This window comes from Heterodontus francisci, chromosome 39 (assembly GCF_036365525.1).
Source record: "Heterodontus francisci isolate sHetFra1 chromosome 39, sHetFra1.hap1, whole genome shotgun sequence".
In the NCBI taxonomy this organism is placed as follows: domain Eukaryota; kingdom Metazoa; phylum Chordata; class Chondrichthyes; order Heterodontiformes; family Heterodontidae; genus Heterodontus; species Heterodontus francisci.
Genome location: NC_090409.1, coordinates 38,870,603 through 39,014,170, shown reverse-complemented (window position 1 = coordinate 39,014,170; position 143,568 = coordinate 38,870,603). Strand labels below are relative to the sequence as shown.

The window sequence follows — 143,568 nt, the reverse complement described above, 5'->3', positions numbered from 1 at the left end:
GACTCTCCGACAGTGCAGCACTCCCTCAGTACTCACCCTCCTCATTGCAGCACTCCCTCAGTACTGACCCTCCGACAGTGCAGCACTCCCTCAGTACTGACCCTCCGACAGTGCAGCAGTCCCTCAGTACTGACCCTCTGACAGTGCAGCACTCCCTCAGTACTGACCCTCTGACAGTGCAGCACTCCCTCAGTACTGACCCTCCTCAGTGCAGCACTCCCTCAGTACTGACTCTCCGACAGTGCAGCACTCCCTCAGTACTGACCCTCCGACAGTGCAGCACTCCCTCAGTACTGACCCTCCTCAGTGCAGCACTCCCTCAGTACTCACCCTCCTCATTGCAGCACTCCCTCAGTACTGACCCTCCGACAGTGCAGCACTCCCTCAGTACTGACTCTCCGACAGTGCAGCACTCCCTCAGTACTGACCCTCCTCATTGCAGCACTCCCTCAGTACTGACTCTCCGACAGTGCAGCACTCCGTCAGTACTCACCCTCCTCATTGCAGCAGTCCCTCAGTACTGACCCTCTGACAGTGCAGCACTCCCTCAGTACTGACCCTCTGACAGTGCAGCACTCCCTCAGTACTGACCCTCTGACAGTGCAGCACTCCCTCAGTACTGACCCTCCTCAGTGCAGCACTCCCTCAGTACTGACTCTCCGACAGTGCAGCACTCCCTCAGTACTGACCCTCCGACAGTGCAGCACTCCCTCGGTACTGACCCTCCGACAGTGCAGCACTCCCTCAGTACTGAACCTCCGACAGTGCAGCACTCCCTCAGTACTGACCCTCCGACAGTGCAGCACTCCCTCAGTACTGACCCTCCGACAGTGCAGCACTCCTTCAGTACTGACCCTCTGACAGTGCAGCACTCTCTCAGTACTGACCCTCCTCAGTGCAGCACTCCCTCAGTACTGACTCTCCGACAGTGCAGCACTCCCTCAGTACTGACCCTCCTCATTGCAGCACTCCCTCAGTACTGACTCTCCGACACTGCAGCACTCTCTCAGTACTGACCCTCCTCAGTGCAGCACTCTCTCAGTACTGACCCTCCTCAGTGCAGCACTCCCTCAGTACTGACCCTCTTCAGTGCAGCACTCCCTCAGTACTGACTCTCCGACAGTGCAGCACTCCCTCAGTCCTGACCCTCTTCAGTGCAGCACTCCCTCAGTACTGACCCTCTTCAGTGCAGCACTCCCTCAGTACTGACCCTCTTCAGTGCAGCACTCCCTCAGTACTGACTCTCCTACAGTGCAGCACTCCCTCAGTACTGACCCTCTTCAGTGCAGCACTCCCTCAGTACTGACCCTCTTCAGTGCAGCACTCCCTCAGTACTGACCCTCTTCAGTGCAGCACTCCCTCAGTACTGACTCTCCTACAGTGCAGCACTCCCTCAGTACTGACTCTCCTACAGTGCAGCACTCTCTCAGTACTGACCCTCCTCAGTGCAGCACTCCCTCAGTACTGACCCTCTTCAGTGCAGCACTCCCTCAGTACTGACTCTCCTCCAGTGCAGCTCTCCCTCAGTACTGACTCTCCTACAGTGCAGCACTCTCTCAGTACTGACCCTCCTCAGTGCAGCACTCCCTCAGTACTGACTCTCCTACAGTGCAGCACTCCCTCAGAACTGCCCATGGACCTCTTCAGTTAAACTGCCCCCTGATATCAATCAGCACCCACTGGTGAGAGAGATATTGACTGAATAAGGCCCTGGTTGAATTGTTGGTGCTTTGGCAGGAGCAGCTGAAAGTTTCAGGATGGGCGTGTTTTAAAATCATTTCCTTTAGTGCTTCATGTCTCCAATTTGAAATGCCAGCATTAATTTTAATTCAAAAAGCCTTTTCTTTGGTTTGAAAAACAGGATATTAGTGAGAGAACAGAGTGTCCTCACATACTCCCAGGACAGGTACAGCACTGGGTTAGATGCAGGCCTGGCCAAGGTGGCAATTCACAGGTCCAGGTTGCGGGTCGTCGGGGGGTCCGTCCTCCCCGATTGCCTGCCCCTCTTCCGCGGTTACGTTCGCGCCCGGGTGTCCCTGGAGAAGGAGCATGCGGTGTCCGCCGGTACGCTTGAGGCCTTCCGCGACCGGTGGGCACCGCAGGGACTGGAGTGCATTGTCGACGCCGAGAATGGCATTTTAATTTGAGTTTTGTTTATTTATCTGGTTTTAATAAAGTTATTTTAAAACTGTAAATATGTACATAAAGGGGGCCGCGACGTGAAAAGTATAATAGGGGCCTGGGGTATAAAGGCCACCTTAAAAAAAAACCGGGGGTTTAGATACAGAATAAAACTCCCTAAAAAGAAAAAAAAACTGGTCTAGATACAGAATTTAAAAAAAGAAAGAAAAAATGTGGGTTAGATACTGAGTAAAGCTCCCTCCACACTGTCCCCATCAAACACTCCCAGGCCAGGAACAGCACAGGGGTTAGAGACAGAGGAAAGCTCCCTCTACACTGTCCCCATCAAACACTCCCAGGCCAGGAACAGCACGGGGGTTAGATACAGAGTAAAGCTCCCTCTACACTGTCCCCATCAAACACTCCCAGGACAGGCCCAGCACCGGGGTTAGATACAGAGTAAAGCTCCCTCTACACTGTCCCCCTCAACCTTGCCCATCTCAGAGCGAAGTCCAAAGTACGGAAAGTCCTCATCAGGGAACTCCTCTTTGCTGACGATGCTGCATTAACATCTCACACTGAAGAGTGTCTGCAGAGCCTCATCGACAGGTTTGCGGCTGCCTGCAACGAATTTAGCCTAACCATCAACCTCAAGAAAACGAACATCGTGGGACAGGACGACAGAAATGCTCCATCCATCAATATCAGCGACCACACCCTGGAAATGGTTCAAGAGTTCACCTACCTAGGCTCAACTATCACCAGTAACCTGTCTCTGGATGCAGAAATCAACAAGCGCATGGGAAAGGCTTCCACTGCTATGTCCAGACTGGCCAAGAGAGTGTGGGAAAATGGCGCACTGACACGGAACACAAAAGTCCGAGTGTGTCAAGCCTGTGTCCTCAGTACCTTGCTCTATGGCAGCGAGGCCTGGACAACGTATGTCAGCCAAGAGCGACGTCTCAACTTCTTCCATCTTCGCTGCCTCCGGAGAATACTTGGCATCAGGTGGCAGGACTGTATCTCCAACACAGAAGTCCTCGAGGTGGCCAACATCTCCAGCTTATACACACTACTGAGTCAGCGGCGCTTGAGATGGCTTGGCCATGTGAGCCGCATGGAAGATGGCAGGATCCCCAAAGACACCACTGGTATCAGACCCACCAGCCGTCCATGTCTCCGCTTTAAAGACGTCTGCAAACGCGACATGAAGTCCTGTGACATTGATCACAAGTCGTGGGAGTCAGGTGCCAGTGATCGCCAGAGCTGGCGGGCAGCCATAAAGGCGGGGCTGAAGTGTGGCGAGTCGAAGAGACTTAGTAGTTGGCAGGAAAAAAGACAGAAGCGCAAGAGGAGAGCCAACTGTGTAACAGCCCCGACAAACACATTTATCTGCAGCACCTGTGGAAGAGCCTATCACTCGAGAATTGGCCTTTATAGCCACTCCAGACACTGCTTCACAAACCACTGACCACCTCCAGGCGCTTACCCATTGTCTCTCGAGACAAGGAGGCCAAAGAAAAAGAAGAAAAAAAAGCTCCCTCTGCACTGTCCGCATCAAACACGCCTGGTCTCTGACCTTGTGACTCACAGTGATTAACCCAATGAGCCAGTGCTGGGATTTGGAAGTTTGCCTCTCCCGTTCATCACATGCATTAATTCCAAGGAATGACCGGAAAGGTGGGACCTGGGATCAATTTGGAAAGAATCTGTCATCAGATGGAATCCTTAGTTGTTTCTATGAATGGAAATCCCATTGTCACACCCTCAGTCAGACCGGGATCACCCACAACATCCCTGTGACGTCGAGGATTCCTTCTGTGGAAACCTTTCAGAGGAATTCTGAAAATATCCACCCATATTATTACCTCTTAGTGAGTCAGCACAAGTCCCAACACTTGGACACTGGCTGTGGACAATATGTATTTCCTTGATTAGCCGATAATGAATATACCTCTGACCTGATGCATTTCCAGCACTTAATCCAAGAGTTTTTTATACACTTACGGAATGTGGGCTTCGCTAGGGAGGCTGCAACTTGTTACCCATCCAGACCGGTGCTGGTGAGCTGCCTTCTTGAACCGCAGCAGTCCATGTGGGGTAGGTACACCCACAGTGCTGTTAGGGAGGGAGTTCCAGGATTTTGACCCAGCGACAGCGAAGGAACGGCGATATAGTTCCAAGTCAGGATGGTGTGTGACTTGGAGGGGAACTTGCAGGTGGTGGTGTTCCCATGCATCTGCTGCCCTTGTCCTTCTAGATGGTAGAGGTCGCAGGTTTGGAGGGTGCTGTCGAAGGAGCCTTGGTGAGTTGCTGCAGTGCATCTTGTAGATGGTACACACTGCTGCCACTGTGCGTCGGTGGTGGAGGGAGTGAATGTTTGTGGATGGGGTGCCAATCAAGCGGGCTGCTTTGATCTGGATGGTGTCGAGCTTCTTGAGTGTTGTTGGAGCTGCACCCATCCAGGCAAGTGGAGAGTATTCCGTCACACTCCTGACTTGTGCCTTGTAGATGGTGGACAGGCTTTGGGGAGTCAGGAGGTGAGTTACTCACTGCAGGATTCCCAGTCTGTAACCTGCTCTTGAAGCCACGGTATTTATATGGCTACTCCAGTTCAGTTTCTGGTCAACGGTGGCCCCCAGGATGTTGATAGTGGGGGATTCAGCGATGGTAATGCAATTGAATGTGAAGGGGAGATGGTTAGATTCTCTCTTGTTCAGGCTCCAATTGGGCACGACACCCTCAATACTGACCCTCGGACAGTGCGGCGCTCCCTCAGGACTGACCCTCCGACAGTGCAGCTCGCCCTCAGTACAGACCCTCCGACAGTGCAAAAATCCCTCAGTACTGACCCTCTGACAGTGCAGCACTCCCTCAGTACTGACCCTCGGACAGTGCGGCACTCCCTCAGTACTGACCCTCCGACAGTGCAGCACTCCCTCAGTACTGACCTTCTGACAGTGCAGCGCTCCCTCAGTATTGACTCTCCAACAGTGCAGCACTCCCTCAGTACTGACCCTCCGACAGTGCAGCACTCCCTCAGTACTGACCTTCTGACAGTGCAGCGCTCCCTCAGTATTGACTCTCCAACAGTGCAGCACTCCCTCAGTACTGATCCTCCGACAATGCAGCACTCTCTCAGTACTGACCCTCGGACAGTGCAGCACTCCCTCAGTACGGAACCTCTGACAATGCAGCACTCCCTCAGTACTAAGCTCCGACAGTGCAGCGCTCCCTCAGTACTGACCTTCTGACAGTGCAGCACTCCCTCAGTATTGCTCCCTGACAGTGCAGCACTCCCTCAGTACTGAACATCTGACAGTGCAGCACTCCCTCAGTAATGCTCCCTGACAGTGCAGCACTCCTTCAATACTGATCCTCCGACAGTGCAGCACTCCCTCAGTACCGACCCTTTGACAGTGCAGCAATCCCTCAGTACTGACCCTCCGACAGTGCAGCACTCCTTCAGTACTGACCTTCTGACAGTGCGGCACTCCCTCAGTACTGACCCTCTGACAGTGCGGCACTCCCTCAGTACTGACCCACTGGCCGTGCAGCACTCCCTCAGTACTGACCCTCTGCCAGTGCAGCATTCCCTCAGTATTGACCCTCCGACAGTACAGCACTCCCTCAGTAACGCTCCCTGACAGTGCAGCACCGCCTCAGTAATACTCCCTGACTGTGTAGTACTCTCTCAGTAACACTCCCTGACAGTACAGCACTCCCGCAGTAATACTCCCTGACAGTGCAGCACAACCTCAGTAATACTCCCTGGCAGTACAGCACTCCCTGAGTAATAGTCCCTGACAGTACAGCACTCCCTCAATAATACTCCCTGACAGTACAGCACTCCCTCATTAATACTCCCTCACAGTACAGCACTCCCTCAGTAATACTCCCTCACAGTACAGCACTCCCTCAATAATACTCCCTGACAGTACAGCACTCCCTCATTAATACTCCCTCACAGTACAGCACTCCCTCAGAAATACTCCCTGACAGTACACCACTCCCTCAGTAATACTCCCTGACAGTACAGCACTCCCTCAGTAATGCTCCCTGACACTACAGCACACCCTCAGTCATACTCCTTGAAAGTACAGAACACCCTCAGTAATACTCCCTGACAGGACTGCACTTCATCAGTAATACTCCCTGACAGTACAGCACTCCCTGAGTAATACTCCCTGACAGTACAGCACTCCCTCAGTAATACTCCCTGACAGTACAGCACTCCCTCAGTAATACACCCTGACAGTACAGCACGCCCTCAGTAATACTCCCTGAAAGTACAGAACTCCCTCAGTAATACTCCCGGACAGTACAGCACTCCCTCAGTAATACTCCCTCACAGTACAGCACTCTCTCAGTAATACTCCCTGACAGTATAGCACTCCCTCAGTAATACTCCCTGATAGTACAGCACTCCCTCAGTAATACTCCCTGACAGTATAGCACTCCCTCAGTAATACTCCCTGACAGTATAGCACTCCCTCAGTAATACTCCCTGATAGTACAGCACTCCCTCAGTAATACTCCCTGACAAAATAGCACTCCCTCAGTAATACTCCCTCACAGTACAGCACTCCCTTGGTTATACTCCCTGACAGTATAGCACTCCCTCAGTAATACTCCCTGACAGTACAGCACTCCCTCAGTAATACTCCCTGATAGTACAGCACTCCCTCAGTAATACTCCCTGACAGTATAGCACTCCCTCAGTAATACTCCCTCACAGTACAGCACTCCCTTGGTTATACTCCCTGACAGTATAGCACTCCCTCAGTAATACTCCCTGACAGTATAGCACTCCCTCAGTAATACTCCCTGACAGTATAGCACTCCCTCAGTAATACTCCCTGATAGTACAGCACTCCCTCAGTAATACTCCCTGACAGTATAGCACTCCCTCAGTAATACTCCCTCACAGTACAGCACTCCCTTGGTTATACTCCCTGACAGTATAGCACTCCCTCAGTAATACTCCCTGACAGTACAGCACTCCCTCAGTAATACTCCCTGATAGTACAGCACTCCCTCAGTAATACTCCCTGACAGTATAGCACTCCCTCAGTAATACTCCCTCACAGTACAGCACTCCCTTGGTTATACTCCCTGACAGTGCAGCCCTCCCTCAGTAATACTCCCTCACAGTACAGCACTCCCTTGGTGATACTCCCTGACAGTATAGCACTCTCTCAGTAATACTCCCTGACAGTACAGCACTCCCTCAGTAATACTCCCTGACAGTATAGCACTCCCTCAGTAATACTCCCTCACAGTACAGCACTCCCTTGGTTATACTCCCTGACAGTATAGCACTCCCTCAGTAATACTCCCTGACAGTATAGCACTCCCTCAGTAATACTCCCTGACAGTACAGAACTCCCTTGGTTATACTCCCTGACAGTATAGCACTCCCTCAGTAATACTCTTTGACTGTTCAGCACTCCCTCAGTAATGCTCCCTGACAGTGCAGCACTCCCTCAGTAATACTCGCTGACAGTACAGCACTCCCTCAGTAATACTCGCTGACAGTACCGCAATCCCTCAGTAATACTCCCTGACAATGCAACACTCCCTCAGTAATAATCCCTGACAGTGCAGCACTCCCTCAGTAATGCTCCTTGAAAGTACAGCACTCCCTTAGTGATACTCCCTGACAGTACAGCACTCCCTGAGTAATCGTCCCTGATAGTACAGCACTCCCTCAGTAATACTCCCTGACAGTACAGCACTCCCTCATTAATAGTCACTGACAAAACAGCACTCCCTCATTAATACTCCCTGACAGTACAGCACTCCCTCAGTAATACTCGCTGACAGGACAGCACTCCCTCAGAAATACTCCCTGACAGTATGGCACTCTCTCAGTAATACTCCCTGACAGTATAGCACTCCCTCAGTAATACTCCCTGACAGTACAGCATTCCCTCAGTAATACTCCCTGACAGTACAGCACTCCCTCAGTTATACTCCCTGACAGTACAGCACTCCCTCAGTTATACTCCCTGACAGTGCAGCACTCCCTCAGTAATACTCCCTGACAGTACAGCACTCCCTCAGTAATACTCCCTGACTGTACAGCACTCTCTCAGTAATACTCCCTGACAGTGCAGCATCCCTCAGTAATATTCCCTGACTGTACCGCACTCCCTCAGTAATAGTCCCTGACAGTACAGCACTCTCTCAGTAATACGCCCTGACAGTACAGCACTCCCTCGGTAATACTCAGATAGTACAGCACTCCCTCAGTAATACTCCCTGACTGTACAGCACTCTCTCAGTAATACTCCCTGACAGTGCAGCATCCCTCAGTAATATTCCCTGACTGTACCGCGCTCCCTCAGTAATAGTCCCTGACAGTACAGCACTCTCTCAGTAATACTCCCTGACAGTACAGCACTCCCTCGGTAATACTCAGATAGTACAGCACTCCCTCAGGAATACTCCCTGACAGTTTCGCACTCCCTCAGTAATACTCCCTGACAGTACAGCACTCTCTCAGTAATACTCCCTGACAGTACAGCACTCCCTCAGTAATACTCCCTGACAGTACAGCACTCCCTCAGTAATACTCCCTGACAGTGCAGCGCTCCCTCAGTAATACTCCCTGACAGTACAGCAATCCTTCAATAATACTCCCTGACAGTACAGCACTCCCTCAGTAATACTCCCTGACAGTACAGCACTCCCTCAGTAATACTCCCAGACAGTGCAGCACTCCCTCAGTAATACTCCCTGACAGTACAGCACTCCCTCAGTAATACTCCCTGATAGTACAGCACTCCCTGAGTAATACTCCCTGACAGTACAGCACTCCCTCAGTAATACTCCCTGACAGTACAGCACTCCCTCAGTAATACTCCCTGACAGTGCAGCGCTCCTTCAGTAATACTCCCTGACAGTACAGCAATCCTTCAGTAATACTCCCTGACAGTACAGCACTCCCTCAGTAATACTCCCTGACAGTACAGCACTCCCTCAGTAATACTCCCTGACTGGACAGCACTCCCTCAGTAATACGCCCTGACAGTGCAGCACTCCCTCAGTAATAGTCCCTGACAGTACAGCACAACCTCAGTAATACTCCCTGACAGTACAGCACTCCCTCAGCAATACTCCCTGACAGTACAGCACTCCCTCAGTAATACTCCCTGACAGTGCAGCACTCTCTGAGTAATACTCCCTGACAGTACAGCACTCTCTCAGTAATACTCCCTGACTGGACAGCACTCCCTCAGTAATACTCCCTGACAGTACAGCACTCCCTCAGTAATAGTCCCTGACAGTACAGCACTCACTCAGTAATAGTCCCTGACAGTACAGCACTCCTTCAGTAATACTCCCTGACAGTACAGCACTCCCTCAGTAAAACTCCCTGACAGTGCAGCACTCCCTTATTAATACTCCCTGACAGTACAGCACACGCTCAGTAATAGTCCCTGTCAGTACAGCACTCCCTCAGTAATACTCCCTGACAGTACCGCAATCCCTCAGTAATACTCCCTGACAGTGCAACACTCCCTCAGTAATAATCCCTGACAGTGCAGCACTCCCTCAGTAATGCTCCTTGACAGTACAGCACTCCCTTAGTGATACTCCCTGACAGTACAGCACTCCCTGAATAATCGTCCCTGACAGTACAGCACTACCTCAGTAATACTCCCTGACAGTACAGCACTCCCTCATTAATAGTCCCTGACAAAACAGCACTCCCTCATTAATACTCCTTGACAGTACAGCACTCCCTCAGTAATACTCGCTGACAGGACAGCACTGCCTCAGTAATACTCCCTGACAGTGCAGCACTCTCTCAGTAATACTCCCTGACCGTGCAGCACTCTCTCAGTAATACTCCCTGACAGTACAGCACTCCCTCAGTAATACTCGCTGACAGGACAGCACTCCCTCAGTAATACTCGCTGACAGGACAGCACTGCCTCAGTAATACTCCCTGACAGTGCAGCACTCTCTCAGTAATACTCCCTGACCGTGCAGCACTCTCTCAGTAATACTCCCTGACAGTACAGCACTCCCTCAGTAATACTCGCTGACAGGACAGCACTCCCTCAGTAATACTCCCTGACAGTACAGCACTCCCTCAGTAATACTCCCTGACAGTGCAGCACTCTCTCAGTAATACTCCATGACCGTGCAGCACTCTCTCAGTAATACTCCCTGACAGTGCAGCACTCCCTCAGTAATACTCCCTGACAGTACAGCACTCCCTCAGTAATCCTCCCTAACCGTACAGCACTGCCTCATTAATACTCCCTGACGGTGCAGCACTCCCTCAGTAATACTCCCTGACAGTACAGCACTCCCTCAGTAATACTCCCTGACAGTACAGCACTCCCTCAGTAATCCTCCCTAACCGTACAGCACACCCTCAGTCATACTCCCTGACAGTACAGCACTCTCTCAGTAATACTCCCTGACAGTACAGCACTCCCTCAGTAATACTCCCTGACAGTACAGCACTCCCTCAGTAATACCCACTGACAGTACAGCACTCCCTCAGTAATACTCCCTGACAGTACAGCACTCTCTCAGTAATACTCCCTGACAGTACAGCACTCTCTGAGTAATACTCCCTGACAGTACAGCACTCCCTCAGTAATACTCCCTGACAGTACAGCACTCTCTCAGTAATACTCCCTGTCAGTACAGCACTCCCTCAGTAATACTCCCTGACAGTACAGCACTCCCTCAGTAATACTCCCTGACAGTGCAGCACTCTCTGAGTAATACTCCCTGACAGTACAGCACTCTCTCAGTAATACTCCCTGACAGAACAGCACTCCCTCAGTAATACTCCCTGACAGTACAGCACTCTCTCAGTAATAGTCCCTGACAGTACAGCACTCGCTCAGTAATAGTCCCTGACAGTACAGCACTCCTTCAGTAATACTCCCTGACAGTACAGCAATTCCTCAGTAAAACTCCCTGACAGTGCAGCACTCCATTATCAATAGTCCCTGACAGTGCAGCATTCTCTGAGTAATACTCCCTGACAGTACAGCACTCTCTGAGTAATACTCCCTGACAGTACAGCACTCCCTCAGTAATACTCCCTGACTGTACAGCACTCCCTCAGTAATACTCCCTGACAGTACAGCACTCCCTCAGTAATACTCCCTGACAGTACAGCAGTCCCTCAGTAATACTCCCTGACAGTGCAGCACTCCCTCAGTAATACTCCCTGACAGTGCAGCACTCCCTCAGTAATACTCCCTGACAGTACTGCACTCTCTCAGTAATACTCCCTGACAGTACAGCACTCCCTCAGTAATACTCCCTGACAGTACAGCACTCCCTCAGTAATACTCCCTGACAGTACAGCACTCTCTCAGTAATACTACCTGACAGTACAGCACTCCCTCAGTAATACTCCCTGGCAGTACAGCACTCCCTCAGTAATACTCGCTGACAGTGCAGCGCTCTCTGAGTAATACTCCCTGACAGTACAGCACTCTCTGAGTAATACTCCCTGACAGTACAGCACTCCCTCAGTAATACTCCCTGACAGTGCATCATTCTCTGAGTAGTACTCCCTGACAGTACAGCACTCTCTCAGTAATACTCCCTGGCAGTACAGCACTACCTCAATAATACCCCCTGGCAGTACAGCACTCCCTCAGTAATACTCCCTGACAGTACAGCTCTCTCTCAGTAATACTCCCTGACAGTACAGCACTCTCTGAGTAATACTCACTGACAGTACAGCACTCCCTCAGTAATACTCCCTGACAGTACAGCACTATCTCAGTAATACTCCCTGACAGTACAGCACTCCCTCAGTAATTCTCCCTGACAGTACAGCACTCCCTCAGTAATACTCCCTGACACTGCACCACTCTCTGCGTAATACTCCCTGACAGTACAGCACTCTCTCAGTAATACTCCCTGACAGTACAGCACCCCCTCAGTAATACTCCCTGACAGTACAGCACTCCCTCAGTAATAGTCCCTGACAGTACAGCACTCGCTCAGTAATAGTCCCTGACAGTACAGCACTCCTTCAGTAATACTCCCTGACAGTACAGCACTCCCTCAGTAAAACTCCCTGACAGTGCAGCACTCCCTTAATAATACTCCCTGACAGTACAGCACACGCTCAGTAATAGTCCCTGTCAGTACAGCACTCCCTCAGTCATACTTCCTGACAGTACAGCACTCCCTCAGTAATACTCCTTGACAGTGCAACACTCCCTCAGTAATAATCCCTGACAGTGCAGCACTCCCTCAGTAATACTCCCTGACTGGACAGCACTCCCTCAGTAAAACTCCCTGACAGTACAGCACTCCCTCAGTAATAGTCCCTGACAGTACAGCACTCACTCAGTAATAGTCCTTGACAGTACAGCACTCCTTCAGTAATACTCCCTGACAGTACAGCACTCCCTCAGTAAAACTCCCTGACAGTGCAGCACTCCCTTATTAATACTCCCTGACAGTACAGCACACGCTCAGTAATAGTCCCTGTCAGTACAGCACTCCCTCAGTAATACTCCCTGACAGTACCGCAATCCCTCAGTAATACTCTCTGACAGTGCAACACTCCCTCAGTAATAATCCCTGACAGTGCAGCACTCCCTCAGTAATGCTCCTTGACAGTACAGCACTCCCTTAGTGATACTCCCTGACAGTACAGCACTCCCTGAGTAATCGTCCCTGACAGTACAGCACTACCTCAGTAATACTCCCTGACAGTACAGCACTCCCTCATTAATAGCCCCTGACAAAACAGCACTCCCTCTTTAATACTCCCTGACAGTACAGCACTCCCTCAGTAATACTCGCTGACAGGACAGCACTGCCTCAGTAATACTCCCTGACAGTACAGCACTCCCTCAGTAATACTCCCTGACAGTGCAGCACTCTCTCAGTAATACTCCCTGACCGTGCAGCACTCTCTCAGTAATACTCCCTGACAGTACAGCACTCCCTCAGTAATACTCGCTGACAGGACAGCACTCCCTCAGTAATACTCCCTGACAGTACAGCACTCCCTCAGTAATACTCCCTGACAGTGCAGCACTCTCTCAGTAATACTCCATGACCGTGCAGCACTCTCTCAGTAATACTCCCTGACAGTGCAGCACTCCCTCAGTAATACTCCCTGACAGTACAGCACTCCCTCAGTAATCCTCCCTAACCGTACAGCACTGCCTCATTAATACTCCCTGACGGTGCAGCACTCCCTCAGTAATACTCCCTGACAGTACAGCACTCCCTCAGTAATACTCCCTGACAGTACAGCACTCCCTCAGTAATCCTCCCTAACCGTACAGCACTCCCTCAGTCATACTCCCTGACAGTACAGCACTCTCTCAGTAATACTCCCTGACAGTACAGCACTCCCTCAGTAATACTCCCTGACAGTACAGCACTCCCTCAGTAATACCCACTGACAGTACAGCACTCCCTCAGTAATGCTCCCTGACAGTACAGCTCTCTCTCAGTAATACTCCCTGACAGTACAGCACTCTCTGAGTAATACTCCCTGACAGTACAGCACTCCCTCAGTAATACTCCCTGACAGTACAGCACTCTCTCAGTAATACTCCCTGTCAGTACAGCACTCCCTCAGTAATACTCCCTGACAGTACAGTACTCCCTCAGTAATACTCCCTGACAGTGCAGCACTCTCTGAGTAATACTCCCTGACAGTACAGCACTCTCTCAGTAATACTCCCTGACAGAACAGCACTCCCTCAGTAATACTCCCTGACAGTACAGCACTCCCTCAGTAATAGTCCCTGACAGTACAGCACTCGCTCAGTAATAGTCCCTGACAGTACAGCACTCCTTCAGTAATACTCCCTGACAGTACAGCAATTCCTCAGTAAAACTCCCTGACAGTGCAGCACTCCATTATCAATAGTCCCTGACAGTGCAGCATTCTCTGAGTAATACTCCCTGACAGTACAGCACTCTCTGAGTAATACTCCCTGACAGTACAGCACTCCCTCAGTAATACTCCCTGACTGTACAGCACTCCCTCAGTAATACTCCCTGACAGTACAGCACTCCCTCAGTAATACTCCCTGACAGTACAGCAGTCCCTCAGTAATACTCCCTGACAGTGCAGCACTCCCTCAGTAATACTCCCTGACAGTGCAGCACTCCCTCAGTAATACTCCCTGACAGTACTGCACTCTCTCAGTAATACTCCCTGACAGTACAGCACTCCCTCAGTAATACTCCCTGACAGTACAGCACTCCCTCAGTAATACTCCCTGACAGTACAGCACTCTCTCAGTAATACTACCTGACAGTACAGCACTCCCTCAGTAATACTCCCTGGCAGTACAGCACTCCCTCAGTAATACTCGCTGACAGTGCAGCGCTCTCTGAGTAATACTCCCTGACAGTACAGCACTCTCTGAGTAATACTCCCTGACAGTACAGCACTCCCTCAGTAATACTCCCTGACAGTGCATCATTCTCTGAGTAGTACTCCCTGACAGCACAGCACTCTCTCAGTAATACTCCCTGGCAGTACAGCACTACCTCAATAATACCCCCTGGCAGTACAGCACTCCCTCAGTAATACTCCCTGACAGTACAGCTCTCTCTCAGTAATACTCCCTGACAGTACAGCACTCTCTCAGTAATACTCCCTGACAGTACAGCACTCCCTCAGTAATTCTCCCTGACAGTACAGCACTCCCTCAGTAATACTCCCTGACAGTGCACCACTCTCTGCGTAATACTCCCTGACAGTACAGCACTCTCTCAGTAATACTCCCTGACAGTACAGCACCCCCTCAGTAATACTCCCTGACAGTACAGCACTCCCTCAGTAATAGTCCCTGACAGTACAGCACTCGCTCAGTAATAGTCCCTGACAGTACAGCACTCCTTCAGTAATACTCCCTGACAGTGCACCACTCTCTGCGTAATACTCCCTGACAGTACAGCACTCTCTCAGTAATACTCCCTGACAGTACAGCACCCCCTCAGTAATACTCCCTGACAGTACAGCACTCCCTCAGTAAAACTCCCTGACAGTGCAGCACTCCCTTATCAATACTCCCTGACTGTACAGCACACGCTCAGTAATAGTCCCTGACAGTACAGAACTCCCTCAGTAATACTCCCTGACAGTACAGCACTCTCTCAGTAATACACCCTGACAGTGCAACACTCCCTCAGTAATAATCCCTGACAGTGCAGCACTCCCTCAGTAATGCTCCCCGACAGTACAGCACTCCCTTAGTGATACTCCCTGACAGCACAGCACTCTCTCAGTAATACTCCCTGGCAGTACAGCACTACCTCAATAATACCCCCTGGCAGTACAGCACTCCCTCAGTAATACTCCCTGACAGTACAGCTCTCTCTCAGTAATACTCCCTGACAGTACAGCACTCTCTCAGTAATACTCCCTGACAGTACAGCACTCCCTCAGTAATTCTCCCTGACAGTACAGCACTCCCTCAGTAATACTCCCTGACAGTGCACCACTCTCTGCGTAATACTCCCTGACAGTACAGCACTCTCTCAGTAATACTCCCTGACAGTACAGCACCCCCTCAGTAATACTCCCTGACAGTACAGCACTCCCTCAGTAATAGTCCCTGACAGTACAGCACTCGCTCAGTAATAGTCCCTGACAGTACAGCACTCCTTCAGTAATACTCCCTGACAGTACAGCACTCCCTCAGTAAAACTCCCTGACAGTGCAGCACTCCCTTAATAATACTCCCTGACAGTACAGCACACGCTCAGTAATAGTCCCTGTCAGTACAGCACTCCCTCAGTCATACTTCCTGACAGTACAGCACTCCCTCAGTAATACTCCCTGACAGTGCAACACTCCCTCAGTAATAATCCCTGACAGTGCAGCACTCCCTCAGTAATGCTCCCCGACAGTACAGCACTCCCTTAGTGATACTCCCTGACAGTACAGCACTCCCTGAGTAATAGTCCCTGACAGTACAGCACTCCCTCAGTAATACTCCCTGACAGTACAGCACTCCTTCAGTAATACTCCCTGACAGTACAACACTCCCTCAGTAATACTCCCTGACAGTACGGCACTCCCTCATTAATAGTCCCTGACGAATCAGCACTCCCTCATTAATACTCCCTGAAAGTACAGCACTCCCTCAGTAATACTCGCTGACAGGACAGCACTCCCTCAGTAATACTCCCTGACAGTACAGCACTCCCTCAGTAATACTCCCTGACAGTGCAGCACTCTCTCAGTAATACTCCCTGACCGGGCAGCATTCTCTCAGTAATACTCCCTGACAGTGCAGCACTCCCTCAGTAATACTCCCTGACAGTACAGCACTCCCTCAGTAATCCTCCCTAACCGTACAGCACTGCCTCATTAATACTCCCTGACAGTGCAGCACTCCCTCAGTAATACTCCCTGACAGTACAGCACTCCCTCAGTAATACTCCCTGACAGTACAGCACTCCCTCAGTAATCCTCCCTAACCATACAGCACTGCCTCAGTAATACTCCCTGACAGTGCAGCACTCCCTCAGTAACACTCCCTGACAGTACAGCGCTCCCTCAGTAATACTCCCTGGCAGTACAGCACTCCCTCAGTAATACTCCCTGACAGTACAGCACTCTCTCAGTAATACTCCCTGACAGTACAGCACTCCCTCAGTAATACTCCCTGACAGTACAGCAATCCCTCAGTAATACTCCCTGGCAGTTTGCACTCTCTGAGTAATACTCCCTGACAGTACAGCACTCCCTCAGTAATACCCACTGACAGTACAGCACTCCCTCAGTAATACTCCCTGACAGGACAGCACTCTCTCAGTAATACTCCCTGACAGTACCGCACCCTCTGAGTAATACTCCCTGACAGTACAGCACTCCCTCAGTAATACTCCCTGACAGTACAGCACTCTCTCAGTAATACTCCCTGACAGTACAGCACTCCCTCAGTAATACTCCCTGACAGTACAGCACTCCCTCAGTAATACTCCCTGACAGTGCAGCAATCTCTGGGTAATACTCCCTGACAGTACAGCACTCTCTCAGTAACACTCCCTGACAGAACAGCACTCCCTCAGTAATACTCCCTGACAGTACAGCACTCCCTCAGTAATAGTCCCTGACAGTACAGCACTCGCTCAGTAATAGTCCCTGACAGTACAGCACTCCTTCAGTAATACTCCCTGACAGTACAGCACTCCCTCAGTAAAACTCCCTGACAGTGCAGCACTCCCTTATCAATACTCCCTGACTGTACAGCACACGCTCAGTAATAGTCCCTGACAGTACAGAACTCCCTCAGTAATACTCCCTGACAGTACAGCACTCTCTCAGTAATACACCCTGACAGTGCAACACTCCCTCAGTAATAATCCCTGACAGTGCAGCACTCCCTCAGTAATGCTCCCCGACAGTACAGCACTCCCTTAGTGATACTCCCTGACTGCACAGCACTCCCTGAGTAATAGTCCCTGACAGTACAGCACTCCCTCAGTAATACTCCCTGACAGTACAGCACTCCCTCATTAATAGTCCCTGACAAAACAGCACTCCCACATTAATAGTCCCTGACACAACAGCACTCCCTCAGTAATACTCACTGACAGGACAGCACTCCCTCAGTAATACTCCCTGACAGTACAGCACTCCCTCAGTAATACTCCCTGACAGTGCAGCACTCTCTCAGTAATACTCCCTGACCGTGCAGCACTCTCTCAGTAATACTCCCTGACAGTGCAGCACTCCCTCAGTAATCCTCCCTAACCGTACAGCACTGCCTCAGTAATACTCCCTGACAGTGCAGCACTCCATCAGTAACACTCCCTGACAGTACAGCACTCCCTCAGTAATACTCCCTGACTGTACAGCACTCCCTCAGTAATACTGTCTCACAGTGCAGCATCCCTCAGTAATATTCCCTGACTGTACCGCACTCCCTCAGTAATAGTCCCTTACAGTACAGCACTCCCTCGGTAATCGTCCCTGACAGTACAGCACTCCTTCAGTTATACTCCCTGACCGTACAGCACTCCCTCAGTAATACTCCCTGACAGTGCAGCACTCCCTCAGCAAAACTCCCTGACAGTGCAGCACTCTCTGAGTAATACTCCCTGACAGTACAGCACTCTCTCAGTACTACTTCCTGACAGTACAGCACTCCCTCAGTAATACTCCCTGACAGTACAGCACTCCCTCAGTAATACTCCCTGACAGTACAGCACTCTCTCAGTAATACTCCCTGACAGTACAGCACTCCCTCAGTAATACTCACTGACAGTACAGCACTCCCTCAGTAATACTCCCTGACAGTGCAGCATTCTCTGAGTAATACTCCCTGACAGTACAGCACTCTCTGAGTAATACTCCCTGACAGTACAGCACTCCCTCAGTAATACTCCCTGACAGTACAGCACTCGCTCAATAATAGTCCCAGACAGTGCAGCTCTGTCTGAGTAATACTCCCTGACAGTACAGCACTCTCTCAGTACTACTCCCTGACAGTACAGCACTCCCTCAGTAATACTCCCTGACAGTACAGCACTCCCTCAGTAATACTCCCTGACAGTACAGCACTCTCTGTAATGCTCCCGAACAGCACAGCACTCCCTCAGTAATACTCCCTGACAGTACAGCACTCCCGCAGTAATACTCCCTGACAGTACAGCACTCTCTGAGTAATACTCCCTGACAGTACAGCACTCCCTCAGTAATACTCCCTGACAGTACAGCACTCTCTCAGTAATACTCCCTGACAGTACAGCACTCCCTCTGTAATACTCCCTGACAGTACAGCACTCCCTCAGTAATACTCCCTGACAGTGCAGCACTCTCTGAGTAATACTCCCTGACAGTACAGCACTCTCTCAGTAATACTCCCTGACAGTACAGCACTCCCTCAGTAATCCTCCCTGACAGTGCAGCACCCTCTGAGTAATACTCCCTGACAGTACAGCACTCCCTCTGTAATACTCCCTGACAGTACAGCACTCCCTCAGTAATACTCCCTGACAGTGCAGCACTCTCTGAGTAATACTCCCTGACAGTACAGCACTCTCTCAGTAATTCTCCCTGACAGTACAGCACTCCCTCAGTAATACTCCCTGACAGTGCAGCACTCTCTGGGTAATACTCCCTGACAGTACAGCACTCTCTCAGTAATACTCCCTGACAGAACAGCACTCCCTCAGTAATACTCCCTGACAGTACAGCACTCCCTCAGTAATAGTCCCTGACAGTACAGCACTCGCTCAGTAATTTTCCCTGACAGTACAGCACTCCTTCAGTAATACTCCCTGACAGTACAGCACACCCTCAGTAATACACCCTGACAGTGCAACACTCCCTCAGTAATACTCCCTGACAGTGCAGCACTCTCTGAGTAATACTCCCTGACAGTACAGCACTCTCTGAGTAATACTCCCTGACAGTGCAGCACTCCCTTATCAATACTCCCTGACTGTACAGCACTCCCTCAGTAATACTCCCTGACAGTACAGCACTCCCTCAGTAATACGCCCTGATAGTACAGCACTCTCTGAGTAATACTCCCTGACAGTACAGCACTCCCTCAGTAATACTCCCTGACAGTACAGCACTCTCTCAGTAATACTCCCTGACAGTACAGCACTCTCTCAGTAATACTCCCTGACAGTGCAGCACTCTCTGAGTAATACTCCCTGACAGTACAGCACTCTCTCAGTAATACTCCCTGGCAGTACAGCACTCCCTCAGTAATACTCCCTGACAGTACATCACTCCCTCAGTAATACTCCCTGACAGTACAGCACTCCCTCAGTAATACCCCCTGACAGTACAGCACTCCCTCAGCAATACTCCCTGACAGTGCAGCACTCTCTCAGTAATACTCCCTGACAGTACAGCACTCCCTCAGTAATTATCCCTGACAGTGCAGCACTCTCTCAGTAATACTCCTTGACAGTACGGCACTCCTTCAGTAATACTCCCTGACAGTACAGCACTCCCACAGTAATAATCCCTGACAGTGCAGCACTCTCTCAGTAATACTCCCTGACAGTACAGCACTCCCTCAGTAATACTCCCTGACTGTCCAGCACTCCCTCAGTAATTCTCCCTGACAGTACATCACTTCCTCAGTAATACTCCCTGACAGTACAACACTCTCTCAGTAATACTCCCTGACAGTACAGAACTCTCTGACTAATACTCCCTGACAGTACAGCACTCCCTCAGTAATACTCCCTGACAGTACAGCACTCCCTCTGTAATACTCCCTGACAGTGCAGCACTCTCTCAGTAATACTCCCTGACAGTACAGCACTCTCTCAGTAATATTCCCTGACAGTACAGCACTCCCTCAGTAATACTCCCTGACAGTACAGCACTCCCTCAGTAATAGTCCCTGACAGTACAGAACTCGCTCAGTAACAGTCCCTGACAGTACAGCACTCCTTCAGTAATACTCCCTGACAGTACAGCACTCCCTCAGTAAAACTCCCTGACAGTGCAGCACTCCCTTATTAATACTCCCTGACAGTACAGCACTCGCTCAGTAATTGTCCCTGACAGTACAGCACTCCCTCAGTAATACTCCCTGACAGTACAGCACTCCCTCAGTAATACTCCCTGACAGTACAGCACTCTCTCAGTAATACTCCCTGACAGTACAGCACTCCCTCAGTAATACTCCCTGACAGTACAGCACTCCCTCAGTAATACTCCCTGACAGTGCAGCACTCTCTGAGTAATACTCCCTGACAGTATAGCACTCCCTCAGTAATACTCCCTGATAGTACAGCACTCTCTCAGTAATACTCCCTGACAGTACAGCACTCCCTCAGTAATACTCCCTGACAGTACAGCACTCCCTCAGTAATACTCCCTGACAGTGCAGCACTCTCTGAGTAATACTCCCTGACAGTACAGCACTCCCTCAGTAATTCTCCCTGACAGTACAGCACTCCCTCATTAATACTCCCTGACAGTACAACACTCTCTCAGTAATACTCCCTGACAGTACAGCACTCTCTGAGTAATACTCCCTGACTGTACAGCACTCCCTCAGTAATACTCCCTGACAGTACAGCACTCTCTCAGTAATACTCCCTGACAGTACAGCACTCCCTCAGTAATACTCCCTGACAGTACAGCACTCCCTCAGTCATACTCACTGACAGTGCAGCACTCTCTGATTAATACTCCCTGACAGTACAGCACTCTCTGAGTAATACTCCCTGACAGTGCAGCACTCCCTCAGTAATACTCCCTGACAGTACAGCACTCGCTCAGTAATAGTCCCTGACAGTACAGCACTCCTTCAGTAATACTCCCTGACAGTACAGCACTCCCTCAGTAAAACTCCCTGACAGTGCAGCACTCCCTTATTAATACTCCCTGACAGTACAGCACTCGTTCAGTAATAGTCCCTGACAGTACAGCACTCCCTCAGTAATACTCCCTGACAGTACAGCACTCCATCAGTAATACTCCCTGACAGTACAGCACTCTCTCAGTAATACTCCCTGACAGTGCAGCACTCTCTGAGTAATACTCCCTGACAGTACAGCACTCTCTGAGTAATACTCCCTGACAGTACAGCACTCCCTCAGTAATACTCCCTGACAGTTCAGCACTCTCTCAGTAATACTCCCTGACAGTACAGCACTCTCTCAGTAATACTCCCTGACAGTGCAGCACTCTCTGAGTAATACTCCCTGACAGTACAGCACTCTCTCAGTAATACTCCCTGGCAGTACAGCACTCCCTCAGTAATACTCCCTGACAGTACAGCACTCTCTCAGTAATACTCCCTGACAGTACAGCACTCTCTCAGTAATACTCCCTGACAGTACAGCACTCCCTCAGTAATACTCCCTGACAGTACAGCACTCCCTCAGTAATACTCCCTGACAGTGCAGCACTCTCTGAGTAATACTCCCTGACAGTACAGCACTCCCTCAGTAATACTCCCTGATCGTACAGCACTCTCTCAGTAATAGTCCCTGACAGTACAGCACTCCCTCAGTAATACTCCCTGACAGTACAGCACTCCCTCAGTAATACTCCCTGACAGTGCAGCACTCTCTGAGTAATACTCCCTGACTGTACAGCACTCCCTCAGTAATTCTCCCAGACAGTACAGCACCCCCTCAGTAATACTCCCTGACAGTACAACACTCTCTCAGTAATACTCCCTGACAGTACAGAACTCTCTGACTAATACTCCCTGACAGTACAGCACTCCCTCAGTAATACTCCCTGACAGTACAGCACTCTCTCAGTAATACTCCCTGACAGTACAGCACTCCCTCAGTAATACTCCCTGACAGTGCAGCACTCTCTCAGTAATACTCCCTGACAGTACAGCACTCTCTCAGTAATATTCCCTGACAGTGCAGCACTCCCTCAGTAATACTCCCTGACAGTACAGCACTCCCTCAGTAATAGTCCCTGTCAGTACAGAACGCGCTCAGTAACAGTCCCTGACAGTACAGCACTCCTTCAGTAATACTCCCTGACAGTACAGCACTCCCTCAGTAAAACTCCCTGACAGTGCAACACTCCCTTATTAATACTCCCTGACAGTACAGCACTCGCTCAGTAATAGTCCCTGACAGTACAGCACTCCCTCAGTAATACTCCCTGACAGTACAGCACTCCCTCAGTAAGACTCCCTGACAGTACAGCACTCCCTCAGTAATACTCCCTGACAGTACAGAACTCCCTCAGTAATACTCCCTGACAGTACAGCACTACCTCAGTAATACTCCCTGACAGTACAGCACTCCCTCAGTAATACTCCCTGACAGTACAGCACTCTCTCAGTAATACTCCCTGACAGTACAGCACTCCCTCAGTAATAATCCCTGACAGTACAACACTCCCTCAGTAATACTCCCTGACAGTACATCACTCCCTCAGTAATACTCCCTGACCGTACAGCACTCCCTCAGTAATACTCCCTGACAGTGCAGCACTCTCTCAGTAATACTCCCTGACAGTACAGCACTCCCTCAGTAATACTCCCTGACAGTACAGCACTCCCTCAGTAATACTCCCTGACAGTACAGCACTCCCTCAGTAATAGTCCCTGACAGTACAGCACTCTCTCAGTAATACTCCCTGACAGTACAGCACTCCCTCAGTAATACTCCCTGACAGTACAGCACTCCCTCAGTAATACTCCCTGACAGTGCAGCATTCTCTGAGTAATGCTCCCTGACAGTACAGCACTCTCTCAGTACTGCTCCCTGACAGTACAGCACTCCCTCAGTAATACTCCCTGACAGTACAGCACTCCCTCAGTAATACTCCCTGACAGTACAGCACTCTCTCAGTAATACTCCCTGACAGTACAGCACTCCCTCAGTAATACTCCCCGACAGTGCGGCACTCTCTCAGTAATACTCCCTGACAGTACAGAACTCCCTCAGTAATACTCCCTTACAGTACAGCACTACCTCAGTAATACTCCCTGACAGTACAGCACTCCCTCAGTAATACTCCCTGACAGTACAGCAGTCTCTCAGTAATACTCCCTGACAGTACAGCACTCCCTCAGTAATAATCCCTGACAGTACAACACTCCCTCAGTAATACTCCCTGACAGTACATCACTCCCTCAGTAATACTCCCTGACCGTACAGCACTCCCTCAGTAATACTCCCTGACAGTACAGCACTCCCTCAGCAATACTCCCTGACAGTGCAGCACTCTCTCAGTAATACTCCCTGACAGTACAGCACTCCCTCAGTAATAATCCCTGACAGTGCAGCACTCTCTCAGTAATACTCCTTGACAGTACGGCACTCCTTCAGTAATACTCCCTGACAGTACAGCACTCCCACAGTAATAATCCCTGACAGTGCAGCACTCTCTCAGTAATAATCCCTGACAGTACAGCTCTGACCTTCTCTGTCAATTCTTGCTGAATAGGAAAATAGCCAATTGTAAAATGCTCACTCCCCTCAGGGACAGTCAATCACCTACTTTGAAAAATCGAGCAAAACGTTTCCAGTTTTCAGGATTCCCACATGAAACAATTTCATCCTTAAATCCCTAGCCTGCTTGGATGCAGAAACTGGGTCCTGACATTTCTCTTCCAAGGTAGCACTGCAGGTCAATGAGGCCATTCATAAAATAAACCAAACCCTGGTGTTCATTTCCAGACAGTTCGAATTGAAAAGTGGAGAAATTTAGTTTAACCTGTAGTGAACCTTGGTTAGACCACACTCGGAGCACTGTGTACACTTCCGGTCACCATATACCTTGGTTAGACCACACTCGGAGCACTGTGTACACTTCCGGTCACCATATACCTTGGTTAGACCACACTCGGAGCACTGTGTCCAGTTCCGGTCTCACTATACCTTAGTGAGACGACACTTGGAGCACTGTGTGCACTTCCGGTCACCATATACCTTGGTTAGACCACACTCGGAGCACTGTGTACAGTTCCGGTCACCATATACCTTGGTTAGACCACACTCGGAGCACTGTGCACAGTTCCGGTCACCATATACCTTGGTTAGACCACACTCGGAGCACTGTGTACAGTTCCGGTCACCATATACCTTGGTTAGACCACACTCGGAGCACTGTGTACACTTCCGGTCACCATATACCTTGGTTAGACCACACTCGGAGCACTGTGTACAGTTCCAGTCACCATATACCTTGGTTAGACCACACTCGGAGCACTGTGTACACTTCCGGTCACCATATACCTTTGTTAGACCACACTCGGAGCACTGTGTACACTTCCGGTCACCATATACCTTGGTTAGACCACACTTGGAGCACTGTGCACAGTTCCGGTCTCAATATACCTTAGTTAGACGACACTCGGAGCACTGTGTACACTTCCGGTCACCATATACCTTGGTTAGACCACACTCGGAGCACTGTGTCCAGTTCCGGTCTCAATATACCTTAGTTAGACGACACTTGGAGCACTGTGTGAACTTCCGGTCACCATATACCTTGGTTAGACCACACTCGGAGCACTGTGTACAGTTCCGGTCACCATATACCTTGGTTAGACCACATTCGGAGCACTGTGCACAGTTCCGGTCACCATATACCTTGGTTAGACCACACTCGGAGCACTGTGTACAGTTCCGGTCACCATATACCTTGGTTAGACCACACTCGGAGCACTGTGTACACTTCCGGTCACCATATACCTTGGTTAGACCACACTCGGAGCACTGTGTACAGTTCTGGTCACCATATACCTTGGTTAGACCACACTCGGAGCACTGTGTACACTTCCGGTCACCATATACCTTTGTTAGACCACACACGGAGCACTGTGTACACTTCCGGTCACCATATACCTTGGTTAGACCACACTCGGAGCACTGTGCACAGTTCCGGTCTCAATATACCTTAGTTAGACGACACTTGGAGCACTGTGTACAGTTCCGGTCTCTATATACCTTTGTTAGACCACACTCGGAGCACTGTGTACACTTCCGGTCACCATATACCTTGGTTAGACCACACCCGGAGCACTGTGTACAGTTCCAGTCTCCATATACCTTAGTTAGACCACACTCGGAGCACTGTGTACAGTTCCAGTCTCCATATACCTTAGTTAGACCACACTTGGAGCACTGTGCACAGTTCCGGTCTCCATATACCTTGGTTAGACCACACTCGGAGCACTGTGCACAGTTCCGGTCTCCATATACCTCGGTTACACCACACTCGGAGCACTGTGCGCAGTTCCAGTCTCCATATACCTTGGTTAGACCAGACTTGGAGCACTGTGTACTGTTCCAGTCTCCATATACCTTGGTTAGACCACACTTGGTGCACTGTGCACAGTTCCAGTCTCCATATACCTTGGTTAGACCACACTTGGAGCACTGTGCACAGTTCCAGTCTCCATATACCTTGGTTAGACCACACTTGGAGCACTGTGCACAGTTCCAGTCTCCATATACCTTGGTTAGACCACACTTGGAGCACTGTGCACAGTTCCAGTCTCCATATACCTTGGTTAGACCACACTTGGAGCACTGTGCACAGTTCCAGTCTCCATATACCTTGGTTAGACCACATTTGGAGCACTGTGCACAGTTCCAGTCTCCATATACCTTGGTTAGACCACACTTGGAGCACTGTGCACAGTTCCGGTCTCAATATACCTTGGTTAGACCACACTCAGAGCACTGTGCACAGTTCAGGTCTCCATATACCTTGGTTAGACCACACTTGGAGCACTGAGCACAGTTCCGGTCTCCATATCCCTTGGTTAGACGACACTTGGAGCTCTGTGCACAGTTCCAGTCTCAATATACCTTGGTTAGACCACATTTGGAGCACTGTGCACAGTTCCGGTCTCCATATACCTCGGTTAGACCACACTCGGAGCACTGTGTACAGTTCCGGTCTCCATATACCTTGGTTAGACCACACTCGGAGCACTGTGTCCAGTTACTGTCACCATATACCTTGGTTAGACCACACTTGGAGCACTGTGTCCAGTTACTGTCACCATATACCTTGGTTAGACCACACTTGGAGCACTGTGCACAGTTCCGGTCTCAATATACCTTGGTTAGACCACACTTGGAGCACTGTGCACAGTTCCAGTCTCCATACACCTTGGTTAGACCACACTCGGAGCACTGTGCACAGTTCCGGTCTCCATATACCTCATTTACACCACACTCGGAGCACTGTGCGCAGTTCCAGTCTCCATATACCTTGGTTAGACCACACTTGGAGCACTGTGTACAGTTCCAGTCTCCATATACCTTAGTTAGACCACACTTGGAGCACTGTGCACAGTTCCGGTCTCAATATACCTTGGTTAGACCACACTTGGTGCACTGTGCACAGTTCCAGTCTCCATATACCTTGGTTAGAGCACACTTGGAGCACTGTGCACAGTTCCAGTCTCCATATACCTTGGTTAGACCACACTTGGAGCACTGTGCACAGTTCCGGTCTCAATATACCTTAGTTAGACCACACTCAGAGCACTGTGCACAGTTCCAGTCTCCATATACCTTGGTTAGACCACATTTGGAGCACTGTGCACAATTCCAGTCTCCATATACCTTGGTTAGACCACATTTGGAGCACTGTGCACAGTTCCGGTCTCAATATACCTTTGTTAGACCACACTCAGAGCACTGTGCACAGTTCCAGTCTCCATATACCTTGGTTAGACCACATTTGGAGCACTGTGCACAATTCCAGTCTCCATATACCTTGGTTAGACCACATTTGGAGCACTGTGCACAGTTCCGGTCTCCATATACCTTGGTTAGACCCCACTTGGAGCACTGTGCACAGTTCCGGTCTCCATATACCTTGGTTAGACCACACTCGGAGCACTGTGTACGGTTCTGGTCTCCATATACCTTGGTTAGACCACACTCGGAGCACTGTGCACAGTTCCAGTCTCCATACACCCCGATTAGACCCCACTTGGAGCACTGTGCACATGTCTGGTCCACATATTATAAAAAGCACACAGAGGCACTCGAGAGGTTGCAAAAAAATTTATAAGTATACAGCCAGAACTGAGAGGTTGTATCCATCAGGAAAAAACTGAACAGGCTGGGGCTCTTTTCTCTCGGACAGAGAAGGCTGAGGGGTGACCTGATTGAGGTCTTTAAAATGATGGAGGGGTTTCGATCGGGTAGACGTAGAGAAGATGTTTCCACTTGTGGGGGGGGGGGGGAGAGACCAGAACTCGGGGCCATCAATATAAGACAGTCACTAATAAATCCAATGGGGAATTCCGGAGAAACCTCTTTCCCCGGAGAGTGGTGAGAATGTGGAACTCGCTCCCACAGGGAGTGGTTGAGGTGAATAGTATCGATGTATTTAAGGGGAAGCTGGATAAACACATGAGGGAGAAAGGAATAGAGGGATATGGTGATAGGGTGAGATGGAGAGGGGGTGGGAAGAGGCTGGTGTGGAGGAGAAGCACCAGCACAGAGCAGAGGGGCCGAATGGCCGGATTCTGCGCTGGTAAACGCCCTGTGAGACTTGCTGGTGATGTTTGCTTTGAGAGGGGGAGCGCCTGGGAACCCTATGGACTGCAGTCAGCGGTGGGGAGAGAACAAGGGGTGGGGGGCGTGGGCACAGAAAAGGAAGCTGCACAAGTTGGCAGGAGCGTATAAAGATTTTCTCTCTGAGTCAGAAGGTTTAATTCGCCAGTGGGATTGAAATTGAGCCGAGTGCAGTTCCACTGCACTGACCCCTCAGTCAGTTTCCTAATTACAAGAAGAAAGATGTCCCTCCCATTCGGAATTCATTCAAGTGGACAAGTAGTCATGTATTTACCAGTCGCTGTCCTCCTGCTCTCTGTTCTTCTGGGACACGGTGAGTCTTTGTGTATGAATCCTCTCTCTCTTTTGTTTCTTTTATTATGAACACAGAACTCGCAACGCCTTTGCAAACAGCTCCTGGGTTGAGATAATGCAAACAACATTCTGCCTTCTCCCTGTCGGAAACCAGACAGCAGTCCCCCACTCCTCTCATTTTTACAAGCACGAGTTGGAAGCAAAACTTCAGTTTTTGTTCAGTTCAGGACAGAGGATTCATCAGTGTGGAGGAGGGTGACGCACCGATCTGCCAGATTTTGCTTGTCAAAATCTGAATTAATTGTCCAAGTCAAACGCCTGGTTATGAGAAGTGTTAAATTATTAACACGAATTCAAAATTGTGTGGCAGAATTGAGTCCAACTCTGCTGCACAGAATGAAATAGGTGCAATGAGCAACATTGTGAAAAATTGTGATGTAGAAAATGCCTAATGTCCCCCCCCCCCCCATGATCATTGAATATTGAATTATCTGTATTCCTGAATTAAATATTAAATGAGATGCCTGTCATTTTCAGCTGTGAAATTAGAGCAAAGTGCAATTTTGAATTGAATTGGACATGTGCTGAATTCCTAATTAGGAAAGCTAATAGAATGTTATCGTTTATCGCGAGGGGAATTGAATATAAAAGTAGGGAGGTTATGCTTCAGTTATACAGGGCACTGGTGAGACCACATCTGGAGTACTGTGTACAGTACTGGTCTCCTTATTTAAGGAAGGATGTAAATGAGTTGGAGGCAGTACAGAGAAGGTTTACTCGACTAATACCTGGAATGGACGGGTTGTCTTACAAGGAAAGGTTGGACAGGCTAGGTTTGTATCCGCTGGAGTTTAGAAGAGTAAGAGGCGACTTGATTGAAACATATAAGATTCTGAGGGATCTTGACAGGGTGGATGTGGAAAGGATGTTTCCCCTTGTGGGAGAATCTAGAACTAGGGGGTCACTGTTTAAAAATAAGGGGTCACCCATTTAAGACAGAGATGAGGAGAAATTTTTTCTCTGAGGGTCGTGAGTGTTTGGAATTCTCTTCCTCAAAAGGCGGTGGAAGGAGAGTCTTTGAATATTTTGAAGGCAGAGGTAGATAGATTCTTGATAAGCAAGGGGGTGAAAGGTTATCGGGGGTAGACGGGAATGTGGGGTTGAGGTTACAATCAGATCAGCCATGGTCTTATTGAATGGTGGAGCAGGATCGAGGGGCCGAGTGGCCTCCTCCTCTTCCTAATTGGTATGTGTAAATGTCAAATTGGGTTTTTAGCAATAATATTTTGGGATTCAGTGAAGGGGCAATTTGAGACATGACGTTGCGGCAAATGTAGGGGGCAGGGGGAAAACAGGTGGCTTTGGACCAACTGTTGTCAAAGCTCTTTCAGCCAGTGGGTGGGGGTGGGGAGGGGTAGTGGGGGGGGGGGGGTGGGGGAGAGTCTGTTCTAGACTTTTCTCTCACTTTTTCATGGTGTCAGGATGTCCCAAAGTGCTTGATGGTCAATGAGATATTATTCTGAAGTATAGTCACTGTCATAATGCAGGAAACGAGGCAGCCAATTTTGCGCACAGCAGGATCCCACAAGCAGCAAATGTGATAATGACCCAGATCATCTGTTTTTTTTTAGTGATGTTGGTTGAGGGATAAATATTGTCCCCAGGACACCGGGGAGAACTCCCCCCCCCCCCCTCCCCCCCCCCCCCCCCCCTCCTGCTCTTCTTCCAAATAGTGGCCGTGGGATCTTTTACACCCACCTGAGAGGGCAGACGGGGGCCTCGGTTTAATGTCTCATCTGAAAGACAGCAAACTATGTGAGCTTTTGTCTTTTTCGGTCTAGCAGTTCCTTTACGTTAGTGTAATGCACAGTCCCAGTTAGTATTTACAACTGAGAAACAGCCCTTTCAGCCCATCAGCTCAATGCCAGTCTTTATGCTCCATGTCAAATCCTCTCACCTTTTGGCATTTATCTTCCCTAAACTTCAGCTCCTCTGAAATTCTGCAGTTTCTGCTCAATGGTAACCCCTAAAATGTTGATAGTGGGGGATTCAGTGATGGCAATCCCATTGAAGGTCAAGGGGAGATGGTTCGATTCTCTCTTGTTGGAGATGGTCATTGCCTGGCACTTGTGTGGCACAAATGTCACCGGGATTCAGTGCCGTGTTGACTCTATGACTCTTAATATATTTTTTAAAAGAGTTGAAGCCGCCAATTAAAACAAACTGGCTGAAAAATGGCTTCGGATAGGGGCTAAATGGGAATGTCATGTGAACAGGCAGTATAAATAGCACACAGAGGAATTTCAATCTCCTGTTTAGACATAGGGCATCAATCTGTTTATGGATATACAAGCCAGCTTGCAATTGACAGGGTCTGGTTGCACACTAGTTCCCTGAATGTACCTCCCTCAACTAACAACAGATCAGACAGCACAGGAGGAGCCCATTTGGCCCATCGTCCCTGTGCTGGCTCTTTGAAAGATCTATCCAATTAATCCCACTCTCCCCCCCTGCTCTTTCCCCCATCGTCCTGCAAATTTTTCCCCTTCCAGTATTTCTCCAATTCCCCTTTTGAAAGTTACTATTGAATCTGCTTCCACCGCCCTTTCAGGCAGCGCGTTCCAGATCACAACAACTCACTGCGTCAAAAAAATTCTCCTCATCTCCCCCCCCTCTGGTTCCTTTACCGATTATCCTCAATCTGTGTCCCTCCGGTTACCGACCCTCCCGCCACTGGGAACAGTTTCTCCTCATTTACTCCATCAAAACCCCCTCATGATTTTGAACGCCTCGATTAAATCTCCCCCCTTAACCTTCTCTGCTCTGAGGAGAACAATCCCAGCTTCTCCCAGTCTCTCCGCATTAACTGAAGTCCCTCATCCCTGGGAACGTTCCAGTAAATTTCCCTCCGCACCCTCTCCGAGACCCCGACATCCTTCCTAAAATTCTGACGACAGGAATTGGACACAATTCTCCAGCTGGGGCTGAAACAGCATTTCATAAAAGTTTTGCAATACCTTCCCTCATTTTGTACGACTCTATTCCTCAGTCAATAAAGCTAAGCAATCTGTAAATTTTTTCCCCCTTAAAATCCCTGTCATTTTGTCCTGCCACTTTAAAGATATGTGTAGATACATCCCCCAGGTCTCTGTGCCTGCAATCCCTTTAGAATTGTACCATTTAGCTTATATTGCCTCTCCTCATTCTTCCAGAAAAGCAACACTTTGCAATCGTTAAGGAAAAGTGTACACAGTTTCTAGTCAGCAGTGGTTACTGAATCCGTCCCAAGTTCACTGCCTTACTGTGTTCTCTCCTGAACTCACCCCCAACCATCCAAGCTGCAGAGATAGCGCCTGGTCCTACTGTCAGAATTCTTACCATGTTCCCTCAGTCCTTTCTCATGCTCCTTGAAGTTGTTTTTTCTGTATTATTTCAAGACCCGCTGGGATTCTGCAGAATGGCTATTTCCATTGCTCGACCATCAGCAGCCCAGCCTTCAGCTGCCGAGCCCCGAAGAGTGAAAGTACTCAAGAAATGGGAGCAGGAAAAGGCCCTTTCTGCTCCGCCATTCAATAAGGTGATGGCTGACCTGTCTCAAGCCCATTATCCCGTACTATCCCCATATCCCTTGAGATCTTTACTATCTAGAAATCTATCCATCTCTTTCTTGAACATACTCAATGACTGATCATCCACTGCCCTCTGGGGGTAGAGAATTCCAAAGATTCACCACCCTCCGAGTGAAGAAATTCCTCCGCATCTCAGTCCTAAATGGCCTGCCCCTTATTCTGAGACTGCGACCCCCTGGTTCCAGACTCCCCAGCCCGGGGAAAACATCCTATCTCCATCCACCCTGTTAAGCCCCGTACGAATTTTGTAAGTTTCAATGAGATCACCTCTCATTCTTTGAAAGTCTCGAGAATACAGGCCCAGTTTCCTCAATTTGTCCTCAGAAGACAATCCCGCCATCCCAGGGATTGGTCTGGTGAACCTCCATTGCACTCCCTCGATGGCAAGTATATCTCTCTTTAGATGAGAAGACTAAAACTGTACACAGTACTCCAGCTACGGTCTCACCAAGGTTCTATACAATTGCAGCAGGACTTCATTACTCCTGTACTCACATCCTCTAGCAATGAAGGCCAACATGCCATTTGCCTTCCTAATTGCTTGCTGCACACTACCTGCATGCAGTGAGTCATGAACAAGGACACCCAGGTCTCTTTGGACATTGACACTTCCCACCCTCTCACCTTTGATATGGAACAAAGGTAGAAAACTGGAGTTAAGATACAGATCAGCGAGACAGAACTGGCTTGAGGGGCTGAATGACCTGCTCCTATTTCTAATGTTTCTGCGCACATATAAAAGCAGAGGGGTGTTGTACTCTGTGTATTTCTCTCTCTTAAAGCCTCAGCGCTGAAGTGTTACAACTGCTCAAAATCCAAATGTGACCCAGTAAGAGACGTCCAGATCTGCAAAGAAGGAGAATCGTGTATGACACGCATCGACCAGCAAACTCATGGTAAGTGTACAACGTGCATATTATCGAAATCAGATTCACGGCCAAAGACAGCCAAAACTTCTTAAAGTCTTCAAGATACAAAGGCGAATAGACAGGATAGATAGAGAGAAACTACTTCCGCTGGTTGGGGAGTCCAGGGCTCGGGGGCAGTGCAGTGTTTGATTGTTCTGGCTTTGATTGTATTAGTCTGTCCACTTATCTGTGTTCACTGTGTTTGATTGTTTAAGCCTATGGGTGGAGCTTAGGAGTTAAAAGTGAAACTAAAAGGCACAGCTAGGATCTTTGACAGAAAACACACTGCGAAGACTTTGTACAGAGATTGTGTATGAACTGATATGTTTTAAAGTGCTTGAAATAAACCAGTTGGTGATTTAATATAAATGGAAATCTACATTGCTCCGAGATAAATCAAATATACAGACTATATCCAGCAAACCGGCGTAAACATAGAATCAGACCTTTCAGGAGTGAAATTCGGAAACACGTCGACACACAAAGGGTGGGAGAAGTTTGGAAATTCTCTTCCACAAACGCCAATCGCTGTCTGGATCAATTGTTCATTTTAAATCTGAGATTGACAGATTTTTGTTAACCAAAGGTATGAAGGAGTAGCAGGCAAAGACGGGAATATGGAGCTCGATCACAGATCTTGTTGACTGGCAGGAACAGGCTCAAAGGGCTGAATGGCCTCCTCCTGCTCCGATGTGCGGGCTCAGTAGTTTGCACACTCCACCTCTGACTCGGAAGGTTTACGTCCCAGAGGCATGAGTTTGACACTCCCAGTGCTGGTACTGAGGGAGTGCTGCAACATCAGCGGTGCCGTCTCGCCAATGGATTGCATTTATATAGCCTCTAATGCCAAAAACTGCCTCTCCCCCCACCCCCACTCGTCACTTGACGCCTCACTTAGATTGGACAAGGATGGGTAATGAGACAATGTAAGAAATGTTACAAGGTGTGAGCAGGAGGTTAAGTCAGAGAGGTGGGTTAACAGAACAAGGTAGAGCTTGGGGAATATAGTGACAGACATGGACTCTGCTCAGGGGCAGGTGGGGCAAAAGGGACGGTGGTCCATGGCCTCAGAGGGAGATCGAGGACAGGGGTTGTGAGGCAGGTCAGACGCTGTGGATTTATTACAGTCTGTGATCTTCTCTCCGACCCACAGTGATGAAAACAATATCGAAATCCTGCAAACACGTGTTTGAATATCAGTCTCAACCTGGGCAAGATCATCACAGACATCAGCTGCTGTGAAAGGGATCTGTGTAATACAGACTCAGGTAACATGACCTCCTTCTATCCATTTGGCCATGCCGATCTCTGTCTCTCTCCCTCTCTCTCTATCCATCTCGCATCGCCCTCTCTCCCTCTCTTGATCGATTTATCTATCTATCTAGACATCTCTCTCTCTTTATCCCTTTATCTGCCCGTCTATCTGAATTATTCTGTTTGTAATTTTGTCTCTGATTATCTCAGCCCTCCCATCAGTTCATGGTGGGGGTCAGAGATCACAGATACTCGCTGTCTTCCGGCTGCTGTCCCCTGACGTGGAGTCTTGTGTGAGCCTCAGTGTTGGGTGGGGTTGCTGGGGGTGGGGAGGGTGGTGCCAGATGGGGAGGCAAACTATTCAACCCCGGGGGGGGGGCATCACAAACAAGCTTGACACTAATCTCGACTGCAGTGTGTGGGGGGTGGGGGGAGGGGTGTGAGGAGCCATTGCAGTCCCAGGGTCATGGTGAAGGTCAGAGGTTAATACTGTCAACATCCTGGGGGTTACCATTGACCAGAAACTGAACTGGAGTAGCCATATAAATACTGTGGCTACAAGAGTAGGTCAGAGGTTAGGAATCCTGCAGCGAGTAACTCACCTCCTGACTCCCCAAAGCTTGTCCACCATCTACAAGGCACAAGTCAGGAGTGTGATGGAATACTCTCCACTTGCCTGGATGGGTGCAGCTCCAACAACACTCAAGAAGCTCAACACCATCCAGGACAAAGCAGCCCGCTTGATTGACACCCCATCCACAAACATTCACTCCATCCACCACCGACGCACAGTGGCAGCAGTGTGTACCATCTACAAGATGCACTGCAGCAACTCACCAAGGCTCCTTAGACAGCACCTTCCAAACCCGCGACCTCTACCAACTAGAAGGACAAGGGCAGCAGATGCATGGGAACACCACCACCTGCAAGTTCCCCTCCAAGTCACACACCATCCTGATTTGGAACTATATCGCCGTTCCTTCACTGTCGCTGGGTCAAAATCCTGGAATTCCCTTCCTAACAGCACTGTGGGTGTACCTACCCCACATGGACTGCAGCGGTTCAAGAAGGCAGCTCACCACCACCTTCTCAAGGGCAATTAGGGATGGGCAATAAAATGCTGGGCTTGCTCACATCTCAGGAACGGATTGGTAAAAAAATAGCCAATATTCCAGCACACTCGCCAGTGATTCCCTGGAAAGTGAGCGTGGTTTGAGATCGGGAAAGGCCACATGAACTCACCACTCAAACCGCCTGCGAAAGTCGGTGCCCTGAGCGGGGGAGGAGCAGGTCACGGCTTTTGCGAGGGGGAAGGGTTGGAGGGCGATCCAGTGACGACCTCTTCCTCTCTGCTTCCAGCCAAGGAGAAGAAGAGTGAGCTACGATGTTTGGGTTGTCTTCAGCTGGACAATGATTTGAGGTGCAACAAGACGGGCATTGTAGAGTGTACGGAAAAGCAGACCAGGTGTGGCCGGCTGAACACGTCATTCCCTGAAGGTACGTTACAAACTCCCCATCACTCCCGACCCTCTCAACAAAAACAGCTGCCAAATATATTGTGCCTTTAGTTTGCAAAACCTTCCAGAGCACCTCACAGGTGGGTTATCAAACAACGTTTCACTCTGAGCGGGTGTCAGGCAGTAATAGGGATCACAGAGGTCGGTTTTTAAGGAGCGTCTTAAAGCAGGAGAGAGAGAGAGAGAGGCGGAGAGGTTTAGGGAGGGAATTCCAGAACTTCGGGACCCAGGCAGCTGAAGGCACGGCCGCCAATGGTGGAGTGATGGGAATCGGGGGATGGGCAAGAGGAAGAAATTGGAGGAGTGCAGAGATCTCGGAGGGTTGTCGGGGCTGTAGGAGGTTACAGAGATAGGGAGGGTTGTAGGGACTGGAGGAGGTTACAGAGATAGGGAGCGTTGTGGAGGCTGGAGGAGGTTACAGAGATAGGGAGGGTTGTCGGAGCTGGAGGAGGTTAAAGAGATAGGGAGGGTTGTAGGGGCTGGAGGAGGTTACAGAGATAGGGAGGTTTGCAGAGGCTGGAGGAGGTTACAGAGATAGAGAGGGTTGTAGGGGCTGGAGGAGGTTACAGAGATAGGGAGGGTTGTAGGGGCTGGAGGAGGTTACAGATATAGGGATAGTTGTTGGGGCTGGAGGGGGTGACAGAGATAGGGAGGGTTGGGGTGGGAGGAGGTTACAGAGATAGGGAGGGTTGTAGGGGCTCGAGGAGGTTACAGAGATGGGGAGGGTTGTAGGGGCTGGGGGAGTTACACAGATAGGGAGGGTTGGGGTGGGAGGAGGTTACAGAGATAGGGAGGGTTGTAGGGACTGGAGGAGGTTACAGAGATAGGGAGGGTTGTAGGGGCTGGGGGAGTTACACAGATAGGGAGGGTTGGGGTGGGAGGAGGTTACAGAGATAGGGAGGGTTGTAGGGACTGGAGGAGGTTACAGATCTAGGGAGTGTTGTAGGGGCAGGAGGAGGTTACAGAGATGGGGAGGGTTGTAGGGGCTGGAGGAGGTTACAGAGATAGGGAGGGTTGGGGTGGGAGGAGGTTACAGAGATAGGGAGGGTTGTAGGGGCTGGAGGAGGTTACAGAGATGGGGAGGGTTGTCGGGGCTGGAGGAGGTTACAGAGATGGGGAGGGTTGTAGGGGCTGGAGGAGGTTACAGAGATAGGGAGGGTTGTCGGGGCTGGAGGAGGTTACAGAGATGGGGAGGGTTGTAGGGGCTGGAGGAGGTTACAGAGATAGGGAGGGTTGTCGGGGCTGGAGGAGGTTACAGAGATAGGGAGGGTTGTCGGGGCTGGAGGAGGTTACAGAGATAGGGAGGGTTGTCGGGGCTGGAGGAGGTTACAGAGATAGTGAGGGGGCGAGGAGGTCATGGAGGGATTTGAAAACAAGGATGTGAATTTTAAAATGGGAGGTGTTACTGGACCGGGAGCCAGCGTAGGTCAGTGAGTAACAGGGGGTGACGGGTGAACGGGACTGGGTGCAAGCTAATATTGGTCTCATTCAGAGGACGGGCCTCCTTTTTTCAGGATTGTCTGAGGTGTCAGCCGTGCCTCAGCACACTCGCCCTGAATCCAAAAAGCAAGAGTTCAAGTCCTGCCTCTGAGACATAATCCAGGCCAGCAATCCCCATGCCAGTGCTGAGTACTGACCCTCCGACAGTGCAGCATTCCCTCAGTACTGACCGTCCGACTGTGCGGCGCTCCCTCAGTACTGACCCTCTGACAGTGCGGCACTCCCTCAGTACTGACCGTCCGACTGTGCGGCGCTCCCTCAGTACTGACCCTCTGACAGTGCAGCACTCCCTCAGTACTGACCGTCCGACTGTGCGGCGCTCCCTCAGTACTGACCCTCTGACAGTGCAGCACTCCCTCAGTACTGACCCTCTGACAGTGCAGCACTCCCTCAGTACTGACGCTCCGACAGTGCAGCACTCCCTCAGTACTGACCCTCCGACAGTGCAGCACTCCCTCAGTACTGAACCTCCGACAGTGCAGCACTCCCTCAGTTCTGACCCTCCGACAGTGCAGCACTCCCTCAGTATTGACTCTCCGACAGTGCAGCACTCCCTCAGTACTGAACCTCCGACAGTGCAGCACTCCCTCAGTTCTGACCCTCCGACAGTGCAGCACTCCCTCAGTACTGACCCTCTGACAGTGCAGCACTCCCTCAGTATTGACTCTCCGACAGTGCAGCACTCCCTCAGTTCTGACCCTCCGACAGTGCAGCACTCCCTCAGTACTGACCCTCTGACAGTGCCGCACTCCCTCAGTACTGACCCTCCGACAGTGCAGCACTCCCTCAGTACTGACGCTCCGACAGTGCTGCACTCCCTCAGTACTGACCATTCGACAGTGCAGCACTCCCTCAGTACTGACCATCCGACAGTGCAGCAGTCCCTCAGTACTGACCCTCCGACAGTGCAGCACTCCCTCAGTACTGACCCTCCGACAGTGCAGCACTCCCTCAGTACTGCCCCCTGACCGAGTGGGGCGACACCATTTTCTGCTTTTCTATCAGGTTTCCAGCAGCTGCGGTATTTTATTTCAGTGCTGATGTCCAGCCTGGTGTCACGTGGAGCATGTCTTGTTATAAAGGTGTCATAAATTCAGACGTTAAACTGGGGGATGCTTCTGGAAAGATATTTCCTTTTGTTTGTGTTTTTATTTGCTTGTCATAGCCTGGAATAACAGGACTGGCTACTGGAAATGAGAGGAGAGAGAGAGAGAGAGAGAGAGAGCATTAAGTAATATTTCAAACTGTTGTTCTTTGACGTAGGAGGCCGCAGAATTGACTTCCATGGATGTGTGTCTGAATCGGTTTGTAATATGAACTCCACGTCATTAATCTTTGAAATCGAATTGGGAAAATCCTTTGAATGCTGTGAAGGGAATCTCTGCAATGGAGCATCCCGAATCGGAACAGGAGCTCTGAGTTTGGTCAGCCTGTGTTTGTGTTTCCTTGTTACCCACAGCAATTGACATCTTTATCGGATGGGGGGCGTGTCTACGTGTCCACATGTAATATGTGTAATTATTTATAGTCTATTCAAATATTATTTATTCGTACTTCCAGCGGTTAAAAGTTGCGTTACCGAAAATTGGAGAATGGTTGGGTACGGGACCTGTATGACAGGAATTCAAAGTGGAGAGGTGGGGGGGGTGTCCCAGTCTCAGGATCAGGGGTTGGCCACTGGGGACAGAGATGAGGAGAAATGTCTTCACTCGGAGGGTTGTGAATCTCTGGAATTCTCTACCCCAGAGAGCTGTGGATGATCAGTCATTGAGTATGTTCAAGACTGAGACCGAGAGAGCTTTGGACACTGAGGGAAATCGAGGGATAGGGCGGGAAAGCGGAGTTGTGGTGGAGGATCAGCCATGATCGTATTGAATGGGGGGGAAGCAGGCTCGAGGGGCTGAATGGCCTCCTCCTGCACCTTATTTTCTCATGTTCTTATTCCAGCCTGTTCCGCCATTCAATGAGATCACGGCTGATCTGTGATCCAACTCCATATTCCCGCCTTTGCCCCCGTATCCCTTAAAACAGAAATCGATCAATCCCTGATTCAAAATGAACAATTGATCCAGCATCGATTCCTGTTTGCGGAACAGAATTCCAAACCTCTCCCGCCCTTTGTGTGTTGAAGTGTTTCCGAATTTCACTCCTGAAAAGGTCTGGCTCTAATGTTTAGACTCGGCCCCCCGAGTCCGAGGCTCCCCGACCAGCGGGAATGGTTTCTCTCTATCGACCCTATCAGTTCCCACTTCATATCCCGAAATCTTCAATCAAATTACCCCTGAAACCTTCTAAATTCCCAGGGAATACAACCCGAGTTTGTGGAATCTCTCCTTGTAATTTAACCCTTGGTGTCCCGATATCATTCTGGTAAATCTACACTGCACTGCCTCCAAGGAAAATATCTCCTTCCTAAGGTGTGGGGCCCAGAACTGCTCCAGGGTAACTCCAGGTGTGGTCTAACCAGGGCTTTGCAAAGCTGAAACATGACTTCTCCCCCCTTTGTATTCTAGTCCTTCCAACAGGCTTTCTCATTATTTTCTGTACCTCTCCGTGACATTTTAATGATTAGTGTCCCTGGACCCTCCAAGTCTCTTTGGACCTCCATTGTTTCTAGCTTCTCACCATTTAGAAAGTCCCCACGTTTGATCCTTTTTAGGTCCAAAATAGATGACCTCATATTTGCCGACGTTGAAATCCATTTGCCACGGTTTTGCCCTTCACGTAACCTATCAAAATCCCATTGTAAAGTTATGCTTCCATCTACACTGCAGACAATTCTGCCCATCTTTCAGTCCCATGGCCTCCCCAATCCTCGTTCTTCAGTCCTACTGCCATCCCAGATCGAAGCCAATCGGTATATTTCGCCCCGTCTGAAGTGGAAGCCCGGACGAGCACGCTACTTGACCGAGCAAGGCATCCAATGCACGTCCCTCTCCCGCGCAATCCTCACGCACGTAATGTGCCTAGAGGCAGACGAGCGTAATTGCAGCGTGACCTGTTTACATATACATTTTCCTTATTGAATGCGGACAGAAGATTTACAATGGGAACGTAGAAAAAGAAAAGGTCCTGAAGGCGTGAGGCTAAAATGGGGACTGAATTAGCTGATCCGATTATCACCAGCGTCTGACCCACCTCCCCACTTCACCGAAACCCTGGAAAGTCCGGCAATTGTTGTCCATCCCGAATTGCCCTCGAACTGCCGCAGTTCCGAGTGGGGTAGGAGCACCCACAGATGCTGAAAGGAGTTGCTGCATTTCAATGGTGGGCTACTGCATATGTAAATGCTTTAGCGACTTGTGTGCCAGTTGTATTTCTGTTACAATATTTGACAAAAACTTTATTGTACCTTGTAAATAGTCAGGAGAATAAATATCTGTGTTTAAAAAACTTGCCTTCCTGCACACGCAAATGTTCAGTCCTGAAAACATAACTTTCCACTGCCTTGATTTTTAGTACAATGCTTTTATATAGGAACATAAGTAGGAGTAGGCCATTCGGCCCCTCTAACCTGCTCTGCTGTTCAATACGATCATGGCTGATTTCTCTGCCTCATCTAGACTCTTACCAGACTATTTGGCTGTGTCAGAAATCTAGTCGGCAGCATGCCAGCTGCCGATTCTCGGGTATTCCGTGGGGAATGTTTTTACGTCGACTATTGCGTCAATGTATCAGGAGTCATATAATTAGGAAGGCTCCAGGAATGTTAGCTATTATCCCAAGGGGCCCAGGGGCTGAGAGTTAAGCTTCAGTTTTACAAGGCTTTCCTCAGACCCCGTCTGGAGTCACAGCGTTCAATTCTGGGCCCTGCCCCTCAGGAAGGATATACTGTCCCCGGAGGCAGGGTGCAGCGCAGATTCTCCGCAGTGATCCCGGGGCTAAAAGGGTTAGGTTACGAGGATGGGTTGCAGAGACTGGACTTGTATTCCCTCGAGTGTAGATGATTAATAGGATGATCTAATCGAGGGGTTTAAGGTGATTAAAAGGATTGGATCGGGTCGATAGAGAGAAACTATTTCCTCTGGTGGGGGGAGGGGGAGTCCAGAACAAGGGGGCAGAACCTTAAAATCGGAGCCAGGCCGTTCAGGGGTGATGTCAGGAAGCACTTCTTCACACAAAGGGGAGTGGGAATCTGGAACTCTCTCCCCCAGAAAGCAGTCGAGGGCGGGGGTTAATTGGAAATTTCCAAACTAAGATTGATCGATTTTGTTGTTGGGTAAGTGGATTTAAGGATTACGGAACCAAGGCAGGGAGATGGAGTTAAGATACAGATCAGCCATGATCTAATTGAATGGTGGGACAGACGCAAGGGCTGAATGGGCCTCCTCCTGTTCCTGTGTAACAGGCTCGAGAGGGGACTGAGTGGGCCTCCTCCTGTTCCTGTGTAACAGGCTCGAGAGGGGCTGAATGGACCTCCTGCTGTTCCTGTGTAACAGGCTCGAGAGGGGGCTGAATGGGCCTCCTCCTGTTCCTGTGTAACAGGCTCGAGAGGGGCTGAATGGGCCTCCTGTTCCTGTGGAACAGGCTCGATGGGCTGAATGGGCCTCCTCCTGTTCCTGTGTAACAGGCTCGAGAGGGGGCTGAATGGGCCTCCTCCTGTTCCTGTGTAACAGGCTCGAGAGGGGCTGAATGGGCCTCCTCCTGTTCCTGTGTAACAGGCTCGATGGGCTGAATGGGCCTCCTCCTGTTCCTGTGTAACAGGCTCGAGAAGGGCTGAATGGACCTCCTGCTGTTCCTGTGTATGTGTCATTAATAAACTGGCAAAATGCTGACTGCTCGGATCTGACTTGCAAAATAATCACTGTGGACGTAGGAAAGAACTGGCTCATAATCTCGACTTTCACTCGTGAGCTCAGGATGTGACTTGCTTTCTAACTATTGCACTGTCTGGATCCGTATATTCCCAAAATCTGTCAAGGAGCACTCATTATTAAATAATAAACATTCAAATCAGGGGAAATCCACACTCGACCTGGACATCAAAACTTGGCTATGCTTCATACTGATCAACAAGGTTTCGGACAATTTTCTGCACTCACTTGTGCCAGAATTCAATCAGGGGAAGTCTCTGTCACATGGGAGCCCAGGAGGTCATGGGTTCAACTCTTCAATTCAGACATAATCCAGGCCGACACTCCCAGTGCCAGTACAGAGGGTGCACTGCACAGTCTGAGGGTCAGTACTGAGGGAGTGCCGAACTGGCGGAGGGTCAGTACTGGGGGAGTGCTGCACTGTCGGAGGGTCAGTACTGAGGGAGTGCTGCACTGTCGGAGGGTCAGTACTGAGGGAGTGCTGCACTGTCAGAGGGTCACTACTGAGGGAGCGCTGCACTGTCGGAGGGTCAGTACTGAGGGAGTGCTGCACTGTCGGAGGGTCAGTACTGATAGAGTGCTGCACTGTCGGAGGATCAGTACTGTGGGAGTGCTGCACTGTCGGAGGGTCAGTACAGAGGGAGTGCCGAACTGTCGGAGGGTCAGTACTGAGGGAGTGCCACACTGTCGGAGGTTCAGTACTGAGGGAGTGCCGCACTGTCGGAGGGTCAATACTGAGGGAGTGCTGCACTGTCAGAGGGTCAGTACTGAAGGAGTGCCGTACTGTCGGAGGGTCAGTACTGAAGGAGTGCCGCACTGTCGGAGGGTCAGTACTGAGGGAGTGCTGCACTGTCGGAGGGTCAGTACTGAGGGAGTGCTGCACTGTCCCAGGGTCAGTACTGAGGGAGTGCTGCACTGTCAGAGGGTCAGTACTGAGGGAGTGCTGCACTGTCGGAGGGTCAGTACTGAGGGAGTGCCGCACTGTCGGAGGGTCAGTACTGAGGGAGTGCCGCACTGTCGGAGGGTCAGTACTGAGGGAGTGCTGCACTGTTGGAGGGTCAGTACTGAGGGAGTGCTGCACTGTCGGAGGGTCAGCACTGAGGGAGTGCTGCACTGTCGGAGGGTCAGTACTGAGGGAGTGCTGCACTGTCGGAGGGTCAGTACTGAGGGAGTGCTGCACTGTCGGAGGGTCAGTACTGAGGGAGTGCTGCACTGTCGGAGGGTCAGTACTGAGGGAGTGCTGCACTGTCGGAGGGTCAGTACTGAGGGAGTGCTGCACTGTCGGAGGGTCAGCACTGAGGGAGTGCTGCACTGTCGGAGGGTCAGTACTGAGGGAGTGCTGCACTGTCGGAGGGTCAGTACTGAGGGAGTGCTGCACTGTCGGAGGGTCAGTACTGAGGGAGTGCTGCACTGTCGGAGGGTCAGTACTGAGGGAGTGCTGCACTGTCGGAGGGTCAGTACTGAGGGAGTGCTGCACTGTCGGAGGGTCAGTACTGAGGGAGTGCTGCACTGTCGGGAGGGTCAGTACTGAGGGAGTGCTGCACTGTTGGAGGGTCAGTACTGAGGGAGTGCTGCACTGTTGGAGGGTCAGTACTGAGGGAGTGCTGCACTGTCGGAGGGTCAGTACTGAGTGAGTGCCGCACTGTTGGAGGGTCAGTACTGAGGGAGTGCTGCACTGTCGGAGGGTCAGTACTGAGTGAGTGCCGCACTGTTGGAGGGTGCTGTCTTTTAGATGAGACGTTAAACTGCAGACATCGAGAGGGTGTCGACGATACCATGGCCGCTATCTCGAAGATTAGCAGATGAGTTCTCCCTGGTATCCTGGTCCAAAGCTTATCCCTCAAGACACGTCCATAAATATCAGGTCATTATCCCATTACTGTTTGTGGGATCTTGCTGTGCACAAATTCGCTGATGCGTTTCCTACATTACAACAGTGACCACACTTCACAAAAAGGTATTTAATTGTCTGTGAAGCACATTGGGATGTCCTGAGGTGGTGAAAGGTGCTAGTGAAATGCAATTCTTTCTCCTGACTCCCTTCAACATCCGGTCGAAATACGGATTCCAGTCCTTTTAAAAAACATTTTCTAAACTTTAATCTGATACCCGATACTCAAGTATCACGCTCCATAGTCTCACCATCCCCTCCCTCCTTATCTCTGTAATCTCCTCCAGCCCCTACAACCCTCCCTATCTCTGTAACCTCCTCCAGCCCCTACAACCCTCCCTATCTCTGTAACCCCCTCCAGCCCCTGCAACCCTCCCTATCTCTGTAACCTCCTCCAGCCGCTACAACCCTCCCTATCTCTGTAACCGCCTCCAGCCCCTGCAACCCTCCCTATCACTATAACCTCCTCCAGCCCCTACAACCCTCCCTATCTCTGTAACCTCCTCCAGCCCCTACAACCCTCCCGATCTCTGTAACCCCCTCCAGCCCCTGCAACCCTCCCTATCTCTGTAACCTCCTCCAGCCCCTACAACCCTCCCTATCTCTGTAACCTCCTCCAGCCCCTGCAACCCTCCCTATCTCTGTAACCTCCTCCAGCCCCTGCAACCCTCCCTATCTCTGTAACCTCCTCCAGCCCCTACAACCCTCCCTATCTCTGTAACCTCCTCCAGCCCCTACAACCCTCCCTATCTCTGTAACCTCCTCCAGCCCCTACAACCCTCCCTATCTCTGTAACCTCCTCCAGCCCCTACAACCCTCCCTATCACTGTAACCCCCTCCAGCCCTTTCAACCCTCCCTATCTCTGTAACCTCCTCCAGCCCCGACAGCCCTCCCTATCTCTGTAACCTCCTCCAGCCCCTACAACCCTCCCTATCTCTGTAACATCCACCAGCCCCTACAACACTCCCTATCTCTATAACCTCCTCCAGCCCCTACAACCCTCTCTATCTCTGTAACCTCCTCCAGCCCCTACAACCCTCCCTATCTCTGTAACCTCCTCCAGCCCCTACAACCCTCCCTATCTCTGTAACCTCCTCCAGCCCCTACAACACTCCCTATCTCTGTAACCTCCTCCAGCCCCTACAACCTTCCCTATCTCTGTAACCTCCTCCAGCCCCTACAACCCTCCCTATCTCTGTAACCTCCTCCAGCCCCTACAACCCTCCCTATCTCTGTAACCTCCTCCAGCCCCTACAACCCTCCCTATCTCTGTAACCTCCTCCAGCCCCTACAACCCTCCCTATCTCTGTAACCTCCTCCAGCCCCTACAACCCTCCCTATCTCTGTAACCGCCTCCAGCCTCTACAACACTCCCGATCTCTGTAACCTCCTCCAGCCCCTACAACCCTCCCTATCTCTGTAACCTCCTCCAGCCTCGACAACCGTCCCTATCTCTGTAACCTCCTCCAGCCCCGACAACCCTCCCTATCTCTGTAACCTCCTCCAGCCCCTACAACCCTCCCTATCTCTGTAACCTCCTCCAGCCCCTACAACCCTCCCTATCTCTGTAACCTCCTCCAGCCCCTACAACCTTCCCTATCTCTGTAACCTCCTCCAGCCCCTACAAGCCTCCCTATCTCTGTAACCTCCTCCAGCCTCAACAACCCTCCCTATCTCTGTAACCTCCTCCAGCCCCTGCAACCGTCCCTATCTCTGTAACCTCCTCCAGCCCCTACAACCCTCCCTATCTCTGTAACCTCCTCCAGCCCCTGCAACCCTCCCTATCTCTGTAACCTCCTCCAGCCCCTACAACCCTCCCTATCTCTGTAACCTCCTCCAGCCCCTACAACCCTCCCTATCTCTGTAACATCCTCCAGCCTCGACAACCCTCCCCATCTCTGTAACCTCCTCCAGCCCCTGCAACCCTCCCTATCTCTGTAACCTCCTCCAGCCCCTACAACACTCCCTATCTCTGTCACCTCCTCCAGCACCTACAACCCTCCCTTTCTCTGTAACTTCCTCCAGCTCCTACAACCCTCCCTATCTCTGTAACCTCCTCCAGCACCGACAACCCTCCCTATCTCTGTAACTTCCTCCAGCTCCTACAACCCTCCCTATCTCTGTAACCTCCTCCAGCCCCTACAACCCTCCCTATCTCTGTAACCTCCTCCAGCCTCGACAACCGTCCCTATCTCTGTAACCTCCTCCAGCCCCGACAACCCTCCCTATCTCTGTAACCTCCTCCAGCCCCTACAACCCTCCCTATCTCTGTAACCTCCTCCAGCCCCTACAACCCTCCCTATCTCTGTAACCTCCTCCAGCCCCTACAACCTTCCCTATCTCTGTAACCTCCTCCAGCCCCTACAAGCCTCCCTATCTCTGTAACCTCCTCCAGCCTCAACAACCCTCCCTATCTCTGTAACCTCCTCCAGCCCCTGCAACCGTCCCTATCTCTGTAACCTCCTCCAGCCCCTACAACCCTCCCTATCTCTGTAACCTCCTCCAGCCCCTGCAACCCTCCCTATCTCTGTAACCTCCTCCAGCCCCTACAACCCTCCCTATCTCTGTAACCTCCTCCAGCCCCTACAACCCTCCCTATCTCTGTAACATCCTCCAGCCTCGACAACCCTCCCCATCTCTGTAACCTCCTCCAGCCCCTGCAACCCTCCCTATCTCTGTAACCTCCTCCAGCCCCTACAACACTCCCTATCTCTGTCACCTCCTCCAGCACCTACAACCCTCCCTTTCTCTGTAACTTCCTCCAGCTCCTACAACCCTCCCTATCTCTGTAACCTCCTCCAGCACCGACAACCCTCCCTATCTCTGTAACCTCCTCCAGTTCCTACAACCCTCCATATCTCTAACCTCCTCCAGCCCCTACAACCCTCCCTATCTCTGTAACCTCCTCCAGCCCCTACAAGCCTCCCTATCTCTGTAACCTCCTCCAGCCTCGACAACCCTCCCTATCTCTGTAACCTCCTCCAGCCCCTACAACCCTCCCTATCTCTGTAACCTCCTCCAGCCCCTACAACCCTCCCTATCTCTGTAACCTCCTCCAGCCCCTACAACACTCCCTATCTCTGTAACCTCCTCCAGCCTCGACAACCCTCCCTATCTCTGTAACCTCCTCCAGCCCCTACAACCCTCTCTATCTCTGTAACCTCCTCCAGCCCCGACAGCCCTCCCTATCTCTGTAACCTCCTCTAGCCCCGACAGCCCTCCCTATCTCTGTAACCTCCACCAGCCCCTACAACACTGCCTATCTCTGTAACCTCCTCCAGCCCCTACAACCCTCCCTATCTCTGTAACCTCCTCCAGCCCCTGCAACCCTCCCTATCTCTGTAACCTCCTCCAGCCCCTGCAACACTCCCTATCTCTGTAACCTCCTCCAGACCCTACAACCCTCTCTATCTCTGTAACCTCCTCCAGCCCCGACAGCCCTCCCTATCTCTGTAACCTCCACCAGCCCCTACAACACTGCCTATCTCTGTAACCTCCACCAGCCCCTACAACACTCCCTATCTCTGTAACCTCCTCCTGCCCCTACAACCCTCTCTATCTCTGTAACCTCCTCTAGCCCGACAACACTCCCTATCTCTGTAACCTCCTCCAGCCCCTACAACCCTCCCCATCTCTGTAACCTCCTCCAGCCCCTACAGCACTCCATATCTCTGTAACCTCCTCCAGCCCCTACAACCCTCCCTATCTCTGTAACCTCCTCCAGCCCCTACAACCCTCCCTATCTCTGTAACCTCCTCCAGCCCCTACAACCCTTCCTATCTCTGTAACCTCCTCCAGCCCCGACAACCCTCCCTATCTCTGTAACCTCCTCCAGCCTCGACAACCCTCCCTATCTCTGTAACCTCCTCCAGCCTCGACAACCCTCCCTATCTCTGTAACCTCCTCCAGCCCCTACAACCCTCCCTATCTCTGTAACCTCCTCCAGCCCCTACAACCCTCCCTATCTCTGTAACCTCCTCCAGCCCCCACAACCCTCCCTATCTCTGTAACCTCCTCCAGCCCCTACAACCCTCCCTATCTCTGTAACCTCCTCCAGCCCCTACAAGCCTCCCTATCTCTGTAACCTCCTCCAGCCTCGACAACCCTCCCTATCTCTGTAACCTCCTCCAGCCCCTACAACCCTCCCTATCTCTGTAACCTCCTCCAGCCCCTACAACCCTCCCTATCTCTGTAACCTCCTCCAGCCCCTACAACACTCCCTATCTCTGTCACCTCCTCCAGCACCTACAACCCTCCCTTTCTCTGTAACTTCCTCCAGCTCCTACAACCCTCCCTATCTCTGTAACCTCCTCCAGCACCGACAACCCTCCCTATCTCTGTAACCTCCTCCAGCTCCTACAACCCTCCCTATCTCTCTAACCTCCTCCAGCTCCTACAGCCCTCCCTATCTCTCTAACCTCCTCCAGCCCCTACAAAACTCCCTATCTCTGTAACCTTCTCCAGTTCCTACAACCCTCCATATCTCTAACCTCCTCCAGCCCCTACAACCCTCCCTATCTCTGTAACCTCCTCCAGCCCCTGCAACCCTCCCTATCTCTGTAACCTCCTCCAGCCCCTACAACCCTCCCTATCTCTGTAACCTCCTCCAGCCCCTACAACCCTCCCTATCTCTGTAACCTCCTCCAGCCCCTATAACCTACCGAGATCTCTGCACTCCAACAATTCCAGCCTCTTGCCCATCCCCCGATTCCCATCGCTCCACCATTGGCGGCCGCGCCTTCAGCTGCCTGGGGCCCTTTGCTCTGGAATTCCCTCCCTAAGGGTCATATTCTGTCGCCCCATGATGCAGCTTGGAACACTGTGCCAAGTTGAAGTCGCTACGCCAATTCACATGGTTCTTGTTGATGACCACACTGTTGTGTGCATCGCCTCGGGAGGATGGCTAGTTCTGGAGGACACTGCTGCCTGGTGGTGAACATATGTTACTGCACCCTTATCAGGAAGAGTTCACACAGGGGTCGGTGAGACAGAGGGAAATTGGTCTTGGGCGAGTTTGCATCACGCAAAATGCAGGCTGGTGACAAAACATTTCTCAGTTTTGGTCCCGATTGTGGAAAAATATCTTTAGAAAGTCAGGAGCGTTTGTGACTATTTGCGTTTTGGCCACGTATGACTTGGGGTCCACTCAGCGATGTCTCAGAAATCCGGACCCTCTCTCCCAAACAATTCTCTTTTCAATCAATTCCCCGGCCAAAACAAGCGCTGGCTCGTTGGCCGGAGAACCAATGGAAGGCCAGCGTGTCCAGAAACGATCTTTTCATTCAGGCGCGGGCAGTTCAAGAGCAGATTGCACAGCAAGATCCAACCAGATAAAAGCAGCTAACATTACATCACCGAAAGGTGCCCCAGTCACCAGACACTTCCAGTTCCAAGATCCGACGAGCCAAGGTCTAAAGGATTGTTTCTGAAATCATTCCTGTTACGATGTGCAACAATACACTGGGAAAATGTCAGTTCATAATGTTCAGTGAATCCAACCCTTTTCTACTGGGTCAAACCCCTTCCCATTCACTCCCATTGTACACAATCCCAAGGGATCAAACCCCTTCCCATTCACTCCCATTGTACACAATCCCAATGGATCAAACCCCTTCCCATTCACTCCCATTGTACACAATCTCAATGGATCAAACCCCTTCCCATTCACTCCCATTGTACACAATCCCAATGGATCAAACCCCTTCCCATTCACTCCCATTGTACACAATCCCAATGGATCAAACCCCTTCCCATTCACTCCCATTGTACACAATCCCAATGGATCAAACCCCTTCCCATTCACTCCCATTGTACACAATCCCAATGGATCAAACCCCTTCCCATTCACTCCCATTGTACACAATCCCAATGGATCAAACCCCTTCCCATTCACTCCTATTGTACACAATCCCAATGGATCAAACCCCTTCCCATTCACTCCCATTGTACACAATCCCAATGGATCAAACCCCTTCCCATTCATTCCCATTGTACACAATCCCAATGGATCAAACCCCTTCCCATTCACTCCCATTGAACACAATCCAAATGGATCAAACCCCTTCCCATTCACTCCCATTGTACACAATCCCAATGGATCAAACCCCTTCCCATTCACTCCCATTGTACACAATCCAAATGGATCAAACCCCTTCCCATTCACTCCCATTGTACACAATCCTCTTCCCATTCACTCCCATTGTACACAATCCAAATGGATCAAACCCCTTCCCATTCACTCCCATTGTACACAATCCTCTTCCCATTCACTCCCATTGTACACAATCCCAATGGATCAAACCTCTTCCCATTCACTCCCATTGTACACAATCCCAATGGATCAAACCCCTTCCCATTCACTCCCATTGTACACAATCCCAATGGATCAAACCTCTTCCCATTCACTCCCATTGTACACAATCCAAATGGATCAAACCCCTTCCCATTCATTCCCATTGTACACAATCCCAATGGATCAAACCCCTTCCCATTCACTCCCATTGTACACAATCCCAATGGATCAAACCCTTTCCCATTCACTCCCATTGTACACAATCCAAATGGATCAAACCCCTTCCCATTCACTCCCATTGTACACAATCCTCTTCCCATTCACTCCCATTGTACACAATCCAAATGGATCAAACCCCTTCCCATTCACTCCCATTGTACACAATCCTCTTCCCATTCACTCCCATTGTACACAATCCCAATGGATCAAACCTCTTCCCATTCACTCCCATTGTACACAATCCCAATGGATCAATCCCTTTCCCATTCAATCCCATTGTACACAATCCAAATGGATCAAACCCCTTCCCATTCACTCCCATTGTACACAATCCTCTTCCCATTCACTCCCATTGTACACAATCCCAATGGATCAAACCCCTTCCCATTCACTCCCATTGTACACAATCCAAATGGATCAAACCCCTTCCCATTCACTCCCATTGTACACAATCCTCTTCCCATTCACTCCCATTGTACACAATCCCAATGGATCAAACCTCTTCCCATTCACTCCCATTGTACACAATCCCAATGGATCAAACCCTTTCCCATTCACTCCCATTGTACACAATCCTCTTCCCATTCACTCCCATTGTACACAATCCCAATGGACAAACCCCTTCCCATTCACTCCCATTGTACACAATCCCAATGGATCAAACCCCTTCCCATTCACTCCCATTGGACACAATCCCAACGTATCAAACCCCTTTCCATTCACTCCCATTGTACACAATCCCAATGGATCAAACCCCTTCCCATTCACTCCCATTGTACACAATCCTCTTCCCATTCACTCCCATTGTACACAATCCTCTTCCCATTCACTCCCATTGTACACAATCCCAATGGATCAAACCCCTTCCCATTCACTCCCATTGTACACAATCCTCTTCCCATTCACTCCCATTGTACACAATCCCAATGGATCAAACCCCTTCCCATTCACTCCCATTGGACACAATCCCAACGTATCAAACCCCTTTCCATTCACTCCCATTGTACACAATCCCAATGGATCAAACCCCTTCCCATTCATTCCCATTGTACACAATCCCAATGGATCAAACCCCTTCCCATTCACTCCCATTGGACACAATCCCAACGTATCAAACCCCTTTCCATTCACTCCCATTGTACACAATCCCAATGGATCAAACCCCTTCCCATTCACTCCCATTGTACACAATCCTCTTCCCATTCACTCCCATTGTACACAATCCCAATGGACAAACCCCTTCCCATTCACTCCCATTGTACACAATCCCAATGGATCAAACCCCTTCCCATTCACTCCCATTGTACACAATCCCAACGTATCAAACCCCTTTCCATTCACTCCCATTGTACACAATCCCAATGGATCAAACCCCTTCCCATTCACTCCCATTGTACACAATCCCAATGGATCAAACCCCTTCCCATTCACTCCCATTGTACACAATCCCAATGGATCAAACCCCTTCCCATTCACTCCCATTGTACACAATCCCAATGGATCAAACCCCTTCCCATTCACTCCCATTGTACACAATCCCAATGGATCAAACCCCTTCCCATTCACTCCCATTGTACACAATCCTCTTCCCATTCACTCCCATTGTACACAATCCCAATGGACAAACCCCTTCCCATTCACTCCCATTGTACACAATCCCAATGGATCAAACCCCTTCCCATTCACTCCCATTGTACACAATCCCAATGGATCAAACCCCTTCCCATTCACTCCCATTGTACACAATCCTCTTCCCATTCACTCCCATTGTACACAATCCCAATGGACAAACCCCTTCCCATTCATTCCCATTGTACACAATCCCAACGTATCAAACCCCTTTCCATTCACTCCCATTGTACACAATCCCAATGGATCAAACCCCTTCCCATTCACTCCCATTGTACACAATCCTCTTCCCATTCACTCCCATTGTACACAATCCCAATGGACAAACCCCTTCCCATTCATTCCCATTGTACACAATCCCAACGTATCAAACCCCTTCCCATTCACTCCCATTGTACACAATCCCAATGGACTCAAACCCCTTCCCATTCACTCCCATTGGACACAATCCCAACGTATCAAACCCCTTCCCATTCACTCCCATTGTACACAATCCCAATGAATCAAACCCCTTCCCATTCACTCCCATTGTACACAATCCCAATGGATCAAACCCCTTCCCATTCACTCCCATTGTACACAATCCCAATGGACAAACCCCTTCCCATTCACTCCCATTGTACACAATCCCAATGGATCAAACCCCTTCCCATTCACTCCCATTGTACACAATCCCAACGTATCAAACCCCTTTCCATTCACTCCCATTGTACACAATCCCAATGGATCAAACCCCTTCCCATTCACTCCCATTGTACACAATCCCAATGGACAAACCCCTTCCCATTCACTCCCATTGTACACAATCCCAATGGACTCAAACCTCTTCCCATTCACTCCCATTGTACACAATCCCAATGGACAAACCCCTTCCCATTCACTCCCATTGTACACAATCCCAATGGACTCAAACCCCTTCCCATTCACTCCCATTGGACACAATCCCAATGGACACAATCCTCTTCCCATTCACTCCCATTGTACACAATCCCAATGGACACAAACCCCTTCCCATTCATTCCCATTGTACACAATCCCAATGGATCAAACCCCTTCCCATTCATTCCCATTGTACACAATCCCAATGGATCAAACCCCTTCCCATTCACTCCCATTGTACACAATCCCAATGGACAAACCCCTTCCCATTCATTCCCATTGTACACAATCCCAATGGATCAAACCCCTTCCCATTCACTCCCATTGAACACAATCCCAATGGACCCAAACCCCTTACCATTCACTCCCATCATACACAATCCCAATAGACCAAAACCCCTTCCCATTCACTCCCATTGTACACAATCCCAATGTATCAAACCCCTTCCCATTCACTCCCATTGTACACAATCCCAATGGATCAAACCCCTTCCCGTTCACTCCCATTGTACACAATCCCAATGTATCAAACCCCTTCCCATTCACTCCCATTGTACACAATCCCAATGGATCAAACCCCTTCCCATTCACTCCCATTGTACACAATCCCAATGTATCAAACCCCTTCCCATTCACTCCCATTGTACACAATCCCAATGGATCAAACCCCTTCCCGTTCACTCCCATTGTACACAATCCCAATGGATCAAACCCCTTCCCATTTACTCCTATTGTACACATTCCAAATGGATCAAACCCCTTCCCATTCACTCCCATTGTACACAATCCCAATGGATCAAACCCCTTCCCATTCACTCCCATTATACACAATCCAAATGGACCCAAACCCCTTCCCATTCACTCCCATTGTACACAATCCCAATGGATCAAACCCCTTCCCGTTCACTCCCATTGTACACAATCCCAATGGATCAAACCCCTTCCCATTTACTCCTATTGTACACATTCCAAATGGATCAAACCCCTTCCCATTCACTCCCATTGTACACAATCCCAATGGATCAAACCCCTTCCCATTCACTCCCATTATACACAATCCAAATGGACCCAAACCCCTTCCCATTCACTCCCATTGTACACAATCCCAATGGATCAAACCCCTTCCCATTCACTCCCATTGTACACATTCCAAATGGATCAAACCCCTTCCCATTCACTCCCATTGTACACAATCCCAATGGATCAAACCCCTTCCCATTTACTCCTATTGTACACAATCCCAATGGATCAAACCCCTTCCCATTCACTCCCATTGTACACATTCCAAATGGATCAAACCCCTTCCCATTCACTCCCATTGTACACAAACCCAATGGATCAAACCCCTTCCCATTCACTCCCATTATACACAATCCCAATGGACACAAACCCCTTCCCATTCACTCCCATTGTACACAATCCCAATGGATCAAACCCCTTCCTGTTCACTCCCATTGTACACATTCCAAATGGATCAAACCCCTTCCCATTCACTCCCATTGTACACATTCCAAATGGATCAAACCCCTTCCCATTCACTCCCATTGTACACAATCCCAATGGATCAAACCCCTTCCCATTCACTCCCATTATACACAATCCCAATGGACTCAAACCCCTTCCCATTCACTCCCATTGTACACAATCCCAATGGATCAAACCCCTTCCCATTCACTCCCATTGTACACAATCCCAATGGATCAAACCCCTTCTCATTCACTCACACTGAACACAATCCCAATGGATCAAACCCCTTCCCATTCACTCCCACTGTACACAATCCCAATGGATCAAACCCCTTCCCATTCACTCCCATTGTACACAATCCCAATGGATCAAACCCCTTCCCATTCACTCCCATTGTACACAATCCCAATGGACACAAACCCCTTCCCATTTACTCCCATTGTACACAATCCCAATGGACACAAAACCCTTCCCATTCACTCCCATTGTACACAATCCCAATGGATCAAACCCCTTCCCATTCACTCCCATTGTACACAATCCCAATGGATCAAACCCCTTCCCATTCACTCCCACTGTACACAATCCCAATGGATCAAACCCCTTCCCATTCACTCCCATTGTACACAATCCCAATGGATCAAACCCCTTCCCATTTACTCCTATTGTACACATTCCAAATGGATCAAACCCCTTCCCATTCACTCCCATTGTACACAATCCAAATGGATCAAACCCCTTCCCATTCACTCCCATTGAACACAATCCCAATGGATCAAACCCCTTCCCATTCACTCCCATTGTACACATTCCAAATGGATCAAACCCCTTCCCATTCACTCCCATCATACACAATCCCAATGGATCAAACCCCTTCCCATTCACTCCCATTGAACACAATCCCAATGGATCAAACCCCTTCCCATTAACTACTATTGTACACAAACCCAATGGATCAAACCCCTTCCCATTCACTCCCATTGTACACAATCCCAATGGATCAAACCCCTTCCCATTCACTCCCATTGTACACAAACCCAATGGATCAAACCCCTTCCCATTCACTCCCATTATACACATTCCAAATGGATCAAACCCCTTCCCATTCACTCCCATTGTACACAATCCCAATGGATCAAACCCCTTCCCATTCACTCCCATTGAACACAATCCCAATGGATCAAACCCCTTCCCATTCACTCCCATTGTACACAAACCCAATGGATCAAACCCCTTCCCATTCACTCCCATTGTACACAATCCCAATGGATCAAACCCCTTCCCATTCACTCCCATTGTACACAAACCCAATGGATCAAACCCCTTCCCATTCACTCCCATTATACACATTCCAAATGGATCAAACCCCTTCCCATTCACTCCCATTCTGCACAATCCCAATGTATCAAACCCCTTCCCATTATACACAATCCCAATGGACCCAAACCCCTTCCCATTCACTCCCATCATACACAATCCCAATAGACCAAAACCCCTTCCCACTCACTCCCATTGTACACAATCCCAATGGATCAAGCCCCTTCCCATTCACTCTCATTGTGCACAATTCCATTGGATCAAACCCCTTCCCATTCACTCCCATTGTTCACAATTCCATTGGATCAAACCCCTTCCCATTCACGCCCATTATACACAATCCCAATGGTTCAAACCCCTTCCCATTCATTCCCATTGCATAAAATTCAGTGACACATCTTTCTTCTGGAACTGATCAAAGGGAAATTTATTGAATTTCCAGGATTCTAAAAGCGCTCCAGCAGGCTTCTGGACAACATACATCCTGATTGCATTTCCCTCCACTCTGTTGGATCTCTGGAGCACTTCCTCAACTCTGGAAAACCAAACTCAAAACAGGATAGACCCCCCTAGGTCATTATCCCTGCTCGTGTCCCAAGTAGGATTTTCCCAATATGTCATAGATGCCAACATAATCCATGACCTGAATTTTGTAAGAGTCGGAAAGAGGACAAGACCTATGTACATCTGGACAATAATATAATCCAACTACATTCAAACCCTCTGCAGGAAAGTAGATTTCAATGGGAGAAAGCTTCAGAATTCCAGTTAGCTTCCTGCTGAACCCTTGTGCTGGAATTCACCTCCCCTCTTCCCCACATCCCCAGCAACTCCTTGCAATTCGGCCAATTGGGTTCGCCAAGAGTCTGCCCGCTTTCCCATTGGCTGCGGGGAAGGCGGGGCCCCGTGAGGATTGGCATGTCAGGTGACCAATGGCGAGGGAGAGGTCGCGCGGTGAAGCCTCCTGGAACACGCTCAGAGTTAGTGGAGCAAACTGAAGGTTTAGCACTGGTGCGGAGAGGGTGCTGGGGGAAGGGATCGAATGACGCACAGTCTCCCAGGAGTATCGCTGGGGTTGGAGTTCGGGGGGGGGGGGGGGGGGTGGTGGTTGGGGCACAGCTCACAAGGTGCTTGGAGCCCGATGGTATCTCAGCCAATCGGTGCTCACCGCCTGCTTGGGCGGGCGATTGCCGGTCCTTTTTTTTTTTGTGCGTCCAACTGCAAACCCAACGCACACACGGGCGCACGTGGGCACATGCCAACAGGAGACACTCGACAATGACTGCCAGCCGGTCATCCCACCCACCTCCACACAACCAATTCACCCCAAAAAGACACTGAGGCAAACTGCAACTGCCCCAGTTGTCACGCTGGCCAGGAACGTCGAAAACAAGGGAGCGATGGATTGATCCAAGCACCAATCCCAAACAGACGGAGTCAAGTGACCAGAAAAACCATTGGCAAACTGGGCGAAGAGGGTGGGTCACCGATAGCATTACCTCGTCTTTACAGTCTTAAATATATTAAAAATGAACACTGATCACAGAATTTACATTAAAATTAAAAGGATACAGCAGTCACTCCTTGGACACCCATTTTCACGTGTGCTTATAATGACCCTTTCATTCGTTACGGACTTCACTTCAAATTGAAATAGCCACCACCAGCCTCCAGTGTGACAGAGTGAGTTGGGTGCGGAGGAGAGACCAGACATGTACTGTGCAAAACAGCCAGTCAAGTATCAGGGCAGGTACAGCACGGGGGTTAGATACAGAGTAAAGCTCCCTCGACACTGTCCCCATCAAACACTCCCAGGACAGGTACAGCACGGGGGTTAGATACAGAGTAAAGCTCCCTCTACACTGTCCCCATCAAACACTCCCAGGGCAGGTACAGTACGGGGGTTAGATACAGAGTAAAGCTCCCTCTACACTGTCCCCATCAAACACTCCCAGGACAGGTACAGCACAATTAAACTGCAGACAGATTTCCTCTGTCGAATCTCACCATGTTTTCAAGCAGAGACTAGAAGGAACCCATAATTGCATTGCTGTCAAGACATCATCCCATACTGGCAGCTAGTTGGATCAAACAGCTAATGCAGCTCATGAATGTTTGAGATTCAAAGACGATCCGGGACATTAATGGAGAGTTAAAGTTGCCTCTTTGCCCTCCTGGGGGTTTCATTTTGAGTTTTGCCGTCTCCTTCCTGAGCAGTGGTTTTTGAGGTCGACGCCAAAGGGTGCTTTGTAGCTGCCATCTTGAATGTACCAGCATTAATCCAGGCAGTTGTGCAACAATGGCAGCCACCATCTTGAGTGTACCAGTTTCAAATCTGTGCCAGTGCCACTGCAGTCACCATCTTGAGTGTACCAGTTTCAAATCTGTGCCAGTGCCACTGCAGCCACCATCTTGAGTGTACCAGTTTAAATCTGTGCCAGTGCCACTGCAGCCACCATCTTGAGTGTACCAGCTCCAATATCAGCACATATAGCATTGCAGCAGCCATCTTGAGTGTGCCAGCTCTAATATTGGCGCCAAAGCCACCATCTTGAGCGTACCAGCACCCAGTTCGCATAAACTTCAGCACTTCTATAAAGCAGCATTGCTCAATAACTTCTGGAAACATCCGAACGGGCCCAGAAATGGATTTAGAAAACATTCGTCAAGTCCGGATAAGTTCAGCACGACAAACTTGAGCTTAAAATGCACAAATTTAGTCAAAGGAAAACGATCTTCAGGAATGAATACAATCCGAGGATCTGAGGAGGTTGTGTCGAGTGGACATCGTCGGGTGAGGTAGGTTGGATCCTCAGCAAGCTCTGGAGATACCCAGGTTTTTCCCTCAGTGACAGCAGCCCCCTCAAAACTGAACGTTGCCCTCCACTGCAGTGAGGATCACTTCCATCCAGATCCGCAAGGCCACATCGGTCGGAGCGACCATGTAGAAGAGCCTGTCATAGGTCTTCAAACAAAAGGTCAGAGGTGGGCTCGGACTCTGTGGGAAGAGAGTCAAAACAAATCAAATTCTTTCACCACTCACAGTACCACAGAACGGTCAGAGCACAGGAGGAGGCCATTCGGCCCGTCCTGTCTGTGCTGGCTCTCTGTCAGAGCAACTCAGCTAGTCCCACTGCCCCCCGCCTTTTCCACCCCCAGCCCCCGCACAACTTTACGCTTCACATCATTATCCAATTCCCTTTTGAAAGCCACCATTGAATGTGCCTCCACCACACTCTCAGGCAGCGCATTCCACATCCCAAACACTCGCTGACCAAAAAAGTTTCACCCCACTCCCCACCCCCTCAAACCGCCATTGCTTCTTTTGCCAATCGCCTTAAATCGGTGTCCTCTGACTCTCCATCCTTCCACCAACGGGAACAGTTTCTCCCGATCGACTCTGTCCGGAGCCCTGGTGATTTTTAACACTTTATCCTCATTGTGCCAAATCCAAATTATTTCTTTCCCTGGAATGTCTGTCCTCCCAATAATATCCCAAAGTTGACAACTTCTGACTTCTCTTCTGACCGCTACGCTGGGCCTTGACCCCTTTGATCAAACAGACATGGACACCCTCCTGATTAGGGAACAGAACACAAATACCCTACCTTCGGGGCACTCCGTAAATGGTCAAAGTAGACCTCCTCAATTGCCTGGAAGTAGATGACTCCTTTAAGCTTGGACTCCTCCTTGTCTGGAGATGGAATGGAACAGAGTCATTGTCAACCAGTGCAACATCACCTTAAACACTCACTCCCTCCACCACCGACGCACAGTGGCAGCAGTGTGTACCATCTACAAGATGTACTGCAGCAACGCACCAAGTGCTGCACTGTCAGAGGGTCAGTACTGAGGGAGTGCTGCACAGTTGGAGGGTCAGTACAGAGGGAGTGCTGCACTGTCAGAGGGTCAGTACTGAGGGAGTGCTGCACAGTTGGAGGGTCAGTACAGAGGGAGTGCTGCACTGTCAGAGGGTCAGTACTGAGGGTGTGCTGCAATGTCGGAGGGTCAGTACTGAGGGAGTGCTGCACAGTTGGAGGGTCAGTAATGAGGGAGTGCTGCAATGTCGGAGGGTCAGTACTGAGAGAGTGCTGCACTGTCAGAGGGTCAGTACTGAGGGAGATCTGCACTGTCAGAGGGTCAGTACTGAAGGAGTGCTGTACTGTCGGAGGGTCAGTACTGAGTGAGTGCTGCACTGTCGGAGGGTCAGTACTGAGGGAGTGCTGCACAGTTGGAGGGTCAGTAATGAGGGAGTGCTGCAATGTCGGAGGGTCAGTACTGAGAGAGTGCTGCGCTGTCAGAGGGTCAGTACTGAGGGAGATCTGCACTGTCAGAGGGTCAGTACTGAAGGAGTGCTGTACTGTCGGAGGGTCAGTACTGAGGGAGTGCTGCACTGTCGGAGGGTCAGTACTGAGGGAGCACTGCATGTCGGAGGGTCAGTACTGAGGGAGTGCCGCACTGTCGGAGGGTCAGTACTGAGTGAGTGCTGCACTGTTGGAGGGTCAGTACTGAGGGAGTGCTGCACTGTCGGAGGTTCAGGACTGAGGGAGTGCTGCACTGTCAGAGGGTCAGTACTGAGGGAGTGCAGCACTGTCGGAGGTCAGTTCTGAGTGAGTGCTGCACTGTTGGAGGGTCAGTACTGAGGGAGTGCTGCACTGTCGGAGGTTCAGTACTGAGGGAGCGCCGCACTGTCAGAGGGTCAGTACTGAGGGAGTGCAGCACTGTCGGAGGTCAGTTCTGAGGGAGTGCCGCACTGTCAGAGGGTCAGTACTGAGGGAGTGCAGCACTGTCGGAGGTCAGTTCTGAGGGAGTGCTGCACTGTTGGAGGGTCATTACTGAGGGAGCGCCGCACTGTCGGAGGGACAGTACTGAGGGAGTGCCGCACTGTCAGAGGGTCAGTACTGAGGGAGTGCCGCACTGTCAGAGGGTCAGTTCTGAGGGCGTGCTGCACTGTTGGAGGGTCAGTACTGAGGGAGCGCTGCACAGTCGGAGGGTCAGTACTGAGGGAGTGCTGCACTGTCGGAGGGTCAGTACTAAGGGAGCGCCGCACAGTCGGAGGTCAGTACTGAGGGAGTGGGATTTGAATCTTCGACCCAGAGGTAGGAACGAGTGACACCAACCAAATCAGGATGGAAGATCATTCTAGAATAGAGAAGCCCTTGTGTTCGATGCCCGGGTATAGTTGGGACAGCCGGGTACCCGGGGGCCTCCGGTAAGTGGGGGACGGGGTGCAAGAGTGGTGGGTTGGCACCTGCGAAATACGCCAGCCGTCTCTTGGAGCCGTCAAAAACGAACCACCTCTTCTTCCAGGTCTTAATGCGGCCGCCCATCTTGGTCAGAAATCCCCGGCAGGTCCTGCCCGTCAGCGTCAGGTGTTGGCACGCCTCCACGCCGTGACCGGAAGCTTCTATGTGGGAGCGCAGGTCAAAGGTCGGCTGAACGACTGGCACCCGGTGAATGCGGAGGGCCTTTTGGTTCAAAGAGAGAGAGAGAGAGAGAGAGAGAGCGGTCAGGAACCGGACATGGCATTGTGACAAACTTACTGAGCGCCTGAGGACAGAATGTGGCCGCGCCGCCTATCACAGTCAAATAGCATGCTGACACAACTGGGGCTCAAAGCCCATGGCCACTGGATGAGCTGAAAGCCCCCCGCAAGGTTCAGGTGGAAGTGGAACTTGAGGAGATAATGCAGCAATTTGTTTTCTCCCCCCTTCCAGTTTTCCCCCTTTTGAAAGTTACTATTGAATCTGCTTCCACCTCCCTTTCAGGCAGCGCGTTCCAGATCACAACAACTCACTGTGTTAAAAAAATTCTCCTCAATCTGTGTCCCTCCGGTTACCGACCCTCCTGCCACTGGGAACAGTTTCTCCTCATTTACTCCATCCAAACCCCCTCTGGATTTTGAACGCCTCGATTAAATCTCCCCCTTAACCTTCTCTGCTCTAAGGAGAACAATCCCAGCTTCTCCCAGTCTCTCCACATTAACTGAAGTCCCTCATCCCTGGGAACGTTCCAGTAAATTTCCCTCCGCACCCTCTCCGAGTACTCGACATCCTTCTTCCAGCTTCATAGTTTCAAACAATGTCTCTTTACAATCAATCACTCTGACCTGATAAAACTTTACCCATGAAAAGATGAAAGAATTTTAATTTTTCGAGAGAAAAGACCCCCAGCCTGTTCATTCTTGCCTGATAGTTCGAACCGCCTGGTAACATTCTGGTTCGGAACCCATCGAGTGATTTACGGCACAGAAGCAGGCCATTCAGCCCACTGAATCCCATGCTAGCTCTTTGCGGAGCTATCCAGTCAGTCCCACTCCCCCGCTCGATGCCCATCGCTGTTCCGATTCGCTTGTTATTACTGTTTCAGAAGTTTAGCAGCTCCAGATTAAATCACAGTCCGGTTCAGTTTTCATCTGCGTTTTCTCAAGACCGAGATTAGCGAAGGGTAGTGGGTTTATGATGTCGTAGAAACGAAATTGAAGCAACAACAATAAATTTCATTTATATAGCGTAAATCAGACAGGAATCTGCCCCTGAGCCATATTAGGGACCGGCGGCCAAAACCTCGGTCAAAGAAGTTGGCTTTTTAAGGAGCGTCTCAAAGGAGGAGAGAGAGAGAGAGGCGGAGAGGTTTAGGGAGGGAATTCCAGAGCTTAGGGCCCCAGGCAGCTGAAGGCACGGCCGTCAATGGTGGAGCGATGGGAATCGGGGGATGGGCAAGAGGGCGGAATTGGAGCAGCTCAGAGATCTCGGAGGGTTGTCGGGGCTGGAGGAGCTTACAGAGATAGGGAGGGTTTCAGGGGCTGGAGGAGGTTACAGAGATATGGAGAGGTGTAGGGTCTGGAGGAGGTTACAGAGATAGGGTGTGTTGTAGGGGCTGGAGGAAGTTACAGAGATAGGGAGGGTTGTAGGGGCTGGAGGAGGTTACAGAGATAGGGAGGGTTGTAGGGGCTGGAGGAAGTTACAGAGATAGGGAGGGTTGTAGGGGCTGGAGCAGGTTACAGAGATAGGGAGGGTTGTAGGGGCAGGAGGAGGTTACAGAGATAGGGAGATGTAGGGTCTGGAGGAGGTTACAGAGATAGGGTGTGTTGTAGGGGCTGGAGGAAGTTACAGAGATAGGGAGGGTTGTAGGGGCTGGAGGAGGTTACAGAGATAGGGAGGGTTGTAGGGGCTGGAGGAAGTTACAGAGATAGGGAGGGTTGTAGGGGCTGGAGCAGGTTACAGAGATAGGGAGGGTTGTAGGGGCAGGAGGAGGTTACAGAGATAGGGAGATGTAGGGTCTGGAGGAGGTTACAGAGATAGGGAGGGTTGTCGGGGCTGGAGGAGGTTACAGAGATAGGGAGGGTTGTAGGGGCTGGAGGAGGATACAGAGATAGGGAGGGTTGTAGGGGCTGGAGGAGGTTACAGAGATAGGGAGAGGTGTAGGGTCTGGAGGAGGATACAGAGATAGGGAGGGTTGTAGGGGCTGGAGGAGGTTACAGAGATAGGGAGAGGTGTAGGGTCTGGAGGAGGATACAGAGATAGGGAGGGTTGTAGGGGCTGGAGGAGGTTACAGAGATAGGGAGGGTTGTAGGGGCTGGAGGAGGTTACAGAGATAGGGAGGGTTGTAGGGGCTGGAGGAGGATACAGAGATAGGGAGGGTTGTAGGGGCTGGAGGAGGTTACAGAGATAGGGAGGGTTGTCGGGGCTGGAGGAGGTTACAGAGATAGGGAGAGGTGTAGGGGCTGGAGGAGGATACAGAGATAGGGAGGGTTGTAGGGGCTGGAGGAGGTTACAGAGATCGGGAGGGTTGTAGGGGCTGGAGGAGGATACAGAGATAGGGAGGGTTGTAGGGGCTGGAGGAGGTTACAGAGATAGGGAGGGTTGTAGGGGCTGGAGGAGGTTACAGAGATAGGGAGAGGTGTAGGGTCTGAAGGAGGTTACAGAGATAGGGAGTGGGGAGCGAGGAAGGATTTGAAGACAAGGATGAGAATTTTAAAAGCCTGTTCTCCTCGGAATTCTATGATAGCAGAAGGAGTGAAGACAGTTCTGGGAGGTACTGTGGCGATACTGAACCTTTACCACCTAAAGATACCCCAAGGCTGTAACATACCTCAGACTGAACCGGGATGGCTGGAGGCTTGGCTTGTTCCGTGGACATGACTGACTCCCCATTCAACACCTTCTCTCCTCTCTGGGCTTCCTCTTGTACTCTCCTCTGGGCCTCCTACAGACAGGCAGAACACAGTCATCAAACGTCTTCCATTGGTTCCAATCTCAGATCCACCATCAACAACTTGCATTTATATAGCGCCTCCAACCCAGTAAAATGTCCCAGAGCGTATCACAGGGGCACATGTTCGACAAAATTTGACCCCGAGGTATTAGGGCCCGGCGATCAAAGAGGTCGGTTTTTAAGGAGCGTCTTGAAGGAGGAGAGAGAGAGAGAGGGGGAGAGGTTTGCGGGGGGGGATTCCAGAGCTCAGAGCCCCAGACAGCTGAAGGCACGGCCGCCAATGGTGGATGTACGGAGGGTGGCAAAGGCCGGAGGAGGTTCTGGAGTTGGTATTAAAATGAAACGCATCCCGAAGTTTGGTTTTGATGATTGACACAAGTACTTCTTTAAGGGTCGGCCTGACTGTGCCAGAGAGGAGGGAGGTTAGAGGTCAGCTGTGGGGGATTAGAGAGTAAAACGTAGGACCTCCACCAAACCCCCGCACTTCGTGGCTTGGGACTGCTTTCAGGAACAGGAGGAGGCCCATTCAGCCCCTCTCGAGCCTGTTACACAGGAACAGGAGGAGGCCCATTCAACCCCTCTCGAGACTGTTACACAGGAACAGGAGGAGGCCCATTCAGCCCCTCTCGAGCCTGTTACACAGGAACAGGAGGAGGCCCATTCAGCCCCTCTCGAGCCTGTTACACAGGAACAGGAGGAGGCCCATTCAGCCCCCTCTCGAGCCTGTTACACAGGAACAGGAGGAGGCCCATTCAGCCCCCCTCGAGCCTGTTACACAGGAACAGGAGGAGGCCCATTCAGCCCCTCTCGACCTGTTACACAGGAACAGGAGGAGGCCCATTCAGCCCCTCTCGAGCCTGTTACACAGGAACAGGAGGAGGCCCATTCAGCCCCTCTCGAGCCTGTTACACAGGAACAGGAGGAGGCCCATTCAGCCCCTCTCGAGCCTGTTACACAGGAACAGGAGGAGGCCCATTCAGCCCCTCTCGAGCCTGTTACACAGGAACAGGAGGAGGCCCATTCAGCCCCCCTCGAGCCTGTTACACAGGAACAGGAGGAGGCCCATTCAACCCCCCTCGAGCCTGTTACACAGGAACAGGAGGAGGCCCGTTCAGCCCCCTCTCGAGCCTGTTACACAGGAACAGGAGGAGGCCCATTCAGCGCCCCTCGAGCCTCTTACACAGGAACAGGAGGAGGCCCATTCAGCCCCTCTCGATCCTGTTACACAGGAACAGGAGGAGGCCCATTCAGCCCCTCTCGAGCCTGTTACACAGGAACAGGAGGAGGCCCATTCAGCCCCTCTCGAGCCTGTTACACGGGAACAGGAGGAGGCCCATTCAGCCCCTCTCGAGCCTGTTACACAGGAACAGGAGGAGGCCCATTCAGCCCCTCTCGAGCCTGTTACACAGGAACAGGAGGAGGCCCATTCAGCCCCCCTCGAGCCTGTTACACAGGAACAGGAGGAGGCCCATTCAGCCCCTCTCGACCTGTTACACAGGAACAGGAGGAGGCCCATTCAGCCCCTCTCGAGCCTGTTACACAGGAACAGGAGGAGGCCCATTCAGCCCCCCTCGAGCCTGTTACACAGGAACAGGAGGAGGCCCATTCAGCCCCTCTCGACCTGTTACACAGGAACAGGAGGAGGCCCATTCAGCCCCTCTCGAGCCTGTTACACAGGAACAGGAGGAGGCCCATTCAGCCCCTCTCGAGCCTGTTACACAGGAACAGGAGGAGGCCCATTCAGCCCCTCTCGAGCCTGTTACACAGGAACAGGAGGAGGCCCATTCAGCCCCTCTCGACCTGTTACACAGGAACAGGAGGAGGCCCATTCAGCCCCTCTCGAGCCTGTTACACAGGAACAGGAGGAGGCCCATTCAGCCCCTCTCGACCTGTTACACAGGAACAGGAGGAGGCCCATTCAGCCCCTCTCGAGCCTGTTACACAGGAACAGGAGGAGGCCCATTCAGCCCCCCTCGAGCCTGTTACACAGGAACAGGAGGAGGCCCATTCAGCCCCTCTCGAGCCTGTTACACAGGAACAGGAGGAGGCCCATTCAGCCCCCCTCGAGCCTGTTACACAGGAACAGGAGGAGGCCCATTCAACCCCCCTCGAGCCTGTTACACAGGAACAGGAGGAGGCCCGTTCAGCCCCCTCTCGAGCCTGTTACACAGGAACAGGAGGAGGCCCATTCAGCGCCCCTCGAGCCTGTTACACAGGAACAGGAGGAGGCCCATTCAGCCCCTCTCGATCCTGTTACACAGGAACAGGAGGAGGCCCATTCAACCCCTCGAGACTGTTCCTCCATTCAATTAGATTACGACTGATCTGTATCTTAACTCCATCTCCCCACCTTGGTTCTGTAACCCTAATCCGCTTCCTCGACAAAAATCAATCAATCTCCGGCCTCGACAGCTTTTAGGGTGGAGTGAGTTCCAGATTCCCACTCCCCTTTGTCTGAAGAAATGCTTCCTGACATCACCCCCTGAACGGCCTGGCTCCGATTTTAAGCTTCTGCCCCCTTGTTCTGGACTCTCCCCCCGACCAGAGGAAATAGTTTCTCTCTATCGACTCGATTGAATCCTTTAATCATCTTAAGCCGCTCGATTAGATCACCCCCTTAATCTTCTACACTCGAGGGTGTGAAAACCGTCCTCGTAATTTGTCCCTTTTAGACCCGGGACCATTGCTAAAACAAAAAAAGAGTTTGCATTTCTATAGCGCCTTTCACCACCACAGAAGGTCCCAACGCCCCTCACAGCCAATGATGGGCTTTTCCTGAACAACAGCACAGCAAGACCCCGCAAACAGCGACGCGAAACCGGCTCAGATAGTAGTTTTCGTAATGTTGGTGGAGGGACGAATTTTGACCTCAGGACCCTTTGGTGGAGTCATCCCGGCACTCGGATCTTGCTCCCCCTGCTTCCGCCAGGATTTCCCGGGGCGTGGCCGTGACAACCAGTGTCCCCTTTCAGTGTGAGGGGACCGAAATTCCGATACTTACCCTGGCCCGCAACAGACGTTCCCGTTCCTTCACGGCGTCCCTCAGCTTCTTCTCCATGTCCGCCAGGGTCTGCAGGGAACCTCCGTCACTGTAAAATACGGAACAGTATTCGGATTTACATCGAGCCCACAGCACAGAAACAGGCCATTCAGCCCATCTACACCGTGCTGGTGTTCCTGCCCCACACGAGCCTCCTCTCTCCATCTCACCCTATCACCATATCCTTCTATTCCTTTCTCCCTCATGTGTTTATCCAGCTTCCCCCTTAAATACATCGATACTATTCACCTCAACCACTCCCTGTGGGAGCGAGTTCCACATTCTCACCACTCTCTGGGGAACGAGGTTTCTCCGGAATTCCCCACTGGATTTATTAGTGACTGTCTTATATTGATGGCCCCGAGTTCTGGTCTCCCCCCCCACAAGTGAAAACGTCTTCTCTACGTCTACCCGATCGAAAACCCCTTCATCATTTTAAAGACCTCAATCAGGTCACCCCTCAGCCTTCTCTTTTCTCGGGAAAAGAGCCCCAGCCTGGTCAGTCTTTCCTGATGGTTACAACCTCTCAGTTCTGGGATCATTCTAGAAAATCTTTCTGAAGTGCCTCCATATCCTTGTTATAATTTGGAGACCAGAACTCTGCACAGTGCTCCCAGTGTGGTCTAACCAAGGTATATGGAGACTGGAACTGTGCACAGTGCTCCAAGTGTGGTCTAACCAAGGTATATGGAGACCAGAACTGTGCACAGTGCTCCGAGTGTGGTCCAACCAAGGTATATGGAGACCGGAACTGTGCACAGTGCTCCCAGTGTGGTCTAACCAAGGTCTATGGAGACCGGAACTGTGCACAGTGCTCCAAGTGTGGTCTAACCAAGGTATATGGAGACCGGAACTGTGCACAGTGCTCCGAGTGTGGTCTTACCGAGGTTTATGGAGACCAGAACTGTGCACAGTGCTCCGAGTGTGGTCTTACCGAGGTATATGGAGACCGGAACTGTGCACAGTGCTCCGAGTGTGGTCTAACCAAGGTATATGGAGACTGGAACTGTGCACAGTGCTCCAAGTGTGGTCTAACCGAGGTATAGGGAGACTGGAACTGTGCACAGTGCTCCGAGTGTGGTCTAACCGAGGTATATGGAGACCGGAACTGTGCACAGTGCTCCGAGTGTGGTCTTACCGAGGTTTATGGAGACCAGAACTGTGCACAGTGCTCCGAGTGTGGTCTAACCAAGGTATATGGAGACTGGAACTGTGCACAGTGCTCCAAGTGTGATCTAACCAAGGTATATGGAGACTGGAACTGTGCACAGTGCTCCGAGTGTGGTCTAACCAAGGGATATGGAGACTGGAACTGTGCACAGTGCTCCGAGTGTGGTCTAACCAAGGTATATGGAGACTGGAACTGTGCACAGTGCTCCGAGTGTGGTCTAACCAAGGTATATGGAGACTGGAACTGTGCACAGTGCTCCGAGTGTGGTCTAAGCAAGGTATATGGAGACTGGAACTGTGCACAGTGCTCCGAGTGTGGTCTAACCGAGGTATATGGAGACCGGAACTGTGCACAGTGCTCATAGTGTGGTCTAACCGAGGTTTATGGAGACCAGAACTGTGCACAGTGCTCCGAGTGTGGTCTTACCGAGGTTTATGGAGACCAGAACTGTGCACAGTGCTCCGAGTGTGGTCTTACCGAGGTATATGGAGACCGGAACTGTGCACAGTGCTCCGAGTGTGGTCTAACCAAGGTATATGGAGACTGGAACTGTGCACAGTGCTCCAAGTGTGGTCTAACCGAGGTATAGGGAGACTGGAACTGTGCACAGTGCTCCGAGTGTGGTCTAACCGAGGTATATGGAGACCGGAACTGTGCACAGTGCTCCGAGTGTGGTCTTACCGAGGTATATGGAGACCGGAACTGTGCACAGTGCTCCGAGTGTGGTCTTACCGAGGTATATGGAGACCGGAACTGTGCACAGTGCTCCGAGTGTGGTCTAACCAAGGTATATGGAGACTGGAACTGTGCACAGTGCTCCGAGTGTGGTCTAACCGAGGTATATGGAGACCGGAACTGTGCACAGTGCTCCGAGTGTGGTCTAACCAAGGTATATGGAGACTGGAACTGTGCACAGTGCTCCGAGTGTGATCTAACCAAGGTATATGGAGACCAGAACTGTGCACAGTGCTCCGAGTGTGGTCTTACCGAGGTATATGGAGACCAGAACTGTGCACAGTGCTCCGAGTGTGGTCTTACCGAGGTATATGGAGACCGGAACTGTGCACAGTGCTCCGAGTGTGGTCTAACCAAGGTATATGGAGACTGGAACTGTGCACAGTGCTCCGAGTGTGGTCTAACCGAGGTATATGGAGACCGGAACTGTGCACAGTGCTCCGAGTGTGGTCTAACCAAGGTATATGGAGACTGGAACTGTGCACAGTGCTCCGAGTGTGATCTAACCAAGGTATATGGAGACTGGAACTGTGCACAGTGCTCCGAGTGTGGTCTAACCAAGGGATATGGAGACTGGAACTGTGCACAGTGCTCCGAGTGTGGTCTAACCAAGGTATATGGAGACTGGAACTGTGCACAGTGCTCCGAGTGTGGTCTAACCAAGGTATATGGAGACTGGAACTGTGCACAGTGCTCCGAGTGTGGTCTAACCAAGGGATATGGAGACTGGAACTGTGCACAGTGCTCCGAGTGTGGTCTAACCAAGGTATATGGAGACTGGAACTGTGCACAGTGCTCCGAGTGCGGTTTAACCAAGGTATATGGAGACCAGAACTGTGCACAGTGCTCCGAGTGTGGTCTAACCGAGGTATATGGAGACTGGAACTGTGCACAGTGCTCCGAGTGTGGTCCAACCAAGGTATATGGAGACTGGAACTGTACACAGTGCTCCGAGTGTGGTCTAACCAAGGTATATGGAGACTGGAACTGTGCACAGTGCTCCGAGTGTGGTCTAACCGAGGTATATGGAGACTGGAACTGTACACAGTGCTCCGAGTGTGGTCTTACCGAGGTATATGGAGACTGGAACTGTGCACAGTGCTCCGAGTGTGGTCTAACCAAGGTATATGGAGACTGGAACTGTACACAGTGCTCCGAGTGTGGTCTAACCGAGGTATATGGAGACTGGAACTGTGCACAGTGCTCCAAGTGTGGTCTAACCAAGGTATATGGAGACTGGAACTGTACACAGTGCTCCGAGTATGGTCTAACCGAGGTATATGGAGACTGGAACTGTGCACAGTGCTCCGAGTGTGGTCTAACCAAGGTATATGGAGACTGGAACTGTACACAGTGCTCCGAGTATGGTCTAACCGAGGTATATGGAGACTGGAACTGTGCACAGTGCTCCAAGTGTGGTCTAACCAAGGTATATGGAGACTGGAACTGTGCACAGTGCTCCGAGTGTGGTCCAACCAAGGTATATGGAGACTGGAACTGTGCACAGTGCTCCGAGTGTGGTCTAACCAAGGTATATGGAGACTGGAACTGTGCACAGTGCTCCGAGTGTGGTCTAACCAAGGGATATGGAGACTGGAACTGTGCACAGTGCTCCGAGTGTGGTCTAACCAAGGTATATGGAGACTGGAACTGTGCACAGTGCTCCGAGTGTGGTCCAACCAAGGTATATGGAGACTGGAACTGTGCACAGTGCTCCGAGTGTGGTCTAACCAAGGTATATGGAGACTGGAACTGTGCACAGTGCTCCGAGTGTGGTCTAACCAAGGGATATGGAGACTGGAACTGTGCACAGTGCTCCAAGTGTGGTCTAACCGAGGTATATGGAGACTGGAACTGTACACAGTGCTCCGAGTGTGGTCTTACAGAGGTATATGGAGACTGGAACTGTGCACAGTGCTCCGAGTGTGGTCTTACCGAGGTATATGGAGACTGGAACTGTACACAGTGCTCCGAGTGTGGTCTAACCGAGGTATATGGAGACTGGAACTGTGCACAGTGCTCCGAGTGTGGTCTAACCAAGGTATATGGAGACTGGAACTGTGCACAGTGCTCCGAGTGTGGTCTAACCAAGGTATATGGAGACTGGAACTGTGCACAGTGCTCCGAGTGTGGTCTAACCAAGGTATATGGAGACTGGAACTGTGCACAGTGCTCCAAGTGTGGTCTAATTAAGACGACATCCTTGATTGCTGAGTATAACTGGCATGTACACTGCACATGAGGACTTGTGTTTTATGATATCATTGACTTGACCTAATAAAGAGTATGCATCATCTAGTTGCGTGTTTCATGGAGAAAGAGTCTTTTAAAATATCCAATAGCTTCACAGAATGACGTAAGCGAATAAATGACAATATTTTGTGGAAACCGAACACTGATGGAATATCGATCACGAGCCGGCTATTTGGCCAAGAGTGGCAGCACTGATCTCCATCTGGATAATACATCCACATCTGGACGGAGTTTCCAAGAAGATCAGATACCAGATTCCTGCCAGCCCATTGCCCCCCTTCCACCCCGCCCTGGGGGCGATGAGCCCTACCTCGGCCCACGCCCGCCCGCGATTGCCCTCCTGGGGTTCGTGCCCACCTCCCCCCGCTAGTGGAGCCGTACCTCGGCTTCCTACCTGTGGAGGCTGGACGTTGGCGATAGGGCAATACAGCTGCTCGTCTGCGTGCTCTGGAGACGGGGCTGGTCAGTGGGGCCTGGCGGACTGGGGAGCCGCACTCCAAGCGGAGGGCAGGACACCGAGGGTCTTGGCATTCCAAAACTGTTACTGCGATGCAGAGACACAAGAGACAGGAGGCGCATTGGAGCAAGGGCAAGGCCTGAAAAAAATACAACCAGACACAACAATCACACAACACCCAACATGCATTTCTATAGCACCAATACCATCCCCGGGCGCTTTGCATGTCTCAAACAATGTGTCATCGAGCCACATGAGGAGATATTAGGGACCGGCAACCAAAAGCTCCAACAAAGAGGTCGGTTTTTAAGGAGCGTCTTAAAGGTGGAGAGAGAGAGGCGGAGAGGTTTAGGGAGGGAATTCCAGAGCTTAGGGCCCCAGGCAGCTGAAGGCACGGCCGCCAATGGTGGAGCGATGGGAATCGGGGGATGGGCAAGAGGGCGGAATTGGAGGGAGGGCAGAGATCTCGGAGGGTTGTAGGGGCTGGAGGAGGTGACAGAGATAGGGAGGGTTGTAGGGGCTGGAGGAGGTTACAGAGATAGGGAGGTTTGTAGGCGCTGGAGGAGGTTACAGAGATAGGGAGGTTTGTAGGCGCTGGAGGAGGTTACAGATATAGGGAGGGTTGCAGGGGCTGGAGGAGGTTACAGAGATAGGGAGGGTTGTCGGGGCTCGAGGAGGTTACAGACATAGGGAGGATTGTCGGGGCTCGAGGAGGTTACAGAGATAGGGAGGGTTGTAAGGGCTGGAGGAGGTTACAGAGATAGGGAGGTTTGTAGGCGCTGGAGGAGGTTACAGATATAGGGAGGGTTGCAGGGGCTGGAGGAGGTTACAGAGATAGGGAGGGTTGTAGGGGCTGGAGGAGGTTAGAGAGATAGGGAGGGTTGTAGGGGCTGGAGGAGGTTACAGAGATAGGGAGGGTTGTAGGGGCTGGAGGAGGTTACAGAGATAGTGAGGGTTGTAGGGGCTGGAGGAGGTTACAGAGATAGGGAGGGTTGTAGGGGCTGGAGGAGGTTACAGAGATAGGGAGGGTTGGAAGGGCTGGAGGAGGTTACAGAGATAGGGAGGGTTGTAGGGGCTGGAGGAGGTTACAGAGATAGGGAGGGTTGTAGGGGCTGGAGGAGGTTACAGAGATAGGGAGGGGGTGAGGAGGGGATTTGAAAACAAGGATGTGAATTTGAAAATGGGAGGTGTTACCGGACCGGGAGCCAGTGTAGGTCAGTGAGTAACAGGGGGTGACGGGTGAATGGGACTGGGTGTGAGTGAGGTGAGCTGATGTTTATGGAGGGTGGGAGATGGGAGGCGAGGCAGGAGAGGTTTGGAAGAGTCGTGTTTGGAGTTAACAAAGGTACGGATGAGAGTTTCAGCAGCAGATAAGCTGAGGCAGGGATGAAGCCGGGCGATGTTACAGAGGCAGATGCAGTCACGGGGTTAGATACAGAGTAAATCTCCCTCAACACTGTCCCCATCAAACACTCCCAGGACAGGTACAGCACGGGGGTTAGATACAGAGTAAAGCTCCCTCAACACTGTCCCCATCAAACACTCCCAGGACAGATACAGCACTGGGATTGGCTGCTCTCTGATTTGGGAGCCTGAGTGTTGAGAGCCTCAACGAGGTGCAGCTGAGAGTGCTGGTGGCAGTTGGAGGTTGCAGAGGTGGAGAGAGGAGCTGCACTGAGCAAGGGAGAGCTTCCACAAACAAGCAGAGGAAAACTCCAACAACAATCACCTTTAAAAGAGAAGAAAGTGACATTCTTTTTTTGTTGGAAACAAGGCTTTGTCTGGAGGTGGGTGCTGAACACCAGTAATTTACTTTGGACTGTTGGGGGAGGAACAAGTGGCTGGAACAACAAGGGGTGGGGCTGCCAATTCAACAGGAGTCTGTGCTGCTGCAAAAGCACACAGGGAAGCTCCCTCCCCACCCCAATTGCCAAGCCTGGGTCAGCTGAAGCTGCCCAGCTAAACAGACGGAAGGGGATAGATAGTGCCTGGGCAGCTTCAGCTGACCCAGGTGAAGACGACTCCCCCAACCAGAAGACCGGAAGATCAACTTCAAAGACTGTTTGTTTTAAGTGTACTGTGAGCACCACCTCCAGAAAGCAAGTCATCCCTTCCAGCCTGCCTTTGCCTCTCCTCTCTTACCTCAGCCTCTCCACTAACCTGTTGTTTGTTTGTTTGTCTTTTCAAATTTTTCTGTGAATCTGTTATTTAGTGTGCAAGTCCACAATTTGGGGTGGGTTTAGCTCTTGGACCCATGGCAAGCCCTTCATCACCGGTGGCGGGGCCCTCTACTACCTACGCAGCTGCAGCTTCTGTGGCTGCCCACGTGGCCCCGTCACCCTTTAAATTATTGACATGCAGCCATGGGGTGAAGAGCTATCCCCACCCCAACATGTCTATTGAGGCCTGCGTTAAGGCAATGGCCGTGGTTGTCGGCCCCTCGGCCATTGTTGCGGCCTCAAAGATGTATGGGAAGGCTGTGTTCTTTTTGAAGACCGAGCGGGCGGTGTCCCTGGCCCTGAGTAAAGGGCTCACTGTGGGGGGGACCTTCCTGCCAGTGGACCCTCTGGGGGCCACTGCGCATCGGATAATGTTGTCCAACGTCCCACCCTTCATTCCCAGTGAGCTCCTCCTCCCCCACCTGCACCATCTGGGGGAGGTGAGGTCGGGGATCACCCCAGTCCGGCTTGGTCTTCGGGAGCACAGCCTCCAACATGTCTACTCCTTCCGCCGCCAGTTATTTATGCAGCTGGCGCGGGAGGAGGACACGGAGGGCCAATTTAATGTGGAGTTCCAGGGGACGGCCTACCGCGTCTTTTGGACCTCGGACGGGGCGCGGTGCCACGTCTGCAAGGGGGTGGGGCATGTTCGGAAGAACTGCCCCAACCTCCCGGCCGCCAGCTCCACCTCGGCGGCCCAGAGTGGTTCCACAGCACCTCCTCCCACTCCCCCCGCACATCCAACAGACACCGCTCAGTCGGTTCCGGAGGCTGTGGTTTTCACGAAATGCGGCCCGAGTCCGACTTTTATACGCCGCCGCAGAGTGTCTAGTCAAAGTTAACGGGTCCTTGACGGCGCCCCTTCGATTTGGGAGAGGAGTGCGTCAGGGGTGCCCCATGTCCGGCCAATTGTATACCATCTGCGTGGAGCCCTTCCTGTGCCTGCTTCGCAGGAGGTTGACGGGATTGGCTCTGCGCGAGCCGGCCATGCGGGTCGTCCTCTCGGCTTACGCCGACGACGTGCTCCTCGCAATCACAGATCCCGTTGACTTGCGGAGGATGCGCGACTGCCAGCAGACCTTTTCTGCCGCGTCCTCCGCGAGGATCAATTGGGAGAAATGTTCCGGACTCCTGGTTGGTCAGTGGCGGGTGGACTCCCTGCCGGAGGAGATGACACCTTTTGCGTGGAGCACCACGCACCTCCTCTATCTGGGAGTCCACCTTAGCCCCGCTGAGGAAGCCTGGCCGGCAAACTGGCAGGAGTTGGAGGCGAAAGTCACCGCTCGGCTGGGGCGCTGGACAGGACTGCTCCGAGTGCTTTCCTACAGGGGCCGAGCGTTGGTCATAAACCAACTGGTGGCCTCCATGCTGTGGTACCGGTTGGTCACTTTGGCCCCGCCCCCTGTATTTGCCACCAAGATCCAGAAGAAACTCGTCGATTTCTTCTGGGGCAAGAGGAAACACTGGGTCTCTGCCGCGGTCCTGAGTCTCCCGATCGAGGAGGGCGGCCAGTCGCTGGTGTGCGTCCGCACCCAGGCTGCGACTCTCCGCCTTCGGACCCTGCAGAGATACCTGTACGTCGAGCGTCCTCCCAGATGGTGTGCGCTGGCGACGTATTTTTTCCGCCAGTGTCACTGCCTTCAAGACGACACGCAGCTCCCGGTGGAGTCCGCTAGCCGCGCCTCTCTGAGGGAGTTGCCTGTCTTTTACCGGGATCTTTTCCGAGTCTGGAACATGGTCGCCTCCAGTCAGGGCGCTCCCCCGCCGGCGGAGGAGAGTGCCTCGGCTGTCCGGGCGGCCGACTCCGGGGACGGTCCGGCGGGCGGAGGAGTAGCCGGAACCCCCGGGACGCCCCTCACTGCGGGTGGCGAGGGGGCTCGGGAGTGCGGAGCGATCCCGGCCGAGCTGACCCCCGCTCGGCCGGAACTGCTCATCGGACCCAGGCCCCGAAACCCTCCTCGGGAGCCGGTCCCGCACAACCCGAGCCGCCTCTCGGAAATGCCCTCCGTGCCATTCCAATCGGCGCGGAGGGGTTTCCTGTACGGGCTGCTCCTGCACACTCTCCACTTCCTCGCCCTCGTCAGCCGGCCGGACACGCCCTGGCGGTCCGCGTTGCCATCTGGCGGCGAGGGGAAACCCCGATGGAGGTCTCTCTACGCGGGAGTCTTCCCCCTTTACATCGGGGACCTGGGGTGGAGGGTGCTGCACAGAGCAGTCCCGTGCAATAGGCTTTTAAGTAGGTTCACGGACTCCCAGGACACCTGTACTTTCTACGGCCTGGACGAGTCCGTGTTCCACGTTTATACGGAGTGTGCGAGGTTGCAGCCCCTATTTGAGTATCTGAAGGGGCTGCTCCTCAAATTCTGGCTGCACTTCAGTCCCACGCTCCTGATCTTTGGGCACCCGGTGCGGAGGGGCTTGGGCCGGGAGGAGGATCTCCTCGTCGGTCTGCTCCTGGGCCTGGCCAAGGTGGCAATTCACAGGTCCAGGTTGCGGGCCGTCGGGGGTTCCGTCCTCCCCGATTGCCTGCCCCTCTTCCGCGGTTACGTTCGCGCCCGGGTGTCCCTGGAAAAGGAGCATGCGATGTCCGCCGGTACGCTTGAGGCCTTCCGCGACCGGTGGGCACCGCAGGGACTGGAGTGCATCGTCGACGCCAAGAATGGCATTTTAATTTGAGTTTTTTGTTTATTTATCTGTTTTAATAAAGTTATTTTAAAACTGTAAATATGTACATAAAGGGGGCCTGAGGGATAAAGGCCCCCTCGATGTGAAAAATATAAAAGGGGCCTGGGGTATAAAGGTCACCTTGTAAAAAAGGAAAAAAAAAGAAAAAAAAAAAAAAAAAAAACGGGGTTAGATACAGAGTAAAACTCCCTCTACACTGTCCTCATCAAACACTCCCAGGACAGGTACAGCACAGGGTTAGATACTGAGTAAAAAAAAAAAAAAAAGAAAAAAAAAAAAAAAAAAAATGGGGTTAGATACAGAGTAAAACTCCCTCTACACTGTCCCCCATCAAACACTCCCAAAAAAGAAAAAAAAAAAAAAAAAAAAAAAAAAAAAAAAACGGGGTTAGATACAGAGTAAAGCTCCCTCTACAAAAAAAAAAAAAAACGGGGGTCAGATACAGAGTAAATCTCCCTCAACACTGTCCCCATCAAACACTCCCAGGACAGGTACAGCACTGGGATTGGCTGGTCAATTTGGAGCACTTCCTGCCAGCAATCAGGGGGAGCAGCTGCACCTGTGCTGCAGCAACTGCAGAGTGGAGAATGGAGTAATTGGAGAAAGTGGAGAAAGGTGAATACAGAGTGGAGGGAAACCATCAAGGAAGGCTGCAATTTTTCTGGAAAGGTGGGTGTCAGGGCACCTGAAAGACTCTGAAGTTTAAACTGTTTGGGGGAGGGAGAAGAGGCCTGAAGACTCAGGGGTGGGGCAGCCAAATCCAGTAAGGGCCCCTGTGTTTGTATTGGTGTTTGCACACAGGGAGCTCCCTCCCCACCCCAACTGCCTGCTCGGGACAGCTGGAGTTGCCCGGGTGAAGACTGTCTTGTTAAAATCAGAAGAGGAGAGTACCGGGCGGCTCCAGCCGTCCCGGGCGAAGAAGCCTCCCCCAACTGGAAGACAACAAACAGTTTTGGACTAATTGTTATAAAGGTGCTCCAACCGGCAGTTGGAACAAACATCCTTTTCAGCCTTTCTCTCCCTTCCTCCACTCAGTCGCCTCAGTCACCTATCCTCCCCATTTCCTTTACCATCCTACCCCATCCTCCTCTACTCCCACTCCACCTTGTTTAAAGTTTGCTTTTTTAAAAAAAATTGTGTAAATTTGTTTTGTTTCTTGGGGGTGGACGTGGCTCTTAGACCCCATGGCAAGCCCCTCTTCGCCGGTGGCGGGGCCTTCCCGTTCATATGCTGCTGCGGCTGCTGCAGCTGCACCTGTTGCCCCGTCACCGTTTGCTTTATTAACAACGAAGCATGGGGTCAAGAGCTACGTCCACCCGAACATGACCATAGAGGCATGCGTGAAAGCAATGGCCGAGGTTGTCGGCCCTTCGGCCATTGTTGCAGCCTCTAAAATGTACGGGAAGGCAGTGTTTTTCCTGAAGACCGAGCGGGCGGTGTCCCTGGCTGTGAGCAAGGGGCTCACCGTGGGCGGGACCTTTCTGCCAGTGGACCCCCTGGAGGCCACTGCGCAAAGGCTCGTTTTATCCAATGTCCCACCCTTCATCCCTGGTGAGCTCCTCCTTCCCCACCTGCACCATCTGGGGGAGGTAAAGACGGGGCTCACCCCAGTCCCGCTCGGTCTTCGGGAGAACAGCCTCCGACACGTCTACTCCTTCCGCCGCCAGTTATTCATGCAGCTGGCGCGGGAGGAGGTGACAGAGGGCCACTTCAATGTAGAATTCCAGGGGACGGCCTACCGCGTCTTCTGGACCTTGGACGGGGTGCGGTGCCATGTCTGTAAGGGGGTGGGGCATGTTCGTAAGAACTGCCCCAACCTCCCGGCTGCCAACTCCAACTCGGCGGCCCAGGGTGGCGACGCTGCACCTCCTCCCACCCCCCCTACACCTCCACCAGATACCATTCAGTCGGTACCGGAGGGAGGGGGGTGACCGTCCAAGTGGAAGGAAGGCGCGGAGGAGAAATAAACATCGAGAGGCGCGTCCCCTGGACACCGTGACACTACCCGAGCCTGAGCTCAGCCCAAGGCCCGATCTCGGGAAGTCAACTTACCCCAGGGCTGGGCTCAGGCCCAGGGTGACTAAAAAAGGAAAAAAGGGTGCGGAGGCGGAGGCCTCTGATGACATGGAGGTCTCTGAGTCTCCGCGCCCAAGTGCGAAAAAGAGGAGAAGGCACCCCTCCACAGAAATAACACAGGGCCCTGAGGTGCAGGGCCCATCTGTTGGAGGGGAGCTGCCTCCTGTTTCTGGTCCTCAGGTGCCCCCTACCGCCACCACCAAGGCTGCAAAGTCCGGGCAGGTGCTCCCTATTCCTCAGGATGGAGGGGAGGGGATGGCCCCGGTACGTGAGGCCCCTCCTGAAGGAGTAAGTGGGGCCCTGCTTGTGGTGGGGGAGCCTGGGGACGCCGCCCATTCTGCCACTGCTACTGGGTCGGGTGCCCTGAATGAAGGGGAGGGCGAGGCCCCAAAGGGTCGGGCCTCCCAGCCGGAGTCCACCACCAACCAGGAGACACCCGACCCAGTTATAACTGAGAATGCTGCCCCATCTGCTGGGCCTGTGGGTACTGGCGGAGCGGGAGATAGCCTCTTCTCTCCGTCTCCAGTCTCGGCTCCGGCTGGTTTCCCGGAGTCCGGAACTTCTGTCTCCCCGGACCACTCATTGGCCTGGGGATGGAGGTGGATGGGGGTCCTGAACCGCTGGTGCCTACAGGCTCCAGTTTCACAATAGAACCCAGAGAGGACTCCTCCGCCATCGATCCTGGGGGTGGGATCGTGACGGAGGCGGGACCAGCTGGCACGGCCGGGACGTCCGCCCCACAGTGTGTGGTAGATGTGTCGGCCGCTGGCGGTGATGACCCGGAGGAGGATGGGGATTCGGTGCGGGGCACGGAGGATGATCTTGATTCCATCGCCAGTGAGGTGGTGGAGTCCCTCGTGCCTCCCACCGAATCTCCTCTCATCCCCACGGCGGAACTCCGGGATTTCCTCGCGACTTGCAGGGGTTGCCGCAATAAAGTTCAGCTGGCCCTCGACCGTTGGTCGAATCTGGCGCTGATCATACAGTTCGTCCGTGCCGCCCTTAAGATAGCGGGCAACTGCGCGGACGTGAAACTGGTTGAGAGGCGCCGTTTTGATGTGTTCCTCAACGGGTTGCTGGGGGAGTGGAAGACCAGGTACACTTCCACTCCCTCCTCACAGTGAGGTGTTGGTGACGGGTTTTAAGTACCTTTGACATGAAGATAACCATAGCCAGCCTCAACATCAACGGCAGCAGAGGGGCTCACCGCAGATTTCACAATCTCTCAGTCCTTAGGGAAGGGAGATACACGGTGAGCTTTCTGCAGGAAACCCACACCGTTCCGGGAGACGAAGCCACCTGGTTCCTGGAGTGGCAGGGTGGGGTCTACATGAGTCACCTCACCCCTATTTCTAGTGGGGTAGCTATCTTGTTGGCCCTGACTTTTCAGCCGGAGATCTTGGGGGTCAAGGAGCGAGTGCCGGGCCGCTTGCTCCACCTCGCCGTTCACCTGGGTAGCGTGCCGCTCCACTTTGTGAACGTGTACGCGCCCAGGCCCGGCGAGTTGCAAGCGCGCTTCTTTGAAGAAGTGTCCGCTCTCTTGACCTCCATCGATAGTGGCGAGTGCATCATCCTCGGGGGGGGATTTTAACTGCACCCTCGAGGTGGGGGATCGCTCCGCTCCCCAGCGCGGCCAAGCGTCGGTGGAGATGTTGAGGGGACTGATCAGCTCCCTTAACTTGGTGGACGTCTGGCGGAATCTCCATCCCGACTCCAGTGCCTTCACGTGGAGGTCTGGAGGAGGAGGGTCCCGAATCGACCGCCTCTACTTTTCGCAGGCGTACGTCTCCCGCGTCTCGGTGGCCTCCATGCGGCTGGTGCCGTGCTCGGACCACCGCCTGGTGTGGGCGGAGTTCACTCCGCTCCGCACGCGGGCGGGGTCCGCGTACTGGCACTTTAACAACCGGCTGCTGGAGGACGTGCGATTTCGGGACTCGTTCTGTCGATTCTGGGCCGACTGGAGAAGGAAGCAGGGGGGCTTCCCCTCCTTGAGGCTATGGTGGGATGTGGGCAAGACTCACATCCACGTCTTCTATCAGGTGTACGCGAAGGGGTCAACCAAGAGGCGGGAAGCCGAGATCGGGCGCCTTGAGCGGGAGGTGCTCGACTTGGAGTCCCGCCTCGGTCATGCCGTCGTGGAACCGGCCCTGTGGCAGGCGTACAAAGAGAAGAAGGGCGCGCTGAGGGACCTGCAGCTCATAGGGTCCCGAGGCGCGTACGTGAGGTCGCGGATCCAGATCCTGGAAGATTTGGACCGCGCCTCACCCTTCTTCTACTCGTTCTAAAAATGGCGGGTGTCCGTAAGCAGCTCGTCGAGCTGCTGGCCGACGACAGATCCTCCATCACGGATCCGGAGGGAATGGGCCTCCTGGTCCGTACTTATTACAGTGCGTTGTTCTCTCCGGATCCGTCCAGCGAGGATGCGCGCAGAGTTTTGTGGGAGGACCTGCCGCAGGTCAGCCCGGAGGGCGCCGAAGGATTAGAGGCTCCGCTCACGTTGGCGGAGCTGACTGGCGCCCTCCACCAGCTCTCGAGGGGCAAATCCCCAGGGCTGGATGGGTTGACCGTGGAGTTCCTCCGGGCGTTCTGGGGCGTTCTGGGACGTCCTGGGGGACGATTACGCGTGGGTCCTGTGGGAAAGCCTGGCGACCAGGGAGATGCCCCTCTCGTGGCGCAGGGCGGTCATCGTCCTGCTGCCGAAGTGGGGTGATTTCCGCCTGCTTAAAAACTGGCGTCCAGTCTCCCTCCTCAGCACGGATTATAAGATCTTTGCCCGGGCTATGTCTACCCGCCTGGGCTCCGTGCTGGCCCACATGATCCACCCCGACCAGTCCTACAAGGTCCCGGGCCGGTCCATCCAGGACAACATCCACCTGGTCCGGGACCTGATCCATCTTTCACAGAGGACTGGTCAGTCGGTCGCCTTTCTCTCCCTCGATCAGGAGAAGGCGTTCGACAGGGTGGATCACGAATACCTTTTCGGGACTCTGCGCGCTTTCGGACTCGGGCCGCATTTCGTGGCCCGGGTCCGACTTTTATACGCTGCCGCAGAGTGTCTGGTCAAAGTTAACGGGTCCTTGACGGCGCCCCTTCGCTTTGGGAGAGGAGTGCGTCAGGGGTGCCCCATGTCCGGCCAATTGTATACCATCTGCGTGGAGCCCTTCCTGTGCCTGCTTCGCAGGAAGTTAACGGGATTGGCTCTGCGCGAGCCGGCCATGCGGGTCGTCCTCTCGGCTTACACCGACGACGTGCTCCTCCCAATCACAGATCCCGTTGACTTGCGGAGGATGCGCGACTGCCAGCAGACCTTTTCTGCCGCGTCCTCCGCGAGGATCAATTGGGAGAAATGTTCCGGACTCCTGGTTGGTCAGTGGCGGGTGGACTCCCTGCCGGAGGAGATGACACCTTTTGCGTGGAGCACCACGCACCTCCTCTATCTGGGAGTCCACCTTAGCCCCGCTGAGGAAGCCTGGCTGGCAAACTGGCAGGAGTTGGAGGCGAAAGTCACCGCTCGGCTGTGGCGCTGGACAGGACTGCTCCGAGTGCTTTCCTACAGGGGCCGAGCGTTGGTCATAAACCAACTGGTGGCCTCCATGTTGAGGTACCGGTTGGTCACTTTGGCCCCGCCCACTGTATTTGCCACCAAGATCCAGAAGAAACTCGTCGATTTCTTCTGGGGCAAGAGGAAACACTGGGTCTCTGCCGCGGTCCTGAGTCTCCCGATTGAGGAGGGCGGTCAATCGCTGGTGTGCGTCCGCACCCAGGCTGCGACTCTCCGCCTTCGGACCCTGCAGAGATACCTGTACGTCGAGCGTCCTCCCAGATGGTGTGCGCTGGCAACGTATTTTTTCCGCCAGTGTCATTGCCTTCAAGACGACACGCAGCTCCTGGTGGAGTCCGTTAGCCGCGCCTCTCTGAGGGAGTTGCCTGTCTTTTACCGGGATCTAATCCGAGTCTGGAACATGGTCGCCTCCAGTCAGGGCGCTCCCCCGTTGGCGGAGGTGAGCGCCTCAGCTGTCCGGGCGGCCGACTCCGGGGACGGTCCGGCGGGCGGAGGAATAGCCGAAACCCCCGGGATGTCCCTCACTGCGGGTGGCGAGGGGGCTCGGGAGTGCGGGGCGATCCCGGCCGAGCTGACCCCCACTCGGCCGGAACTGCTCATCGGACCCAGGCCCCGAAACCCTCCTTGGGAGCCGGTCCCGCACAACCCGAGCAGCCTCTCGGAAATGCCCTCCGTGCCATTCCAATCGGCGCGGAGGGGTTTCCTGTACGGGCTGCTCCTGCACACTCTCCACTTCCTCGCCCTCGTCAGCCGGCCGGACACGTCCTGGCGGTCCGCGTTGCCATCTGGCGGCGAGGGGAAACCCCGATGGAGGTCTCTCTACGCGGGAGTCTTCCCCCTTTACATCGGGGACCTGGGGTGGAGGGTGATGCACAGAGCAGTCCCGTGCAATAGGCTTTTAAGTAGGTTCATGGACTCCCAGGCCAGCTGTACTTTCTGCGGCCTGGACGAGTCCGTGTTCCACATTTATATGGAGTGTGCGAGGTTGCAGCCCCTATTTGAATATCTGAAGGGGCTGCTCCTCAAATTCTGGCTGCACTTCAGTCCCACGCTCCTGATCTTTGGGCACTCGGTGCGGAGGGGCTTGGGCCGGGAGGAGGATCTCCTCGTCGGTCTGCTCCTGGGCCTGGCCAAGGTGGCAATTCACAGGTCCAGGTTGCGGGCCGTCGGGGGGTCCGTCCTCCCCGACTGCCTGCCCCTCTTCCGCGGTTACGTACGCGCCCGGGTGTCCCTGGAGAAGGAGCATGCGGTGTCCGCTGGTACGCTTGAGGCCTTCCGCGACCGGTGGGCACCGCAGGGACTGGAGTGCATTGTCGACGCCGAGAATGGCATTTTAATTTAAGTTTTTGTTTCTTTATCTGGTTTTAATAAAGTTATTTTAAAACTGTAAATATGTATATAAAGCGGGCCTGAGGAATAAAGGCCCCCTCGACGTGAAAATAAGAAAAAAAAACAAAAAAAAAAACAGGGTTAGATACACAGTAAAGCTCCCTCCGCACTATCGGCTTTGTCGGGTTCGATCTCCTGTGACCTTTGCCCTCTCTCACTCATGTTCTACTACGTTCAGGGTTCAGGTATTTCTCTCCCTGTCTGTTACCTTTCTCGTGCAGAGAGACGGGTCTTTCCAATTCCTTGGTTCTGTGACCCTCCCGTTGCTTTCGCGGTAAACTCCCGGAGCCATTCCAACAGAGAGGGTGTTCCTGTGGAGGAAAACTGAAGGGTGAATCCTCACATTACCAGACGGGTACATACTGAGAGAGAGGGGGAAAGAGAGAGGGAGGGGAAATGAGAGAGAGAGAGAGAGAGAGAGAGGATGAGCAAGAGAGAGGGACGGGGGAGATTTTAAAAAATCTATTCATGGGATGTGGGTGTCACTGGCCAGGCCAGCATTTATTGCCCATCCCTAATTGCCCTTGAGAAGGTGGTGGTGAGCTGCCTTCTTGAACCGCTGCAGTCCGTGTGGGGTAGGTACACCCACAGTGCTGTTAGGGAGGGAGTTCCAGGATTTTGACCCAGCGACAGTGAAGGAACGGTGATATAGTTCCAAGTCAGGATGGTGTGTGACTTGGAGGGGAACCTGCAGGTGGTGATGTTCCCATGCATCTGCTGCCCTTGTCCTTCTAGTTGGTAGAGGTTGAGGGTTAGGAAGGTGCTGTCTAAGGAGCCTTGGTGAGTTGCTGCAGTGCATCTTGTAGATGGTACACACTGCTGCCACTGTGCGTCGGTGGTGGAGGGAGTGAATGTTTGTAGATGGGGTGTCAATCAAGCGGGCTGCTTTGTCCTGGATGGTGTCGAGCTTCTTGAGTGTTGTTGGAGCTGCACCCATCCAGGCAAGTGGAGAGTATTCCATCACACTTCTGACTTCTGCCTTGTAGATGGTGGACAGGCTTTGGGTAGTCAGGAGGTGAGTTACTCACTGCAGGATTCCCAGCCTCTGACCTGCTCTTGTAGCCACTGTATTTATATGGCTACTCCAGTTCAGTTTCTGGTCAATGTTGATAGTGGGGGATTCAGCGATGGTAATGAGATGGTCATTGCCTGGCACTTGTGTGGCACGAATGTTACTTGCCACTTATCAGCCCAAGCCTGGATATTGTCCAGGTCTTGCTGCATTTCTACACGGACTGCTTCAGTATTTGAGGAGTCATGAATGGTGCTGAACATTGTGCAATCATCAGCGAACATCCCCACTTCTGACCTTATGATTGAAGGAAGGTCATTGATGAAGCAGCTGAAGATGGTTGGGCCTAGGACACTACCCTGGGGAACTCCTGCAGTGATGTCCTGGAGCTCAGATGATTGCCTTCCATCTGCCTTTGTGCTAGGTATGACTCCAGCCAGCGGAGGGTTTTCTCCCTGATTCTCATTGACCTCAGTTTTGCGAGGGCTCCTTGATGCCATAATCGGTCAAATGCTGCCTTGATATCAAGGACAGTCACTCTCACCTCACCTCTGGAGTTCAGCTCTTTTGTCCATGTTTGAGCCAAGGCTGTAATGAGGTCAGGAGCTGAATGGCCCTGGCAGAACCCAAACTGAGCATCACAGGTTATTACGAAGCAAGTGCTGCTTGATGGCACTGTTGATGACACCTTCCATCACTTTACTGATAATTGAGAGTAGGCTGATGGGGCGGTAATTGGCCGGGTTGGACTGGTCCTGCTTTTTGTTTACAGGACATACCTGGGTAATTTTCCACATTGCAGGGTAGATGCCAGTGTTGTAGCTGTACTGGAACAGCTTGGCTAGGGGTGTGGCAAGTTCTGGAGCACAGGTCTTCATTACTATTGCCGGAATATTGTCAGGGCCTGTAACCTTTGCAGTATCCAGTGCCTTCAGTCGTTTCTTGATATCACACGGAGTGAATCGAATTGGCTGAAGTCAGGCATCTGTGATGCTGGGGACTTCAGGAGGAGGCCGAGATGGATCATCAACTCGGCACTTCTGGCTGAAGATTGTTGCAAATGCTTCAGCCTTATCTTTCGCACTGATGTGCTGGGCTTCCCCATCATTGAGGATGGGGATATTTGTGGAGCCACCTCCTCCAGTTAGTTGTTTAATTGTCCACCACCATTCACGGCTGGATGTGGCAGAGAGGGGGAGAAAGAGAAGGAGAGGGGGATAGAAAGATAGAGAGAGAGATAGAGAGGGAGAGAGATGAGAGAGGCAGAGAGGGGGAGAGGGGTGAGAGAGAGAGGGGGAGAGGGGTGAGAGAGAGAGGGGGAGAGGGGTGAGAGAGAGAGGGGGAGAGGAGGAAGAGAGGGAGAGGGGTGAGAGAGAGAGGGGGAGAGGGGAGGGGGGAGAGGAGGAAGAGAGGGAGAGTGGGAGAGGGATGAGAGAGAGAGGGAGGGGGAGAGGGGTGAGAGAGGGAGAGAGGAAGAGGGAGGGGAAGTAAGGGGGAGAGGGAGATTGAGAGCGAGAACGTGAGAGGGGGAGAGAGGAGGAGGAGAGAGAGACAGAGGGAGAGAGGGAGAGTGCTGAGAGAGGGAGAGAGAGGGGGGGAGAAGGGGGAGAAGGAGAGGGAGGGGGAAAGGGAGAGAGGGATGAGCAGAGTAAAGAGGGCAGAGTGAGGGAGGGGGTTAAGAGGAGAAAACACCAACCTTCAGGAAGGTGTTGCTTGCTGAGATTCGGCTGGCAGACAGCACACAGGGTGTGGAGCCAGTCAGCTGTCTGTTCCCCTCTCCCACAATCACAGGCCTCGGCATCTTCACAAACAACAGCGGCTGAAAAAGGCAACAGGCATGAGATCAAAGTCTGCGTTTACCCCCTCACTCCACCCCCATCGCAGGGTAACAACAGCCCTCAGCTCACTGCTCACATAACCCCCGAGCCGCATCAGGAGATATTAGGGACCGGTGACCAAAAGCTCGGACAAAGAGGTCGGTTTTTTAAGGAGCGTCTTAAAGGAGGAGAGAGAGAGAGGGGCGGAGAGGTTTAGGGAGGGAATTCCAGAGCTTAGGGCCTCAGGCAGCTGAAGGCACGGCCACCAATGGTGGAGCGATGGGAATCGGGGGATGGGCGAGAGGACGGAATTGGAGGAGCGCAAAGATCTCGGAGGGTTGTAGGGGCTGGAGGAAGTTACAGAGATAGGGAGGGTTATAGGGTCTGGAGGAGGTTACAGAGATAGGGAGGGGTGTAGGGGCTGGAGGAGATTACAGAGATAGGGAGGGTTGTAGGGGCTGGAGGAGGTTACAGAAATAGGGAGGGTTGTCGGGGCTGGAGGAGGTTACAGAGATAGGGAGGGTTGTAGGGGCTGGAGGAGGTTACAGAGATAGGGAGGGTTGTAGGAGCTGGAGGAGGTTACAGAGATAGGGAGGATTGTCGGGGCTCGAGGAGGTTACAGAGATAGGGAGGGTTGTCGGGGCTCGAGGAGGTTACAGAGACAGGGAGGGTTGTAGGGGCTGGAGGAGGTTACAGAGATAGGGAGGGTTGTAGGGGCTGGAGGAGGTTACATAGATAGGGAGGGTTGTAGGGGCTGGAGAATGTTACAGGGATAGGGAGGGTTGTAGGGGCTGGTGGAGGTTACAGAGATAGGGAGGGTTGTAGGGGCTGGAGGAGGTTACAGAGATAGGGAGGGTTGTAGGGGCTGGAGGAGGTTAGAGATTGGGAGGGTTGTAGTGGCTGGAGGAGGTTACAGAGATAGGGAGGGTTGTAGGGGCTGGAGAAGGTTACAGAGACAGGGAGGGTTGTTGGGGCTGGTGGAGGTTACAGAGATAGGGAGGGTTGTAGGGGCTGGAGGAGGTTACAGAGATAGAGAGGGTTGTAGGGGCTGGAGGAGGTTACAGAGATAGGGAGGGATGTAGGGGTTGGAGGAGGTTACAGAGATAGGGAGGGATGTAGGGGTTGGAGGAGGTTACAGTGATAGAGAGGGTTGTAGGGGCTGGAGGAGGTTACAGAGATAGAGAGGGTTGTAGGGGCTGGAGGAGGTTACAGAGATAGGGAGGGATGTAGGGGTTGGAGGAGGTTACAGTGATAGGGAGGGATGTAGGGGTTGGAGGAGGTTACAGAGATAGGGAGGGATGTAGGGGTTGGAGGAGGTTACAGTGATAGGGAGGGATGTTGGGGTTGGAGGAGGTTGCAGTGACAGGGAGGGATGTAGGGGTTGTAGGAGGTTACAGTGATAGGGAGGGATGTAGGGGTTGGAGGAGGTTACAGAGATAGGGAGGGTTGTTGGGGCTGGAGGAGGTTACAGAGATAGGGAGGGCTGTCGGGGCTGGAGGAGGTTACAGAGATAGGGAGGGTTGTTGGGGCTGGAGGAGGTTACAGAGATAGGGAGGGTTGTAGGGACTGGAGGAGGTTACAGAGATAGGGAGGGATGTCGGGGCTGGAGGAGGTTACAGAGATAGGGAGGGTTGTTGGGGCTGGAGGAGGTTACAGAGATAGGGAGGGTTGTAGGGGCTGGAGGAGGTTACAGAGATAGGGAGGGCTGTCGGGGCTGGAGGAGGTTACAGAGATAGGGAGGGTTGTTGGGGCTGGAGGAGGTTACAGAGATAGGGAGGGTTGTAGGGACTGGAGGAGGTTACAGAGATAGGGAGGGATGTCGGGGCTGGAGGAGGTTACAGAGATAGGGAGGGTTGTTGGGGCTGGAGGAGGTTACAGAGATAGGGAGGGTTGTAGGGGCTGGAGGAGGTTACAGAGATAGGGAGGGCTGTCGGGGCTGGAGGAGGTTACAGAGATAGGGAGGGTTGTTGGGGCTGGAGGAGGTTACAGAGATAGGGAGGGTTGTTGGGGCTGGAGGAGGTTACAGAGATAGGGAGGGCTGTCGGGGCTGGAGGAGGTTACAGAGATAGGGAGGGTTGTTGGGGCTGGAGGAGGTTACAGAGATAGGGAGGGTTGTTGGGGCTGGAGGAGGTTACAGAGATAGGGAGGGCTGTCGGGGCTGGAGGAGGTTACAGAGATAGGGAGGGTTGTTGGGGCTGGAGGAGGTTACAGAGATAGGGAGGGCTGTCGGGGCTGGAGGAGGTTACAGAGATAGGGAGGGTTGTTGGGGCTGGAGGAGGTTACAGAGATAGGGAGGGTTGTCGGGGCCGGAGGAGGTTACAGAGATAGGGAGGGCTGTCGGGGCTGGAGGAGGTTACAGAGATAGGGAGGGAGTGAGGAGGCCATGGAGGGATTTGAAAACAAGGAGGTGAACCAGAGAGATGGGACACGTCCCCATTACCTGCTTCATCCTGTCCGCTCTGTCATAGAAGGTCCCGGAGCCACATTTCCTCAAATTTAACTTGTCCAAGTTCAAAACCATTGCATCGTCCTGGAGTGGAAAAATAACCCGATGATGGAGCAGCGAGGCAGAGAGGTTATTGTGACATTAAAAATAATCACCAGACCTAGTCAATCATCCATTCGTCCCCGCACAGAAAGAGGCCCTTCAGCCCTTCAAGAATGTGCTGTCACTGGGAACAGTTTCTCCTCATTTACTCCATCGAAACCCCCTCATGATTTTGAACGCCTCGATTAAATCTCCCCCTTAACCTTCTCTGCTCTAAGGAGAACAATCCCAGCTTCTCCCAGTCTCTCCACATTAACTGAAGTTCCTCATCCCTGGGACCGCTAGGACCCCTCCAGCAGCCCTTACCCCATCTGGGCGAATGCCGTTTGCGGAAGAGAATTTCCAAACTTCTCCCACCCTTTGTGTGTGGAAGTGTTTCCGAATTTCACTCCTGAAAATGTCTCGCTCTCATGTTTAGACTCGGCCCCCGAGTCTGAGACTCCCCGACCAGCGGGAATAATTTCTCTCCATCGACTCTATCAGTTCCCCACTTCATATCATCAAAATCTTCGATCAAATCACCCCTTAAACCTTCTAAATTCCTGGTAATACAACCCGAGTTTGTGGAATCTCCCCTCGTAATTTAACCCTTGGCAACTGCTCACCCATCACGTCCCTGACAATCCTGACCGATTCACGGTCACAATGATTCGCTGTGGGTTTTCTTTTTGGTCCAGACTTATTTCGATGGGTGTCCCGGGGTCTGGTGGGGGTGGGGGGGGGGGGGGGCGGGTTTATGCTGCTTGGAGGGAGTGGGAGCTGCGAGGAGGATGCAAAGAGGGGCTTCACGGGGAGTGGGGGGGGGGAACTTGGACAGGCTAAGTGAATGGGCAAGAACGCGGCAGGTGGAGTATGACACAATTAAGCGTGAGGTTATCCACTTTGGTAGAAACCACCACCCCCCACCCCACCCCCCACAGAAAGACGGAGTGTTTCTGAAGTGGGGAGAGGTTGGGAAGTGTTGCCGTCCGACGGGACCCGGGTGTCCTTGTTCAGGAGTCGCTCAAAGCCAATGTGCAGGTAGCGTTGAGGTTTGAAGATCAGCTAACTGAATGGTGGGGAAGGTTGGATGGGCTGAATGGACTCTTGTTATCTTCCTATGCTCTGTGAGTCTCAGTACCACACTGAGCGTCCATTGATCCCACTGATTTGTCGGGCTGGAGACTGGGGGGACTGGGGTCAGGGGGTCATGGTGGTGGGGTGGGGTCATCTCACCAAGCTGAAGGCCTTGAGTGCTTCCTTCCAACGCTCAGTCAGCTGCTGATTCTCACTCCGGGCCTGCTCCTTAATCTGCTGGATCTGTTCCTGCAGTCTTTCCACTCTCTTCTGAAAGACAAGGAATCCATTCGCATTTACTGAGAGGATTCTAAACTCCCCCTCTCCGTTTCCCCCAAAGTGCATGGTGCAAAGGTCACATCCCAAGCCCCCGCCTCCCTGCACCACAACCCCGCCCCCACCCATTGTCCAGCTCCCAAAACCCCCTTCTCCACCGCTGAGGGAGTGCTGCACTGTCGGAGGGTCAGCACTGAGTGAGTGCCGCACTGTCGGAGGGTCAGCACTGAGTGAGTGCTGCACTGTCGGAGGGTCAGTACTGAGTGAGTGCTGCACTGTCGGAGGGTCAGCACTGAGTGAGTGCTGCACTGTCGGAGGGTCAGTACTGAGTGAGTGCTGCACTGTCGGAGGGTCAGTACTGAGTGAGTGCTGCACTGGCGGAGGGTCAGTACTGAGGGAGTGCTGCACTGTCGGAGGGTCAGTACTGAGGGAGTGCTGCACTGTCGGAGGGTCAGTACTGAGGGAGGGCTGCACTGTCGGAGGCTCAGTATTGAGGGAGTGCTGCACTGTCGGAGGGTCAGTACTGAGGGAGTGCTGCACTGTCGGAGGGTCAGTACTGAGGGAGTGCCGCACTGTCGGAGGGTCAGTACTGAGGGAGTGCCGCACTGTTGGAGGGTCAGTACTGAGGGAGTGCCGCACTGTCGGAGGGTCAGTACTGAGAGAGTGCCGCACTGTCGGAGGGTCAGTACTGAGGGAGTGCCGCACTGTTGGAGGGTCAGTACTGAGGGAGTGCCACACTGTCGGAGGCTCAGTATTGAGGGAGTGCTGCACTGTCGGAGGGTCAGTACTGAGGGAGTGCCGCACTGTTGGAGGGTCAGTACTGAGGGAGTGCCGCACTGTCGGAGGCTCAGTATTGAGGGAGTGCTGCACTGTCGGAGGGTCAGTACTGAGGGAGCGCCGCACTGTCGGAGGGTCAGTACTGAGGGAGTGCCGCACTGTTGGAGGGTCAGTACTGAGGGAGTGCCGCACTGTCGGAGGCTCAGTACTGAGGGAGTGCCGCACTGTTGGAGGGTCAGTACTGAGGGAGTGCCGCACTGTCGGAGGCTCAGTATTGAGGGAGTGCTGCACTGTCGGAGGGTCAGTACTGAGGGAGCGCCGCACTGTCGGAGGGTCAGTACTGAGGGAGTGCCGCACTGTCGGAGGGTCAGTACTGAGGGAGTGCTGCACTCTATCCGTCGAATGTGCCATCTTTCAGTTGGGACGTTACTCGGAGGCCTCGACTGTCCCTTCACCTATGAACTAACGAGCAGGTATGTCCCTCGACTGTACCTCCTTCATCTAACAACTGATCACAGACTCACACAGCACAGGAGGAGTCCATTCGGCCCATCGTCCCTGTGCTGGCTCTTTTAAAGATCGATCCAATTAGTCCCCACTGTCCCCCCCCCTGCTCTTTCCCCCATCGTCCTGCAAATGTTTCCCCTTCCAGTATTTCCCCAATTCCCCCTTTTGAAAGTTACTATTGAATCTGCTTCCACCGCCCTTTCAGGCAGCGCGTTCCAGATCACAACAACTCACTGCGTCAAAAAAATTCTCCTCATCTCCCCCCTCTGGTTCTTTTACCCATGATCCTCAATCTGTGTCCCTCTGGTTACCGACCCTCCTGCCACCGGGAACAGTTTCTCCTCATTTACTCCATCAAAAACCCCCTCATGTTTTTGAACGCCTCGATTAAATCTCCCCCTTAACCTTCTCTGCTCTAAGGAGAACAATCCCAGCTTCTCCCAGTCTCTCCACATTCACTGAAGTCCCTCATCCCTGGGAACATTCCGGTAAATCTCCCCCCGCACCCTCTCCAAGGACTCGACATCCTTCCTAAAGTGTGTGGTGACCGGAATTGGACACAATTCTCCAGCTGGGGACCAACCAGTGATTTATAAAAGGTTTAGCCTAAGTTCCTTTCTTTTGTACCCTCTGCATCTATTACTAAAGCCCAGGATGTCAGACACCTCGAGTGAAAAGTCTGATCAACTTCTCCAAAGCGTTCTGTTAAATACCTTCCTGTCAGCCTCTCGTTGCCTGGACACTGACACTTCCTGCTTCAGCAGTGTAGTCTGTGTCTCCCGCTCCTCGTCCAGACTGCTCTGCCTCTCCAGAGACTGAAACTCCAGGTCCTCAAAGGTCTTCTGTGCAATGTCCACTGCCTCAGCCTCCTGCAGCGATAGAGCACAGCCACCAAAGGGTTAACCCTTCCAGCTATCCAAATCAATCGCATTGTTAAACTTGTACAGAACCTCAGTTAGACCACACTCGGAGCACTGTGCACAGTTCCGGTCTCCATATACCTTGGTTAGACCACACTCGGAGCACTGTGCACAGTTCCAGTCTCCATATACCTTGGTTAGACCACACTCGGAGCACTGTGCACAGTTCCAGTCTCCATATACCTCGGTTAGACCACACTCGGAGCACTGTGCACAGTTCCAGTCTCCATATACCTCGGTTAGACCACACTCGGAGCACTGTGCACAGTTCCAGTCTCCATATACCTCGGTTAGACCACACTCGGAGCACTGTGCACAGTTCCAGTCTCCATATACCTTGGTTAGACCACACTCGGAGCACTGTGCACAGTTCCGGTCTCCATATACCTTGGTTAGACCACACTCAGAGCACTGTGCACAGTTCCAGTCTCCATATACCTTGGTTAGACCACACTCGGAGCACTGTGCACAGTTCCAGTCTCCATATACCTCGGTTAGACCACACTCGGAGCACTGTGCACAGTTCCAGTCTCCATATACCTCGGTTAGACCACACTCGGAGCACTGTGCACAGTTCCAGTCTCCATATACCTTGGTTAGACCACACTCGGAGCACTGTGCACAGTTCCGGTCTCCATATACCTTGGTTAGACCACACTCAGAGCACTGTGCACAGTTCCAGTCTCCATATACCTTGGTTAGACCACACTCGGAGCACTGTGCACAGTTCCAGTCTCCATATACCTCGGTTAGACCACACTCGGAGCACTGTGCACAGTTCCAGTCTCCATACACCTCGGTTAGACCACACTCGGAGCACTGTGCACAGTTCCAGTCTCCATATACCTCGGTTAGACCACAGTTGGAGCACTGTGCACAGTTCCAATCTCCCTATATCTTGGTTAGACCACACTTGGAGCACTGTGCACAGTTCCAGTCTCCATATACCTTGGTTAGACCACACTCGGAGCACTGTGCACAGTTCCAGTCTCCATATACCTCGGTTAGACCACACTCGGAGCACTGTGCACAGTTCCAGTCTCCATACACCTCGGTTAGACCACACTCGGAGCACTGTGCACAGTTCCAGTCTCCATATACCTCGGTTAGACCACAGTTGGAGCACTGTGCACAGTTCCAATCTCCCTATATCTTGGTTAGACCACACTTGGAGCACTGTGCACAGTTCCAGTCTCCATATACCTTGGTTAGACCACACTTGGAGCACTGTGCACAGTTCCAGTCTCCATACACCTCGGTTAGACCACACTCGGAGCACTGTGCACAGTTCCAATCTCCCTATATCTTGGTTAGACCACACTTGGAGCACTGTGCACAGTTCCAGTCTCCATATACCTTGGTTAGACCACACTTGGAGCACTGTGCACAGTTCCGATCTCCACATACCTCGGTTAGACCACACTTGGAGCACTGTGCACAGTTCCGGTCTCCACATACCTCGGTTAGACCACACTTGGAGCACTGTGCACAGTTCCAGTCTCCATATACCTTGGTTAGACCACACTTGGAGCACTGTGCACAGTTCCGGTCTCCACATACCTCGGTTAGACCACACTTGGAGCACTGTGCACAGTTCCGGTCTCCATATCCCTCGGTTAGACCACACTCGGAGCACTGTGCACAGTTCCAATCTCCATATCCCTCGGTTAGACCACACTTGGAGCACTGTGCACAGTTCCGGTCTCCATATCCCTCGGTTAGACCACACTTGGAGCACTGTGCACAGTTCCGGTCTCCATATCCCTCGGTTAGACCACACTTGGAGCACTGTGCACAGTTCCAGTCTCCATATCCCTCGGTTAGACCACACTCGGAGCACTGTGCACAGTTCCAGTCTCCATATCCCTCGGTTAGACCACACTCGGAGCACTGTGCACAGTTCCAGTCTCCATATACCTTGGTTAGACCACACTTGGAGCACTGTGATAGGTGCATTTAAGGGGAAGCTGGATAAACACACGAGGGAGAAAGGAATAGAAGGATATGGTGATGGGGTGAGATGGAGAGGGGGAGTGGGGAGGAGGCTCGTGTGGAGCAGAAACACCAGCACGGAGCAGATGGGCCGAATGGCCTGTTTCTGTGCTGTCGGTGCTGTTTAATTTGTAAGATTAGATGTGATAATTCTACCTGATATGTGGGGATGGAAATGGTTTTCAAACTGAAATGTGCTCACCTCCTGCAGCCTCTCCCTCAGCAGCTGCTTGGCGGATTCCGGCTGAGCCTCAAACCACCGTCTTGATGCCGCAAGACGTTCCCGAGCCTCCTCCAGTTTCCTCCTCTCCTTTTCCACCTTCGTCTTTTCCTGCAGCGTGTGTCAAGGTGCGGAAATAAACAAGTGGAGAAAATAAAGACTGAACTTTCACCTCCACGCCACCGTGCTGGCCAATCAGCTGCTTCTTTAACCCCTAACACCTCCCATCCACCCCGCCCCCCCCCCCGAGGCTAAAGGTTAAAGTTCACCCAGGCCTGCGAAAGGACATGAGGACCGCAGACCCCCATCTCCGCCCCCACTCACACTAAATAACATCCGACTTTATGGACGCTGAGCTTCTGTTCGAGAAATCTCTCCTCAGACCCCAATCTGGAGTCACTGTGTTCTGTCCTGGACCCCGCAACTCAGGAAGGATATACTGTCCCTGGAGGCGGGGTGCAGTCCCAATTCACCAGAATGACCCCGGGGCCGAAAGGGTTAAATTACGAGGACCGATTGCACAGACTGGGCTTGTCTTCCCTCGAGTGTAAAATATTAAGGGGGTGATCGAATTGAGGGGTTTAAGATGATTAAAGGTTTCGATCGGGTCGATAGAGAGAAACTATATCCTCTGGTGGGGGAGGGGGGAGTCCAGAACAAGGGGGCAGAACCTTAAAATCAGAGCCAGGCCGTTCAGGGGGTGATGTCAGGAAGCACTTCTTCACACAAAGGGGAGTGGGAATCTGGAACTCTCTCCCCCAACAAGCTGTCGAGGCTGGAGGAGGGAGGTGGAAATTGGAAATTTCAAACTGAGATTGATGGATTTTTGTCAGGGAAGGCGATTAAGGGTTACAGAACCAAGGTGGGGAGATGGAGTTAAGATACAGAGCAGTCGTAATCTCACTGAATGGCAGGACAGACTCGAAGGGCTGAATGGCCTCCTCCTGTTCCTGTGTAACAGGCTCGAGAGGGGCTGAATGGGCCTCCTCCTGTTCCTGTGTAACAGGCTGGAGAGGGGCTGAATGGGCCTCCTCCTGTTCCTGTGTAACAGGCTCGAGAGAGAGAGGGGCTGAATGGGCCTCCTCCTGTTCCTGTGTAACAGGCTCGAGAGGGGCTGAATGGGCCTCCTCCTGTTCCTGTGTAACAGGATCGAGAGGGGCTGAATGGGCCTCCTCCTGTTCCTGTGTAACAGGCTCGAGAGGGGCTGAATGGGCCTCCTCCTGTTCCTGTGTAACAGGCTCGAGAGGGGCTGAATGGGTCTCCTCCTGATCCTGTGTAACAGGCTCGAGAGGGGCTGAATGGGCCTCCTGATCCTGTGTAACAGGCTCGAGAGGGGCTGAATGGGTCTCCTCCTGTTCCTGTGTAACAGGCTCGAGAGGGGCTGACTGGACCTCCTCCTGTTCCTGTGTAACAGGCTCGAGAGGGGCTGAATGGACCTCCTCCTGTTCCTGTGTAACAGGCTCGAGAGGGGCTGAATGGGCCTCCTCCTGTTCCTGTGTAACAGGCTCGAGAGGGGGCTGAATGGGCCTCCTCCTGTTCCTGTGCAACAGGCTCGAGGGGGGCTGAATGGACCTCCTCCTGTTCCTGTGTAACAGGCTCGAGAGGGCTGAATGGGCCTCCTCCTGTTCCTGTGTAACAGGCTCGAGAGGGGCTGAATGGGTCTCCTCCTGTTCCTGTGTAACAGGCTCGAGAGAGGGGCTGAATGGGCCTCCTCCTGTTCCTGTGTAACAGGATCGAGAGGGGCTGAATGGCCTACTCCTATTAAGCAGGAACAGATATCATGCGGCAGTAAGGCAACAGGCAGACTATTTTAAGAGTGTCCAAATGCTGTTGCGTCCATCTTTAAAAGGAGAAGGGCAAGTTAAAAGAGGAGCAATTTAAACAAAGACAGCCAATAAAATTCCCCCCATTGCCTGGAGCCTATTTTGTGATCGCAATACCTGGCGCCAACACCAGATGGCAGCTCTGCAGTACCTCTGAACACCACCAGATAGCGGAGGAAGACCACAGACTGGAGGCTGGGTACAAACACACAGAGACAGTGAAGGAGGACAGGCTGTGAGTGCAGGCAAGGGTTGCAGGAATATGCAAAGCCACTTCCTGATGGAGCGCTGACAGGAATTGCTGTCAAAGATCGTCCAGCAAAAGGGCAAAAACACACTGTCCGCTGGCAGAAATATTGAAAATGGGAAACATTTTCAACAGAACACAAGGTCAGAGTGAAACTCCCTCTACACTGTCCCATCAAACACTCCCAGGACAGGTACAGCACGGGGATTGGCTGGTCAATTTGGAGCACTTCCTGCCAGCAATCAGGGGGAGCAGCTGCACCTGTGTTGCAGCAACTGCAGAGTGCAGAGAGGAAACTGGAGAAAGGTGAATACAGAGTGGAGAGTGGAGACTGCAGCAACTGGGGAGAGAGACTGGAGAAAGGTGAATACAGAGTGGAGAGTGGAGACTGCAGCAACTGGGGAGAGAGACTGGAGAAAGGTGAATACAGAGTGGAGGGAAACCATCAAGGAAGGCTGCAATTGTTCTGGAGAGGTGGGTGTCAGGGCACCTGAAAGACTCTTAAGTTTGAACTGTTTGGGGGAGGGAGAAGAGGCCGGAAGACTCAGGGGTGGGGCAGCCAAATCCAGTAGGGGCCCCTGTATTTGTATTGGTGTTTGCACACAGGGAGCTCCCTCCCCACCCCAACTGCCTGCTCGGGACAGCTGGAGTTGCCCGGGTGAAGACTGTCTTGTTAAAATCAGAAGAGGAGAGTACCGGGCGGCTCCAGCCCTCCCGGGCGAAGAAGCCTCCCCCAACTGGAAGACAACAAACAAGTTTGGACTAATTGTTATAAAGGTGCTCCAACTGGCAGTTGGAACAAACATCCTTTTCAGCCTTTCTCTCCCTTCCTCAACTCAGTCGCCTCAGTCACCTATCCTCCCCTTTTCCTTTACCATCCTACCCCATCCTCCTCTACTCCCACTCCACTTTGTTTAAAGTTTGCTTTTTTGTAAATTGTGTAAATTTGTTTTGTTTCTTGGGGGTGGACGTAGCTCTTAGACCCCATGGCAAGCCCCTCTTCGCCGGTGGCGGGGCCTTCCCGTTCATATGCTGCTGCGGCTGCTGCAGCTGCACCTGTTGCCCCGTCACCGTTTGCTTTATTAACATCGAAGCATGGGGTCAAGAGCTACGTCCACCCGAACATGACCATAGAGGCATGCGTGAAAGCAATGGCCGAGGTTGTCGGCCCTTCGGCCATTGTTGCAGCCTCTAAAATGTACGGGAAGGCAGTGTTTTTCCTGAAGACCGAGCGGGCGGTGTCCCTGGCTCTGAGCAAGGGGCTCACCGTGGGCGGGACCTTTCTGCCAGTGGACCCCCTGGAGGCCACTGCGCAAAGGCTCATTCTATCCAATGTCCCACCCTTCATCCCTGGTGAGCTCCTCCTTCCCCACCTGCACCATCTGGGGGAGGTAAAGACGGGGAACACCCCAGTCCCGCTCGGTCTTCGGGAGAACAGCCTCCGACACGTGTACTCCTTCCGCCGCCAGTTATTCATGCGGCTGGCGCGGGAGGAGGTGACAGAGGGCCACTTTAATGTCGAGTTCCAGGGGACGGCCTACCGCGTCTTCTGGACCTTGGACGGGGTGCGGTGCCATGTCTGTAAGGGGGTGGGGCATGTTCGGAAGAACTGCCCCAACCTCCCGGCTGCCAACTCCAACTCGGCGGCCCAGGGTGGCGACGCTGCACCTCCTCCCACCCCCCACCTACACCACCACCAGATACCATTCAGTCGGTACCGGAGGCTGTGGTTTTCACGGCCTCCGGCAGAGAGTGGGGTGACCGTCCAACTGGAAGGAAGGCACGGAGGAGAAATAAACATCGTGTGTAGTGGATGTGTCGGCCGCTGGCGGTGACGACCCGGAGCAGAATGGGGATTCGGTGTGGGGCATGGAGGATGACCTTGATTCCATCGCCAGTGAGGTGGTGGAGTCCCTCGTGCCTCCCACCGAATCTCCCCTTATCCCCACGGCGGAACTCCGGGATTTCCTCGCGGCTTGCAGGGGTTGCCGCAATAAAGTTCAGCTGGCCCTCGACCGTTGGTCGAATCTGGCGCTGATCATCCAGTCCGTCCGTGCTGCCCTGAAGATAACGGGCAAGCGCGCGGGCGTGAAACTGGTTGAGAGGCGCCGTTTTAATGTGTTCCTCAATGGGTTGCTGGGGGAGTGGAGGGCCAGGTGCCCTTCCACTCCCTCCTCACAGTGAGGTGTTTGTGACGGGTTTTAAGTACCTTTGACATGAAGATAACCATAGCCAGCCTCAACATCAACGGCAGCAGGGGGTCTCACCGCAGATTTCACAATCTCTCAGTCCTTAGGAAGGGAGATACGCGGTGAGCTTTCTGCAGGAAACCCACACCGTTCCGGGAGACGAAGCCACCTGGCTCCTGGAGTGGCAGGGTGGGGTCTACATGAGTCACCTCACCCCTATTTCTAGTGGGGTGGCTATCTTGTTGGCCCCGACTTTTCAGCCGGAGATCTTGGGGGTCAAGGAGCTAGTGCCGGGCCGCTTGCTCCACCTTGCCGTTCGCCTGGGTAGCGTGCCGCTCCACTTTGTGAACGTGTACGCGCCCAGGCCCGGCGCGTTGCAAGCGCGCTTCTTTGAGGAAGTGTCCGCTCTCTTGAGCTCCATCGATAGCAGCGAGTGCATCATCCTCGGGGGGGGGATTTTAACTGCACCCTCGAGGTGGGGGATCGCTCCGGTCCCCAGCGCGGCCAAGCGTCGGTGGAGAAGTTGAGGGGACTGATCAGCTCCCTTAACTTGGTGGACGTCTGGCGGAATCTCCATCCCGACTTCAGCGCCTTCATGTGGAGGTCTGGAGGAGGGGGGTCACGAATCGACCGCCTCTATATTTCGCAGGCGTACGTCTCCCGCGTCTCGGCGGCCTCCATGCGGCTGGTGCCGTGCTCGGACCACCGCCTGGTGTGGGCGGAGTTCACTCCGCTCCGCACGCGGGCGGGGTCCGCGTACTGGCACTTTAACAACCGGCTGCTGGAGGACGAGCGATTTCGGGACTCGTTCTGTCGATTCTGGGCCGACTGGAGAAGGAAGCAGGGGGACTTCCCCTCCTTGAGGCTATGGTGGGATGTGGGCAAGACTCACATCCGCGTCTTCTGTCAGGAGTACGCGAAGGGGTCGACCAAGAGGCGGGAAGCTTTGAGAGGGAGGTGCTCGACTTGGAGTCCCGCCTCGGTCATGCCGTCGTGGACCCGGCCCTGTGGCAGGCGTACAAAGCGAAGAAGGGCGCGCTGAGGGACCTGCAGCTCATAGGGTCCCGAGGCGCGTACGTGAGGTCACGGATCCAGATCCTGGAAGATTTGGACCGGGCCTCACCCTTCTTCTACTCGCTGGAAAAATGGCGGGGGGTCCGTAAGCAGCTCGTCGAGCTGCTGGCCGACGACGGATCCTCCATCATGGATCCGGAGGGAATGGGCCTCCTGGTCCGTACTTATTACAGTGCGTTGTTCTCTCCGGATCCGTCCAGCGAGGATGCGCGCAGAGTTTTGTGGGAGGGCCTGCCGCAGGTCAGCCCGGAGGGCGCCGAAGGATTGGAGGCTCCGCTCACGTTGGCGGAGCTGACTGGCGCCCTCCACCAGCTCTCGAGGGGCAAATCCCCAGGGCTGGATGGGTTGACCGTGGAGTTCCTCAGGGCGTTCTGGGACGTCCTGGGAGACGATTACGCGCGGGTCCTGGGGGAAAGCCTGGCGACCGGGGAGATGCCCCTCTCGTGGCACAGGGCGGTCATCGTCCTGCTGCCGAAGAGGGGCGATCTCCGCCTGCTTAAAAACTGGCGTCCGGTCTCCCTCCTCAGCACGGATTATAAGATCTTTGCCCAGGCTATGTCTACCCGCCTGGGCTCCGTGCTGGCCCACATGATCCACCCCGACCAGTCCTACACGGTCCCGGGCCGGTCCATCCAGGACAACATCCACCTGGTCCGGGACCTGATCCATCTTTCCCAGAGGACAGGTCAGTCGGTCGCCTTTCTCTCCCTCGATCAGGAGAAGGCGTTCGACAGGGTGGATCACGATTATCTTTTCGGGACTCTGCGCGCTTTCGGACTCGGGCCGCATTTCGTGGCCCGGGTCCGACTTTTATACGCCGCCGCAGAGTGTCTAGTCAAAGTTAACGGGTCTTTGACGGCGCCCCTTCGCTTTGGCAGAGGAGTGCGTCAGGGGTGCCCCATGTCCGGCCAATTGTATACCATCTGCGTGGAGCCCTTCCTGTGCCTGCTTCGCAGGAGGTTGACGGGATTGGCTCTGCGCGAGCCGGCCATGCGGGTCGTCCTCTCGGCTTACGCCGACGACGTGCTCCTCGCAATCACAGATCCCGTTGACTTGCGGAGGATGCGCGACTGCCAGCAGACCTTTTCTGCCGCGTCCTCCGCGAGGATCAATTGGGAGAAATGTTCCGGACTCCTGGTTGGTCAGTGGCGGGTGGACTCCCTGCCGGAGGAGATGACACCTTTTGCGTGGAGCACCACGCACCTCCTCTATCTGGGAGTCCACCTTAGCCCCGCTGAGGAAGCCTGGCCGGCAAACTGGCAGGAGTTGGAGGCGAAAGTCACCGCTCGGCTGGGGCGCTGGACAGGACTGCTCCGAGTGCTTTCCTACAGAGGCCAAGCGTTGGTCATAAACCAACTGGTGGCCTCCATGCTGTGGTACCGGTTGGTCACTTTGGCCCCGCCCCCTGTATTTGCCACCAAGATCCAGAAAAAACTCGTCGATTTCTTCTGGGGCAAGAGGAAACACTGGGTCTCTGCCGCGGTCCTGAGTCTCCCGATCGAGGAGGGCGGTCAGTCGCTGGTGTGCGTCCGCACCCAGGCTGCGACTGTCCGCCTTCGGACCCTGCAGAGATACCTGTACGTCGAGCGTCCTCCCAGATGGTGTGCGCTGGCAACGTATTTTTTCCGCCAGTGTCACTGCCTTCAAGACGACACACTGCTCCCGGTGGAGTCTGTTAGCCGCGCCTCTCTGAGGGAGTTGCCTGTCTTTTACCGGGATCTATTCCGAGTCTGGAACATGGTCGCCTCCGAGTAGCCGAAACCCCCGGGACGCCCCTCACTGCGGGTGGCGAGGGGGCTCGGGAGTGCGGGGCGATCCCGGCCGAGCTGACTCCCGCTCGGCCGGAACTGCTCATCGGACCCAGGCCCCGAAACCCTCCTCGGGAGCCGGTCCCGCACAACCCGAGCCGCCTCTCGGAAATGCCCTCCGTGCCATTCCAATCGGCGCGGAGGGGTTTCCTGTACGGGCTGCTCCTGCACACTCTCCACTTCCTCGCCCTCGTCAGCCGGCCGGACACGCCCTGGCGGTCCGCGTTGCCATCTGGCGGCGAGGGGAAACCCTGATGGAGGTCTCTCTACGCGGGAGTCTTCCCCCTTTACATCGGGGACCTGGGATGGAGGGTGCTGCACAGAGCAGTCCCGTGCAATAGGCTTTTAAGTAGGTTCACGGACTCCCAGGCCGCCTGTACTTTCTGCGGCCTGGACGAATCCGTGTTCCATGTTTATACGGAGTGTGCGAGGTTGCAGCCCCTCTTTGAGTATCTGAAGGGGCTGCTCCTCAAATTCTGGCTGCACTTCAGTCCCACGCTCCTGATTTTTGGGCACCCGGTGCGGAGGGGCTTGGGCCGGGAGGAGGATCTCCTCGTCGGTCTGCTCCTGGGCCTGGCCAAGCTGGCAATTCACAGGTCCAGGTTGCGGGCCGTCGGGGGGTCCGTCCTCCCCGATTGCCTGCCCCTCTTCCGCGGTTACGTTCGCGCCCGGGTGTCCCTGGAAAAGGAGCATGTGGTGTCCGCCGGTACGCTTGAGGCCTTCCGCGACCGGTGGGCACCGCAGGGACTGGAGTGCATTGTCGACGCCGAGAATGGCATTTTAATTTGAGTTTTTTGTTTATTTCTATTTTTAATAAAGTTATTTTAAAAATATAAGTGTGTATATAAAGGGGGCCTGAGGAATAAAGGCCCCCTCGACATAAAAATATAAAAGGGGGCCTGAGGAATAAAGGCCACCTAAAAAAAAACAGGTTAGATACAGAGGGCTGAATGTCCAGGCACTGTTGGGGGCGGGAACAGAGGTGGACGAGGCTTGAAAAGAAAACGGGGGTTAGAACGGAAAAAAGAAAAAAAGGAAAAAAAGTTTTAAAAAACGGGAGTTAGATACAGTCCCTTAATCTCCCAGGAAACTGCAAAGACTTTTGAAAGAGAGAGGAAAGAAATGAGGGAAAGGCCGAACCCCCAACTTTCTGAACTCTCCTACCTTGTCCTTTTTGGCCTGGTGGGTCTGGCCCAAGGTTGTGATGCGGCTACAAAGCTCCTCTGTGATGTGAAGCTGTTCCTTTTGTTCCTGTCGCTCAACGTTGAGTTCACCCTGGACCAGAGCAAGTTCCATCTCCATCTGATGGGGCACGGGTGGTCAGAATGAGCTTGAGGTGCAACTCAGCAAAGGCTCAACAATAAACCCCAGCACAAGCATCGACTGCCTCTCACCCCACCGGGGTTCCTGTCCCTGTCCCTGTCCCACGAGCAGCATGATGGAACTCTCAGTCAGGTCAAGGCTAGGTGTTCTAGTCTAGTACTGAGGGAGTGCTGCACTGTTGGAGGGTCAGTACTGAGGGAGTGCTGCACTGTCGGAGGGTCAGTACTGAGGGAGTGCTGCACTGTCGGAGGGTCAGTACCGAGGGAGTGCTGCACTGTCGGAGGTTCAGTACTGAGGCAGTGCTGCACTGCCGGAGGGTCAGTACTGAGGGAGTGCTGCACTGCCGGAGGGTCAGTACTGAGGGAGTGCTGCACTGTCGGAGGGTCAGTACTGAGGGAGTGCTGCACTGCCGGAGGGTTAGTACTGAGGGAGTGCTGCACTGTCGGAGGGTCAGTACTGAGGGAGTGCTGCACTGCCGGAGGGTCAGTACTGAGGGAGTGCTGCACTGTCGGAGGGTCAGTACTGAGGGAGTGCTGCACTGTCGGAGGGTCAGTACTGAGGGAGTGCTGCACTGTCGGAGGGTCTGTACTGAGGGAGTGCTGCACTGTCGGAGGGGCTGTACTGAGGGAGTGCTGCACTGTCGGAGGGTCAGTACTGAGGGAGTGCTGCACTGTCGGAGGGTCAGTACTGAGGGAGTGCTGCACTGTCGGAGGGTCAGTACTGAGGGAGTGCTGCACTGTCGGAGGGTCTGTACTGAGGGAGTGCTGCACTGTTGGAGGTGCCGTCTTTCAGATGAGACATTAAACCGAGGCCCCCGTCTGCCCTCTCTGGTGGGTGTAACAGTTCCCTGGGGACAATATTTATCCCTCAACCAACATCAATTTCTTGAAGTGCAGTCGCCTATTGTAATGGAGGAAACAAGTGCACAGCAAGATCACACAAAGGTTGCTGGTACGAAGGGTGGATTGAGGTCAGTTACACATCAGTCATGATCTCACTGAGTCGCGGGACAGGCCCGAGGGGCTGAATGGCCTCCCCTTGTTCCTACGTTACTGGGCACCCCCTTAAAGTGGAACGGCGCCCTTGTCTAGACGAGGCAATGTCTCACAGGCAGGACGGCATCAAGAACTGGCCGGGTATAAATTCCCCAACTTGTGCCCCGTCTGCCGGCACAGGGACAGAGTGGGCTCAAATCTCACCCCCCACTCCGCCGCCCTGCACTCCCCCCGCCCCCCGCGGCTGTTACCTCCTGCTCCAGCTCCTCCTTCTGCTGTTCCAGGTCCGTCAGACGCTGACTCACCGCCGTGATCCGTGTCGCTGTCTGGAAACGCTCGCCCGCTGTCCGGCTGGCGACTGGCCCCGAGACGGGCGGGTCCTTCAATAGACGAGACGGGCAGGTCAGGCCACGTCTGAACGGTCAGAGTGCAAATTCAACCCGAAGTTCACCCGTTTACAACATTTAATCTGTGCCCACACTTCAACTGCATTACCATCGCTGAATCCCCCTCCATCAACATCCTGGGGGTTACCATTGACCAGAAACTGAACTGGAGTAACCATATAAATACCGTGGCTACAAGAGCAGGTCAGAGGCTGGGAATCCTGCGGTGAGTAACTCACCTCCTGACTCCCCCAAAGCCTGTCCACCATCCACAAGGCACAAGTCAGGAGTGTGATGGAATACTCTCCACTTGCCTGGATGGGTGCAGCTCCAACAACACTGAAGAAGCTCAACACCATCCAGGACAAAGCAGCCCGCTTGATTGACACCCCATCCACAAACATTCACTCCCTCCACCACCGACGTACAGTGGCAGCAGTGTGTACCATCTACAAGATGCACTGCAGCAACGCACCAAGGCTCCTGAGACAGCATCTTCCAAACCCGCGACCTCTACCAACTAGAAGGACAAGGGCAGCAAATACATGGGAACACCACCACCTGCAAGTTCCCCTCCAAGTCACACACCATCCTGACTTGGAACTATATCACCGTTCCTGCACTGTCGCTGGGTCACAATCCTGGAACGCTCTCCAGACAGATAGACAGACGGATTACCGTTACCTGATGGACTGGGTCTTGGATCCCGTCTGGGTGGCAGACGCCGCCTCCGTTCTGGGTGCTGTCGGAGACGCCCTGCACCGCCTCCCAGATCTCATTGTCCGCCCTCCGCCCTGAAACACGTGCGACGGATCTCCTGTCGGAGGAGGGAGGCCGTCGGGGTCCCGTCCCTCCCGAGAGCCCCTCCTCCTCAGGATCGGAGTCGGCCGCCAATGCCACGGCCAGGTCAATCATGCTGGCGGCTGGAGGTCGTCAACCCTGACCTCTGACCTCTCCTTCGCCAGCTGGGTTACAGACTTCACTCCATTGGGGGAAACCTGCCGACACAACACAAGGGGTGGCCGTTACAAAGCCCGATCCCAGGAAGCTGCCACCACAACTGCATTTCTATAGCACCAGCCCGGGGGGTCCCGAAGCAAGTCTCAGCAAATCAAGCTTTTTTTTTTTGAGGTTGTAATGCAGGAAACACAACAGCCTATTTGTGCACAGCAAGATCCCACAATCAGCAATGTGATAATGACCCGGATCATCTGTGTTTTTTATTGATGTTGGTTGAGGGATAAATATTGTCCCCAGGACACCGGGGAGAACTCCCCCCCCCCCCCCCCGCTCTTCTTCCAAATAGTGGCCGTGGGATCTTTTATACCCACCTGAGAGGGCAGGCGGGGGCCTCGGTTTAATGTCTCATCTGAAAGACGGCACCTCCGACAGTGCAGCACTCCCTCAGTACTGACCCTCCGACAGTGCGGCACTCCCTCAGTACTGACCCTCCGACAGTGCGGCACTCCCTCAGTACTGACCCTCCGACAGTGCGGCACTCCCTCAGTACTGACCCTCCGACAGTGCGGCACTCCCTCAGTACTGACCCTCCGACAGTGCGGCACTCCCTCAGTACTGACCCTCCGACAGTGCGGCACTCCCTCAGTACTGATCCTCCGACAGTGCGGCACTCCCTCAGTACTGACCCTCCGACAGTGCGGCACTCCCTCAGTACTGACCCTCCGACAGTGCGGCACGCCCTCAGTACTGACCATCCGACAGTGCGGCACTCCCTCAGTACTGACCATCCGACAGTGCGGCACTCCCTCATTACTGACCCTCCGACAGTGCGGCACTCCCTCAGTACTGACCCTCCGACAGTGCAGCACTCCCTCAGTCCTGACCCTCCAGCACTCTCTTGGTATTAATCTCTATTTTTATATTCACCCTTTCAACACAGCTGAACACTGCTGCAGGAAAAGATTAAAACCAACCACGATCACTGCCACGAAATTCTGTCTGTACTCCTCTCGAATAAAGGATTCTGTTTCTGGAGTATCGGCAGGGTGGGTGCGGTAAGAGTTTCTTATTTATGCAACCAAACCTGCCCGGCCGGTTTGAGCCAATCCTCACTTGCCCTCGGAGCCAGATCTGTTCTCAGCCCACTGACAATTTGCTTTGCAAATGTAATCCCTCAGTTTCCTGGATCCTGGTTCTGACGCTGCCCCCTCTGGCGATGGTGACATGTTTCAATTTCCAGGACATGCGACCAGGAGACGGGAGTCAGGAACATAAAGAATGCTGCCACACTCATGAGGACACGGGCTAACTCGCACCCAGTCCCGTTCACCTGTCACCTCCCTTACTCACTGACCTACACTGACTCCCAGTCAGGCAACACCTCGAGTTTAAACTTCACGTCCTTGTTTTCAAATCCCTCCATGGCCTCCTCACCCCTTCCCTATCTCTGTAACCTCCTCCAGCCCCTACAACACTCCCTATCTCTGTAACCTCCTCCAGCCCCTCCAACCCTCCCTATCTCTGTAACCTCCTCCAGCCCCTACAACCCTCCCTATCTCTGTATCCTCCTCCAGCCCCTACAACCCTCCCTATCTCTGTAACCTCCTCCAGCCCCTACAACCCTCCCTATCTCTGTAACCTCCTCCAGCCCCTACAACCCTCCCTATCTCTGTAACCTCCTCCAGCCTCTACAACCCTCCCTATCTCTAACCTCCTCCAGCCCCTACAACCCTCCCTATCTCTGTAACCTCCTCCAGCCCCTACAACCCTCCCTATCTCTGTAACCTCCTCCAGCCTCTACAACCCTCCCTATCTCTAACCTCCTCCAGCCCCTACAACCCTCCCTATCTCTGTCACCACCTCCAACCCCTACAACCCTCCCTATCTCTAACCTCCTCCAGCCCCTACATCCCTCCCTATCTCTGCAACTTCCTCCAGCCCCAACAACCCTCCCTATCTCTGTAACCTCCTCCAGCCCCTACAACCCTCTGAGATCTCTGTCCTCTGCTCCAATTCCAGCCTCTTGCCCATCCCCCGATTCCCATCGCTCCACCATTGGTGGCAGTGCCTTCAGCTGCCTGGGGCCCTAAGCTCTGGAATTCCCTCCCTAAACCTCTCCGCCTCTCTCTCTCTCCTCCTTTAAGACGCTCCTCAAAAACCGACCTCTTTGACTGACGTCCCAAGGCACTTTGAATGAGCTTAAAAATGACACCAAATTTGACACTATTTGGAAGAGGAGCGGGGTGGGAGGGGGCGGGGGGGGTGCGGGGGTGGCGGGCGGGGTGTGGAGTTCTCCCCGGTGTCCTGAGGATAATATCTGTCCCTCAAACAACATCACTAAAAAAAAACGGATGATATTGTGGAATCTTGCTGTGCATAAATTGGCTGCTGCGTTTCCTACATTACAACAGTGACCACACTTCAAATGTACACCATTGTCTGTGAAGCAGTTTGGGACATTCTGAGGTGGTGAAAGGCGCTAGAGAAATGCAGGCTTGTTTTAAATGCTGAAAATGGGAAGCAGATAAAGGAACACGGTACTTTGACAAGCCAGATGGGACTGAATACTATTCGACGGGGGAAGTGAGGAAGCTGAGGCCTCAGCACTGAGAAACCTCAGGGGAGGAACACTGAGCGGGGCGGGGGAGGCAGTGGCTGATTTCTGACCAAGATCTGGTGAAGGGAGAGAGGGGGGTGGGTCCGTGAGAACAATTCTCCACAGTGTCACTCGCACCAGAAGTGAGATTATACAAACTATGGACTAACTCTGAGCAGTTATGAAAAACTCACTTCGTTTTTTAAAAACGAACCGTTATTTGAAAAAAAGTAAACAATGGTCCAAAATGGCCGCCGAAGGGAGAAAAGGGATTGGCCTTTTGTGTGTTCAAATTGTCTGACAAAGGACACGCCTTCAAAACTAAGAGATGTCAATTGCAGCCATCCCAAAACATTGAAGAATTGAATGTCTTCTTCCGAAACAAAGCATGTGTGAAGTAGACACGTCCTGGGCCATTGTGGGGTCACCAAGGGGAAGAGACCCGAGCGTCGAGGTGGCGAGAAGTAACATGGCTTAACCTTAAAAACAGGCAGCCCAGAGAAAGAGAGAGAGGCAACATCCTGCAGCTTGTGTTCCAGCAAAGTCGTAGGCACATCCCCCGGTGTAGAATCCCACATATACTCTACACAGCGGTGAACTAGAGGTGACCCACAGTCTTCAACTGAACCATTGGTCATTGAGAAGTACCTCCCGTTTACTCAAAACACAAACCCTGTCTCTCTCTGACTCAATAAACCTGCTTATCAGGAACTTAAGTGCAGAATTCACCAACCTGTCTGAAAGGAACAGTGACAAACTCGCTTTGACGACAAATGATGATTATAAAGAAGGCCATTCGGCCTATCCGGATCTCTCCCATCCCCTCTTGGCGCGACAGGATGGGCCCCCGCGGGTTAGCTGGCGTTTTCGGAGCCATTTTCCGTTCTCGCGCCTCCTGTGCATGGAGCTTTTTTGTTGAGTCTGTCGGCACGCCCAAGGCAGCTGCGTCTTGTGGTTTCCACTCTGGGATCTTTCTATGCCAGAAGGTGCTGGGTCAGCGACGGTACAGCGGATGATAGCTGCGCTGTTTAAGGGATTGACCCGAGCCAGCAGAGCTGGCCTGCCCCTTTAAGAAATCTAGGATGGGACGAGCCATTTTTCGAGGGAGGGGAATTTAATTTCAAACCGGCTTCCCTCCCCCTCTGGATAATTTGAATGGACCTCGGTCCTGCACTGTCAGAGGGTCAGTACTGAGGGAGAGCTGCACTGTCAGAGAGTCAGAACTGAGAGAGTGCTGCACTGTCAGAGAGTCAGAACTGAGGGAGTGCTGCACTGTCAGAGGGTCAGTACTGAGGGAGTGCTGCACTGTCAGAGAGTCAGAACTGAGGGAGTGCTGCACTGTCAGAGGGTCAGTACTGAGGGAGTGCCGCACTGTCGGAGGGTCAGTACTGAGGGAGTGTTGCACTGTCAGAGAGTCAGAACTGAGAGAGTGCTGCACTGTCGGAGGGTCAGAACTGAGGGAGTGCTGCACTGTCAGAGGGTCAGTACTGAGGGAGTGCTGCACTGTCAGAGAGTCAGAACTGAGGGAGTGCTGCACTGTCAGAGAGTCAGAACTGAGGGAGTGTTGCACTGTCAGAGGGTCAGTACTGAGGGAGTGTTGCACTGTCAGAGGGTCAGTACTGAGGGAGTGCTGCACTGTCAGAGGGTCAGTACTGAGGGAGTGCTGCACTGTCAGAGAGTCAGAACTGAGAGAGTGCTGCACTGTCAGAGAGTCAGAACTGAGGGAGTGCCGCACTGTCGGAGGGTCAGTACTGAGGGAGTGCTGCACTGTCAGAGGGTCAGTACTGAGGGAGTGCTGCACTGTCGGAGGGTCAGTACTAAGGGAGTGCTGCACTGTCGGAGGGTCAGTACTGAGGGAGTGCTGCACTGTCGGAGGGTCAGTACTGAGGGAGTGCTGCACTGTCAGAGAGTCAGAACTGAGGGAGTGCTGCACTGTCGGAGGGTCAGTACTGAGGGAGTGCTGCACTGTCGGAGGGTCAGTACTGAGGGAGTGCTGCGCTGTCGGAGGGTCAGTACTGAAGGAGTGCTGCACTGTCGGAGGGTCAGTACTGAGGGAGTGCTGCACTGTCGGAGGGTCAGTACTGAGGGAGTGCTGCACTGTCGGAGGGTCAGTACTGAGGGAGTGCTGCACTGTCGGAGGGTCAGTACTGAGGGAGTACTGCACTGTCGGAGGGTCAGTACTGAGGGAGTGCTGCACTGTCGGAGGGTCAGTACTGAGGGAGTGCCGCACTGTCGGAGGGTCAGTACTGAGGGAGTGCTGCACTGTCAGAGAGTCAGAACTGAGAGAGTGCTGCACTGTCCGAGGGTCAGTACTGAGGGAGTGCCGCACTGTCGGAGGGTCAGAACTGAGGGAGTGCTGCACTGTCGGAAGGTCAGTACTGAAGGAGTGCTGCACTGTTGGAGGGTCAGTACTGAGGGAGTGCTGCACTGTCGGAGGGTCAGTACTGAGGGAGTGCTGCACTGTCGGAGGGTCAGTACTGAGGGAGTGCTGCACTGTCGGAGGGTCAGTACTGAGGGAGTGCTGCACTGTCGGAGGGTCAGTATTGAGGGAGTGCCGCACTGTCGGAGGGTCAGTACTGAGGGAGTGCTGCACTGTCGGAGGGTCAGTACTGAGGGAGTGCCGCACTGTCGGAGGGTCAGTACTGAGGGAGCGCCGCACTGTCGGAGGGTCAGTACTGAGGGAGCGCCGCACTGTCGGAGGGTCAGTACTGAGGGAGTGCTGCACTGTCAGAGGGTCAGTACTGAGGGAGTGCTCCACTGTCAGAGGGTCAGTACTGAGGGAGTGCTGCACTGTCGGAGGGTCAGTACTGAGGGAGTGCTGCACTGTCGGAGGGTCAGTACTGAGGGAGTGCTGCACTGTCGGAGGGTCAGTACTGAGGGAGTGCTGCACTGTCAGAGAGTCAGAACTGAGAGAGTGCTGCACTGTCGGAGGGTCAGTACTGAGGGAGTGCCGCACTGTCGGAGGGTCAGAACTGAGGGAGTGCCGCACTGTCGGAGGGTCAGTACTGAGGGAGTGCTGCACTGTCGGAGGGTCAGTACTGAGGGAGTGCTGCACTGTCGGAAGGTCAGTACTGAAGGAGTGCTGCACTGTCGGAGGGTCAGTACTGAGGGAGTGCTGCACTGTCGGAGGGTCAGTACTGAGGGAGTGCTGCACTGTCGGAGGGTCAGTACTGAGGGAGTGCTGCACTGTCGGAGGGTCAGTACTGAGGGAGTGCTGCACTGTCGGAGGGTCAGTACTGAGGGAGTGCCGCACTGTCGGAGGGTCAGTACTGAGGGAGTGCTGCACTGTCGGAGGGTCAGTACTGAGGGAGTGCCGCACTGTCGGAGGGTCAGTACTGAGGGAGCGCCGCACTGTCGGAGGGTCAGTACTGAGGGAGCGCCGCACTGTCGGAGGGTCAGTACTGAGGGAGTGCTGCACTGTCAGAGGGTCAGTACTGAGGGAGTGCTCCACTGTCAGAGGGTCAGTACTGAGGGAGTGCTGCACTGTCGGAGGGTCAGTACTGAGGGAGTGCAGCACTGAGGAGGGTCAGTACTGAGGGAGTGCTGCACTGTCAGAGGGTCAGTACTGAGGGAGTGCTGCACTGTCGGAGGGTCAGTACTGAGGGAGTGCTGCACTGTCGGAGGGTCAGTACTGAGGGAGTGCCGCACTGTCGGAGGGTCAGTACTGAGGGAGTGCTGCACTGTCGGAGGGTCAGTACTGAGGGAGTGCTGCACTGTCGGAGGGTCAGTACTGAGGGAGTGCCGCACTGTCGGAGGGTCAGTACTGAGGGAGTGCCGCACTGTCGGAGGGTCAGTACTGAGGGAGTGCCGCACTGTCGGAGGGTCAGTACTGAGGGAGCGCCGCACTGTCGGAGGGTCAGTACTGAGGGAGCGCCGCACTGTCGGAGGGTCAGTACTGAGGGAGTGCTGCACTGTCAGAGGGTCAGTACTGAGGGAGTGCTCCACTGTCAGAGGGTCAGTACTGAGGGAGTGCTGCACTGTCGGAGGGTCAGTACTGAGGGAGTGCAGCACTGTCGGAGGGTCAGTACTGAGGGAGCGCCGCACTGTCGGAGGGTCAGTACTGAGGGAGTGCTGCACTGTCAGAGGGTCAGTACTGAGGGAGTGCTCCACTGTCAGAGGGTCAGTACTGAGGGAGTGCTGCACTGTCGGAGGGTCAGTACTGAGGGAGTGCAGCACTCCCTCAGTACTGACCCTCCGACAGTGCTGCACTCCCTCAGTACTGACCCTCCGACAGTGCAGCACTCCCTCAGTACTATCAGCGGGAGTGTCGGCCTGAGGTTTTTTGGTTTGAACACAGGACATCTGAGTCGGAGGTTGGAGCTAAACGCACTGAACCGTGGCTGAAAACCTAAAGACAAAGTGTTGTCAACTTTCAAAAGGAAGATTCTGAGTGTGGGGAAACCCCCAGGCCAGCACGTACACACCTGAATAATTATGCTAATGAGAAGATTTGGACACAATACATGTGATAAAACGTCATGTTCCCAGAGGTGGGTCCTGTCTGGCCCATTGTACCCTGGGCTTGCCACCCTGTTACGCTGCAGTTATCTGGATATTGGTCATTTGCAGCTACGCTGAGGGTATGGCCAGTCGTGAGCCCGAGAGCACTGATACCCAGTCCCAGTCAAACACTTATACCCTCCTGATCTGAAGGAGGTCACCGGCGCAGGGACAAGGAGACAGAGCGAGAGAAGGAAACAGAGAGAGAGAGAGAAAAAATGAGAGAGACTGAGATTCTGAGAGCGAGAGAGTGAGAAAGAGATTGTGAGAGTGAGATTGTGAGAGTGAGAGTGAGATTGTGAGAGCGAGAGAGAGATTGTGAGAGAGACTGAGTGTGAAAGTAAGAGAGTGTGAGTGTGAGAGAGTGAGTGAGAGTGAGATTGTGAGAGTTAGAGTGAGAGAGAGAGTGAGAGTGAGTGAGATTGTGAGAGTAAGAGTAAGTGTGAGAGTGTGAGAGTGCTAGAGTGTGAGAGTGCTAGAGTGTGAGAGTGTTAGAGTGAGAGAGTGTTAGAGTGAGAGAGTGTTAGAGTGAGAGAGTGTTAGAGTGAGAGAGTGGGAGTGAGATTGTGAGAGAGTGAGAAAGTGAGAGAGTGAGAAAGTGAGAGAGTGAGAAAGTGAGAGAGAGTGAGAGTGAGTGAGAGTGAGTGAGTGTGAGTGAGTGAGAGTGAGTGAGAGTGAGTGTGAGTGAGTGTGAGTGAGAGTGAGTGAGAGTGAGTGAGAGTGTGAGTGAGTGTGAGTGAGAGTGTGTGAGTGAGAGTGAGTGAGAGTGAGAGTGTGAGTGAGAGTGAGTGAGATTGTGAGAGTATGAGAGGGACTGAGATTCTGAGAGCGAGAGAGTGAAAAAGAGTGTGAGAGTGAGAGAGTGAGAGCGAGAGAGTGAGAGCGAGAGAGTGAGAGCGAGAGAGTGAGAGCGAGAGAGTGAGAGAGTGGGAGTGAGATTGTGAGAGTGGGGGTGAGATTGTGAGAGTGAGAGAGAGAGTGTGAGAGTGAGTGAGTTTGTGAGAATGTGAGAGAGACTGAGATTCTGAAAGCGAGAGTGAGAAAGAGAGTGAGTGTCAGAGTGTTAGAGTGAGAGAGAGTGAGAGAGAGAGAGAGAGTGAGTGTGAGAGTGAGAGAGAGTGTGAGAGTGTTTGAGAGAGTGAGAGTGAGTGAGATTGTGAGTGTGAGAGAGACTGAGATTCTGAGAGCGAGAGAGTGAGAAAGAGAGTGACAGTGAGAGATTGTTTGAGAGAGTGTTTGAGAGAGAGAGAGAGAGTGAGAGAGAGTGAGAGAGAGTGAGAGAGCATGAGAGTGAGTGAGATTGTGAGAGAGAATGAGAAAGAGTGAGAATGAGATTGTGAGAGTTGAGAGCGAGAGTGAGATAGTGAAAGAGAGAGAGTGAGAGAGTGAGAGTGAAAAAGAGTGAGTGAGAGTGAGATTGTAAGAGTGAGAGAGTAAGAGATAGTGAGAATGAGAGTGAGTGTGAGAGAGTGTGTGAGAGAGTAAGTGTGAGAGGCTACGGGCCAAGTGCTGGAAAATGGGATTAGAATAGTTAGGTGCTTGATGGCCGGCACAGACACGATGGGCCGAAGGGCCTGTTTCAGTACTGTATGACTCTATGAGAGTGGGAGAGGATGAGAGAGTGAGAGGTTGAGAGGGTGTGATAGTGAGAGTGTGAGTGAGAGTGACAGTTTGAGGCAATGAGAGTGAGAAAGTGTGAATGAGAGTGAGAGGGTGTGAGAGTGTGAGAGTGAGTGTGAGAGATTGAGTGAGACTGTGAGAGAGTGAGAGAGTGAGGGTGAGATTGTGAGAGAGAGTGTGAGATAGTAAGAGTGAGAGAATGTGAGTGAGAGAATGTGAGTGAGAGAGTGAGAGTTTGAGAGAGTGATAGAGTGAGCAGAGTGTGAGTGAGACAGAGTGTGAGTGAGAGTGAGAGTGTGAGAGTGAGAGAGTGAGATAGAGTGTGAGTGAGACAGAGTGAGAGAGTGTGAGAGTGTGAGAGTGAGTGTGAGAGATTGAGTGAGACTGTGAGAGGGTGAGAGTGAGAGATGGAGAGTGAAGGTGAGATTGTGAGAGACAGTGTGAGATAGTAAGAGTGAGAGAATGTGAGTGAGAGAGTGAGAGAGTGATAGAGTGAGACCGAGTGAGAGTGAGACAGAGTGAGAGAGTGAGACAGAGTGAGAGAGTGAGACAGAATGAGAGTGAGACAGAGTGAGAGAGTGAGAGAGTGAGAATGTGAGAGAGTGAGAGTGAGAGATTGAGTGAGACTGTGAGAGTGTGATAGTGAGAGAGTGAGAGATGGAGAGTGAAGGTGAGATTGTGAGAGAGAGTGTGAGAGTTTGAGAGAGTGATAGAGTGAGAGAGAGTGAGAGTGAGAGAGTGAGAGTGTGAGAGAGTGTGAGAGATTGAGTGAGAGAGTGAGGGTGAGATTGTGAGAGAGAGTGTGAGATAGTAAGAGTGAGAGAATGTGAGTGAGAGAATGTGAGTGAGAGAGTGAGAGTTTGAGAGAGTGATAGTGAGACAGAGTGTGAGTGAGACAGAGTGTGAGTGAGAGTGAGAGAGTGAGAGTGTGAGAGAGTGAGAGATTGAGATAGAGTGTGAGTGAGACAGAGTGAGAGAGTGTGAGAGTGTGAGAGTGAGTGTGAGAGATTGAGTGAGACTGTGAGAGGGTGAGTGAGAGATGGAGAGTGAAGGTGAGATTGTGAGAGAGAGTGTGAGATAGTAAGAGTGAGAGAATGTGAGTGAGAGAGTGAGAGAGTGATAGAGTGAGACCGAGTGAGAGTGAGACAGAGTGAGAGTGAGACAGAGTGAGAGAGTGAGACAGAGTGAGAGTGAGACAGAGTGAGAGTGAGACAGAGTGAGAGTGAGACAGAGTGAGAGTGAGACAGAGTGAGAGAGTGAGAATGTGAGAGAGTGAGAGTGAGAGATTGAGTGAGACTGTGAGAGTGTGATAGTGAGAGAGTGAGAGATGGAGAGTGAAGGTGAGATTGTGAGAGAGAGTGTGAGAGTGTGATAGAGTGATAGAGTGAGAGAGAGAGAGAGTGAGAGTGTGAGAGAGTGTGAGAGATTGAGTGAGAGAGTGAGAGAGTGAGGGTGAGATTGTGAGAGAGAGTGTGAGATAGTAAGAGTGAGAGAATGTGAGTGAGAGAATGTGAGTGAGACAGAGTGAGAGTTTGAGAGAGTGATAGAGTGAGACAGAGTGTGAGTGAGACAGTGTGAGTGAGAGTGTGAGAGTGAGAGAGTGAGAGAGTGAGAGTGAGAGAATGTGAGTGAGACAGAGTGAGAGTTTGAGAGAGTGATAGAGTGAGACAGAGTGTGAGTGAGACAGAGTGTGAGTGAGACAGAGTGTGAGTGAGAGTGTGAGAGTGAGAGTGTGAGAGTGAGAGAGTGAGAGAGTGAGAGTGAGTGTGAGAGATTGAGTGAGACTGTGAGAGTGTGATAGTGAGAGAGTGAGAGATGGAGAGTGAAGGTGAGATTGTGAGAGAGAGTGTGAGATAGTAAGAGTGAGAGAATGTGAGTGAGAGAGTGAGAGTTTGAGAGAGTGATAGAGTGAGACAGAGTGTGAGTGAGAGAGTGAGAGTGTGTGAGAGTGTGTGAGAGTGTGTGTGAGAGAGTGAGAGATTGAGTGAGAAAGTGAGAGAGTGAAGGTGAGATTGTGAGAGTGTGAGATAGTAAGAGTGAGAGAATGTGAGTGAGAGAGTGAGAGAGTGAGACAGAGTGTGAGTGAGACAGAGTGTGAGTGAGACAGAGTGAGAGAGTGAGAGTGAGAGTGTGAGTGAGAGAATGCGAGAGAGTGATGGAGTGAGAGATAGTGAGAGCGTGTGAGAGACAGAGAGAGTGAAAGATGAATAAATGGAACGTGAGTGGGAGAGAGGGAAAGACACAGAGAGTGGGGGACAGAGAGAGAGATGGACAGAATGTGAGTGAGAGATGGAGACAGAAACAGGGAGAAAGAGACAGAGACTGAGAGGGAGAGAGAGACAGAGAATGAGTCAGAGAGAGACACACAGAGAGAGACTAAAAGCGAGAGAGAGAAAGAAAGAGAGAAAGACTGAGTGGGAGAGACAGAGAGAGAGACAGAGAAAGAGTCAGAGAGAGAGAGAGAGTCTGAGAGACTGAGAGGGAGACAGAGAGATAGAGAGAGAGAGACAGAGACAGAGAGAGAATCTGAGAGTGAGAGGGAGAGGGAGACAGAGAGAGAGAGAGACAGAGAGATAGATAGAGAGAGAGACAGCAAGAAAGAGAAAGATTGAGTGGAGAGAGAGACAGAGAGAGAGTCTGAGAGACTGAGAGGGCGACAGAAAGATAGAGAGAGAGATAGAGAGAGAGAAGTTGATGGGACGACTCAGCTTTTCCCTGCTGTATGTTCTTTCTGTAAATAATTGTTACACTGACCTTCACAATTGTGAGCTGTTAATTTTCTGTAGGAGGGCAGATAATGGTGCTGGGCCTCCCCTTTAAACCTAATTAAAGCAAAGTGAAACACAAAGCAGAGGGGCTTACCTTGTGACCAGCTGTAGATTTACAGTACAGCAGCTCTGCCGTTTACTGAATTCTCCATCCAGTTCTCTGGCGAGTGCACTCGCTCATATTTGCTTGAGGTTGTTCTCGATTCGGCTCCGCTCCCCTGGAGGTTGTGTTTTCCCCTCCTCGGACCCTCTGATTCCCAGCCGAATTAGTTTCAGAGACTTGTCGCCTCTATTAGTGAGTTTCAGGTCGTCACTGACTCTGACTTGCAGCTACTGAGACTTGAGCTCAGGCCCAGGGGAGGAGGAGCAAGTGTGTGTTAATCCCCAGATCAAGGAGGAACCAAAACGGATCCAGTTCAACAGGCTGGCTTAGCAAGGCTGTCAGGTGTTTGACAAGTCCGCTTCAGGCAAAACAGAAGAGAGAGAGAGAGGGATAGACAGAACGAGAGAGGGAGAAAGAGAAAGAGTGGGGGAAGATAGAGGGGAGAGACAAAAAGGACAGAGAAAGAGAGGGGGAGAGAGAGAGATACAAAGAGAGAGGGATAGAGAGAGAGGAGATATACAGAGAGAGAGAGATGGATAGACAGAACGAGAGAGGGAGAAAGAGAAAGAGTGGGGGAAGATAGAGGGGAGAGACAAAAAGGACAGAGAAAGAGAGGGGGAGAGAGAGAGATACAAAGAGAGAGGGGAGAGAGGGATAGAGAGAGAGGAGATATACAGAGAGAGAGAGAGATGGATAGACAGAACGAGAGAGGGAGAAAGAGAAAGAGTGGGGGAAGATAGAGGGGAGAGACAAAAAGGACAGAGAAAGAGAGGGGGAGAGAGAGAGATACAAAGAGAGAGGGATAGAGAGAGAGGAGATATACAGAGAGAGAGAGATGGATAGACAGAACGAGAGAGGGAGAAAGAGAAAGAGTGGGGGAAGATAGAGGGGAGAGACAAAAAGGACAGAGAAAGAGAGGGGGAGAGAGAGAGATACAAAGAGAGAGGGATAGAGAGAGAGGAGATATACAGAGAGAGAGAGAGATGGATAGACAGAACGAGAGAGGGAGAGGAAGAAAGAGTGGGGGAAGATAGAGGGGAGAGACAAAAAGAAAGGAGAAAGAGAGGGGGAGAGAGAGAGAGATACAGAGAGAGAGGGATAGAGAGAGAGGAGATATACAGAGAGAGAGAGAGATGGATAGACAGAACGAGAGAGGGAGAGGAAGAAAGAGTGGGGGAAGATAGAGGGGAGAGACAAAAAGGAAGGAGAAAGAGAGGGGGAGAGAGAGATACAGAGAGAGAGAGGTGGATAGACAGAACAGGGGAGGGAGAGGAAGTAAAAGTGGGGGAAGATAGAGGGGAGAGACAAAAAGGAAGGAGAAAGAGAGGGGGAGAGAATGGGAGAAAGAGGGGAGAGAGAAAGAGAGGAGGGAGAGTAAGGGATAGAGAAAGGATGTGATAAAGAGAGAAACGGCATGGAAAGGAGAGGGAGAAAGAGGGGGAGAGTGAAAGCTGGATATTAGAAAGAGGAGGGAGCTGGGCGTAGAGGAAAAAGGAGTGAAAGGGAAAATGCAAATGGGAGAAAGAGAGAAGAGAAAAATGGATAGAAACAGAGAGAGAGTGAAAGAGGAGAGAAAAAGAGATAAAGAGAGTGAAAGGAAGAGAGGGATTTTAAAAGGCAACCCGAATCAATGTAGGCTCAATGTTTACAGAGCAGGAGATGGAACCACAACATAGGGCGGCGCAGTGGTTAGCACCGCAGCCTCACAGCTCCAGCGACCCGGGTTCGATTCTGGGTACTGCCTGTGTGGAGTTTGCAAGTTCTCCCTGTGTCTGCGTGGGTTTTCTCCGGGTGCTCCGGTTTCCTCCCACAAGCCAAAAGACTTGCAGGTTGGTAGGTAAATTGGCCATTATAAATTGTCACCAGTATAGGTAGGTGGTAGGGGAATATAGGGACAGGTGGGGATGTGGTAGGAATATGGAATTAGTGTAGGATTAGTATAAATGGGTGGTTGATGGTCGGCACAGACCTGGTGGGCCGAAGGGCCTGTTTCAGTGCTGTATCTCTAATCTAAACTAAACATTATCAGTAATTAAACTCAGGCCTCCTTTACTTCCTCAATGTGTGATTTTCATAATTCAAATGAAAATAAAATAAGTGCATTTCAGCAGCTTCGGACATCCGCGTGTGCTTTACAGCCAATGAGGTACTTTTTTTGAAATGTGCTCACTGTTGTCATGTAGGAAACACAAATTTGTACACAGCAAGATCCCACCAACAGCAATGTGATTCTGACCCAGATCACCTGTTTTTTTTTAGTGATGTTGGTTGAGGGATAAATATTGTCCCCAGGACACCGGGGAGAACTCCCCCCCCACCCGCCCCCGCTCTTCTTCCAAATAGTGGCCGTGGGATCTTTTACACCAACCTGAGGGGGCAGACGGGGACCTCGGTTTAATGTCTCATCTGAAAGACGGCTCCTCCGACAGTGCAGCACTCCCTCAGTACTGACCCTCCGACAGTGCAGAGCTCCCTCAGTACTGACCCTCCGACAGTGCAGAACTCCCTCAGTACTGACCCTCTGACAGTGCAGAACTCCCTCAGTACTGACCCTCCGACAGTGCAGCACTCCCTCAGTACTGACCCTCCGACAGTGCAGCACTCCCTCAGTACTGACCCTCCGACAGTGCAGCACTCCCTCAGTACTGACCCTCCGACAGTGCAGCACTCCCTCAGTATGGACCCTCTGACAGTGCAGCACTCCCTCAGTACTGACCCTCCGACAGTGCAGCACTCCCTCAGTACTGACCCTCCAACAGTGCAGCACTCCCTCAGTACTGACTCTCTGACAGTGCAGCTCTCCCTCAGTACTGACACTCCGACAGTGCAGCACTCCCTCAGTACTGACCCTCCGACAGTGCAGCACTCCCTTAGTGCTGACTCTCTGACAGTGCAGCACTCCCTCAGTACTGGACCCTCCAACAGTGCAGCACTCCCTCAGTACTGACCCTCCAATAGTGCAGCACTCCATCAGTACTGACCCTCCGACAGTGCAGCACTCCCTCAGTACTAACCCTCCAACAGTGCAGCACTCCCTCAGTACTGACCCTCCGACAGTGCAGCACTCCCTTAGTGCTGACTCTCTGACAGTGCAGCACTCCCTCAGTGCTGACTCTCTGACAGTGCAGCACTCCCTCAGTACTGACCCTCCAACAGTGCAGCACTCCCTCAGTACTGACCCTCCGACAGTGCAGCACTCCCTCAGTGCTGACTCTCTGACAGTGCAGCACTCCCTCAGTACTGACCCTCCGACAGTGCAGCACTCCCTCAGTACTGACCCTCCGACAGTGCAGCACTCCCTCAGTACTGACCCTCCGACAGTGCAGCACTCCCTCAGTATGGACCCTCTGACAGTGCAGCACTCCCTCAGTACTGACCCTCCGACAGTGCAGCACTCCCTCAGTACTGACCCTCCAACAGTGCAGCACTCCCTCAGTACTGACTCTCTGACAGTGCAGCTCTCCCTCAGTACTGACCCTCCAACAGTGCAGCACTCCCTCAGTATTGACCCTCCGACAGTGCAGCACTCCCTCAGTACTGGACCCTCCAACAGTGCAGCACTCCCTCAGTACTGACCCTCCAACAGTGCAGCACTCCATCAGTACTGACTCGCTGACAGTGCAGCACTCCCTCAGGACTGACCCTCCGACAGTCCAGCACTCCCTCAGTACTGACCCTCCGACAGTGCAGCACTCCCTCAGTACTAACCCTCCAACAGTGCAGCACTCCCTCAGTACTGACCCTCCGACAGTGCAGCACTCCCTTAGTGCTGACTCTCTGACAGTGCAGCACTCCCTCAGTGCTGACTCTCTGACAGTGCAGCACTCCCTCAGTACTGACCCTCCAACAGTGCAGCACTCCCTCAGTACTGACCCTCCGACAGTGCAGCACTCCCTCAGTGCTGACTCTCTGACAGTGCAGCACTCCCTCAGTACTGACCCTCCGACAGTGCAGCACTCCCTCAGTACTGACCCTCCGACAGTGCAGCACTCCCTCAGTACTGACCCTCCGACAGTGCAGCATTCCCTCAGTACTGACCCTCTGACAGTGCAGCACTCCCTCAGTACTGACCCTCCGACAGTGCAGCACTCCCTCAGTACTGACCCTCCAACAGTGCAGCACTCCCTCAGTACTGACTCTCCAACAGTGCAGCACTCCCTCAGTACTGACTCGCTGACAGTGCAGCACTCCCTCAGTACTGACCCTCCGACAGTGCAGCACTCCCTCAGTACTGACCCTCCGACAGTGCAGCACTCCCTCAGTACTAACCCTCCGACAGTGCAGCACTCCCTTAGTGCTGACTCTCTGACAGTGCAGCACTCCCTCAGTGCTGACTCTCTGACAGTGCAGCACTCCTTCAGTACTGACCCTCTGACAGTGCAGCACTCCCTCAGTCCTGACCCTCCGACAGTGCAGAACTCCCTCAGTACTGATCCTCCGACAGTGCAGCACTCCCTCAGTACTGACCCTCTGACAGTGCAGCACTCCCTCAGTACTGACCCTCCGGCAGTGCAGCACTCCCTCAGTACTGACCCTCCGACAGTGCAGCACTCCCTCAGTACTGACCCTCCGACAGTGCAGCACTCCCTCAGTACTGACCCTCCGGCAGTGCAGCACTCCCTCAGTACTGACCCTCCGACAGTGCAGCACTCCCTCAGTACTGACCCTCCGGCAGTGCAGCACTCCCTCAGTACTGACCCTCCGACAGTGCAGCACTCCCTCAGTACTGACCCTCCGACAGTGCAGCACTCCCTCAGTACTGACCCTCCGGCAGTGCAGCACTCCCTCAGTACTGACCCTCCGACAGTGCAGCACTCCCTCAGTACTGGACCCTCCAACAGTGCAGCACTCCCTCAGTACTGACCCTCCAATAGTGCAGCACTCCATCAGTACTGACCCTCCGACAGTGCAGCACTCCCTCAGTACTAACCCTCCAACAGTGCAGCACTCCCTCAGTACTGACCCTCCGACAGTAGAGCACTCCCTTAGTGCTGACTCTCTGACAGTGCAGCACTCCCTCAGTGCTGACTCTCTGACAGTGCAGCACTCCCTCAGTACTGACCCTCCAACAGTGCAGCACTCCCTCAGTACTGACCCTCCGACAGTGCAGCACTCCCTCAGTGCTGACTCTCTGACAGTGCAGCACTCCCTCAGTACTGACCCTCCGACAGTGCAGCACTCCCTCAGTACTGACCCTCCGACAGTGCAGCACTCCCTCAGTACTGACCCTCCGACAGTGCAGCACTCCCTCAGTATGGACCCTCTGACAGTGCAGCACTCCCTCAGTACTGACCCTCCGACAGTGCAGCACTCCCTCAGTACTGACCCTCCAACAGTGCAGCACTCCCTCAGTACTGACTCTCTGACAGTGCAGCTCTCCCTCAGTACTGACCCTCCAACAGTGCAGCACTCCCTCAGTATTGACCCTCCGACAGTGCAGCACTCCCTCAGTACTGGACCCTCCAACAGTGCAGCACTCCCTCAGTACTGACCCTCCAACAGTGCAGCACTCCATCAGTACTGACTCGCTGACAGTGCAGCACTCCCTCAGGACTGACCCTCCGACAGTCCAGCACTCCCTCAGTACTGACCCTCCGACAGTGCAGCACTCCCTCAGTACTAACCCTCCAACAGTGCAGCACTCCCTCAGTACTGACCCTCCGACAGTGCAGCACTCCCTTAGTGCTGACTCTCTGACAGTGCAGCACTCCCTCAGTGCTGACTCTCTGACAGTGCAGCACTCCCTCAGTACTGACCCTCCAACAGTGCAGCACTCCCTCAGTACTGACCCTCCGACAGTGCAGCACTCCCTCAGTGCTGACTCTCTGACAGTGCAGCACTCCCTCAGTACTGACCCTCCGACAGTGCAGCACTCCCTCAGTACTGACCCTCCGACAGTGCAGCACTCCCTCAGTACTGACCCTCCGACAGTGCAGCATTCCCTCAGTACTGACCCTCTGACAGTGCAGCACTCCCTCAGTACTGACCCTCCGACAGTGCAGCACTCCCTCAGTACTGACCCTCCAACAGTGCAGCACTCCCTCAGTACTGACTCTCCAACAGTGCAGCACTCCCTCAGTACTGACTCGCTGACAGTGCAGCACTCCCTCAGTACTGACCCTCCGACAGTGCAGCACTCCCTCAGTACTGACCCTCCGACAGTGCAGCACTCCCTCAGTACTAACCCTCCGACAGTGCAGCACTCCCTTAGTGCTGACTCTCTGACAGTGCAGCACTCCCTCAGTGCTGACTCTCTGACAGTGCAGCACTCCTTCAGTACTGACCCTCTGACAGTGCAGCACTCCCTCAGTCCTGACCCTCCGACAGTGCAGAACTCCCTCAGTACTGATCCTCCGACAGTGCAGCACTCCCTCAGTACTGACCCTCTGACAGTGCAGCACTCCCTCAGTACTGACCCTCCGGCAGTGCAGCACTCCCTCAGTACTGACCCTCCGACAGTGCAGCACTCCCTCAGTACTGACCCTCCGACAGTGCAGCACTCCCTCAGTACTGACCCTCCGGCAGTGCAGCACTCCCTCAGTACTGACCCTCCGACAGTGCAGCACTCCCTCAGTACTGACCCTCCGGCAGTGCAGCACTCCCTCAGTACTGACCCTCCGACAGTGCAGCACTCCCTCAGTACTGACCCTCCGACAGTGCAGCACTCCCTCAGTACTGACCCTCCGACAGTGCAGCACTCCCTCAGTGCTGACTCTCTGACAGTGCAGCACTCCCTCAGTACTGACCCTCCGACAGTGCAGCACTCCCTCAGTACTGACCCTCCGACAGTGCAGCACTCCCTCAGTACTGACCCTCCGACAGTGCAGCACTCCCTCAGTGCTGACACTCGGATGGTGCCATACCAGCATTAGGGCCTGGACTTTGCACTCGAGGTTGAGAAGTGGGACATAAACCTACAAGCTTTTAACACAGGGGTGAGATTGCTACCCACAGAGCCACTGCTGACGTAGGTAAAGAGGTCACATTGGGACACATATGCTGATGGATTCAAATCGATGGATTTCGAGGGGATAATCGGCCCCTCATTACCTGGTTACCGACCCTCCTGCCACCGGGAACAGTTTCTCCTCATTTACTCCATCAAAACCCCTCATGACATTGAACGCCTCGATTAAATCTCCCCCTTAATCTTCTCTGCTCTAAGGAGAAGAATCCCAGCTTCAGCAATCTCCACCTGCCCTGACAACCCTCCCTATCTCTGTAACCTCCTCCTGCCTCTACAACCCTCCCTATCTCTGTAACCTCCTCCAGCCCCTACAACCCTCCCTATCTCTGTAACCTCCTCCTGCCTCTACAACCCTCCCTATCTCTGTAACCTCCTCCTGCCTCTACAACCCTCCCTATCTCTGTAACCTCCTCCTGCCTCTACAACCCTCCCTATCTCTGTAACCTCCTTCAGCCCCTACAACCCTCACTATCTCTGTAACCTCCTCCTGCCTCTACAACCCTCCCTATCTCTGTAACCTCCTCCTGCCTCTACAACCCTCCCTATCTCTGTAACCCCCTCCAGCCCCTACAACCCTCCCTATCTCTGTAACCTCCTCCAGCCCCTACAACCCTCCCTATCTCTGTAACCTCCTCCTGCCTCTACAACCCTCCCTATCTCTGTAACCTCCTCCAGCCCCTACAACCCTCCCTATCTCTGTAACCTCCTCCTGCCTCTACAACCCTCCCTATCTCTGTAACCTCCTCCAGCCCCTACAACCCTCCCTATCTCTGTAACCTCCTCCTGCCTCTACAACCCTCCCTATCTCTGTAACCTCCTCCTGCCTCTACAACCCTCCCTATCTCTGTAACCTCCTCCTGCCTCTACAACCCTCCCTATCTCTGTAACCTCCTTCAGCCCCTACAACCCTCACTATCTCTGTAACCTCCTCCTGCCTCTACAACCCTCCCTATCTCTGTAACCTCCTCCTGCCTCTACAACCCTCCCTATCTCTGTAACCCCCTCCAGCCCCTACAACCCTCCCTATCTCTGTAACCTCCTCCAGCCCCTACAACCCTCCCTATCTCTGTAACCTCCTCCTGCCTCTACAACCCTCCCTATCTCTGTAACCTCCTCCAGCCCCTACAACCCTCCCTATCTCTGTAACCTCCTCCTGCCTCTACAACCCTCCCTATCTCTGTAACCTCCTCCAGCCCCTACAACCCTCCCTATCTCTGTAACCTCCTCCTGCCTCTACAACCCTCCCTATCTCTGTAACCTCCTCCTGCCTCTACAACCCTCCCTATCTCTGTAACCTCCTCCTGCCTCTACAACCCTCCCTATCTCTGTAACCTCCTTCAGCCCCTACAACCCTCACTATCTCTGTAACCTCCTCCTGCCTCTACAACCCTCCCTATCTCTGTAACCTCCTCCTGCCTCTACAACCCTCCCTATCTCTGTAACCTCCTTCAGCCCCTACAACCCTCACTATCTCTGTAACCTCCTCCTGCCTCTACAACCCTCCCTATCTCTGTAACCTCCTCCAGCCCCTACAACCCTCCCTATCTCTGTAACCTCCTCCAGCCCCTACAACCCTCCCTATCTCTGTAACCTCCTCCTGCCTCTACAACCCTCCCTATCTCTGTAACCTCCTCCAGCCCCTACAACCCTCCCTATCTCTGTAACCTCCTCCTGCCTCTACAACCCTCCCTATCTCTGTAACCTCCTCCAGCCCCTACAACCCTCCCTATCTCTGTAACCTCCTCCTGCCTCTACAACCCTCCCTATCTCTGTAACCTCCTCCTGCCTCTACAACCCTCCCTATCTCTGTAACCTCCTCCTGCCTCTACAACCCTCCCTATCTCTGTAACCTCCTTCAGCCCCTACAACCCTCACTATCTCTGTAACCTCCTCCTGCCTCTACAACCCTCCCTATCTCTGTAACCTCCTCCTGCCTCTAGAACCCTCCCTATCTCTGTAACCTCCTCCAGCCCCTACAACCCTCCGAGATCTCTGCGCTCCCTCCAATTCCGCCCTCTCGCCCATCCCCCGATTCCCATCGCTCCACCATTGGCGGCCGTGCCTTCAGCTGCCTGGGGGCCCTAAGCTCTGGAATTCCCTCCCTAAACCTCTCCGCCTCTCTGTCTTTCTCCTCCTTTAAGACGCTCCTTAAAAAACCGACATCTCTGACCGAGCTTTTGGTCGCCGGTCCCTAATATGTTTGATATGTTTGATAATCAAATTGTGTGTGAAAATTGGGTGTTATACTATGTTAAAGATGTGATATCAATGCAGATTCTTGGGTTGCTGTCGCTCTTTGCTCAACCAATGTTTAAAATATCAGAAATCTGTGAATTTTTTGAATATTCTCGGAAATTCTGAAGTGACCACCTCAGTGAAACGCCGGCCTCATTAAACAATAATCAAGGCAGGTGTGGTGTCATTGTCCCCGGTCTGGGTGTGCCTTCTGCCCCAGTTAGTCGATTGCTCGGAAGTCATTGCTCTGACCTGAGGCTGATGAACCCACGACAGCAGAGGTTTTCTGTGTGTGAGTCTTTGCTGCTAGTTCAGACATGAGCTGTGGTTTCCCTTCTGCTTTACACTGTGAACTGATCCCTCCCTCTTCCGCTTTTTTTTTTACTGCATCAGTGACATGACTTCAAGGGGAGAGATTAGGTCAGGGCACACTGTATGAGCTCAGAAAATAAGGCGCTCCAAATCGTGGGCAGGTTTTGCATCAAACGCACACCTGTTACCACACCCCACAACTCAGGATTTCGCTGTCCAGTTGTCACAGTTCAATGTCCACTTTGCAGACCTCTCACAGCAGAAGGTATTGATACTCACTGGGTGATAATTCTGAGAATTCTCCCTTATCCCATTGCCAAACATTTGGAGCCTTCTTATAGTGTGTGTGTGTGTGTGTGTGTGTGTGTGTGTGTGTGTGTGTGTGTGTGTGTGTGTGTGTGTGTGTGTGTGTGTGTGTGTGTGTGTGTGTGTGTGTGTGTGTGTGTGTGTGTGTGTGTGACTGAGTGCTGCACTGTCGGAGAGTCAGTAATGAGGGAGTGCTGCACATTCGGAGGGTCAGTACTGAGGGAGGGCTGCACTGACAGAGGGTCAGTACTGAAGGAGTGCTGCACTGTCGGAGGGTCAATAATGAGAGAGTGCTGCACTGTCGGAGGGTCAATAATGAGGGAGTGCTGCACATTCGGAGGGTCAGTACTGAGGGAGTGCTGCACTGACAGAGGGTCAGTACTGAAGGAGTGCTGCACTGTCGGAGGGTCAGTACTGAGGGAGTGCTGCACTGTCGGAGGGTCAGTACTGAGGGAGTGCTGCACTGTCGGAGGGTCAGTACTGAGGGAGTGCTGCACTGTCGGAGGGTCAGTGCTGAGGGAGTGCTGCACATTCGGAGGATCAGTACGAAGGGAGTGCTGCATTGTCGGAGGGTCAGTACTGAGGGAGTGCTGCACTGTCGGAGGGTCAGTACTGAGGGAGCGCCGCACTGTCGGAGGGTCAGTACTGAGGGAGCGCCGCGCTGTCAGAGGGTCAGTACTGAGGGAGCGCTGCACTGTCGGAGGGTCAGTACTGAGGGAGCGCTGCACTGTCGGAGGGTCAGTACTGAGGGAGCGCTGCACTGTCGGAGGGTCAGTACTGAGGGAGTGCTGCACATTCGGAGGATCAGTACTGAGGGAATGCTGCATTGTCGGAGGGTCAGTACTGAGGGAGTGCTGCACTGTCGGAGGGTCAGTACTGAGGGAGCGCTGCACTGTCTGAGGGTCAGTACTGAGGGAGCGCCGCACTGTCGGAGGGTCAGTACTGAGGGAGCGCCGCACTGTCAGAGGGTCAGTACTGAGGGAGTGCTGCACTGTCGGAGGGTCAGTACTGAGGGAGCGCCGCACTGTCGGAGGGTCAGTACTGAGGGAGCGCCGCACTGTCGGAGGGTCAGTACTGAGGGAGTGCTGCGCTGTCGGAGGGTCAGTACTGAGGGAGTGCTGCACTGTCGGAGGGTCAGAACTGAGGGAGTGCTGCCATGTCGGAGGGTCAGTACTGAGGGAGCGCCGCACTGTCGGAGGGTCAGTACTGAGGGAGTGCTGCACTGTGTGAGGTGCCGTCTTTCAGATGAGACATTAAACCGAGGCCCCCGTCTGCCCTCTCAGGTGGGTGTAAAAGATCCCACGGCCACTATTTGGAAGAAGAGCAGGGGTGGGGCGGGGCGGGGGGAGTTCTCCCCGGTGTCCTGAGGACAATATTTATCCCTCAACCAACATCACTAAAAAAACAGATAATCTGGGTCATTATCACATTGCTGTTTGTGGGATCTTGCTGTGTGAAAATTGGCTGCTGTGTTTCCTGTATTACAACAGTGACCACACCTCAAAAATGGTACTTCATTGGCTGTGAAGCTCTTTGGGATGTTCCGATGAGGTGAAAGGCGATAGAGAAATGCAAGTCTCTCTTCCTTTGTTTTGAGGCAGTGTCTCAAAGGCAGGAATTATTGAATTCATTTCCACACCTTGCGTTGATGGGATTTGAACAAGGGATTAGTACCTCCAGGGTTAATCGTCATACCGTTACCATGGGTGACTGCAGGGTCAGAATTAACTGAGGCCCCTCTTTCTGATTGTGGTACATTGCTGCAGAGTGCACTGTGCCCTGGGCATCAGAGGAGGACAGAATTGGGATGGAGTGTGGTGCCCTCATGGTCGAATAGCTTCCTGACATTCACAGTCTGGAAACTCTTGCAATGAATGGTGAGGGAACTTCCTCTCCTGGGAGTGTTTGATGGGGACAGTGTAGAGGGAGCTTTACTCTGTATCTAACCCCCGTGCTGTCCCTGTCCTGGGAGTGTTTGATGGGGGACAGTGTAGAGGGAGCTTTACTCTGTATCTAACCCCCCCGTGCTGTACCTGTCCTGGGAGTGTTTGATGGGGGACAGTGTAGAGGGAGCTTTACTCTGTATCTAACCCCCGTTTTCTTTTGATGGGGTCAGTGTAGAGGGAGCTTTACTCTGTATCTAACCCCCATTTTTGTTTGATGGGGGACAGTGTAGAGGGAGCTTTACTCTGTATCTAACCCCCGTGCTGTCCCTGTCCTGGGAGTGTTTGATGGGGGACAGTGTAGAGGGAGCTTTACTCTGTATCTAACCCCCGTGCTGTCCCTGTCCTGGGAGTGTTTGATGGGGGACAGTGTAGAGGGAGCTTTACTCTGTATCTAACCCCCGTGCTGTCCCTGTCCTGGGAGTGTTTGATGGGGGACAGTGTAGAGGGAGCTTTACCCTGTATCTAACCCCTGTGCTGTACCTGTCCTGGGAGTGTTTGATGTGGACAGTGTAGAGGGAGCTTTACCCTGTATCTAACCCCTGTGCTGTACCTGTCCTGGGAGTGTTTGATGTGGACAGTGTAGAGGGAGCTTTACTCAACATATAATGCTTGATATTAGATGAATTTATTTCAAAAATGAAAGCAATGATGTCCAGTTTTATCCGCTATCCTTTCCCTCTCAGTGATTAAAGATAAAGCCGGCGTAACGATACAAAGAGAAACCTGCACATCATTTCTGATCAGCACGAAAACAAGCTCCTTAATAAAATGAAATGTGACACCTTCACCGATCTGGCTGTTCTCGACAGTGAGTCCTCGTGACCTCTGCCTGGAGGTGAAAGGTCAGGAGGTGGCGCAGGTCAGACACTCATCATACCTTCCTGGTGTCCATTCGTGTTCACTTATTCCTGAATCCCACATCGGAGATTGGCAGGAACAGCAATATCTGTCCAAGAGAGAGAGAGAGAGAGAGGGAGAGAGAGAGACAGAAGCAAAGATTAGCATGTTGGAGGAGAGTTCTCAACTGCTTATCACATTGGAGTCAGCACTAAGTGGGGGGTATGTAGAGCTGGGTGTATGTGTCAGCTGTGGCCCAGTGAGTAACGCTCTCACCTCATCGGCCAAAGCTTGTAGGTTCAAACCCCACCCCACACAGGTTAAGCCTCTAGTCCAGGCCAACACATCTGGAGCAGTGTTGAGGGAGCACCATGTTGTCAGAGGGTCAGCACTGAGGGAGTGCTGCAGTGTCGGAGGTGCCGTCTCTCAGCTGAGACATTAAACCGAGGCCCCCGTCTGCCCTCTCAGGTGGGTGTAAAAGATCCCACGGCCACTATTTGGAAGAAGAGCAGCCTGGGGGGTGGGGGGGGGGGTGGCTGGGGGGGGGGGAGCTCTCCCTCGGTGTCCTGGGGACAATATTTATCCCTCAACCAACATCACTAAACATTGATTGTTGTGGGATCTTGCTGTGCGTATATTGGCTGCCCCGTTTCCTCCATTACACACTTCAAAAAAAACGTCCTTCGTTGGCTGTGAAGCCCCTTTGGGGCGTCCTGAGGAGGTGAAAGGGGCTAGAGAAATGCAAGTTCTAGCTCAGCCTCGGTGACCTCCTATCGGATAATTGGAGAAGGTGCCGGATTCTCACCGATCTGTGCCGGCTTCGGCAGATTCAGGTTGTTCATGAAGTCAATGAATTCCGCCAGTGGTTTGGAGAATCGGGGATTCAGTCGTCTCTCCTCCTCCACTGTTGTCACTGTCTGACCTGTCAGGGAAGAAAGGCATTGCAATTGGTTCCTGCGAAAATGTTATCGACCTCTGTTTTATACTAACCGGAGGAGGCCCATTCAGCCCCTCTCGAGCCTGTTACACAGGAACAGGAGGAGGCCCATTCAGCCCCCCTCGAGCCTGTTACACAGGAACAGGAGGAGGCCCATTCAGCCCCTCTCGAGCCTGTTACACAGGAACAGGAGGAGGCCCATTCAGCCCCTCTCGAGCCTGTTACACAGGAACAGGAGGAGGCCCATTCAGCCCCTCTCAAGCCTGTTACACAGGAAAAGGAGGAGGCCCATTCAGCCTCTCTCGAGCCTGTTACACAGGAACAGGAGGAGGCCCATTCAGCCTCTCGAGCCTGTTACACAGGAACAGGAGGAGGCCCGTTCAGCCTCTCGAGCCTGTTACACAGGAACAGGAGGAGGCCCGTTCAGCCTCTCGAGCCTGTTACACAGGAACAGGAGGAGGCCCGTTCAGCCTCTCGAGCCTGTTACACAGGAACAGGAGGAGGCCCATTCAGCCCCTCGAGGAAACAAACAAACTTATTAGCAAGAGGCAGCATGGTTTTGTGAAGGGGAGGTCGTGTCTCACTAATTTGATTGAGTTTTTTGAGGAAGTGACGAAGATGATTGATGAAGGAAGGGCAGTGGATGTTATCTATATGGACTTCAGTCAAGGTCCCTCATGGCAGACTGGTACAAAAGGTGAAGTCACACGGGATCAGAGGGGAGCTGGCAAGATGGATACAGAACTGGCTCGGTCATAGAAGACAGAGGGTATCAGTGGAAGGGTGCTTTTCTGAATGGAGAGATGTGACTAGTGGTGTTCCGCAGGGATCAGTGCTGGGACCTTTGCTGTTTGTAGTATATATAAATGATTTGGAGGAAAATGTAGCTGGTCTGATTAGTAAGTTTGCGGACGACACAAAGGTTGGTGGAGTTGCGGATAGTGATGAGGATTGTCAGAGGATACAGCAGGATATAGATCGGTTGGAGACTTGGGCGGAGAAATGGCAGATGGAGTTTAATCGGACAAATGTGAAGTAATGCATTTTGGAAGGACTAATGCAGGTGGGAAGTATACAATAAATGGCAGAACCCTTAGGAGTATTGACAGGCAGAGAGATCTGGGCATACAGGTCCACAGGTCACTGAAAGTGACAACGCAGGTGGATAAGGTAGTCAAGAAGGCATACGGCATGCTTGCCTTCATCGGTCGGGGCATAGAGTATAAAAATTGGCAAGTCATGCTGCAGCTGTACAGAACCTTAGTTAGGCCACACTTAGAATATTGCGTGCAATTCTGGTCACCACACTACCAGAAGGACGTGGAGGCTTTGGAGAGGGTACAGAGGAGGTTTACCAGGATGTTGCCTGGTCTGGAGGGCATTAGCTATGAGGAGAGGTTGGAAAAACTCGGATTATTTTCACTGGAACGACGGGGGTGGAGGGGCGACATGATAGAGGTTTACAAAGTTATGAGCGGCATGGACAGAGTGGATAGTCAGAAGCTTTTTCCCAGGGTGGAAGAGTCAGTTACTGGGGGACATAGGTTTAAGGTGAGAGGGGCAAAGTTTAGAGGGGATGTGCGAGGCAAGTTCTTTACACAGAGGGTAGTGAGTGCCTGGAACTTGCTGCCGGGGGAGGTGGTGGAAGCAGATACGATAGCGACGTTTAAGAGACATCTTGACAAATACATTAATAGGAAGGGAATAGAGGGATACGGTCCCCAAAACTGCAGAAGGTTTTAGTTTAGGCAGGCATCAAGATCGGCGCAGGCTTGGAGGGCTGAATGGCCTGTTCCTGTGCTGTACTGTTCTTTGTTCTTTGTTCTTTGAGTCTGTTCTTCCATTCAATGAGATCATGACTGATCTGTATCTTAACTCCATCTCCCCGTCTTGGTTCATTAACCCTTAATCCCCTTACACAATCTGAAATTTCCAATTTCCTCCTCCAGCCTCGACAGCTTTTTGCGGGAGAGGGTTCCAGATTCCCACTCCCCTTTGTGTGAAGAAATGCTTCCTGACATCACCCCCTGAACGGCCTGGCTACGATTTCAAGGTTCTGCCCCCTTGTTCTGGACTCTTTCCCCCTGACCAGAGGAAATAGTTTCTCTCTATCGACCCGATCCAATCCTTTAATCACCTTAAACCCCTCGATTTGATCACCCCCTTAATCATCTACACTCGAGGGAAGGCAAGCCCAGTCTGTGCATCCCGCCCTCGTCATTTAACCCTTTCAGCCCCGGGGTCGTTCTGGTGAACCTGCACTGCACCCTGCCTCCAAGGACAGTATATCCTTCCTGAGGTATGGGGCCCAGGGCTCTTAAAAAAAAAATGTACAAGAGAGAAGGGAAAAGTGTTTGTGTGACCAGTGAGAGACAGCACCTGTAGCAGAGGGGCGCACATCTGCAGGTGAATCCTGGAGATTCCCCAGTCAGTAATCTCAGTTCCTGAAATTTACACAGGAAAGCCCCTGTGATCAGGACGAGAAAAAGTCCCGACTTCTAAATCCCATAAGGATCAGAATTCCCGACTCCACACACTGCCAAGCATCGAAACCCTTATGTTACCATTAACTCCTTCCTGGTTTGTTTTCAGCGTGAATCATTTCTCTCTAATACCCCTCCCCATTCCGCGCACTCTTCCCACCATGCTGACTGCCATACAGTATGGCCCTTAACCTCGGGGTAGGGGGAGGCCATTGTCCAGACTGTGTGCACGACACTGGGTGGCGCTCGGGACCTGTTAAAGATTCTCCCGTGTAAATGTGGACAGGGATTTACAACCAGACAATTGTGAAAAAAAATGTGACAACCAGAAATCGAGATTTATCGAGAGGAGGTGTGATTTTTAACATATGAATTCATGATTAATTTCACCCAAAACGATGCAGGGACAAGACGACAAATAAGTGATCTTTTGATCACTTTCATTTTCCCAGTTGTTTCTGTGTCTCTGGGTTCAGAGGTCATAAGTTATTAAGGTTTACGATCCCTAATTTAGTGGGGTTTTTTATTCGTTTATGGGATGTGGGCGTCGCTGGCCAGACCAGCATTTATCACCCATCCCTAATTGCCCTTGAGAAGGTGGTGGTGAGCTGCCTTCTTGAACCGCTGCAGTCCATGTGGGGTAGGTACACCCACAGTGCTGTTAGGAAGGGAATTCCAGGATTTTGACCCAGCGACAGTGAAGGAACGGTGATATAGTTCCAAGTCAGGATGGTGTGTGACTTGGAGGGGAACTTGCAGGTGGTGGTGTTCCCGTGCATCAGCTGCCCTTGTCCTTCTAGTTGGTAGAGGTCGTGGGTTTGGAAGGTGCTGTCTAAGGAGCCTTGGTGCGTTGCTGCAGTGCATCTTGTAGATGGTACACACTGCTGACACTGTGCGGTGGTGGAGGGAGTGAATGTTTATGGATGGGGTGCCAATCAAGTGGGCTGCTTTGTCCTGGATGGTGTCGAGCTTCTTGAGTGTTGTTGGAGCTGCACCCATCCAGGCAAGTGGAGAGTATTCCATCACACTCCTGACTTGTGCCTTGTAGATGGTGGACAGGCTTTGGGGAGTCAGGAGGTGAGATACTCACTGCAGGATTCGCAGCTTCTGACCTGCTCTTGTAGCCACGGTATTTATATGGTTACTCCAGTTCAGTTTCTGGTCAATGGTAACCCCCAGGATGTTGATAGTGAGGGATTCAGCGATGGTAATGTCATTGAATGTCAAGGGGAGATGGTTAGATTCTCTCTTGTTGGAGATGGTCATTGCCTGGCACTTGTGTGGCGTGAATGTTACTTGCCATTTATCAGCCCAAGCCTGGATATTGTCCAAGTCTTTCTGCATTTCTAGACGGACTGCTTCAGTATCTGAGGAGTCGCGAATGGTGCTGAACATTGTGCAATCATCAGTGAACATCCCCACTTCTGACCTTGTGCCAGGCCAGCGCAAGACATTTGTTTACAGAATTCTGCCCGATACCCGCCTTTGCTGCCCGCTCTCAGTTGGCAGCCTGCAGCTTTCTGCACATACTTGTGCCAACCCTGCCCTGATCAATGGCCGGTTTTGAACGGACTGCAACCCCTCCAGAAAAGTCTCTTTCACTCACCTGTGTAGTCATGAGCTGGGTACAACAGGCAGTCGGTGGGCAGGGAGAAGATCTTTTCATGGACGGACTGGTACAGAGTTTTGGGACAACCTGGAAGGATATACCAAAAAGGGATTACAACTGAGTAGAAAAGGGAAGGTACAACTTGCATTTTCTTGCACAGGAAGATCCCACAAACAGCAGTGTGATAATGACCCAGATCATCTGGTTTTTTTTTAGTGATGTTGGTTGAGGGATGAATATTGTCCCCAGGACACCGGGGAGAACTCCACCCCACCCCCCCGCCCCACTGCTCTTCTTCCAAATAGTGGCCGTGGGATCTTTTACACCCACCTGAGAGGGCAGACGGGGGCCTCGGTTTAATGTCTCATCTGAAAGACGGCACCTCCGACAGTGCAGCACTCCCTCAGTACTGACCTTCCGACAGTGCAGCACTCCCTCAGTACTGACCCTCCGACAGTGCAGCGCTCCCGCAGTACTGGCCATCCGACAGTGCAGCACTCCCGCAGTACTGACCCTCCGACAGTGCAGCGCTCCCTCAGTACTGACCCTTTGACAGTGCAGCACTCCCTCAGTACTGACCCATCGACAGTGCAGCACTCTCTCAGTACTGACCCTCCGACAGTGCAGCGCTCCCTCAGTACTGACCCTCTGACAGTGCAGCACTCCCTCAGTACTGACTCTCCGACAGTGCAGCACTCCCTCAGTACTGACTCTCCGACAGTGCAGCACTCCCTCAGTACTGACCCTCCGACAGTGCAGCGCTCCCTCAGTACTGACCCTCCGACAGTGCAGCGCTCCCTCAGTACTGACCCACCAACAGTGCAGCACTCCCTCAGTACTGACCTTCCGACAGTGCAGCACTCCCTCAGTACTGAGGGGTTGTAACTATCAGGAAAGATCGACCAGGCTGGGACCCTTTTCTCTGGAAAAGAGAAGGCTGAGGCGTGACCTGGTAGAGGGCTTTTATTATGATGGAGTTCTCAATTTGACGTAGAGATGATGGTTCCACTTGTGGGGGGAGAGACCAGAACTCGGGGCCATCAATATAAGACAATCACTAATAAATCCAATGGGGAATTCCGGAGAAACCTCGTTCCCCAGGAGAGTGGTGAGAATGTGGAACTCGCTCCCACAGAAGGCTGAACCCTGGGACAAGAGGGAGGGCTTTACCTTGTTGAAAGTCCGTGCGCCCACAGCCTCTAATGAGGAGGGCGTCTCCCGTGAAGGCCATGGTCCTGTCATTGAGCACGTAGGTTAGGCATCCGTCTGTGTGTCCTGGGGTAGAGTGAGCCTCCAAGAACTAGACAGAGTGAGGAAAACAAACAGGAACTGAAATACCCCGATACAACAAACCACAAGCGAAGATATTACCAAACCCATCCCATCTGAGCACAGAATTCCAGCACTTCCTGCTTTAGGGATGGTGCACAGTTCCGGTCTCCATAAACCTCGGTTAGACCACACTTGGAGCACTGTGCACAGTTCCGATCGCCATATCCCTTGGTTAGACCACACTTGGAGCACTGTGTACAGTTCCGGTCTCCATATACCTTGGTTGGACCACACTTGGAGCACTGTGCACAGTTCCAATCGCCATATCCCTTGGTTAGACCACACTTGGAGCACTGTGTACAGTTCCGGTCTCCATATACCTTGGTTGGACCACACTTGGAGCACTGTGCACAGTTCCAGTCTCCATAAACCTCAGTTAGACCACACTCGGAGCACTGTGCACAGTTCCAGTCTCCATAAACCTCAGTTAGACCACACCTGGAGCACTGTGCACAGTTCCAGTCTCCATATACCTTGGTTAGACCACACTTGGAGCACTGAGCACAGTTCCAGTCTCCATATCCCTCGGTTAGATCACACTCAGAGCACTGTGCACAGTTCCAGTCTCCATATACCTTGGTTAGACCACACTCGGAGCACTGAGCACAGTTCCGGTCTCCATATACCTTGGTTAGACCACACTCGGAGCACTGTGCGCAGTTCCAGTCTCCATATCCCTTGGTTAGACCACACTCGGAGCACTGAGCACAGTTCCGGTCTCCATATACCTTGGTTAGACCACACTCGGAGCACTGTGCACAGTTCCAGTCTCCATATACCCTGGTTAGACCACACTTGGAGCACTGTGCACAGTTCCAGTCTCCATATACCTTGGTTAGACCACACTTGGAGCACTGTGTACAGTTCCAGTCTCCCTATACCTCAGTTAGACTACACTTGGAGCACTGTGCACAGTTCCGGTCTCCATATACCTTGGTTAGACCACACTTGGAGCACTGTGCACAGTTCCAGTCTCCATATACCCTGGTTAGACCACACTTGGAGCACTGTGCACAGTTCCAGTCTCCATATACCTTGGTTAGACCACACTTGGAGCACTGTGCACAGTTCCAGTCTCCCTATACCTCAGTTAGACTACACTCGGAGCACTGTGCACAGTTCCGGTCTCCATATACCTTGGTTAAACCACACCTGGAGCACTGTGCACAGTTCCAGTCTCCATATACCTTGGTTAGACTACACTTGGAGCACTGTGCACAGTTCCGGTCTCCATATACCTTGGTTAGACCACACCTGGAGCACTGTGCACGGTTCCAGTCTCCATATACCTCAGTTAGACTACACTGGGAGCACTGTGCACAGTTCCGGTCTCCATATACCTTGGTTAGACCACACCTGGAGCACTGTGCACAGTTCCAGTCTCCCTATACCTCAGTTCGACTACACGTGGAGCACTGTGCACAGTTCCAGTCTCCCTATACCTCAGTTAGACGACACTTGGAGCACTGTGCACAGTTCCGGTCTCCATATACCTTGGTTAGACCACACCTGGAGCACTGTGCACAGTTCCAGTCTCCATATACCTTGGTTAGACAACATTTGGAGCACTGTGCACAGTTCCAGTCTCCATATACCTCAGTTAGACTACACTGGGAGCACTGTGCACAGTTCCGGTCTCCATATACCTTGGTTAGACCACACTCGGAGCACTGTGCACAGTTCCAGTCTCCATATACCTTGGTTAGACCACACTTGGAGCACTGTGCACAGTTCCAGTCTCCCTATACCTCAGTTAGACTACACTTGGAGCACTGTGCACAGTTCCGGTCTCCATATACCTTGGTTAGACCACACTTGGAGCACTGTGCACAGTTCCAGTCTCCATATACCTTGGTTACACCATACTCGGAGCACTGTGCACAGTTCCAGTCTCCATATACCTTGGTTAGACCACACTTGGAGCACTGTGCACAGTTCCAGTCTCCATATACCTTGGTTACACCATACTCGGAGCACTGTGCACAGTTCCAGTCTCCATATCCCTTGGTTAGACCACACATGGAGCACTGTGCACAGTTCCGGTCTCCATATACCTTGGTTAGACCACACTTGGAGCACTGTGCACAGTTCCAGTCTCCATATTATAAGGAGGATATCGAGGCACTGGAGAAGGTGCAAAAAACATTTATAAGAATGATGGCAGATTTGAGAGGTTATAACTATCAGGAGAGATCAAATAGTCTGGGGCTGTTTTCTCTAGGACAGAGAAGGCTGAGGGGTGACCTGATTGAGGTCTTTAAAATGATGACGGGGTTTCAATCGGGTAGATGTAGAGAAGATGTTTCCACTTGTGGGGGGGAGAGACCAGAACTCGGGTCCATCAATATAAGACAGTCACTAATAAATCCAATGGGGAATTCCGGAGAAACCTCTTTCCCCAGAGAGTGGTGAGAATGTGGAACTCGCTCCCACAGGGAGTGGTTGAGGTGAATAGTATCGATATATTTAAGGGGAAGCTGGATAAACACATGAGGGAGAAAGGAATAGAAGGATATGGTGATCGGGTGAGATGGAGAGTGGGGGTGGGAGGAGGCTCGTGTGGAGCAGAAACACCAGCACGGAGCAAATGGGCCGAATGGCCTGTTTCCCTGCCGGAACATTCTATGCCGTTTTTGGTTTACTTACAAACTTCCCAAAGTTGATTCTGTCTCCCTCTTTGATGTAAATATCAGCTGATGCCCCACTGTCCTTTGCGATAACACTTCGACACCCGGCTACCATCGTCTTCAGGAGACCCGTACCGGTCACATGATCCGCGTGGCAGTGCGTATTGGCTGTGTACAGGACAATCAGACCAATAGTGTTAATCCCTTCCACCTTTATGGAGTAGATTGAAGGTGATTGGGCGAATCAGCAAAAGGCAAAAACAGCCCGCATTTCTCGAGCGCCTACCGCCTCCTCAAGACATCCCAAATTGCTTCACAGCCAATGGAGGACTTTCCTTTGAAGTGTGATCACTGTTGTAATGCAGGAAACGCGGAAGCCAATTACGCGCACGGCAAGATCCCACAAACAGCAATGTGATAATGACCCAGATCACCTGTTTTTTTTTAGTGATGTTGGTTGAGGGATAAATATTGTCCCCAGGACACCGGGGAGAACTCCACCCCCCTGCTCTTCTTCCAAATAGTGGCCGCGGGATCTTTTACACCCACCTGAGAGGGCAGACGGGGGCCTCGGTTTAATGTCTCATCTCAAAGACGGCACCTCCAACAGTGCAGCACTCCCTCGGTACTGACCCTCCGACAGTGCGGCGCTCCCTCAGTACTGACCCTCCGACAGTGCAGCACTCCCTCGGTACTGACCCTCCGACAGTGCGGCGCTCCCTCAGTACTGACCCTCTGACAGTGCAGCACTCCCTCAGTACTGACCCTCCGACAGTGCGGTGCTCCCTCAGTACTGATCCTCTGACAGTGCAGCACTCCCTCAGTACTGACCCTCCGACAGTGCAGCACTCCCTCAGTACTGACCCTCCGACAGTGCAGTGCTCCCTCAGTACTGACCCTCTGACAGTGCGGCACTCCCTCAGTACTGACCCTCCGACAGTGCGGTGCTCCCTCAGTACTGACCCTCCGACATTGCGGCGCTCCCTCAGTACTGACCCTCCGACAGTGCAGCACTCACTCAGTACTGACCCTCCGACAGTGCGGCGCTCCCTCAGTACTGACCCTCCAACAGTGCAGCACTCCCTCAGTACTGACCCTCCGACAGTGCAGCACTCCCTCAGTACTGACCCTCTGTCAGTGCGGCGCTCCCTCAGTACTGACTCTCTGACATTGCGGCGCTCCCTCGGTACTGACCCTCCAACAGTGCAGCACTCCCTCAGTACTGACCCTCTGTCAGTGTGGCGCTCCCTCAGTACTGACCCTCCGACAGATTTTTCTTCACATGACATAGAATGGGTACAAACAGGCCATTCGGCCCTGCTGGTCCATACTGGTGTTTACGCACCATCTGAGTCTCCTTCCATTCTACTTCATCCCAAGCAAACTTTGGTACTTTGGGCGGAGTTGGCTTGTTGGTCCTCCCAAACCTAGTGTGTCCTGACACCCAGTGGTTGAGCATTTCAGAAAACTCTTCCTGACATCCCTGAGAATATCCCACTGCCCCAAATCCTTGCCAATCCTATTTGGGTTCATCTCCCATGGCCACAATTGTAAGAGGGGCATGAGGAGGTCACGCCGAGGTCAATAATCCTCCCTTAACCAAAGTGACAGTAAAAAAAAAACACGTTGATGTCACTGCTGTTTGTGGGATCTCACTGTGCGCAGAATGGCCGCCACTCTGGCCCACCTGGGAGCTTTTCAATGTCGTTTCCCCACGACCGGTCGATATAAATTGCATGTCACTCCCGAAATACAGAGGCACTTGCAATAACCTTGCTCTCCGACACTGCTGTGACCCTTGCTGAGGTCTGGAGTCATTGTGTTCAGTCCTGGGCCTTGTACCTCGGGAAGGATATACTGTCCCTGGAGGCGGGGTGCCGCGCAGATTCACCAGAATGATCCTGGGGCTGAAAGGGTTAAATTACGTGGACGGGTTGCACAAAATTGGGCTTGTATTCCCTCGAGTGTAGATGATTAAGGGGGTGATCGACTCGAGGGGTTGAAGATGATTAAAGGATTGGATCGGGTCGATAGAGAGAAACTATTTCCTCTGGTGGGGGGAGGGGCAGATTCCAGAACAAGGGGGCAGACCCTTAAAATCAGAGACAGACCGTTCAGGGGTGATGTCAGGAAGCACTTCTTAACACAAAGGGGAGTGGGAATCTGGAACTCTCTCCCCCCAAGAAGCTGTCGAGGTTGGAGGGGGGGTTAATTGGAAATTTCACATTTGAGATGGATCGATTTTTTTGTTGGGGAAGGGGATCAAGGATCACAGAGCCAAGGCAGGGAGATGGAGTTAAGATACAGATCGGCCGCGATCTGGTTGAATGGCGGAACAGGTTTGAGGGGGCGAATGGCCTCATCCTGTTCTGAATGTCCCGTGTGCGAGAAAGCAGAAGCACTCCCAAAATGCTCTGAGCTGTGTTGCCGAACAGACCGAGTTCTGTACCGACTGTCGGGATTCACGATTTACTCTGACTCCCAGTGTTTCCGGCAGCTGATGTCGGGTGTCAGGGACAGTTGAGTTTCGATGGGATATTGGGGCGTCAGTTCATGTGTAAATTCAACCCAGAGAGTGGTGAGAATGTGGAACTCGCTCCCACAGGGAGTGGCCGAGGTGAGTAATATCGATACATTTAAGCTGGTTAAACACAAGAGGGAGAAAGGAATAGAAGGATATGGTGATAGGGAGGGGAGGGGTGGGAGGAGGCTTGTGTGGAGCTGAAACACCAGCACAGAGCGGATGGGCCGAATGGCCTGTTTCTCTGCTGCAAAATCTATGTAAATCCAATGGATAAATTCATTGATCAAAGCCCTCCCTCATCCTCCTCCCAGTCGAGCAACCTTACCATCTGTCCTGGGAGTGTTTGATGTGGACAGTGTAGAGGGAGCTTTACTCTGTATCTAAACCCCGTGCTGTCCCTGTCCTGGGAGTGTTTGATGTGGACAGTGTAGAGGGAGCTTTACTCTGTATCTAACCCCGTGCTGTCCCTGTCCTGGGAGTGTTTGATGTGGACAGTGTAGAGGGAGCTTTACTCTGTATCTAAACCCCGTGCTGTACCTGTCCTGGGAGTGTTTGATGTGGACAGTGTAGAGGGAGCTTTACTCTGTATCTAAACCCCGTGCTGTCCCTGTCCTGGGAGTGTTTGATGTGGACAGTGTAGAGGGAGTTTTACTCTGTATCTAAACCCCGTGCTGTACGTGTCCTGGGAGTGTTTGATGTGGACAGTGTAGAGGGAGCTTTACTCTGTATCTAACCCCCGTGCTGTACCTGTCCTGGAACTAGTCAGTGCAGCTACTGAGAACCCCATTTGTTTAAATATTTTAATTTACTTACCTGCGTAGAGCAGTTTTAGTCCCAGGTCTTCAATTAATTTAATATCGCGGGTCACTTCTTCAAATACTGGGTCAATGATTACTGCCTGCTTATTGTCTGCATCTGCCAGTAGGTAGGTGTATGTGGAACTGATCTTCTCAAACAGCTAAACCAGTGAAAGACAATTAGAGATTAGTCCAGATGTATATACTGGCAAAATGAATGATTCACACCTGTCTGGTTCTGTACGGCCCGCGTGTGTTTGTGTGTGCGTGCGTGCGTGTGTGTGTGCGTGTGTGTGTATGTGTGCATGTGTTTACGTGTGTCTCATTGACAGTTGTAAAGTACACACACTGAGTACAGCAAAGGCTATGGGCCCTGACAATATTCCGGCAATAGTACTGAAGACCTGTGCTCCAGAACTTGCCGCGCCCCTAGCCAAGCTGTTCCAGTACAGCTACAACACTGGCATCTACCCTGCAGTGTGGAAAATTGCCCAGGTATGTCCTGTACACAAAAAGCAGGACAAGTCCAACCCGGCCAATTACCGCCCCATCAGCCTACTCTCAATCATCAGTAAAGTGATGGAAGGTGTCATCAACAGTGCCATCAAGCAGCACTTGCTGAGCAATAACCTGCTCAGTGATGCTCAGTTTGGGTTCTGCCAGGGCCACTCAGCTCCTGACCTCATTACAGCCTTGGTTCAAACATGGACAAAAGAGCTGAACTCAAGAGGTGAGGTGAGAGTGACTGCCCTTGACATCAAGGCAGCATTTGACTGAGTTTGACATCAAGGAGCCCGAGCAAAACTGAAGTCAATGGGAATCAGGGGGAAAACCCTCCACTGGCTGGAGTCATACCTAGCGCAAAGGAAGATGGTTGTGGTTGTTGGAGGTCAATCATCTCATCTCCAGGACATCACTGCAGGAGTTCCTCAGGGTAGTGTCCGAGGCCTAACCATCTTCAGCTGCTTCATCAATGACCTTCCTTCAATCATAAGGTCAGAAGTGGGGATGTTCGCTGATGATTGCACAATGTTCAGCACCATTCGTGACTCCTCAGATACTGAAGCAGTCTGTGTAGAAATGCAGCAAGACCTGGACAATATCCAGGCTTGGGCTGATAAATGGCAAGTAACATTCGCGCCACACAAGTGCCAGGCAATGACCATCTCCAACAAGAGAGAATCTAACCATCTCCCCTTGACATTCAACAGTATTACCATCACTGAATCCCCCACTATCAACATCCTAGGGGCTACCATTGACCAGAAACTGAACTGGAGTAGCCATATAAATACTGTGGCGACAAGAGCAGGTCCGAGGCTGGGATTCCTGCAGCGAGTAACTCACCTCCTGACTCCCCAAAGCCTGTCCACCATCTACAAGGTACAAGTCAGGAGTGTGATGGAATACTCTCTACTTGCCTGGATGGGTGCAGCTCCAACAACACTCAAGAAGCTCGACACCATCCAGGACAAAGCAGCCCGCTTGATTGGCACCCCATCTACAAACATTCACTCCCTCCACCACCGACGCACAGTGGCAGCAGTGTGTACCATCTACAAGATGCACTGCAGCAACGCACCAAGGCTCCTGAGACAGCACCTTCCAAACCCACGA

The 143,568-nt window shown here is 52.6% G+C and overlaps 2 protein-coding genes across 9 annotated transcripts in view; both read right to left on the bottom strand.

Annotated features, from left to right (window-relative positions):
- Positions 1 to 56,106: 56,106 nt before the first annotated feature.
- On the bottom strand, positions 56,107 to 117,475 carry LOC137352746 (pleckstrin homology-like domain family B member 3). Of its 4 annotated transcripts, XM_068018506.1 has the most exons (16): positions 117,031 to 117,330; positions 105,177 to 105,490; positions 104,358 to 104,486; positions 102,953 to 103,090; positions 94,630 to 94,758; positions 92,229 to 92,384; positions 90,115 to 90,225; positions 88,792 to 88,881; positions 86,231 to 86,353; positions 83,731 to 83,833; positions 71,529 to 71,730; positions 66,937 to 67,024; positions 63,813 to 63,926; positions 60,970 to 61,186; positions 59,327 to 59,412; positions 56,108 to 58,716 (listed from the first exon to the last, which is right to left on the bottom strand). In XM_068018506.1, exons 2-16 carry the CDS (start codon positions 105,405 to 105,407, stop codon positions 58,582 to 58,584), a joined length of 2,052 nt encoding a protein of 683 aa, XP_067874607.1. In that variant the 5' UTR covers positions 105,408 to 105,490; positions 117,031 to 117,330; the 3' UTR covers positions 56,108 to 58,581. The 4 variants fall into 4 exon arrangements, with proteins under 4 accessions (XP_067874608.1, XP_067874609.1, XP_067874607.1 ...); XM_068018507.1 differs by lacking the exon at positions 90,115 to 90,225 and having other exon boundaries at positions 56,107 to 58,716; positions 117,031 to 117,475; XM_068018508.1 differs by lacking the exon at positions 92,229 to 92,384 and having other exon boundaries at positions 56,107 to 58,716; positions 117,031 to 117,355.
- Positions 117,476 to 129,414: 11,939 nt separating this feature from the next.
- The window catches only part of ethe1 (ETHE1 persulfide dioxygenase), an 18,820-nt gene continuing 4,666 nt past the window's right edge, over positions 129,415 to 143,568 (bottom strand). For 4 of the 5 annotated variants that reach the window (XM_068018510.1, XM_068018511.1, XM_068018513.1 and 1 more), the window contains exons 3-8: positions 141,968 to 142,112; positions 138,650 to 138,798; positions 135,842 to 135,971; positions 134,669 to 134,758; positions 130,448 to 130,564; positions 129,415 to 129,751 (exon numbers count right to left, since the gene is read on the bottom strand). In XM_068018510.1, coding sequence (XP_067874611.1) covers positions 129,708 to 129,751; positions 130,448 to 130,564; positions 134,669 to 134,758; positions 135,842 to 135,971; positions 138,650 to 138,798; positions 141,968 to 142,112 — 675 coding nt within the window. In that variant the 3' untranslated portion in view covers positions 129,415 to 129,707. The remainder of the gene's footprint in view (positions 129,752 to 130,447; positions 130,565 to 134,668; positions 134,759 to 135,841; positions 135,972 to 138,649; positions 138,799 to 141,967; positions 142,113 to 143,568) is intronic. The other variant, XM_068018514.1, reaches the window with a different exon arrangement.

What these genes read in the sequence shown, in the direction of transcription:
- LOC137352746 (XM_068018506.1), bottom strand. Translation starts at nt 105,407, where the DNA reads ATGATTGACCTGGCCGTGGCATTGGCGGCCGACTCCGATCCTGAGGAG. An exon ending in TGAGGGAGAGGCTGCAGGAG is followed by an intron (nt 92,385 to 94,629) that starts GTGAGCACATTT and finishes CTATCGCTGCAG; the next exon opens with GAGGCTGAGGCAGTGGACAT. An exon ending in ACGGCTGGCGTATTTCGCAG is followed by an intron (nt 59,413 to 60,969) that starts GTGCCAACCCAC and finishes TTCCATCTCCAG; the next exon opens with ACAAGGAGGAGTCCAAGCTT.